The 144,179-nt window shown below is 47.0% G+C and overlaps 2 protein-coding genes, 2 long non-coding RNA genes and 1 pseudogene across 7 annotated transcripts in view; 2 read left to right on the forward strand and 3 right to left on the reverse strand.

Annotated features, from left to right (window-relative positions):
- The window catches only part of Hhat (hedgehog acyltransferase), a 275,044-nt gene extending 274,523 nt beyond the window's left edge, over positions 1 to 521 (reverse strand). Inside the window, exon 1 of the mRNA XM_006988143.4 lies at positions 295 to 521. The gene's annotated coding sequence lies outside the window, so the exon portion shown is untranslated. The remainder of the gene's footprint in view (positions 1 to 294) is intronic.
- A 62,557-nt stretch (positions 522 to 63,078) lies between these two features.
- Positions 63,079 to 73,715, reverse strand: LOC143267749 (aldo-keto reductase family 1 member B1 pseudogene; annotated as a pseudogene).
- Positions 73,716 to 82,062: 8,347 nt separating this feature from the next.
- On the forward strand, positions 82,063 to 90,811 carry LOC107402597 (uncharacterized). 2 transcript variants are annotated; one of them, XR_006062239.2, is made up of 4 exons: positions 82,063 to 82,566; positions 83,265 to 83,405; positions 83,655 to 83,731; positions 85,068 to 90,811. It is a non-coding gene; the product is annotated as an uncharacterized LOC107402597 (long non-coding RNA). The 2 variants fall into 2 exon arrangements; XR_013043519.1 differs by lacking the exon at positions 83,655 to 83,731 and having other exon boundaries at positions 82,076 to 82,566.
- Positions 89,119 to 99,948, reverse strand: Sertad4 (SERTA domain containing 4). Of its 3 annotated transcripts, XR_013043518.1 has the most exons (5): positions 99,812 to 99,948; positions 95,428 to 95,619; positions 94,316 to 94,431; positions 90,400 to 91,892; positions 89,119 to 90,363 (listed from the first exon to the last, which is right to left on the reverse strand). XR_013043518.1 is itself a non-coding variant. In XM_076548232.1 (4 exons), exons 2-4 carry the CDS (start codon positions 95,600 to 95,602, stop codon positions 91,053 to 91,055), a joined length of 1,131 nt encoding a protein of 376 aa, XP_076404347.1. In that variant the 5' UTR covers positions 95,603 to 95,619; positions 99,812 to 99,948; the 3' UTR covers positions 89,119 to 91,052. The 3 variants fall into 3 exon arrangements, 2 of the variants coding, with proteins under 2 accessions (XP_076404347.1, XP_042114808.1); XM_076548232.1 differs by having other exon boundaries at positions 89,119 to 91,892; XM_042258874.2 differs by lacking the exon at positions 99,812 to 99,948 and adding an exon at positions 99,006 to 99,178 and having other exon boundaries at positions 89,119 to 91,892.
- On the forward strand, positions 99,270 to 101,245 carry LOC121821415 (uncharacterized). The gene is made up of 2 exons (XR_006062240.2): positions 99,270 to 99,446; positions 100,389 to 101,245. It is a non-coding gene; the product is annotated as an uncharacterized LOC121821415 (long non-coding RNA).
- The last annotated feature ends 42,934 nt before the right edge of the window (positions 101,246 to 144,179 follow it).

Consider the following 144,179-nt stretch of genomic DNA (forward strand, 5'->3'; position numbering starts at 1 on the left):
AGCGCCGCTGCATTTCTCTCCACGTCAGCGGCGAGCCTCCCACGACCTGCTGCGACACTCCAGCCAGCCCCCTGCCTCCGCGCGGGTGAAGTAGTGGCGGCCTCTGCAACCGCAGACATCTGTGCTCCCTCCAGCTCCACGGGAGCCCTCCCGCCTGATCCACACGCGCGCCCGCCGACACCCCCCGCGCGCGCCCTCGCCGCCCATGCCCCCCCCCCCCGCGCTCGCCCTCCGATTCCCCACGCACGCCCCGCCGACCGGCTGGCCCGGCCTGTCTAGAACGGGTGAAGTCACCTGAGTCACCGCGGGCAGAGCAGGGCTCGCGGGGAAGTAGGCGTCCCCACCCCCCGCCGTGCAGAGCCGCGGCCCGGGAAGGACTCGCCAGCAAGCTCAGCGCGGGTCGGAGGCCGCGGGGGTGAGCGCCTGGCTCTGAGACGCCGCGCCCGGGTTCTCGGACACGGGATTGGCCGGCGCTCTGAACATTTACCCGAGCAAAATCACGCAGATCCCGCCAGAACCTCAGGCGTCTGGATTTTTCTCCAGGTCCCCAAAGTAATGAGTCTAGGGTGAGGGGGTGTGCGGCCTGCCCTGAAGCAGGAAGATGACTAGGCCGGTGAACGGCTTTTAGAAGTCAAGGGTAGAGTGGGGGAAATCTCTGGAAGACCTGGCTTTGCACTCTGTGAGACCTAAAACCATAACTTCCACCTTCCCCAGCACCAACTACAACAGCCATACCAGGAGTGCCCGGTTGCACAAATAAAAACACAGGGTGCCCAGTTAATACTGAGTTCACATGAACGGCGGATACTTTCTTGGTTTTTTATGGCCTGTCTTGGGGACATACTTTATACTTTAAAGTTCCTGCGGGCTGGGGAGATGTGGCTCAGTGGGTAAATGCTTGCTCTGCAAGTGTAATCCCCACACCCAATAAAGAGCCTGGCATGGCTGGAGTGGCTGTAACCCATCCTTGAAGGTAGGGATTCAAGCGGAGCCCCAGACCCTGGCCAGCCAGCTCAGCCTAAACAGGGGGCCTCCGGTTCAGCTAGAGACCCTGCGCCAAGGAAGCAGGGTGAGAAAAGAGGAAGATGTGGAAGTCTTGCTCTGGCCTCTTCAAGAGCATTCAGCATGCATGCAATACACATACATGTCCTGTTTATCTGTAATAACTGGGTGTCTCAGTGTCTGGCCACTGCAATAAATCCAGGGTTTGGCAAGGAAGGAGGTAAAGCGTGAGCTCTGCTCAGGGACAGTCAGACCAAGGGCGGGGGCGCGGGGGGGGGGGGGGGACGACGACACGACTCTCGTGTGTTTCTTTTTTTTTTTTTTTTTTTTTTTTTTTTTGGTTTTTCGAGACAGGGTTTCTCTTGTGTAGCTTTGCGCCTTTCCTGGAACTCACTTGGTAGCCCAGGCTGGCCTCGAACTCACAGAGATCCGCCTGCCTCTGCCTCCCGAGTGCTGGGATTAAAGGCGTGCGCCACCACCGCCCGGCCTTCGTGTGTTTCTAAATGACCCCCGTGGGTACTAAGGTGGGTTCGTTGTCCTTTATACCCAACCCCTTTTACAAGTGCACAGTGTTCATCTGAAGACACAAAATAAAGACAGGTTTAACTATGTGTAAATCAGAAACATTGGTTTAAGAGAAAATGTCCAAGATTTAAGCATTGCCAGAGACACAGCTCAGCAGGGGGGCCTTGCCTCACCTGCAGAAGACCCCCCCCACCCCCCCAAAAAAGGAAGACTAAGCAGCGAACTGAGGAATGTGCTTTCAGGAACATTCGAAGTGTCTCTTTTTATTGCACATAGATTTAACGAGTTGATGAAAACATTAGAATTCAATTGCAAACAGACAAGAGATTTGAGTGTGGCAATGCATTATGGTAACGTTATTTTATATTCTAAGAGACTGGAAACTTTGCTGGGCCTCACAGCCTAGCTAATAATACACACTGGGGTCACTTAAGACTGATAGCCCACTGTGTCCTCAGCCTGTTTGTTTAACCGCCTTTAAGAGAACAATGTAACAATCAACTTCACTTGCCTTGGCTTTCCTGTGTAATCAACTTTTACAATCTAAGCTAATGCGTAGCTATAACCTTAAATTATGTGCTCTTCCATGCCATGATCCAGAGTATTGTATGTGTATTCTAATAATCATTTGCTGAAAACAGCAGAAATAGGAGTTAAAAGCAGTCCTATAAAATGAATAGTCACCATTTAAGTGTTGAATACAACTTTGGGATATTGCTTGTTCACTGTTTGTTGTCTGGGTCAGTTGGAGCCAGTGACTTAATCCCTTGTAAAATCTGTTAAAGATTTCTGCATAGTGTCCCCCATTTCTTCCCCGTGTGGTAAATACAGAACAAAGCCCTTTGTTAGGGACAGACACACATGTACCCTTCAGGCAGGCACAGAATCAGACAACAGACAGAGGACACAGAGAGCATGAGGTAGAGAAATCAAATCTGGACTCACTCTTGGTTAAACGACACAGAGGAGACATGCTTTGATTTCATCCCTTAACGTGACACAGACTCACACACTCGGAGACTTTTGTGTGAGTGTTCAAACGGTCTGCATTTTGGTGCCCCATGCTGGGGATCTTTAATGCCTTTAATCCATGTGTTTGCATTGATTGTTCACTAAAAAATAAAATAAGAGGAAGAAAGTCAATCAGGACACAAGGATTCCGCAAGGCCCAAAGAAATGCATGATGCACTGGCCTGGTAACCAGGCTTAGGATCTCAGCTGAGGTAGGAGAATCACAAGTTTGAAACCTGGGTATGAAGTGAGTTCAAGGCCAGCCTGGACAATTAAGTGAAACCGTGTCTCAAAATGTACAAGTAACCTGACCATGTATGAGAGCTTCTAAATTCCCATTTGTGTTCTCTTAGGAGCTGCTGTTCAGATGCATTTCCAGGTGTTACTTTTCTCTTCTGATCAGTACTGGAAATAACTCAGGGCTCTGATTTTGCACATTTCTGCCTGTTCGATTATTTCCATTGAATTTCATTTGATTTTGATCTTAGGATCCCTTTCATCTTTTGTTAGTTCTCACCATGTAAGTTTAAATCTTCTAATAAAAGTTTGGCAGAAACTTAAAAGTAAAAAACATAAGTGAAAAAGGGCTGAGGATACAGCTGTAGACCTTTTCCTAATGTGTGTGCAAGTTTAACAGGAAAGTACTTGCCTAGCATGTGCAAGGTGCTGGGTTCAATCCTCAGTATCACAGGAAAAGAAAATGGCAACAAATAAGTGATGTTAAAGGTTGGAAGTGTGTGGTCTCACAGTATCCACAAGGAACTGCCAGATGTTGTAGTGGTATTTGCTCCGCCTATGACTTTGGGCTGTCTGGCCTGATAGAAGTGGTGCTTCTTATCTGCTACTTGACTGTACTCAAAAGGGAGGAGAAAGGGAATCACACTCTCTTGCGTGGTGAAGATAGCATCAGATGGTGTGAAACAACTGGGTTTACCTCATCCTGTATCACTGAGTCTGTTTTCCCCATAGAACCCCTTAATAAATTGATGTATATAGACCACTACTGAGGTTCTCGTTACATGTGTCACCCAACGTGGGGCATGAACACAAGACCCTGAGATTAAGAGTCTCATGCTTTACCAACTGAACTAGCCGGATAAATCTTTCCCGCCTGCTGGTACCTGAATAACCAGTCAGAGGCTTAATATTAATAATATTAATTACAAACTGTTTGGTCTATGGCTCAGGCTTCTTACTAGCTAGCTATTACATCTTAAATTAGCCTGTTTCTATTAATCTCTATTTTGCCATGTGGCCGTGGCATTACCAGTCTGCTGGCATCTTGTTCCTTGGGGGGCTGGTTGGTGTCTACTCTGACTCTGCCTTCCTTCTCCCTGTATCTTTCCTTGGATTTCCCACCTGGCTATAACCTGTCTTGCCATAGGCCAGAGTAGCTTCTCTATTAACCAACAGTAGCAACACATATTCACAGCGTACAGAAAGACCATCCCACAGCAAGATGTGTTAGCTCTTTCATCATGTACCTGAGGGAAACTATTTAAAGTAGCTTTTAGACTCAGGATTTCAGTTCACAGTCACCCAGGGACTTGGCTCCGTGTAGTGAGGCAGAATGGCAGGGTAGGAAGCTTGTGGTAGAATGAACTGGAAAACCTCATGGTGGACAAGAGGCACTTGGGGTGGGGTACAGAGGAGGGGGCCAAAGAAGGGGACAAAACATGATAGGGACCCAAGGACATGTCCCTGTGACTGACTTCTGCATACTAGACCCCGTGGACTACAGTTTCGAGCAGCTGGAGATCAAGCCTTAAACACATGAGTCTGTGGAGGCAATTCCTATGCAAAGCAGGAATGAGAGAATATCCCATCAACAAATGTGCTGGAACCTGTCAAATCCTTAAGACATTTTAACCTATTGGCTTTGGTTCTATTTATAGGAATAAGTATAATGGGAATAGTCTATCCTATAGAAAAGAGTTTTCAGCTTTATTGAAGTATATTGCCAAAACTGTATAATCTAAGGGGTACAACCTGAAGTTTTGATCTATGAACGCATTATGAAATGATTGCCACAGTCAAGCTAATTAACATCTATCATCTTGCAGTAACCATTGTGTGTGCTTGTGTGTGTGTGTGTGTGTGTGTGCGTGTGTAATACTTAAGGTCCATCCTCAGCAAATTTCAAGTCCACACTATTTTTCATTTTTTTATTTCACTTTTTTGAGACCCAGACTGACTTTAAACCCAATATGACCCTGAACTCCTGATCCTCCTGTCTCCACCTCCTGAGTGCTAAATTATAGGCGTGCACCTCATGACAGTGTGTTATGAACCACATCACCTTGTGAGACAGTTTATCTTAAATTGCTCAGGTGCTCGATTCCATCACTCGCTGTCAGCCCCCAGATCTACACATCTTTAGAGACTGACCTGACTAGGGTGACCAGGGAATGAAGGAATGGCAGTCACACGGACACATGGACAGGGGGCTGGGGTTGAGTGAACCATGCACTCTCATGGAGATGCACCAGCAGCCCCAGGACTCGGTGGGTTAATTAGCTACCACTGAGTGAGGTTTACTGTGTACAGCAGAGTGAGGAGGCAGACTAGCTCATTTGGGTAGGAGGTCTCTATAGGGAGCAGTCTCAGGCTGTAGATGTCCTGGAGGAGGAAGCTGTGGATGATAGTTTCTGCATTCATTGGTTTTAGTTTTATTCTTCCTCAACACTCAGCTGAACCAGAGGAAGTCTTCGACATTGATCAGTACCTGTCCCAGGAAAGGCTTTGCCACTCCCAGTGGTCTGAGGCGCCGGCATTGGCTCATGTCAATAATGCACATTCACTCAGGACTTCATCCCCTCCCCACAGCTGTCCCCGGTGTTTTTCTCTTGTGTACTCCAGCACTTCCCACTCTTTGAATGTCTCTTGTTTGCATATTTATTATTTATGTCAGCATTATTCAAAGTACTGGAAAGACAATACATTAGTAGATTATAAGACACAGTTAATGGGCCATAGCTAGGCTCAATTTTTAACAAGATGAGAGGGAAGAAAACATGCTACTGGACTTTTATTAAGAATGATGAGTACTGTTGGAAATGGTGCATCTGGTTACAATGAACCAGATAAGAGAGATAATGGGTGATTAGAATGGATTTGATTGACTAGTAGAAGTTGTTCTATAATCTGAAGGCAGACATTCCATCTGGTATAGGGTGTCCACCACTGTAAAGCAGTTGACAGTTAATATTTCATATTACCGCCAGTCATAGCTCATTCAAAGACACTTGTTAGAAAAAAACGTTCTCGGGGCTGGAGAGATGGCTCAGAGGTTAAGAGCACCGACTGCTCTTCCAGAGGTCCTGAGTTCAATTCCCAGCAACCACGTGGTGGCTCACAACCATCTGTAATGAGACCTGGCACCCTCTTCTGTGTACAATCTCCCTTTAATAGAATTTCTGCTTCTTGTTAGAAGGAAGAACGATGAAATCAAAACTGGAGAAATGCAGCTGGCAAGATGGCTTTAGCAAGTGAAGGTTCCTGCCCCAAGCCTGCATGCCTGTGTTGATCCCAGGGACCACAGGGTGCATGGGGAAAACTGACTTCTGCACATTGTCCTCTGACCTCCACACCTGCCCCCACACCTGCCCCCTTCACACACAATAAGCAAATAAGTAAATGTTTAAAAGTTAGAAAAATGCAGGCCGGCCAGTGGTGGCACATGCCTTTAATCCCAGCACTCAGGAGGCAGAAGCAGATGGATCTCAAAGAGTTTGAGGCCAGCCTGGTCTACAGAGCAAGTTCCAGAACAGCCAGGGCTACAGAGAAACCCTGTCTCAAAAAACCAAAAAAGTAGCTGGGCAGTGGTGGCTCGTGCCTTTAATCCCAGCACTTGGAAGGCAGAGGCAGGTGGATCTCTGAGTTCAAGGCCAGTCTGGTCTACAGAGCGAGTTTCAGGATAGACTCCAAAGCTACACAGAGAAACCCTGTCTGGAAAAACCAAACAAAAAAAGTTAGAGAAATGCTCAAATTCAACTGGAGCTATAAACAAGGGAAAATCTGAAATATACTGATTGACCTTAGTGCTTCATACACACACTTGGCAAGGCTCTACCACTGAGATAAGTTCCCACCCTTTGCTTGACTGTTTTTCTGTTTTTATTTTTTGAGATAGGGTTTCACTCTGAAGTTCATACTAGCCTAGAACTCATTATAATCCTCCTGCCCCAGCCTCTCAATTGCTGGAATTATAGATATGTACCACCACACATAGCCGGAGGTATATCTTTAAAATCAAAGGAGAAGCTTTTCATTTTCTCAATTTGCTTTATTATGTGTAAACAAAGCCATATATCATCAAACAAAAAATCATTTTTATATTGGCCTATTTCTACAAACTGATATTGGCAAAAGCAAAAATAAACAAAAGGTGTCCATGGAGGCCATACAGAGTACAGGCTGAGGCTTAAGGCTTCACATTCCACTGCAAATCCAGCAGCGACAGGGCTTCCTCTCGCCGAGTCCTGCCCACGTCACTGTTTGCACAGCCTGGCCCTAGCAATATGCTTCAGGAACTTAAGTTGTTTCATTTTCTTAGCTCACTGGACATGCTGTGTGACCAGAGTCAGGAGAACACACTTTATGTCATTCTATGCACTGGGCCGTCCAAAGATGGTGATGTCAGCAAGGTTCTCAGGGTCTGCTGTGTCCACCGACCCTCAGCAAGGCTGACTCATCCACTGTATTCCTGGGATTATGGTTCCATCTGGGCCGAAGACTGTGTCCACCAGCCAAGCCTCCAAGTAGAGCATGGGGGTGCAGGCAGGGCTGAGCTGCCTCTGTGGGGTGCTGGTGGCTGTCTGTCCTGGCAGGACATGGCACACTTTGTAGTAGGCTGCTCACAATGCCCACAGACATCTTTAAATAAAAAATAAAGGACAAAAATTCATGGGCTTGACTTCTGAGTTATTCTGTGAGCTATTGATGAGATCTTGTTGCATATGATTCAGAAAAAGAAAAGATGACTTGCTTAGTTGTTAGAAAATCACTCTTCCAACATGAGAAGAACTGGCACTGATGGCTTTTAATGCTAAATCAGCTGATAACGTAGAATTTTCAGTTACGCAGGATAATACTGTTCCTAGTCAAATCTGCCCAACAACAGAGCCCTCAGAGTCATGTGGGTGAAAACCAATGCAGATCTTGGGGCTCCGCCCCCAAAGAGCCAACATACTGCAGCTATTCAACCCTTCTAGTGTTTACAAAATGGCAAGATGTATGCATGTGTGTATGTGAGTGTGGGCGTAAGGGCATATGTGACAGTGTATATGTGAGTGAGCTTGGAAGGAAGAGTGCATCTGAGTGTGTGTGTGAGAGAGAGAGAGGAAGTGTGTATGTGAGTGAGTATGGAGAGTGAGTACATCTGAATGTGAAGGTGTGAGTATGTATGTGAGTGTTTATAAATGTGAGTGTGTGTATGTGGGTAAGTATGGAGGTGAGTACATCTGAGTGTGATAGTATTGTGTGAATGTGAGTGAATGTGTAAGTGTATACATACATGAGTGTCTATGATTGCTTGGTTTGGTTAGTTTTGGCTGTTTGACTATAATTTGTTGATTGTATTTGGTTTTGTTTGTTTGGTTGGTTTTCTGTATTGCTGACACAAAACATAGTATCAGAAGTTGGGTCACTGCTGTGACTATATCTGACCATGTGATTCAGAACCTTCTGGAAGTAGTTTGCCAGAGGAATTTGGAGAAGTGGGCTAGAAAAAGGTTAGAAGGCTGTATGTGAATCCTCAGTGATTCCAGTGGGAGCTCAGAGCAGCTGGGGGCAACGATGGAGTCCTGTGGGATGATCTGTATGTCAAATTGCTCTGATTAGTCAATAAATAAAACACTGATTGGCCAGTGGCTAGGCAGGAAGTATAGGCGGGACTAACAGAGAGGAGAAAAGAAGGAACAGGAAGGCGGAAGGAGTCACTGCCAGCTGCCGCCATGACCAGCAGCATGTGAAGTCGCCGGTAAGCCATCAGCCATGTGGCAAGGTATAGATTTATTGAAATGGATTAATTTAAGCTATAAGAACAGTTAGCAAGAAGCCTGCCACGGCCATACAGTTCGTAAGCAATATAAGTCTCTGTGTTTACTTGGTTGGGTCTGAGCGGCTGTGGGACTGGTGGGTGACAAAGATTTGTCCTGACTGTGGGCCAGGCAGGAAAACTCTAGTTACAATGGAGGGAGAAGACGGAGGGAGAAGACGGAGGGAGAAGACGGAGGGAGAAGACGACGGAGGGAGAAGAAGACGGAGGGAGAAGAAGACAGAGGGAGAAGTGGAGGGAGAAGACGGAGGGAGAAGACGGAGGGAGAAGACGAGGGAGAAGATGGAGGGAGAAGACGACGGAGGGAGAAGACGGAGGGAGAAGACGGAGGGAGAAGACGGAGGGAGAAGACGACGGAGGGAGAAGATGGAGGGAGAAGATGGAGGGAGAAGATGGAGGGAGAAGACGGAGGGAGAAGATGGAGGGAGAAGATGGAGGGAGAAGACGGAGGGAGAAGACGAGGGAGAAGATGGAGGGAGAAGACGGAGGGAGAAGACGGAGGGAGAAGACGGAGGGAGAAGATGGAGGGAGAAGATGGAGGGAGAAGACGGAGGGAGAAGACGGAGGGAGAAGACGATGGAGGGAGAAGATGGAGGGAGAAGACGGAGGGAGAAGACGAGGGAGAAGATGGAGGGAGCCCTGCAGCCGTCAGACTGAACAAGAGCAAGGGCTCTGCTGGTAACTGGACCAGACACTGTTGCTGTATACTGTCAGAGAGACCTTGTCTACAGTTTGCCAGGACCAAGACTTTGTGAAACACTGAATCTAAAGGTGACAGCTAGCTTTCTGAGAGAGAAACTTTAGAGGTGCCCAGCATTTGCTCAGTGCCATAGGTATTGCTGGCTGCTTTTAGCCATATGTACTATGAGAATTGTCAGCAAAAATCAGACTGGAGCCAAGTTTGATGGACAGAGGCAGGGGGATTACCACATGATTTTGAGGCCAGACTGAGCTACAAAGTAAATTTTAGGCTACTTGAATTATAGTATTTGACTCTATCTCAAAAAAGAAAAAAAAGTGAAGAAAGGGAGGGAGGGAGGGAGGGAGGGAGGGAGGGGAGGAGGGAGGGAAGAAAGAAGGAAGAAGAGAGGGAGAAGGAGGGGAGGGAGAAGAGGAGGAGACAGCAGATATCCAGACACCCAGACAGCTGAGGTTCAAGTGGCCTCAGCTGTACAGTTCATGCTGACAACAGACACTGGAACGGTCCATGTGGTGCTGGTTTTCCAGGCCTAGAGAGTATTAAAGAAAAGGATTCATGGAGGCTCCCACTGAGATCTCAATGGAACACCTAGGAAGCCAGGCATGCGGCAGGCAGAGGTCCTTGCCAGAAGCCTTTGTGAGGTCAATGCAGGAAGCCCTGACTCTGGCGCCAATGATGCAACAGAGACCTCAGCAATTAGAGATGTGTGGGAGCCCACAGAGGCTTCCTAGTGAGAACTTACTCAGGGTCAGAGAACCTGGGCTTGCTTTACCCAGCAGGGTTGCATGAAGGGATGATTTGGTCATGGGCGTGTTTACCAGGTGTTTGGAAGGGTCTGCACTTGGCTATACATTGTGCTTTGATCGCCTCTTCCCTTGGCATAGTATAAAAAGCTCTTTTCAGTTAAGGATGAAGCTGGTGGGTATTGACCTAAGCCCTCCTGAAGCTATCCTGTGTTTCTGTCTTTCTTCTCATCTTCCAGGTCTCTCTGATATTTCCTCATTCCTCTCTCCTCCACCTAAGAGCCATTCAAAAGGGGAGCTGGACTCCACAGAGATGGTAGAGTGTGAAGCCACCAAAGGAGGCTGTAGGCAGCAATTGGAGCTAGCTGAAGAGAGAGGCCATGTGGGCACAGCTGGCAAAGAGCCTTTGACCCCGGCACCATGTGCCCTGGATGCCATACAGGAGGCTATAGGATTTCACACCTGCCCTGCCAGCTTTGGTCTGAAACCTCTGTTCTACCCACCGTGTCTCCCTTTTGGGATAAAAATGTTTTGTCTGTGGCTGTCCCATCGCTGCACGTTCAAGGTGTGTAACTTGTTCTTTGGTTTTTATAGGGTGTCTTAGTCAGCATTCTATTGCTGTGAAGAGACACCATGACCAAGGTAACACTTAGGGAAAAAAGCATGTAATTAGGACTGGCTTACAGTTCCAGAGGCTTAGCCCATTATCATGGTGGGGAGCACAATGGTGTGCATGCAGGTGCAGATACAGAAGCTGGAAGCTACATCCTGATCTGTAGGCCGAGAGACAGAGCCTAGGCCTGCCATGGACTTTTGAAACCTCAAAGCCCACCCCTACTGACACACTTCCTCTCAACAAGGCCACACCTCTAGCCCTTTCAAGTAGTTCCACTCCCTAGTGACTAAGCTTTCAGATACATGAGCCTATGAGGGACATTCTCATTCACAGCACCACATATGGGTTCACAGATGGCACTTTACCTTAAATCTTTCAGAAGAGCTGGCTTAGGCTTTTGAGTAATTCTGAGACAGCTGGGACTGCCGGAGTCCTGATGATGGACGGGGTGCATTTCACACTATGAAGTGGACACAAGCCTTTGGGGCTCGGAGCAGAATGTCATGGAGTGCCCACTGTCCTCCTTTCTATCTAGCTGTGATTAACACCATGACCACAAGCTTTTTACCCACGCCCCATGGTGGCTGCCAAGCAAAGTCAGTAACAGGAAGAGACTGGGGACCCAAAGATCCCTTTCAAGGGCACACTCTGTGACAAAACTCCATTCAGCCCCTGCTGCAGACTAGGGACCTTGGGGGACACAAGGTCTAAACCATAGCTGGGTGGTAGCGGCACACACCTTTAATCCCAGTACTCAGGCAGGCGGATCTCTGCAAATCTGAGGTCAGCCTCGTCTACAGAGCGAGTTCCAGGATCGCCAGGGTGATTACACAGAAAAACCCTGTCTCAACCAAAAAAAAAAAAAAATCAAAACTATAATACCTAGTATTACTGTTCATAGTTTCCTGTGTATATAAACTTTAAAGCTAGATGTCTTCTACATACAGTAAAGTCATACCTCTCTCTCTCTCTCTCTCTCTCTCTCTCTCTCTCTCTCTCTGTGTGTGTGTGTGTGTGTGTGTGTGTGTGTGTGTGTGTGTGTGTGTGTTAGTACTAACTGAGATTTTTTTCTTGGCTACCTCCAAGTCTTTTTAAATTTTTTCTTTTAGATTCATTTGTTCCTATGTGTACAGATGTTCTACCTGCATGTATGTCTGTGAATCATGTGAATGCCCATTGCCCAGCAAGGTAAGAAGAGGGCATTGAATCTCTCTGGACCTGGAGTGACAGCTGTTTCTGAGCCACTGTGTGGGTGCTGGGAATTGAACTCAGGTCCTCTGGAAGAACGGCAAGTGCTCTTAACCACTGAGCCATCTCTCCAGCCCCCGCATCCCAGCCTTCAGGCAACTTTAAACTGTGTTTTGGAGTGTGTGTGTGTGGGGGGGTGGGGATTTGGGTGCAGAGGTATCGCAGTTCAGGCGTGGCGGTCAGAGGACAAACCTCAGGAGACAGTCCCCCCTCCACCGTGTCCACACAGGCCCCTCTAGTTTCTGTTGCACTGTGTACTTTAGGCTAACCAGCCCAAGAGCTTCCAGGTGATTCTCCTGGCTCCACCTCCGTCTTGCTGTAGAAGCTCCAGGCTCACGGACACATGCCACTGCATCTAATCTAGCTTTTCTACATGGGTTCTGGAAATCAAACTCAGGGCATGAGGCTTGCACGGCTAGAGCATGTACCTGCTGAGCTGACTCCTGGGGCCATCGGCTCCTACTTCTTTAGACACCATCATAACAAGTGTTGTCCTACAGAGCTCTGGCTCTGCTGTGGGAGAGGGGAAAGAATTCAATACACTGCCAGGCAAAGAAAACAACCTTTTTCTCTGGAAAGCAGGTGTCTTAATTAGAGTTTCTATTGCTGCGATGAAGCACCTTGACCAAAAAGCAAGTTGGGGAGGAAAGGGTTTATTTGGCTTACACTTCCACCTTGTGTGGTCCGTCATTGAAGGAAGTCAGGAAAGGAACTCAAGCAGGGAAGGAACCTGGAGGCAGGAGCTGATGCAGAGGCCATGGAGGGGAGCTGCTTACTGGCTTGCTCCCCATGGCTTGCTCAGCCTGCTTTCTTGTAGAACCCAAGACTACAAGCCTAGGAACGGCACCACCCACAGTGGACTGGGTCCTCCTGCATCAATTGCTAATTAAGAAAATGCCCTACAGGCTTGCCCACAGCCTGATCTCATGGAGGCATTTTCTCAATTGAGGTTCCCTCCTCTCAAATGACTTTAGTTTGTGTCAAGTTGACATAAAACTATCCAGCATATCCAGACATATAACTATGCCTTTTAAAAGTGTAGAAAATGCAGATTACCTCTGAAACCAGCCCTTGGGTGCGCAGGAATTTTATGTGTTTTGTTCACCTCCACAGCCCCAGGAGCACCCAGATTAATGTCCTGTGTGTCTTCACTGAAAGATTTGCTGATGGACCCAACCAAATGAAAAAGAACACTGACCTCATGTAATCTCTCCTCTCTCTCTCTCTCTCTCTCTCTCTCTCTCTCTCTCTCTCTCTCTCTCTCTCTCTCCTGTGGGATTTCCATTTTCTGTGAGCATCTGTCAGTTGCTAGGAACTGGGAGGGTCTCCTAGTGCCCCCTGGGTAAGGGAACAGATTGTGGGTGGCTGTGAGTTCTAGGGCAGGGGAGCCAGGGTTGGGGTCTCTGAGAGCAGCAGGGGGCTTCCACAGGCCCATCTGCTGGCCTGCTCAAGAACGCCATCACTTCTTCAAACTGGTGGCCAGCAGCTGGGCCCTTCAAAGGCTATTGAGCTGTCTCTGAGCTGGAAAGATCTTGTCATCACTCACTTTCCTCACAATTCACCATCAGAACTACCATGAGAACGTACAGTGTGTGCAACCACGGGCGTGTGCAACCACGGGTGTGTGAGTTTTCTTTCTTTGGTCTTCAACCCACTGCTCCAGCCTTCCGTGATACTCCACACACATTGTGCCCGCCAGGGAGTACCAAGGCTGAGGAGAGAGGAAAATCTGCTGAATGTCTGAATGGATTTATTTTAGACACATAGTAGAGACAACAGCTTGAAAGACAAGACTTCCTTTTATTCCCAAAGCTGCGCGTTTTGAGGAAGAACAAACAAGTGTATGTCTGTCTCCAGATTTTTGGTACAGTCCCCCCACCCACCCTCCCGAACCCGATAAACTTACTACTAGGAAGACAGCGGTTTGCAAACTGTGTGTGCTGCTCTTGGGCATCAAGTTGGCTTACTGGGGTAAAACCACATTTTAAAAAGCAGATACAATGGCAAGAGTGGTAAGTACCACCTCCTGAGGCTGTCTGTCTGTCTGTGGGGCAGGCACGTCCTCAGCCAGGATGAAATTGGCTATGACCACAGCCAGGCACATTTGAACATCACAAGGACTCAATAGCAGAGGACACATGTGTCTCTCCTCTCAGAGTGCGCCCAGAAGAGGCCCAGCTCCGGTAAACACCTGCGGCAGGGACAGGAGCAGCCACAGCCGGCACTGACGGCAGAGCCGACCTTACAGGGACATAGTCAAGGAATGTCTATGGCCACAAAAAGGAGCGATATACAAGGCTCCGAAGAAACCGAGAGACGTGAAGCAGGATAGAGAGATGGAAAACTGAAAACTGAGGGGCTGTGGGAAGCAGGACTCAAGAATTCCAGCACAATTCACATTTGCTGTGAGCATTGCTAACGCACAGCCATGTTCCTTCCATATAAAGATGCCTTGTGTTAAATATCAGTGAACCACGTGTAAGGCCTAAGCTGGATGACTTCCCAGGACAGCCTTACTCCTTTCCCAGATAACCTCCTGGCGGTCTTGTATATAAGACTAAATTTGTTTACAGTTAATTAAAAAAAAAAAAAAACCCTTAACTTGCCCCGTAACCTGTGGCCCAGGGTTTTACCTTTTCGGCTGTAGTTTTACCCTGTGTCTAGGAACCATCCTGTGACTTCATTTACCTTCTCTATCAGCCCTTCCAGTGTGACTTCAGGAGCCACCAAGCCAGGCTGCATGGCTACCCTGAAGACACTTACCTGAACTTCTCTTTCAAAGACCTAACCCTATGTGCTGGGGTTCTGGTGTTAAGAGAGCTCATTGGTTAGGAAGATAAAGAATTGGCTGTAGGGAAGACAAACCAAACCACCAGGAGGACAGAAGACTGAGCCGTGGGGAGAGTGAAAGAAACAAAGGCTTTTGGAGGTAGACTGACATCTAACAGGATGGGAGGGCGCTCTGGTGAGAAGACCCCGGGGCCTCCCACCTTCTCTGCACATTTATCCCTGGGACATTTCTCCCCCTCGCCGTCCCTTTCCCTGCCCACCCATGCCCTGCTGCACCCCCACCACCCACACTCGGGGTGTGCTTGCCTCCTTCCCAGATGCCTTCCTTTCTTGACATTGTACTCACACACAAATGTGTGTAAGGAGCCCAGCTCTGCTTCGCACCAGCTCACCCTGAAGGTCTTTTCTGTAGCAAAGTCAAGAACTAACTTTACCTGAAAGATCGTGGGGACTCCTTGGGCCTCTGTGGGTGACAGCGCGGAGCTGCACCTCTCTGTCCCTGTGCTGCTGGCAGCGAGAACATGGGCAAGGACAGATGGACTTGGAAAACCTGGGCATCGAGATCTAAGCCTGAACCAAGTACAGTGGCGCACACCTTTAATCCCAGCACTCGGGAGGCTGAGGCAAGAGGATCTCTGTGAGTTTGAGGCCAGGGTAGTCTACAGAGTGAGTTCCAGGACAGGTTCCAAAGCTACACAGAGAAACCCTGTCTTGGAAAAAAAAAAAAAAAGAAAGAAAGAAGAAAAGGAAAGCCCAGAGGCAAAATTTAAGTTAAGAAAAGCTGGCAAGAAGTAAGCCAAGTCTTTTTGGAGCCCAGTACCTATGGTGGGACACCTTGTGCAGCCTTGATGCAGGGAGGAAGGGCTTGAACCTGCCTCAACTGAATGTACCAGGCTCTGCTGACTCCCCATGGGAGACCATGCCTTAGAGGAGGTGGGAATGGGAGGTGGGTTGGGGAAAAAGGGTAGGGGGTGGGAGGAGGGAGGAGAGGGGGATCTGTGGTCGGTATGTAAAATGAACAGAAGATTTAATAAAATAAATTTTAAAAAGAAAGAAGAAAGCCAAGCTAACGCCAGGCATCTATAATTAAGAATAAGCCTCCATGTGTGATTTATTTGGGAGTTGGGTGGTGGGCCCCCCAAAAGAGCAAAACCAACCAACAACATTTTGGCATTCCAACATGGAGCCATAGAAAGCCGAACAACAGACTGATCCCTCAGGTGATCGGCATTGGATCTCTAGGTTTCCATGGGCTGTGCTATCCCCCAATTCCAGCCCATCTCCTAAGTACATTGAGACCCTTGGGGGAGGCACTGCAGTAGTCTGGGAGGCTATGGAGGGTGGATACTTGGCTCTGTTCAGGCCCGTTAAGGACAAGCTGTTTCCCACCAGTGAGAAGGACAGAAACTACCTCTGGAGGAGGTTAGCAACAATGCATTCTGATCTGTCGATAAGGTTATAACATCATAAACCATTATCTCCTTCCTTAGGGCTCAGTTGGGGGATGGAGACTTGGCCAGCAGTCTAAGGGCCTTGCCACCAGGACTGACAACCCTGAACGTAATGGCAGGAGCAAAGAGCCAGATGCACAAGCTGTCCTCTGACCTCTGTTTGCACTTGTGCAAGCACAGGCTTGCACACATAGAAAATAAATACAGACACGTCATAATTCTTTAAAAGGGTTCATTCAGCCAGGGCTGTGGATCACCTGGTCAAGAGACCACCTCTTAGGAAGGCTAATGCATTTAAAGCCACACACTGAGATGGAAGGAATGTTATTGCTTTAACGAGATAATGTACTTTTCCTTCCCAGAGCCCCACCCCGGGTGCAGTCATTGGCATGGCTCTCACTGGGCAGCTCTGTGGACCCTAACTCAGAAGAGACAGCCTCTCCTTCTTTCTGTCTCTTCCTTTTGGATCCTAACCAAAGCCTAGGTATGCCTTCCCTGGTGGGCTGGGACTCCCCACTCTTTGAAACTACCCTCCCTGCTTCTGCCATGTGGCTTCCTTTCTTCTTCATCTTCCTCCTCTGGGAAGCTGCCAAGGTTTGCAGCTTGCCTATTGTTTTAGCCAGGGTTTTATTGCTGTGAAGAGACACCATGGCCATGGCAAGGCTTGTTTGTTTGTATTTTGAGACAGGGTTTCTCTGTGTAGTTTTGGTGCTTGTCCTGGATCTTGCTCTGTAGACCAGGTTGGCCTCAAACTCACAGAGATCTGCCTGCCTCTGCCTCCTGAGTGCTGGGACTAAAGGCATGCACCACCACCGCCTGGCTTCACGGCAACTCTTTTTTTTTTTTTTTTTTGGTTTTTCGAGACAGGGTTTCTCTGTGTAGCTTTGCGCCTTTCCTGGAACTCACTTGGTAGCCCAGGCTGGCCTCGAACTCACAGAGATCCGCCTGGCTCTGCCTCCCAAGTGCTGGGATTAAAGGCGTGCGCCACCAACGCCCGGCACGGCAACTCTTATAAAGGAAAACATTTAATTGGGGCTGGCTTGCAGTTCAGAGGTTTAGTCCATTATCCTCATGGCAGGAAGCATGGTGGCATGCAGGCAGACATGGTGCTGGAGAGGTAACTGAGAGTCCTACATCATGATCCACAGGCAGCAGAAGTGAACTCTGTGACACACTGGGTGTATCTTGAGCATAGGAGACCTCCAAGGCCGCCCCCTCAGTGACACACTTCCTCCAACAAGGCCACACCTCCTAACAGTGCCACTCCCTATGAGTCTATGGGGGCATTTTCATTCAAAACACAACACTTGTCCTATTGTTTTTCTATCAAACTCTGATAAAAAAAAATTATCCTTAAGTTTCCTTATAAACCTGCTTTAAAATTATTTTATTAGCCAGAGTAAGAACCAGAAATGGAACTCTAACTTCCCCAGTAACACAATCATCCCAGTTCATGCTCACATGGTATCAGCAGAAGTCAGGATCCCCCTAGAAGGGCTCCTCTAGGGGGGCTCCAGGTGCTGGGGGCTTGGAACAGGAGGTGAAGTGGGACAGAGACAGGTGGGTAGGAGTAGAAGCAGAGAGAGTGTATTAGAAGATAGTACACTTCTAAGGAAGGAAAACGAGGTAGAACGCAGAAAAATATTTCAGTAGCTCAACTCATGACGTTGTGCGTGGGGTGTAGGCTTTCCAACTCACAGCACAGCTGATCTTTCACACACATGCATGCTCTGTTACATGCAGCTCTACACACAACTTCTTTCTTGAATGTCTCAGTCTCGTCTTAAAACTGCACCCAGCGGTAGTCAGTTTAGAGCATATGCCCAGTCCCCCTTCGGATGCTCTGGGGGTCCTGTGAGCCTGCGGGGTGCCTGGTCCAGACCACTGCAGCCAGTTCTAACAGACTCCTGCCTTCCTCTTTCTCTCAGCCTTCCTGTAAGGTGCTCTCATTGTTCTACACAGGGACTTGGGTGAAGAGATCAGAACTGAAGCAAAGGAGGTTTCCCAAATAAATCTCCCAAATCCTGACTTTTCCTGGAAAACTTACTCCTGCTCTCCTACCCCACCAGATCCCCTTGATGTCAACGGCAACTCCGAAAAGAAAGCTGTGACATCACTTCCTTCTGGTGATTCTGGGTCATCCATTCTTACTCTGAGAAGCTTTGGCACAGACTTCTAGGAAGACCTCAGACCTGACCACACCCTAAGCTCACCTTCCTTTTCCCTGCCTGAGGAAGTGGTGTGCTTGCCATTCCCTCCCACAGCTCCCTTAGGAGGGGACGGTCCTGCAAAGATGAAGAAACACCACTAGGTGGCTACCCGAGACCTTGTTTGTTTCTGTAGGTGCTGAGCGGGTGGCACAGACCAAGCTTTCTTAGGCAGTGTGTGCGTGTGTGTGTGTGTGTGTGTGTGTGTGTGTGTGTGCGCGTGCACGCACGCCTGCCTGCCTGTCTGTGTCTCTCTGTGTGTATCTGTGTGTCTGTCTGTGTGTCTGTGTATCTGTGTGTCTGTGCCTGTGTATCTGTATGTGTGTGTGTGTGTGTGTGTGTGTGTGTGTGTGTGTACACGCTTGTGGGGAAGCTCTCCAGTAGGGAAAACAAGAACATATACAAAAATGAAAATGTCATAATGAACCTAATATTTTATACAATCAATATACACTACAAAAAAATAAAGGAAAAATGATGCCAAAATGCCTGAATTTACCAAGCAGGTCAAGCTAGTGTCTGTGGGTCCTTCTAAGCCCGAGGCTGGAAGGAGCACAGAGCCACAGGGGCAGGATCCCCTTGGTGGTGTTCGTTATTTTAGCTCATTAGGCAGTGATTAGCGAAGAAACGGAAGTGCTGGTCTGCTACTGGGGATGAATCAGAAACGAGGATGCTGCTAGAAATCTGAGCGCCTCTAAGAAGCTGACTCATCTTCATTTTCATTCATCATCAGAAACGTAATGAGTGCCTCATCAGGCCACACCTGGGCGAGGGGCTAAGGACACAGCTGTGAGCCACAGTGACAAGCCCCTAGCACTCTCACAGAACTGGCATTTTAGATAAATTGATATTCACAGAGAAAAATGTGTACAACTTTTCCACTGGGAACCCGATCTGTGTTTCCACGGCAACGCTCTTCCTTTGCCCAGCCCTCACATGTAGAAGTGTGGGGTAATAAGATTGGCTTTATCCACCACAATTAGATGCCGTACAGGTTTCCTGGAGTGGGGCTGGGGTGGAATTTTCAAAGCCTTTCGTCTCCACCCATCATCTTCTTCTTTTCCTTGGTCTACAGTGTGGGCTGCTCCTGGGACAGAGAGCCCAGTGGACACATTGAAAACTAGAGGCTTAAATACAACATTGGGATATACAAAGGAAAAGTGTCCCAAATCCAGAACACCAAGAAGACTGTCGAAACGCTCAGAAATGAAAGGTATGGCTTTCCTGAGCATTGCCCACTTTCTTTCTCCAGCCAAGCCAAACATGACACAATAAGCTGACTTTCAGACTTCCCACAGGAAGAAGGATACATTCTAAACTCAAGTGTGGAAATCACAGCTGGGGCTAGAAAGATGTCTAGTTTGATCTGCAAGAAGGTGGATGCCCCCCTGTGCCCTCTCTGGCATGCTCCTGTGCACACTGGAGACCCAGTGAGGAGACGACCTTCACAGCTGAAAGGGGGGCCAGCATCTCTGCAAAGGAGAGGCTCTTGCCCAACATCCTGGAGCCTCTACAGACACAAGCCTGGACTATAATAGTGTCGGTTGCATCTGTTCGTACTTTGTTACCAAAGTGTTTCTTGCCTTCTTTATTTGAGTTTTCTAGGTTACCCCTGACCTGTGCTGATTACATGGTGCTAAGCACCACGTAGGAAACAACGTGATGGAACCGGTTTGCGAGAGTCGGTGTCGGTGCGATTGTTAGGGATGTCAAGATTGAATCATTCTTGATTATGGTGGGATCTGAATTCAATATCAAGAGAAGAATAGGAGAGAGGAGGGGGAAGGAAGAGGAGGGGCAGGGAGGAGCCGGAGAAACAGGTTCTCCATGGAGACAAAGATTGGGTGGTTCACCTACAAGCTGAGCTGGGGTGGGGGTGGACCCCCTCTGACTTCGGGCTTCTTGCCTTCAGAACTCCACATTCCTGAGCATGTCGCCTGTGTTATGCCACTATAGGAAACTCATAAACACGCATTTCTCGGTTCTGTTTCTCTGGCTTTGTTCCCTCACCTGGGAGGGGAGAGTTCATCAGAGTTGTGGGAGACCAGGGCTGCTGAAAAACACAAGAAGTAAAAATGTTGGACTCAGCCACTGACTGAAGCTACCCCTAGGACATCCTCAGGAAGGGCCTCTCAGATGCACTACAGCTGTCCCCAGAAAGACCCAAAAGGACACTGGGTGGGAACAGCACAAGGTTTCTCCACCCTTGGAGCAGTGTTTGTGACGGGCTTTTGTTGGAATTGGGTTCTTTCTGTAACAGGAGAGGCTGTGTCTGTGTGAACACCCTTTATCTAAGTGACTTTACAGGGCACTATGTGTCATAATTTGAGTGAATTTAAAAGAGAAATGGAATTTAAAGCAACAGTCTGGGCAAACCTCTCACACACTGCCATGCTTTTAAGAACATTTTCTTTCATGTGTGGTTGTTGGCAAATGTCCACAACAGGAAACAGAGCCATCCTTTCAGGAGGCTTTCTCTGTTTGTCAGTGCTACAGAAATAAACACACAACTTTAATTTGTTCCCCAAATGAAGGAATAATAAATTTTAAAAAACACTCAAGACTAGTCAGAGTAGCTGGAAGAGCCAGGAAACGGCTTTAATTGTGTGTGTGTGTGTGTGTGTGTGTGTGTGTGTGTGTGTGTGTGTGTGTGTATTTCTTCATAATTTTAAAAAAAAACCTAGTCAAGACTGTCGCTGACCTTTTGGCAACACATCCATCCCATCAGTCAAAGAGATTGACACGTTTGCTGAAACTGCTTCACACCCCCAAGCCGATCTCCCCATCAGGACTAAGGGCACCCACTCAAGTGTGGCTTAAAGAAGCCAGGGGTGGGCTAGGGGGATGGCCCAGCCAGTGAAGTGCTCGCTGCCCCTGGGAAGAGGCTGTGTCCAGCAGTATATGTCTGTAATCCAGAACTGGGGGGAGGGAGGCAGAGACAGGAGGGTCGCTGGGGCACTGAGTTCCAGGTTCAGCGAGAGACTCTGCTGCAAAGAGTAAGGTGGAGAAGAAGACACTGGACATGGCAGCTCTGGGGCATATGGGGGGGAGGGGGCAGCAATGTCCTAAGAATATTTCAACAGCTCGTATCAAATACAGATAAAACAATGCCACCTGGTGAATGCCATTTGGAACCCAAACTGAAGTTTTAACATGTCAGTGAGTGTATCCACCCTTCTGAATGGACAAGAATGGGCAAGTTTCAACCTCAATTTGTGTAGCATGACCTGGGCTTGCTGGCTTGAATGTTAGCACTCCCTGTAGCAGTCTGAAGATGGGGCAATGGAGAGATGACCTCCAAGGCCTTGTGGACAGAGGACATTGGATGAAATCAGGCCAGAGGAGAACTTAGGGGAAGCTGCGTGGGCTGTAAGAACAAGGTCACTGTGCATAAGGGAGTGAGAACTACCCTATAGAGACTGGCTGGAGCGTTGTTGAAATAGATGGACAGCCTAGTCCAGCATGTGGCAAGAAGAACCAGTAAATCATTGGTTATTAAGGTTAAGAAGACTCCTCTGAGACCAATGAGATGTCTTAGACAGGGAAAGAACCTGTAACCAGTTCAGTCCTTGGAATTCACACGGTCAAGATCGAGGGCTGACTCTGCAAATTGTGCTCTGGCCTCTACATTTGTGCACATGTACATATGCACACACTAAATAAAATGTACACTTGCGTGCACGCACGCGCAAACACACACACACACACAATAAATAAATAAAGTGTAAGTTTTAGTGAACATGACCCCCTCTGAGCCCAAGATCATCCCCGAGTCCATGGCCCACACAGGTTGGGGCTCCACACCACAGCTTCAAGAAGTTCAATGTGTGTCCTCAGGGTTGGAATCACGCACCACCTACAGTGCTGTGGTTTTCAAATCGTGCTGTATAGTCTACGGGTTCTGGGGCCACCCCAAGAGACCGGCTCAGCCTCACAGCCACTGCCTCTTCTCCCTCCCTGCAGTGAGATCTCTGCAGTGACCAAAGGTCCTCATAGCTTGAGAGAAAGGCCTCCATCGCTCCATTTCAGAGCTCCTTTGACTAAGCCCAGACCATTGTTCACAGATTTTCAGTGAATCAGATATTTAATTGTACTTTTAATCTAACTAGGAGGGAATTTGAAGCTATAATAACTTTTTATTGATGATACCAAAATAAGTGATTTAACTCCAAAATGCTCTGAAAGCAGCAAAGCTATTAAAACAGTGAAGTGTCTGTCAGGAGGGCTGTGTTATCTCTTTTGCACACACCGGAAATGAACAAACACAAATCTTGATGTAGGATGTCTATATTGATTCTATCTGTGGGAAACAAACAAAATAGTGGAAGACCATGTATTTCAAAATTATTGCTGGTGGTGTGGGGCTAATTTTCTATAGCAAGAAAACAATGGCCAGCTCATAAGTTATGTTTCTGCAAGATTTTGATGAGTAGAAGTTTTTAGTAATCCAAAGAAAAGGAGGTTTGAAAGATTGTACTCTGTTCATAAGTAACGGCCATATGAAGGCCATTAACAGTTGAATGTCACTAGCCTGACACCTCACAACACGCAAGGCTATAAGTACTGTCCTCCAGGCAGAAGGATTCAAGAAAGCAGTACAGCCCTGAGCATAACTGAGAAGGCCTGTCTCTGTGGTGAGTGATTCACCACCGTTTGTGTGACTGCATCTAACCAGGCCGGCCTGCTCCGCACAGAGCATTCTTTTGCAGGCCTCAAAGCTACCCAGATCAACACCTTTGAAAAAGGCCTTGTGGTAAATCTCTCAAATCCTCTGTGACTTGAGCTAAGCTGCTGGGAGGCATGGAACAGGGGGGAAGTGATCTTCTAGAATGTTCTCAGGAACTTTTTACTTTGAAGATTTTGAAAGACAGATAAAGTTCTCTGAAAGCCTCCTCACTTGATAAGATTTCTTTGTTTTGTTTAGCGTGGGTCAAGGCCATTAGCAACTATCCCAAAAGGGTGCTAGCATTACCAGAATTCCAGATGAGAGCCAGTTGCTCTAGAGGCTGGAGGAGGAGGGGCCGCTATGAAGCAGATCATCTGGACTGACACAGCTCTTCCCCAAGCAACCACAGACAAGTCCAAGGGATGCACCATCCGTTTCCAAGCCGGCAAAGCTGTCCAGGAGGGGCTGATCAGAAGAGGCCAAGTGGGAATTGGGTTTCATGAGGTCCTGGCAGTCTCGGTGCCCGCCGTTAGGGGTAGACTGAACTGCTCACAGAAACCAGCCAGCCCCTTGAGAGGCGTGAGACTGGGATCAGGCCCAAGTCCTGGGAAGCTGAACTGGCAGCAGCCAGCCGGGTGGCTGGAACCCAGGCGAGGCCCACCTCGGTGCCAAAGACGGGACAGAAGGGCCTGAGCAGACGGCCTGGCTACCCCCGCGCCTGGCAGCCAGCTCAGAGCTGTGCTTACGGCGTTTCTCAGACAAAGGCTAGCAGTAAAGGGTTCCAGGCCTTCATGGCCCACTCTAACTGAAAAGGGCATGGGGTGGAGTAGGACCCTGTATGATCACATACCCACAGGTAATGAAAAGTCTAGAAAAATGCTGCCTTTAGAGCTGAACATGGTAGCTCGTGCCTGTAATTCCAACACTCAGGGACACTATGGTGGGGAGCCTGTGAGTCTGAAGCCAGCCTGGCTATGAAACGAGACCCTACCTCAAAACAAAAACAAAGAAGATGGATTTCCAGAGTTTAGGATGGCCATCTGGGTGGGGCCATTCACAGAAAAAGTGTGCTTGTACTTCTTGGCACAGTACCACCAAAGCCTCCAATTCATGAATCTCTGACTGCATGCAAACAAGCTTAGTTCTATACTCAGCTCAGCTAGACAATAAACACTCTGAAGAACTCTTGAGTCCTTTTTAAACAGTCGAGGAAGTAGCATCAGCTGTTTACCTCCGAGGCTTTGCTTCTGTGTTCTTCACAGAGCCTGGGGACCAGGCCCAAAAAAACGTTGAGTTTTCTCACGAAAAACAAGTTCAGGTCCATGGTCATCATGCCAGTTGTAAACATGCAAAATCGCAATGGCCTCACTCTTGAGTTCTGTCAGTCTGAAGAGCAAGCATCCAGAAGCTGAGCCAGGTCCTGACACTGAAAGCAAGGACCTCTGATGTCTGGAACCAGTTTCTGCCACATCACGTAACCCCTGGAAGATTAACCCAGCTCGCTTTCAGCTTGCTGCTTGCAGCTGTTTGGAATCGCGTGCTGCCACTCTGCTGAGAGTCAGTCTCGCTGGGTGCGCGGCACAGTAAACACGTGAACCTCTGCCAGCACTGGCACCCGGCAGTGGTGAGGTTTGCAAACGTGGTGAATTGCTATTTTAGTCAATAAACAGAACTTACAATGGAAAAGTGATTTGGAAGTTACATCCGACTTGTTTGTGCTGTTACAGTGGCTGGGGAAAGCGCCTGTGCTTCCGGTGGGAAGGATCCCTGTCTGGAAGGGGAAGCAGATCCCTGATGTGCCCAGAGGAGGCGCTACACACAGAGAGCGGTGACGAAGACCTACAATCACAGCCCTTGGGAAGTGGAAGCAGGAGAATCGTGAGTTCAGGGCCAGCCTGAGCTATATGTTGAGATCTTGTCCCGGTTTTTTATAAGACCTCTTGAGTCAGGAGGATAACCCAGTGGTTAGAAATCACTTGCTGCTCTTCAAGAAGACCTGGGGTTGGTTTCCAGCACCTACACAGCAGGTGACAATGAACTATAACTCTGGATCTAAGGGATCTGATGCCCTCTTCTGGCTCCTTTGGGAGTTGCGTGCACAGGTATGCATGTAGGCAAAACACTCGCACATAAAATAAAACTAAATAAAAATCTTTTTAAAAACACCTCTTTACCCAGAATTAGCTCCATAGTTAGTTAACAAATATTATGTATGCCCTGTCTCCTAGTCTTATGTTGTGTATCAAATGCCATGCTCCTGTTTTTAATGAATGTATATGAGTATATGTTAATACATATCTGATGAAAATGTGTGTATATGCATGCATGTGTATGTATAAATGCATGTGTGTGCATATGTGTACGTGTGTACGCACATATGAACATGCATGTGTGGCATATATGCACATGTCTGTATATGCATATATGTATGCTCATGTATGTATGTGTGCCTGTATATACATTTGTATACACACGGGTGTATATGCATTTATTCAACTGTGTATATGTATGCATGTCTGTATATATGCATGTATATGTATGTGTCTGTGTGTATATTCATGTGTGAGTTTCCTCATATTAGGGCTATGCCTTCCCCCTCAGCTCTCCATGGATAGCTAGCTAGCCTTCATCTTTGGACCCTAGTAGAGGTTCCAGTGGTTTCTGGAAGTGTCCCTCCTTAGAGGGACAGTGAAGAGCATCCCCTCAATGGGTTCTCCTGACACCTGTGTGGGCGCACAGAACACAGGAGGCGGAACCTCTCCAGAGCCGCCCATGCTAACAATAGCCGTACTTAGCCTTTTTTCTGTCTGAGCAGATGGGTGTGGTCATTAGGAGCCAGCGACTGCGCCCCCCAGTAAATAAGCAGTGCTATTTGGTGGAAAGGGAAATTGTAAGGTAAAGTGTCTCATTTCTGCAGCTTGAAAGCAGATAATCTCTGTAGTCTGGGTGTCTATTTACACTGCTTCTCAGCAATAAAGGGTAACATTACCTTAATAACCTGCTCGTCTGAGGCGGGAGGACACTTAGAGCATCCGAGAAAATGGCATTTACTCTGATGAGCCACTTTCCCCAAGAGCGACACCATTCACCCAGGAGCGCAAGACCCACACCATTCACCCAAGAGAGAGTTTCTTTCTTTTATTCTTTTCCCCTCGTTTCTAAAAATACTTCGCGGTTCTGACATGTGATCTCAGGCACAGACACCCCGCCCCACCCCCACACTGTAGGGTGTAGCACTAGACTTTGAGAGCAGCAAATTCTACAAGTGAAAACCCCAGGTAAGGAAGAAGCAGAGGATGGTTTAGTAATGTGATCCCGGCGGCTCCAGAAGCACCTCTAGGAAGAGCTCCCCCAAGCGGGCGAGCGGGCGAGCGGGAGAGCAGGCGGATGCTCGGGCCTGGGGAAGCGGCTTTTTGTCTTCTTCTCAGGGTCCTCTGGACGCTTCCGACCTATGCACTGAACTCTCTGAGGAAACTGGAGCGTCTATTTTAAAATGGCCTCTTTTTGACACCTGTTCAAACGCAGCTGGGTGACAAGCCACGCCCCCCCCCACACCCGCAGCCCTGGGGCGTTATTCCAGCCAGCTAGGGAACCTCTAGTCTCAACTTGAGCTTTGAAAGGATCTGAGGACAGACGCAGAGAAGAATGTTTTCACAGATGTAGCCTGAGGCATACAATGATTGGGTTTTTTTTTTTTTTTTTTTTTTTCATCAACAACCCCACACAATGCCACAATTGCCCACAACGCCAGCTGATGCCTGTCTGCGTGTGAAAGCTGAACCAGGCACTGAGGTGGGGACCAGGTCTGGAACTCTGTAAGCAAGGAGGCCATTGACTCAGAAGCAGCTAGTAAAAAAATCAAAGTGTTTGGACCTTTGAAGAAAGGGTAGAATCCCTTTAGGTTTTTTTGTGTTTTTTAAGCCTTCTTTTTTTCTTTATTTTTCTTTCTCTCCTTTATTTTTTAACCTGTTTTTAAGGAGTAACCACTAAGGGTTGGGTATGTAGCTCTCAGTCATTAGAGTGCTTGCTTGGCATGCACAAAGCTCTTCAATCTTCAAGCATAATCCAGGTGTGGTGATACAGCAATAATTCAGGAGTGGTGGTATACAGCTATAATCCAGGTGTGGTGGTATATGACTATAATCCAGGTATGGTGGCACATGACTATAATCCAGGTATGGTGGTATATGACTATGATCCAGGTGTGGTGGTATATGACTATAATCCATGTGTGGTAGTATATGACTATAATCCAGGTGTGGTGGTATATGACTATAATCCAGGTGTGGTGGTACATGACTATAATCCAGGTGTGGTGGTATATGACTATAATCCAGGTGTGGTGGTAATATGACTATAATCCAGGTGTGGTGGTATATGACTATAATCCAGGTGTGGTGGTATATGACTATAATCCAGGTGTGGTGGTAATATGACTATAATCCAGGTGTGGTGGTATATAGCAATAATTCAGGAGTGGTGGTATACAACTGTAAGCCAGGTGTGGTGTATGAATATAATCCCAGCACCAGGGAGGAGGAGGCAGGAGGATCAGGATTTCAAGGTCAGCTACATAGTAAGTCTGAAGATAGCCTGAACTATAAGAGACTGGTCTCGGGGCAAAAAGGGGCAAGCAAGGTCAGAGAAGTCATGTTCAACCTACAGGGCCTACTTCTAAACAGCATAACTTTGCCAGCCTAGGGCGGGCCACAGCTCAGTACTGAACAGCCTCATCTGCTCACTACTAGCCTCCACACAACCACAGGCCACCTCCACAAGCCCCACAGCTAGTACAAGTGGATCATGGTGGGAGCGTGGCTTAGTGGCATGGCTCTTGCCCTGGTTACATCTTGGCACCAAGAAAAATATCATGAAACTAAAAATACTTGAACTGTATTTAAGTTGTGGCTGAATTCTGTATGTTCAGACACCTCAGCCCTTGCTGGTTTGCCCCGTTGCTTTGGGCTTGGGGTGGGGCAACAACACGGGCAGAGACATGTCCTCCTTCTGGTGACTGAGAAGCAATGAACAAGAGGAATGGACGGGATTCCACAGCCCATGGCAGCAAGGGGCAGGACACCAGCAACCCAAGACAGGAAGGATCCCAACAGCTCTTCAAAGGCCCACTGGATGAACAGTTTTCTTCCCCATGGGTCTTGGGATGGTGACCAGGTCTTTAGCATGTGAGCCTGCAGAGGCCACTGGTAAGAAGTGCAGCATCTTTGATGTGATCCTGTCTCACTTCTTTGATATCTGTGAAACATTAGCTAAATTACCTCCCAGAGCCAGAGCTTCCTCATTCCGGACTGTTCAGCTATGAGACCTTTGAGCAATTCCTAACTTGGTGCTTAGGAATATTTTTCAACACTATACCTCAACTGGGGTCTTGGTTGTGGGGAAACACTCTGGTCATTGGACGGCAAACTTACTGGAAATGCAAATCTCAGCCACACCTGACTCTGGAATCAGCCACTCAGAGTTGTAAAGGATGACAATGAAGCCCATTAAAGGCAAGTTGTTGCTGCCTAGCCAGAATAATGGAATCTACTCGGTAGAGGGATGTGTGAATCATCGACAACCATGGCAAGCACCAATGCACATAAAATAAAAGTAAGTTATTTTAAAAAAGAGCGAATCATCTAGCAGCTGGACAGTGGTGACGCACACCTTTAATCTCAGCACTTGGGAGGCAGAGACAGGTGGATCTCTGTAAGTTTGATACCAGCCTGGTCTACAGAGTGAGTTCCAGGACAGCCAAGGCTGTACAGAGAGACCTTGTCTTGAAGAGAGAGAGAGAGAGAGAGAGAGAGAGAGAGAGAGAGAGAGAGAGAGAGAGAGAGAGAGAATCTAGCTGGTGGTGATGGTGGCAGCATTTGTGTTTAATTCCAGCACTCAAGAGGCAGCGGAAGGCTGCCTGGTCTGCATGGCAAATTGCAGGCCAGTTTCCACTGCAGAGTGAGACCCTGACTCAAAACCATCACCATCGTTATCATCAGCATCAGCATCATCACCATCAATATGAACATCATCAGAGTGCAATTGTCCTTCAGACAGTACAGCAGGTCTGATGTTTCAGTATTGCCAGACAAGTTTTCCTAGGTGAGTGGCTTAGTCGGGGTTTCTTTTGCTGTGAAGAGACACTGTGATCATGGCAACTCTTATAAAGGAAATCATTTAATTGGGGCTCACTTATAGTTCAGAGGTTCAATCGACTATTATCATAGCAGGGAGCATGGCAACATACAGGCAGTTGTGGTGCTAGAGCTGGAGCTGAGAGTCCTACATCTTGCAGATGTCCCCACAGTGACACACTTCTCCCAACAAGGCCATACCTACTCCAACAAAGTCACACCTCCTAATAGTACCACTCCCTAAGAGCTTATGGAGGCCGTTTTCTTTCAAACCATCACAGTGAGGGAAGGTCTTACATGGCAAGGAAACAAGCTTACTTAACATGTGACTTGTATTATGTGACCAGGGCACTTGTAACAGTCTATGTGAAGGCTTTCTCTCTTTCTCTGGATATAGAAGTAGGGGATTTAATGTGCAGTCTACACAGTGTGACAGTGGTCAGGGTTACCTATGACCTCTTGAGTAGCAGAGAAGCTAGTGTGTTCCCACCCTGCTTGGAGCCCTCTCTGTTTAGGGCCTGATTACTTAAAGGGCATGGATTCTCCACAGACAAGGGATTCCCAACCACACAAGACTGAGAACTGTGGCCTTGAGCATTACTTCCCATCCTGTAGATGCTGCACCAAGCCCCTGGAGACCTTGGCAATATGCCAGGAGCCAGTTACAGGAAAAGTCAAAGAGGCTATGTTTAAGGCACTCCCAGATACCTACCACAGTTTCAGTAGTGTGAGCCTGGAAGACACCAGAGCCTTTAGCAGAAGGGTTCCCACCCTTCATGGCCACCTCAGGCCAACATCAGAGATTGTAGACACTGCTATACATACCCTTGTAGTGTGGAGGCTTGGAAGTTCTCCTGAGTTGCCCAGAAGCCTCTGCCTGGTGGAGTAGGTTGGAGAGGGCAGTGCCATGCTGTAGCCCTGAATCCCCTTCTCTGTGATTGACAGGGTGGCGGTGACAATAGTTTTCAAGTCCTGCCCTGGCCCTTATTTCAGACTTTGTTCCCTCCTCCTGGAAGAAGCTGGCCAGCATCTTCTAGAATCTTTTCCATTTTATTTTTTTAATTAAAAAAAAAGTATGTGTATGGGTGTTTTGCCTGAACGTATAGCTGTGTACTGCATATATGCTTGGTGCATGCAGAGGTCAGAAGAACTGCAAGTTACAGATGATTGTGAGATACTATGTTGGTGCTAGGAACCCGAGTTCTCCAGAAGAGCAACCGGTGTTCTTAACTGCTGAACCATCTCCTAGCCCTTTTGTTTTAGTTTTTGAGGCAGGGTATACTCTGTAAACCAAGACTGTCCTGGAACTCACTATGTACACCGGGCTGGCCTTGAGCTCATGAAAATGCTGCTGCCTCGCTCTCAAAGTGCTGGAGTCAGCACCCATCAGACTCCACTTCTGAAGTCATTTAGGACGAGGATTACTTTTATGGTGCTGGGGATCAAACCTAAGGACTCACATGCTAGGCAAGTGCTCGGTCACTGAGCCACACATACATCAACCTTCAGGAAGCATGTTTAATACAGGGTGGGCAGACAGAACGCCCTCCAATAATTATTTTAACCTCACAAGCTTTCATTCCCCACTTGGTTACTATCTCTCTCCAGGCATCTGGCCTCTCTAAGAATGTGCTCAGAGGAAACTTTGATTTCAGACACTGGATATTTCCAGAGATGGGAAACACAGATCCTGTAGCCAACCAAGAACAGGCACTTGGCAAGCCTCTGTCCCATGCACCCCTGGTTCCCAGGCTCCACGCCTGCCTCCCTGGCACAGCCCCTGCCAAGGAACAGCGTGTTGAGAGGAGGCTCTTCCTGTAGGGAGAAGCAGCTTTCTGGGTTTTAATGAGACCATTTATTGTCTCCTTGCTCTGACGAAGACAGTAAATGTGACGGGTGAAGTATAAAGAATAATTAGTCCCAGAGGTGAACCCATCCCCTGCAGTCCATGTTTCCCCCTCAGCCTGTTGAAAAGTTGACTGCTTCCAGATGCTCCTGATTTCAACAGTGAGCAAAGCGGGTTCCTTTGAGCTACAGACCTGTCAGGGAAAGCTGGCTTCTGAGAAGAGGCTTAGCGGGCTCCTAAAGGGTCTGCTGAGGAGGAAACAGGACTGAGGTGAAGCCCTGCAGGCCTCGACCCCATGAGGAGGTAGAGGAAGGCCAGGTCAGCCCTAATTAGCTGTTAAGGAATCTGGCTGTCTGGAAGGAGACTGTGAAGAATGCTCTCCTCAATTCCACTAGGCTTCCAACAGAGCCAGCCCAGTTAGGGACTTCCTGCTTCCCCAGAACTCTACCATCACCACATCTGGAGTGGCTGATGGAAACTGTACGTCAGCCTTTGATAAGCACCTGCCACTCCCACTTCAGAGACAAGCTCTTTTGTCCACGCCAGTTGTCTGGTAGCTGGGAAAGACTCCTAAGAGCCAGGAGCCCTCAGAGACTGCTCAACCCAGGCTGTGACATGGAGGAGGAAAACTGAATGTGTGCCAGGGCCCTCCCTTATCTCTCTGTCCATTCTCTGAAGCTGAAGAGTTCAAGGGATCTGCTCTAAGAAGGGAACACATGACCACATATTCCAGATGTGAGATTCAGGGGCCTAAGGAATGCCAGAGCCTGCCATCTTCCTTGGCAGGAAATGCCAAAATACCATATGGCAAATGTCTACAAAGAGGGACTGACTATAGGTGGAGGCAGGCCTCGCTCTACAGAGGAGCAGAGGAGCGGAGACAGAGGGCTGCTGCAGGGGCATACCTACGAACGGGAGGCACAGCCAGGACAGCTCCTGCCCCTGACAGGGAGGAGAAGGAGTCAGAGGAGGGGCCTGAGCTTACAAAGGCTGTTCCTCGGCTTCCCACGCTCACACATGCTTTGCCCTCCAGTTTCCCGCTGGGGTTTGAGCTACTCCAAACAGCACACCACAAGCAGGGCCGACTCCGCCACAGTGCTGAGAGCCCACAACAGTTTTGGAAGCCCACGAAGAGTTTTCATTTCTTTTTAGAAACAGATATGGAAAGAAACTTTGAATCCAAAATGCTTTAATAATAATGTCAATATAGTCATCATTATGCAGTTATAACATATTTATAATTTTGCTGTATGCTTATGAGGGAGTGTTTTCTTTCTATTGAGTGTTTATGTCTGTATGTGTGAACACAGGAGTGCTCATGCTTCAGGCTCTCCTGAGATTCACAATGTGGTCCAGGCTGATCTCAAACTGCTGCAATTCTCCTGCCTCAGCCTCCTGAATTCTGAGATTACAGGGGTAATCTGCATGCCTGGTTTATGTAATGCTGGGAACCAAACCCAGAACTTTGTGCATGCCAGGCAAGCACTCCACCAACTAAGGTACATCCCCAGTCTGGGTTTGTTTTTGTTTGTTTGAGATAGGGTCTCACTTTGTATCCTGAGCTGTCTTGGAATTCAGAGAACTGTCTGCAATCCTCTTGCCTCAGTCTCTCAAGGGCTGGGATTACAGGTGTGACAGACCTGCCCTCCTGTGGTCTTGTTTTCCATGAAGGAACTCAAAGTCACAAAGCCAAAATGCCTGGGAAGTCACTGACAGGCCTCAGAGAGGAAGCCAGGCTTAGCGTCTTATTCACACTGTATGAATCTGGAACCTGCTTTTGGCCTCATCACAAAACAGGTACAGAGACAGGCTGGGGCAGGCAAAGTCACTTGCTGAAGGTCCAGCTACCTGGCTGTGGAATCTGCATCCCAGCCAAGCTTGTCTGACTCCACTGCTCTCTGCAGAAACTTGAAGGACTCAGGGGCGGCAGGAAAGGGGCCAGGCAGGCCCTGAAGCTGCGCAGCCCAGCATCTGCAAGTACCTCATTGTGCAACTCTGTGTATTCTCAGAGCTCTGCCGTCTGCCTCCACCAGATGCGAGTTTGTGGCTTTCCTCCTTGGCTCCCTTCCCCAGGTTTTCATTCCTTTTATTCTGAAATGGAGCTGAAATCTTTCCAGCAGGACCCAGGGTGGACACCCTGAAGTCAGTAGGGAGTCCAGGAGGAAGTGAAGGCTGGGAAGGGGGCCAGGAGAAGGGGGCCCAGCTGAAGCACACAACACTCAATCCTTTATTACACGCATGTGGCCTGACCACGGTGGATGGGCTCCAGGAAACTCTGAAACCCTGACTGAGCCTCCCCAAGGCTGGCCAGGCCTGGATGCCTTCACCCTAGCCAGGTTTATTTTTCTCATCTCAGAGCTGCAGAAAGTCATGAGCTGGGCCGAATAGACCCTTCTAGTCCCAGCAACACAGCAGACTTGACCTTGTGACCTTGAGCACAACCCCAAACCTTTCTACTTTGCAGTCCCCTAGGCTTGGTGGGGGCGGGCGGGGGCGGGGATGGGGGAGACAGCTGTTGCAGACTGGGAAAAACACAAACAGAAAGTCTGTGCTTCGGGTTCCTGGTGGGAGCCATGCAGCATGCTTGGAAAAACAGCTGCTGAGCTCCAAGCTGATGAGACCAACCTGGGATCTGTTGCCTACATACTGGTCATTAGGAACTCTGGCTTTAGTGGACAGACCTTCCATTCATTTCCTACAGGGATCTCTGGGAGAAAGCAGGCAGGACTTTTGAAGAGTCTTTTAGGGCAGGCCAGTGGCAGTCTGCAGTAAGATAGGGCACCCCTCTTGGGACACATGAGTCTGGAGTCTGACCCAGCCCTGTAGCTCAACCCCAAGTAGACCCAGATGGAGGCCAGAGTTTGCCATGGCTCCGTCTGCAAAGGACCAGGCTGGCAGTCCCCAGAAGCCAGAACTGAAATCTGATCATGGACTGTCTGGGGCAGGTCTCAGGCCCTGTGGCTGGGCCACCAATGCCAGACATTAAGGCTGCAGGACCCATGCTGGGCCCCAGAGGGGATGGATATTTTGTGAGCAGGCAGGGCAACTGATGGCAGGACAGGTGATGTGGAGGCATAGGTACCAATATAATTGACAGCTCTCAGGGCCCCACCCCCAAAGGGGGTGGTGGTGGTGCTAAGCTGTGCTCAAGGGAAGCTAATTACTGCAGAGAGAAACGGGATAAATGCAAGGAGTGGGACCCACACACACCACGCCTGGAGTCTTGCTATTTGCTGCTAATTTAATATAATTATATTACCTAATACAGAAACCACGTTCAGAACCGAGGCTGGCTCTCTGCTCCATCTAGGAGCTTCTGATGGGTTATAGGCAACATCTTGTTTTAATTCCCTCTCTTTTTTTTTTTTTTTTTGCCACTCCCCGTCCCCGCCCCTCCCCCCCCAACTACAAATGTCAGAAATGAATTATCGAAACCAGATGTGAGGTTTTGGGTGCCCATTTTCAGGCTAACAGATGCCTTGTACTAATAATGTACAGTTGTGACAGGAAATACGGTTTAGAATCCTGGAAAAACATGAAAGCTAATTCCATTACCCCTTTTCATGGTACCTACTTCTTCTCAAATGCTCGACTGGTTTGGATTATAGTGAAATTCTAGAGGAAACCCAGTTTGGTCTGCAGTGGTGACTTGGCTCTCTCTGTCCCCCTTCCCCCTGATGCGGCACCCACCTTTCCAGGCACCTGCAGACCTACATTCTCTGTCTCAGTAATGCAAAGCGGGACATCAGGCCCCAGGGAGCAGGTCAGTCTTCAGGGAAAGCACCACCAAGACTTAGGGATGGGAGGCGTTGCAATGTCGCTGGGGACAGGCCCCTTAACCCTGCTTACATTTTACCTGGAGCAAAACTAAAGGAAAAAAAAACAATAAAACATTTTTATACTCAAAGAACCAGATAAGCCCTAGAAATTGTTCTCGAGAGAGGGACTATTAAGTGGCTAAGTGCAATGTTTTCCAGAACTGGGGGCGTAATAAGCACAAAGCCAAATGAATGCACAGTTTGTTATCCATATTTCATCACCTGATGCATTGAAGCAAGCGGCTTGACAATGGCTTTTCTCCAGGAGCAGACAAGGCACTGAAGTAGCTGTGACACACCCATTGACAGCTATGCGGCTGAGAAGAGTCTGCACTCGCCCAGTCTCACACAGGCAGGCTCACTCGGGAGGAGGCACCCTGCTTCCTGCCCTGCCCCTCTTCGGGACAGAGTCCCAGCACCTAAGTCCAGTGCGCCAATCCCAACCTGCCCATGCTTCCCTGATCCTATACCTGAGAAGAAATAGCCGGGTACAGACAGGATGTCTAACCACCCTGAGTCTGTGTGTACTGAGGGCTTCTCCATCTCAGACAAAGAGATAATAGTTCATCGAAGTAAAACAACAAAAACAGAAAAATGCATGAGCCTGTAGAGGAGGGAGGGCTGGAGAGGTAGGTGTGCTGGTACCTATGCCTCCACTTTACCTACTCTGTTATCAGTTCCTCGGTGGTTAAGAGCACTGGCTGCTCTTGAAGAGGATTCAGCTTTGGTTCTGGGTACCTACATAGCAGCTCACAACTGCCTGTCACTCCAGTCCCAGGGGATCCACTGTCCTCTTCTGGCCTCCACAGGCACAAACTAGACACAGAGAGAGAGAGAGAGAGAGAGAGAGAGAGAGAGAGAGAGAGAGAGAGAGAGAATACATAAATGCAGGCAGAAGACACACATAAAGTAAAAAAAAAAATCTGAAGTTTTAATAAAATGAAATAGGAGTGATGTTTGTTGAGATCTTGCCCCCCCTCAGCCCTCTCTGCTGTCCTGCCTGAGTCATATTCCTGACCATATCTGATAAGGTGCAATAATTGGATTCCTAGCTTGTGGATGAAAAGACTGGACCATAGTAATGCTGGGTAATCTGCTGAAGGTCATAATTAGTGGCAGAGTCAACACTCAAAAGGAAGTCTGATTTCAAATATGTTGTTTTGTCTGTTGTATGTCACAGCTGTACTGTGAATTACAGACAAATCCAAGTTCAAACTTTTTTTTTATGCAGGCAAGATGTAAAGTTAATGACTAAATATATTAACAGAAAGTGCCATGGTGCAGTTTTGTGTGGATGATGCTCTTGCTGAGTTCGAGTCCCAGAACCTGTTAGAAGAAGCTGGCCGTGGCCGTGTACGATTGTAATCCTAGTACGGAAAGAGAGATAGGCCTATCCCTGGGACTTGCTGGCCAGCACCCAGCAGCCACCTGGTGAGCTTCAGGCCAATAAGAGATCCTGTCTCAGAAACATGGTAAGTGGCTCTTGAGGAAAGACATCCAGGATGGACCCCGGGGCCTCCAGATGCTCACACAAGCACGCACCCACCTACATCCAAGAATCAAGCCTTGGCTTTGTGCCCTAGCTTTAGCCCTCACCGCCCTTGAAACGGAAGCACCGAGTCTCTTTGGCTTCACTTTCTCTACTTTTAAGGCTGACATCACAATGTTTGTGCTTATGAAAATTGTAGGGATGATTACTGTCCAAATCTTCATGTTAGCCAAATAGCCCTCTGACCTCATTACTCTTCTTTCTGACCCTTATCCATCTGAACTGTAAAACTGTAAGGTCATCTCAGTCTTCCTGCTCTGGACGCTGCAGTTCACGCAATAGATGGCATGGTTCCCAGGGGCAAGCTGGGCAAGCTGAGGGGACGCCTTCCCAGAAGGACAACTGACTGATCACACATGTGCATGTTGGAACAGCACAACACCAATGAACAGGGGAAAGAACAGAGCTATGCCACACACAGCTTGGAGGAATTTCTGTGAGGGGATGAATGGGAAAAGCAAGATATGAACAAAGGTGCAAAAATGATTCCATATTTGCAAAATATCAAGCTGCAGCTCTGCCCTGGAATATGTATAGGTCCATATTCTACAGAAAATTACAGGACAAGGAAATAACACAGAAAACAGTCTTTATTAATAGATTAAGGTGGATAAAATATGGGACTAGTACTGATCAGAGTGAAGAACATTGGGAAAGACTGTCGTTGAAAATAACAAGACAGCATATATTTTCTCAACACATGAAATTGTGTAGAGATCTCCACAAGTGGATGTGATGGTTAATCTTCATTGCCAACTGTCTTAGCTTGGGTTTCTATAGCTGTGAAGAGACACCATGACCATGGCAACTCTTACAAAGGAAGACATTTAATTGAGGCTCACTTATAGTTTCAGAGGTTTAATCCACTATCATCATGATGGGAAGCAAGGTGGCATGGAGGCAGACATGGTTCTGGAGAGGTAGCTGAGAGTCCTACATCTTGATCTGCAGACAGCAGAAGGAAAAACTGTGTCACACTGGCCAGACTTGAGCTTATAAGACCTCAAAGCCCACCTCCACCGTGACACACTTCCTCCAACAAGGCCACACCTCCTAAGTGTCACTTCCTATAGCCAAGCTTTCAAACACACTAGTCTATGGGAGCCATACCTATCCAAACCACCACATCAACTTAACTGGATTAACAAACACCCAGGGCATTAATGAGGCACACTTTGGGTGTATCTGTGAGGGCATTTCCAGAAAGAGTTAACTGAGCAGAGGAAAGGCCCATCCTGAATGTGGTGGCACCAACCACTGACTGGTGTCCTAGAGCTAAAAAGGAGAATGCCAGCAGAGAGAGCATCTTTGTTCATCTCTTTCTACTCCCTACCTTAAAGATGTGTGTGAGCTGTGAGCTGCCCCTGCGTGAGCTGCCCTGCTGCCGTGCCTGCCCTGCCCTGGGGGACCATCTGCCCTGGGGGACCATCTGCCCTGGGGGACCACCTGCCCTGGGGGACCACCTGCCCTGGGGGGCCATCTGCCCTGGGGGACCATCTGCCCTGGGGGACCACCTGCCCTGGGGGACCATCTGCCCTGGGGGACCATCTGCCCTGGGGAACCATCTGCCCTGGGGACCATCTGCCCTGGGGGACCACCTGCCCTGGGGGACCACCTGCCCTGGGGACCATCTGCCCTGGGGACCATCTGCCCTGGGGGACCACCTGCCCTGGGGACCATCTGCCCTGGGGACCATCTGCCCTGGGGGACCATCTGCCCTGGGGACCATCTGCCCTGGGGGACCACCTGCCCTGGGGACCATCTGCCCTGGGGACCATCTGCCCTGGGGGACCATCTGCCCTGGGGGACCATCTGCCCTGGGGACCACCTGCCCTGGGGGACCATCTGCCCTGGGGGACCATCTGCCCTGGGGACCACCTGCCCTGGGGGACCATCTGCCCTGGGGACCATCTGCACTGGGGACCACCTGCCCTGGGGGACCATGCCTTCAAACCCCAAATGAAAATGAGCTTTTCTTCCCTTGAGCTGTTTCTTATCAAGTATTCAGTTACAGCGATGGGAAAGCAGCTAATACAGAGAACAGAACTGTGGAGAGGGGCCCCTCCCGTGACTACCTGACCACATGGTTCACAGGCCTCTAGAACCCGTTTGCAGAAGGAATGTGCAAGTGTCTGGAGCTTTGGACTTGAGAAGCCCGGGGTGCTGTTAGCAGAGCTTACTTGGCTATTCTGGTGGAGGACCAGGAGACAGAGAAATCCAGAGAGCAAAGACTGCGCTCATGAGGTTTCAGAAGGTAGCAAGGACCCTAGGGAGAGCCGCAACAGCGTCTGTTCATGCTGAATCCTAGCAAAGCATTCGGCTGTGTTCTCGTTAGGGTTACTATCGCTGTGATGAAACACCGTAACCGAAAACAAGTAGAGCAGTAAAGGGATTATTTGGCTTACACTTCTATATTGTAATCCATCACTGAAGGAAGTCAGGGCAGGAAAACAAGCAGGGCAGGAACCTGAAGGCAGGAACTGATGCAGAGGCCATGGAGGAGTGCTGCTTACTGGCTTGCTCCCCATGGCTTGCTCAGCCTGCTTTCTTATAGAACCCAGAACTACCAGCCTAGGGATGTCAATACCCATAAAGGGCTGGGCCTCCCTCATCAATTACTAATTAAGAGAATGCCTACAGGATCCCTCCTCTCAGATGACTCTAGTTTGTGTCAAGCTGACATAAAACTGGCCAGCACAGACTGTGTTTTGTCCCATTCCTGAAAACTTGGGTAAGACTGAGTTCAAAAGCAGTGAATTAAGCTCTTTGATGAAAGAACTTTCAAGTGAGCACAACGTCCAGGCTGTGGCATGGTTACTGCTCATTGATTTACCCAGATTTACAGTGTAAGATTGGGAAATGCAGCAGGAAAATGTGAAAAAAAAAATGTTCAGCTTGGCCAGGAAAGGAGCTTGAACTGGTCAGGATTAATAGCAGGGTGGTTTCAGACAAAGTGGCCGTAACTGTTAAAGAGATTAGAGCCATTAAGAAGAAACCTCACACTTTGCGTTGGAGTAAATGGAGAGGTACCCTGAAGGGAAAACTCCAGCTCCATCTACTAAAAGCTCAGTGTGTAGGATGCAGAGCGGCTTGAAAGCCCCACTGGGAAAGCCAGTGCCTGAACACGGAGAGGTCCAGTCACCCCGGCAAGCAGGACCGTCTGGGGGTGGGGGGATAGTTTCCCAGGTTCAGCCAGCCAGGTGCTCAGAGACCACTGCAGCTGCGCTCCCAGAGGGCCAGGCTACACTTTTGAGCTGGAAAAGTGGCCTTATCCATGCGGTGCTTCCTTTGAAGGCATGCAGCTGCCGCCGTAGGAGTAAGGGGGTCCAGGAGGCTTACATCAAGATGCCAGAGAGCCTCAGAGGACAAGTCACGAGTAGCAGGAGATCCTGTCAGGACTGTTTGTGAAGCTGTGAAGATGACAGACACCCAGGTATTAGTGGACACCACAGCTTGGGACATCCACTGAGGACAGCGGTAGGCACCAAGGGCAGCTAGCCCAAGAGAGAGGCCATGCATGCTGCAAGCTGTAGAACTGGAGGCGCAGAGCAACCAAGCCCATTGGAGCCCGGGGGGTTCCAGGACAAGCTCCAGGTACCAGATGAGGAGCTGCTGGGCTGGTGTCTGCCCTGTTGGTTTTTGTCCTTGCTTTAGTTTGAGTTGTCCTCACTGTGACTCTCTTCTCCCTCTTGGAGCAGGAATGTTTCCTGTGCCGCTCGACACTGGACATTCATAACTTGTTTTATACATTGATTTATTATGTATACAGTGTTCTGTCTGCATGTGTGCCTGCACTCCAGAAGAGGGCACCAGATCTCATCATAGATGGTTGTGAGCCACCATGTGGTTGCTGGGAATTGAACTTAGGACCTCTGAAGAGCAGTCAGTGCTCTTAACCTCTGAGCCATCTCTCCAGCCCCATTTTATTATTTTATTTTATAAGGGCTATCAATCAAGAGATTGCCCTGAGTCTCAGAAAAGACTTTTGAATGCTGCTGGGACTGGTGAGGCTTTTCATGCTCTCACAGAGGACTGGACTCATTTTGAGTTACGAGATGCCGTGGACCTTTGGGGATCTGGCATGACTTGTTGTGGTTTAAAGTGATGTGATTAGGTGTCATCTGATCAGGGCTGAACACGCGATAATCTTCATTGACAACTTGATTGAATTAACAGACACCAAGGAGTCAAGCCTTAGAGTGTGTCTGTGAAAGCATTTCCAGACATAGCTAGCTGGGTGGGAAAGGCCCTTCTTGTATTGAGTGGCACCATCCCTCGGGTTGGTGTCTGATACTGAATTTAACAAACAAACCTGAGTGGCAGCATTCGTCTCTGTCTGCCCCCGACCTGTGAGGGTGTGAACAAGCCACCTGATGCTTCTGCTGCCACAGCTGAGGGTGACCCCCTCTGAGCTTTTCATGCTACAATGACAATCTTCTTAAACTGTGCATCCAAACAACCTGCCCTCCACCAAGTTGCTTCTGGTTGGGGGATCTAGTCACAACAATAAGAAAAGTAAATAATGCAGGAAGTGTGTCTTATTCATTTATTCAAAGAATTGCTCATTAGTTATTTAAAGTGAGATGTGATGGCTCATACCTGTCATCCCAGCACTTGAAAGGCTGAGACAGGGGAATAGCTTTGAGTGGGCCTCAAATATAGTAGATTACATAGTGAGTTCCAGCTTAGCCTGGGCTATAGTGCGAGAGTCTGTCTCAAAAGAAAAGAAAAGAAAAAACAAAACAAACAAAAAAACTAATATTTGCTTCATTTAGACCCATGTCTGAATGCAAGCGGTTGCTTTTACAGCGTCCTCCTCCTGGGGTGCGATCCCCAGAGGATGGGAGGTCAGTGGACAGTTGCTAACGTAAAAGGTTCTCTGAGGTATAATCAGTGTGTATCCTTTAGCCATGTTTGTGCTGTGTATCACATCTGCAGCCTTCTTCTGAGATCAAGAACTTCCTATCACCTACCCAACATCATTTGTATTCAGTACATTCATGCAGAAGAGCTGTGTACAGTCAGGCCAGGAGCCTGCAGGGAGCCAGACAAAGCTCCGAGAAAGCTGAGCCCTGATGAAGCTTACCCTCTTAGTGACTATAATTTCAAAAATAATGAGTAAAATATGAGAACAGCAGGCAATACAGAGAGAGAGAGAGAGAGAGAGAGAGAGAGAGAGAGAGAGAGAGAGAGAGAGAGAGAGAGAGAGACACTCAGGACTATAATCAAGAGGGTGTCGGGGGATCTGTGAGGAGGCACTCATACAGTAGACAGTGGCCAAAGCCCACATTCATCAAGAAGATGAATGACCTGGCAGATAGGACAGCTGCTCTGCCTCATCCCTCCCTCTCACCTGGTTCAAACCACTGAGACCTCCAGCCTCTGCAGTACTAGCCCCTCCCTGGGCTTGTTTCTTGCTTTCTGTGGTTGATTTTCCACACAGGCAGCCCTGTGATCCTTTTCAAATGCAAATGAGATCATGTTAGAACACCACAAAAGCCTCCCAGAGCTTGTATGTTGTTCTTACCTTGCCTGACCAGTCCTGTGGTCAGCCACCAGCCATCTCTCTGACCTCAGCCTCCTTCATCCTTGCATAAGCCCAGCTCGGACCTTCCACACAGCTGCCTGGGCTGACTCAAGGCCTGCCGCTCCCACAGTGAATGGGGATTCAGACCGATTCTTTTCCTCACATTCCACAGACAATCCATTGGCAAGCCCTGACATATGTCCCTGCTAAGGAGGTTAGTTCCTGAGCCAAGAGCTCTGCTCGGAACAGACACTGTACTTTGTCTGGATGGCCACAGACAGCCTGCCTGACATCCTGCACCATGAAGCTAAAAGAATCCTCTTTTTAAAATGTATCCTGGCTGGGAGTGGAAGTGTGCGCTTGTATTCCCCACACTCCAGAGGCAAGAGGGTCACAGCAAGTTCAAAGCCAGTCTGGACAACATAGTGATAAGATCCTGCCTCGAAATAAAAAGGACTGGCGAGATGGCTCAGCAGGTAAAGGTGCTGACGCCAAGCCTGACGCCCTGAGTTCAATCCCCAGACACCCCACGATGGAAGGAGAGAACTGACTCTAGCAAGCTATCCTCTGACATCTACACACAAGCTGTGACATGCATGTGCCCACAAATATACATGCACACAAATAAATAAATGTAATAACAATTAAAAAAATAAAAAGAGAGCTGGAGATGTGGCTCAGAGGTAGAACACTTGCCTCACATTATATGAAGTCCTGGATTCAAATCCTAATACTGCATAAAAAAATTAATTCAACATATAAAAATATGTAGAGACCAGCTACATGCTAGGGTCTCTTCTCAGCTGTTCCACAAATAAACGTGGAAGAAAAGATTCCTTTCCCAAAACCCTGGGAAACAAATAGTGAAAAAAAAAAAAATTCTGGGCTAGGCGATGGTGGCTCACGCCTTTAACCCCAGTACTCAGGAGGCAGAGCCAGGTGGATCTCTGTGAGTTCGAGGTCAGCCTGGTCTACAGAGCGAGATCCAGGATAAGAACCAAAAGAAACTATACAAAGAAACCCTGTCTCAAAAAAAAAAAAAAAAAAATCTGCTTTGGACAGGCAAAGCAAGCATGTATTTAATTGGCCAATATTGTGAAAAGCATTTGTATATAAATTAACCCTCTACTGTCATCTCTATAAGTGTCATCCCAGCAGGGCATAGTGGCATGCGACTGCAAACCCAGCAACTGAGAAGCTGAGGCAGGAAGATCAGCGATCAACCTAGCCTGGGCAAACAGAAGAGGATCTTATCTTAAAACAGAAACTAACCTCATGACTATGTTCCCAGCCCTTGGGATATGAAGGCAGGAAGATCGGGAATTCAAGGACCCTGCTGTGATTTGAATAAAAAATGTTCCCCATATGTGCATGTATTTGAACACTCGGTGCTGTTTGAAGAGACTATGAACCGTCTTCGAGGGTTTTTAGCTTCTGGTTTGATCTCCGCTATCTGCATGAGGCTGAAGATGTGATCTCTCAGCTTCCTGCTCCAGCTGCCTGCTCCCTGACCCCCACCCAACTCCCCACCTCCACCCCCACCCTCACTCCCCACCCCTGTGATTATGCACTCTAGCCCTCTGGAATGGTAAACCAAACTAATGTTCTTCCATCTACTACTTTTAGTCCTGGTGTTTTATCACAGCGGCAAAAAGCAACTAATGCAGACCTCTTTCAAAAACAAAAACCAACCAAGCCTGTCCCTGCAAGAAAACAGAAAACTAGCCCCAAGGCTCTCCTTGGAAGCGCTCAGCATGAAGCAGATCTCCCAGAGCTGGAGTGCTCTGTGCCAGCTCTGGGAAGGTGTACTGCAAACCAGCTTAGATGAAAACATTTCTAGACTTTCAGAAGGAGAAAATATAATTCTTTGATAATTCGTGTTAAGGAAATCTTTGCACCTGGGAAGGATGGCCAGGAAGCTAGCTTTCCGGTGAGGGGGGCAGAGGTGTACCTCCTGGCTGTGTGTGGCTCCCAGAAAGATTTGAGGGCAACTGCTACACACCATCGGGTAATCTTAACTGTCATCACTCACCGTCTAATCTCCCCAGGCTTTGATTACAATGCCCCTCCGAGCTATCTTTAATTTTACACTGGCTCTTTGCCCCCAGCACCTGCATGGTAAACATTGTGGTTCCTTTTTCATTTGCTCAAAGGACGGACCGGGTATGTGCTCCCTGGAACAAAGGAAAGGTTTGTTGAGAGAAGAACACAGGGCACGTGGGGGCTTGGGGGCAACCATGAAATCTATGTTTTCTGACCACCGGAAGACAGTGTTGATATAAAAATATACATACCTTTCCGGGACTGGCAGGATGACTCGGCAGGTTCGGGCGCTTGGTGCCAAGGCTGATAACCTGAGTTCAATCCCTAGAATCCCTGTGATGGTGAGAATTTGTCCTCTGACCTCCGCGTGAATGCAACGGCGCGCAGACCCCCACACATACATACACACACCCGGACATATGTAAAGAAAACATTTTAAAGGAGAGAGAACCCCTTAGCCCTTCATTGCTGCTTTGGCGTGAGCAGCATGGATTGTCCCTTTTCTACGGCCAAAGGCTCCATGGTTTTCAGCTCTTCTTTATTTTCAATGTCCCCTATTAAAAAAACAAAACATCAGTTGTAGGACACAGCAACCATCATATACATTTTAAACACAAGTATTATTAATTATCAGTAGTAGGATGGCTAGAAAAGTGTTGGCAAGATGGAAGCCGTGTATCCAGGCTGTGCCTTCTGGAATGTCTCCCAGAACAACACAAGACTGGAGAGGACTGGGTGATGCCCCACACAGGTGAGTTGAGTTAAAACATCCATGTAGGGGCTGGGGATGTAGTTCTATCATGCATAAAGCCCTCACTTTAATCCACACAAACCCTGTCATCTTAGTACTTAGGAAGTTGAGGCAAGGTCAGAAGTTCAAGATCATCCTCAGCTACATGGCAAGTTATAAATCAGTCTGAGCTAGAACCTTGTCTTTAAAAAAAATACGGGGGGGTGGGGGTGGGGATGGGGTTGTGTGTAAAGAGATGGCTCAGCAGTTAAAAGCACTGACTGTTCTTCCAGGGGACCAGAGTTCAATTCAGTCACTCACAACCATTTGTGTTCCAGTGGAATCCAATGCCCTCTTCTGGCCTCTGAGAACAGTGCATACACATGTTGCCGGAGGGCTTCTCTCCAGGTTCCCCAAGCCCCGCAGTCCCACAATCCACTTATAAAATAATCACTCAGACGCTTATATCACTTATAAACTGTATGGCCGTGGCAGGCTTCTTGCTAACTGTTCTTATATCTTAAATTAACCCATTTCTATAAATCTATACCTTGCCACGTGGCTGGTGGCTTACCAGAGTCTCTACATGCTGCTTCTCCTGGCGGTGGCTGCAGTGTCTCTCCCCTCAGCCTTCCGCTTCCCAGAATTCTCCTCTCTCCTTGTCCCACCTACTTCCTGCCTGGCCACTTGCCAACCAGTGTTTTATTTATATATAGAGCAATATCCACAGCACTTCCCCTTTTCTTCTTTTTTTAAAAAGGAAGGTTTTAACTTTAACATGGTAAAATTACATATAACAAGACAATTACCGAGCAAGAATTATAGTTACAATATTAAAGAAGATGTCCTATCTATCTTATATTTGTGAGTTTAAGGTTTTATATCTAACTTATCTTTTATCATAACTGAGGAAATTACAACTATCTAGTTTTCAACCACATCAAAGACCTGAGAAGGAACATAATGGTCCCTGAGAAATGGTAGATGGATGCAAGCAACTTTCGGGAATCTTGCAAGAGTAGACCAAGACAGCTGGCAGCCTGGACAGTCACCTAATGTTTCTCAGCATTGTTGGTGCATTCAAATTGGCTATAGGCCTAGAGTATCTGACAGACCATTTTCAGAAGCAGGATTTCTGAAAGACCATCTTACCCTGTCTTGGCAGAGTACAGTGGTCGCTTTCCTTGTGTCCCGCTTGTCCAGAAAGGACAGCATTGTATTTGTACTGTCAGCCATCAAGGCAAGGGCAGTTCTTTGCCCAGTAGGCCATTTTGTGCCAAGAAGACAAACTTCCCAATGGAAATGTCTTAGAAGCCCAACATTCTCTCGGGATCAAATTGGTGCAGCCAGGAGCAATTGTGTCTCACGTCAACAGAATTCTAAGTTATTTAAATGCCATATTCTCCAGGTCTATGAAGTGTTTGAAGATTACCTATCTATCTGAAATATATCTATGTATACCTAGAAGACTTAACTAACATGGCTACAAATATGATTATCATAGATGACTAATTATTAATCTATTTTTAATTATCCATTACAATTTTAAATGAGTTACATAAACATAATACCTCAAACAAGAATAGAAACATATATATAGTATAACAAAATTAACTTAAAGTTTGTATCAATAAACTAAAATTTATACCAATGTAAAACATTTTAAACATGAACTAAAATCTATACCAATGTAAGACATTTCAAACAAGTTTTCTTTAAAAGCAGGTTCATTAATCTACCCTTTTATCTCATCATCTCCACATTCTCCTATATATCTATATCATATCCCCTTTTCTTTTTTAGAAAGAGATCACATTCATAATCAACCTGTTTTAAATAAAAATATTGGTTTTTCTCTGTCCCACACCAGAGGGCTCTTCTGATTTGGGACACAAGAATCTCTTAACCAATTTTTTTTTTTTTTAAGCAATATGTTTGGGTTTAGAGGGGGAGTGAGCCAATTCCACCTCTAAAGCCAGCTTGGTATATTTGGGAATTTGGGCGTAGCATCTCTTACTACTTCCTGCTGGAGGGGGGCGCTGTATCTTATGGGGATGCAAAGAAAATTTTTAGGCCTATGGGGTAGTCCGTGAGGCTGTATTGTGTGAACCAGTTGCCTTGAAACCGCTCTGGATGTTGGATCATCTGGGCCATGGTGTCACCGGAGGCCTTTCAGGGGGTCTTGGCTGGTGAAACCTGATGTATCTTAATCTGGAACAAATCCACAGCCTCTGGCTTTCTGTGGAAACAAAAGCAGAATCTCTTTTCCAAAGCAACATATCCTTAAATCCAAATTTTGAAGTGAAGGTACCTTTAAAATATATATTTTGGCATAACTCAACAGCTTTTGTAATCAAATGTTTTTTTTCACAGACTTACATGCAGGCAAAACACCCATACACATAAAATAAAATAATAATAAAACATTTAAATACATGTGACCAGATCCCTAGCTGTGGCCAGGGCTCTAGCTGTGGCCATGGCTCTATCTAAGACCAGGTCCCTAGCTAGATTTAAGAGTCAGGAATCTGTCTGACTAGCTGCTCTGTTCTCTAGTGGACACTCAAGTGCTGAAGCTGTAGGAAGAGGGGGCCTGTCCTCGGTTCCTTTGTGCATTCATTGGCCATAAATCATATAAGAAACCAGGCTCAGCAGGATGGAGTGATGCTGAGTGCCTACTGGCCATAACCCTCATCCACTGGGCAGCCAGTTCAGAGACTGAAGAGCTCTCGCCTGCACCCCTGGTATGAAGCATGAAACTCCCCCATGAGCAGCAGCCACCCACTTTGAGAGGGAGGGGAATTACAAGTGGGTTAAGACGTAATCACCCACCTTGTGGAGGGGGAAATGAAAGCAAAAACAGAGAGATGTTCTAGGCAGGAGAAGGGCAGGCTGCCATGAAAGGAAGAACTCTCCATTTTAAGTTGGCATCTGTGGCTTTGGATTAATTGTTTGTGGTCACACTGATGTCTTCAGCAGGTCCACATGTGGGGTATCCCCAGGGTGAGGTAAGACCCCAGTCCTCCTTTCGGGGATCCTGAGTATTCTCCCCTGGTAAGCCACTGTCTGCTATAATGTGTTTTAATTAAACATAAAACTTGACAAAAGAAAGCTAGGTAAAGATGGAGAAGGCTGGAGCGCGTAGGCTGAAGAGAGAGCCTCGCTCACGGAGGACACTGTGACGCTGGTGTATGCAGAGAGTGTGTGTCTGAGGACAGTGCGAGGCCATGTGAATGACAGAGGACCCCACAGAAGCTGAGCAGTCTTAAGAGGCCCCACAGCTTCTCAGCTTGGCTTCACCCCACCTCCCATTTGAGGTCCTGGCCAGATCCACAGCTGGCAGCCAACCAAGGTGGGCTCAGGACACACCCTGGATCAAGGCTGTGTTCAACAGGTAACAGCTACTTGCTAAAAGGAGAGCCTCTGTAGGGCAGGGGCTACAGGCAGAATAGAGGCTGGGGAGAGACTGTGGCTGGGTCAAAGTGAAATTTAGCCGGAGGAGTTACGGAGACTGTGGAAAGGCAGGAATTCCAAGTGTGGGGAGTCTTTCAGCCTGTCCTAAGAAACTCAGCAGTCTGGGTCAGAAGATTCACCCTCCTCAGCTACCTCATGTCTGCAGTGACTCTGGCCAGGGGAGGCTGCAGTACTCAGGTCATCATGGAACAGCCTTCCTGGTCTTAAGTGTCCTGCCTTCATCTCTTCAGTGACCTTAGGGGCTTCTCCATCCTCACTTACCTCATGCAGGGGTTCCGGAGTCAGGGTCCATATCAGAACATGTGGGTGGAGCTTCCTTTCAGTTCTCTGTACCCCAGATTCTTCACTCCAACATGGAGAGAATGAAACTACACATTCCAAAGGTCGCTGAAGGGTTAAATGAGATGTAATTAGATCACACACACATTAATATAAATTATCTCACAGCAGTGTTAGTGCTAAGTAAATATTTTCAACTTCCGCTGTGACAAATTCTCTTCAGAGATTGGGGAGCACAGACTCTCTAGAGGCAGGCCATGATGGAACCCGGATGTAGGGGGGAAGGAGGTCAGATAAGAAAACGATAGTAACTGACAGCAAATGCCAGCGGGTGAGACGGAGCCTAGAAGGGAGCAGAGGTCACTAGGTGCATAAAGAAACAGGGCTGGAACCAACATAAGTTAGACTAGATGTAGCTGCCGTATCAAAGGCCAGAATCATGGTGCCTCTATTGCCTTACCTAACAATTCTGGCTAGTTGGTTCAGGGTGGATCTACTCTGATGAAGGTCTGGGTTTCTTCTGCCCTGTGAATCGTCTCATCTAAGACGGTTGCTCCACCTTCAGCCAACGCTCTGCCTTCCAGCCAGTGGGAAAGAAGAAAAGCCACAGTGGTCACATGCTTTTCCTAAAGACACACCCTAGAAGATGCACGGACCACTTCCGCTCACATCTTGTGGGGCAACGCTCAGATGCTTGTTCATGGAGCTGCAACAGTCGGGAGAAAGTGGTTCTTAGACGAGCAGTCAATAGTAGAGGGTGGACACCAGGACAACAGACTGTCTACACAAGGGTTAGTGTGTGTTTGTGGATCCAATGGAACTTTCATTTCTAATGATCTCCAAAAACACCTGGCAATTCCATACCATCTATGACCAGTGTTCAAAAGGCCAAACTGTACAAAGACGTGGATGCTGGAAGCTTCCTACAAAGTCTCCACCACTGCCACCGACAAAATAACACAGCTTTACCACCATTGGTGGGAAAATGGCTCCAGTTGTCCAAGTCTGCTCCAGGAAAATATTTTGGAGTCGAATTAAGTCACACAGCCATTAAACAAACTTCTTCCTCTTGATCGATTCTGTTACGATTGAGGTTTGCTGAGCAGCTCACCTCTTCCGAGAAGGGATTTAAAAAGACCAGACATGCCAAGTTTTTTTTAACTTTGACAAAAATATTCTGTAGAGTTATTGTTGGATTCAAAGGCAGTGAGAGTGATGAGATACTGGAGCAGAGCCGGATGCTAAGACTCTTTCCTCAGCTGAGGGGGGCTGGTGTCACTCCAAGCTCCCCGCAACCCCCCATCCTGTAGCTTAATCACCAAGATCTGGGCTTCTCCCAAACAGACTGACTGAGCAGCTCCTTCAGGAGAATCCAGGTCCCCAAAGCTCAGCCGCTTCAGTTCTGTCCCCCACACACAACCCTGCCCCTGAAATTGCTGTCATTCAGTCTCCTGAGTTCCCTGGACACGGCATTATAGGGAATGAGATGGGGTGCAGTAGGGTAGGGTGGTTCACACATTTGTAATCTCTGCACTTTGGAGGCGGAGGCAGAATTACTGCAAATTTAAGGCTATGCTGGGCTACTTGGAGAGTTCAAAATCAACTTGGGCAGTTACACAGAAAGACTTTGTGGAGAGTGGGGGAGGGGAGGGAGAGCAAGAGGGAGGAGGAGGGAAAACTACAGACCAACATCTTTTATAGATGTAAAAATCCTCAGTGTTGGAGGTGGTGGCACAACCTTTAATCGCAGCATTCGGGAGGCAGAGGCAGGTGGATCTCTGAGTTCAAGTCCAGCCTGGTCTGTAGTGTGAATTCCAGGACAGCCAGGGCTGTTAAACCAAGAAACTGTCTCAAAATTTTTTTCCTCCTTTCTTCCTTCCTTCCTTCCTTCCTTCCTTCCTTCCTTCCTTCCTTCCTTCCTTCCTTCCTTCCTTCCTTCCTTTTTCCTTCTTTCTTCTTTCCTTCTTTCTTCTTTCTTTCTTTCTTTTCTTTCTTTCTTTCTTTCTTTCTTTCTTTCTTTCTTTCTTTCTTTCTTTCTTCTTTCTTTCTTCTTTCTTTCTTTCTTTCTTTCTTTCTTTCTTTCTTTCTTTCTTTCTTTCTTTCTCTCTCTCCCCCTTTCTCTTTCTTTCTTTTGTTCATTGTTTCGGTTTTTTTTTTCCCATCCTGCATTAGCAAATGTAATTTTGCAACATAGGACAGAGAAAAGAAGCCCTCTTCTCTCTGAGATGGTTTCAGTTGCCCTGGGGCCTTGGAATTTTCACAAGGAATTTTAGAAACAGCTTCTCTAGTTCTACCAGAAGATGCTTGATAATCAAAGACATTGGTTAAGACAACTGATGGGCACGCCACAGGAGAGATTTTTGACTAACTTCCCCATGCACACTCTCACTGGTGTCGGGCCGAACAATGCCACTCTCTAGAATACAACTTTACAGAACAAAGGTGACTTAGAGGAGAGAATGGAGTTAAGCATCTGGAGCTGGAGAGACGACCATGGCTCATTCAGGTGGGTCAGTGTGAGCATCTGGTCTTAACAAGTTGTCCAAGGAGGAGGAGGAGGGTGGGGAAGCATGGAGACAGGTGAGCTTTGAACATGGAGAAAGTGGGGGCACTTACATATTCCCTGGAGGAGGTGGAGAAGGGGCCTGAAGCCTCCAGAGCCTCTGAGGGAGGGTGGCCCTGATTTGGAAGCAGGGAAACCTCTATTTGACCTCTCACCTTCAGCCAGGAAGAACTTTGTCACTGTCATGGTGTTGTGTCATGGCAACAATATGAGACAGACACATGCAGCTGGACATCCCTACACTAGCCATTATGTACTAAGCTTAACAGCACCATTGAGAAGTAATCCGCATCTGCTACATTCAGCCAGGCTAAGCATTGAATACAGTGTTCACAAGGTCACACTGAATACAGTGTTCACAAGGTCACACTGAATACAGTGTTCACAAGGTCACATTGAATACAGTGTTCACAAGGTCACATTGAATACAGTGTTCACAAGGTCACATTGAATACAGTGTTCACAAGGTCACAGATGTGCGCAAGGTCTCACTTCTGTGTTCTCCAGGCCAGTGGCACCAACCTCGGTTGTTGTTGCTTTGGTAGGTCTCAGTCCTTGATTTTCTCTTCTTCAATATTATTGTAGCTCTTCTGGGTCCATTGAAAGTCTGTGTAAGCCTTAGGACTAGCTTGTCAACTTTGCAAAGATATCCTGACCCCAGATACTGTAGACTGTAATTTTTCTTAGCAAATATTTGCATGTTTTCTTCCACAAATGTTAGTTTACAATATGCTGTTAGCCCAGCTCAGAACCCTTAAATATTTTTCTTTGCATATAGTTGTGTGTATTCATGAGTGTGGGAGCACACTTGTGTGTGTGTGTGTAGTGTGTATTTATGTGTGTGTGGGCACACTTGTGTGTGTGTATTCATGTAGGAGGGCACACTTGTGGGGGGCACACTTGTGTGTGTGTGTTTGTGTGTGTGGTGTGTGTGCAGAACCGAGGTTAATGTCGGGTGTCTTCTTCAATTGCTCTCCACCTTACATATTCAGACAAGTTCTCTCACTGAACCCAGAACTCTCCATTTCAGCTTGTCTAGTTATCCAGCTGGCTCTGGGCATCCTGTTTCTGCTTCCTGTGCAGTGGAATTATGTGTTGGCAAACCACCCAGGCCTTACGTGGGTGCTATGGACTCAAACTCCAGACCTCGAACTTGCACAGCCAGGGTTTCACCTGCTGAGACACCTCCCCAGCCCAGAACCCTTACAGTTTTAGTTTAAAATGATTATTTATCTCTATGTTCTGTGTGGCTGCACGTTTGTGTGTATGCCACATGCACGCTGGTGCCTGCAGAGGCCAGAAGAAAGTGCCTGGAACTGGAGTTGCAGGCAGTTATGAGCCGCCTGATGTGGATGCTGGGAACCAAGCCCAGACCCTCTGCAAGAGCAGCGCATGCTCTGAACATTGAGCCACCTCCCCAGCCCGTTTCCATCCATTTCTCTGGGGGACAGCAGGCTGTTCCTTGTGTTACCTGCTTCACTGAGAAAGATGCACAGGACACACTAATCCACTAACAAAGGGGCTGGCGGCCCAGTGGTGAGGACTCAGACAAGCGTAACCTGACGATTGCTGGTGGGAATGGTGCAGATGCTTTAGAAAATCCACTTTACAACAATCACAAGGAAAGTTCGATTTCAGGTTCCCCGGCAAAAATGTCACAGGGCCTTTGTTCACAACAGCTCCAGATTAATACAAATGGCCACCAGTGAAAAACAAACATAAGAAAACAGTCTGTGGGTTAGAATTCCAAATACCGGATGAGGCAGGGGGCGCAGACAGAAAGATTCTCAGATCCTGACAGACAGAGGGGCTTGGACAAAGAGAAGGGAAGAGAATATGCTCACTGCAAGTCAAGGGGTGAGGCCTCAGGAGGATGCAAGCCCAGGCTAGAGCTGCGGCTGCAGAGCTCCGCATGCATGCAAGGCCCCAACTCCACCTCTTGCGCGTCCTGGAGTGGAGGGCCCAGCCCGGCCACACCTGCAAACGAAAGCAGAAATCCCACTTCCTGTGGGTGGAGGATGAAATGAGAGAACATAGAAAAGGCTCTGAGCAGGGTACCTAGAACACAGCAGAAGACCAGGGAATGGCCCCTCTGAGATCAGAGCTGCCCGGCACCCTGGAAGACCTTGGGATGGATGAAGGGATGAAGTCTGGGAGCTGGGTGTGTGGTGCTGTGTCCACACCTGTACCAGCTCACAGACTGCCCCCCAGACTTCCTGCTACAAGGAGGGTCTAGATAGTTGAGGCAGAGGAGACTGTAGGAATCACAGTTCGTAAGGTATTTGCCCTCTGACCTTTCCAGAACAAGCTGTAACGCAGTCGGGTAAAGCTTTAATTCTCCTACTCTTCCTCACTTCCTCTTCCTTGTTATGGAGGAAAGAGACTGAGGGCAAAAGAGAGTAGAAAAAGAGAAAGTTCAAATGCTCAGTCCTTCTGCGCTCATGAGGAGCAATACCTGCACTGCAGAGCTGTTTTTAGGAAAGTGGATCCCTGTATTAAGTGGTTGTAACAGTAATAACACATTGGTAGTTGTTACCATCATCACCACCACCACCATCATCACCATCTTGTTTTTTGTGATAATATAGCCTTCGAATAGTCTTGGCTGGCCTAGAACTCACTACGTCGTCCACAGCAATCCTCCTGCCTCAGCTTCCCAAATGTTGGGTTACAGGTGTGAGCCACCATGCACAGCCTTGTTTGCTATTACAGATTAAGCTTCTGTAAATGGAGTGTGGTGTCACAGGCCTGTGACCCCAGTATCGGAGAAGTGGAGACAGGAGGATGGGAAATTCAAAGCCATCCTTCCCTATGTAGTAAGTGTGAAGACTGGCTAAGATACAGTATACCCTGTCTCAAACAAACAAACCAAACCAGGTGGAGCCTCCCTGATCTGAAAATATAAAATGTCGCAAATGCTAGGATTTTTTCACTTCTCCAACACCACACAACAGCCTTGAGTGACAGGTTGCAGTCAGGATGGAGACGATGTAGAGGGACATGGGTAGAAAGTGGACTCTGAGATGGTGACTTCTCGTTCCTGAAACACATTGCAAGGAAACAGGGCAGGAAAGCACGGTGGTGAGCACCTAAACAGGGGAGGGGAGAGAGGGGAGGACCTATGATGACGGTAAAGAGGAGAGGACTCAGGAGCTCTATAAAATACCCATCTGCTCAGCAGCCTCCCGGCTTTGGGACTCTCCCATCCTGAATGAATAAAGCTGTTACTTTTTCCTTTGCAGCTTGGTCTTCTGTCTTCCCCAGAGGTTCAATTCTTTGTCCTTGCATAAAATGAACATAGTGAACCCCTAGAAAACTACCAACACTCTCTCACAAGAACACACGGCACCAAGAGCACCATAACGTGACCTTTGGCCTATGTGGACGAGTGTCTCCAGAATTCCTTCCCTGGGGAGACAGGAGCAATGTCTAACCTTGCTTACAACAAACGAAAATACGATTTCGCCAATGTTTACCTGGAAGCCTGATGGGTTTGGGGGCCTCACTTACTGAGCACGGGTGAGGGGTTCCTGGAGGAAGCACAGTGACTCCGAAGGGGTCGCTCTGGAAAGGGTTCACGCAGCGTGGAGGGTGGCTTCCCCAAAGCTGCACGGACAGCCTCAGTTAACCTCCCAGCCTATACACCCCAGCACCTCCCTGTGCATTTGGGGCAGGATTGTATACCAAAGGCTGGGAGGAGCAGCTGTAAGTCAGGTGAGGATTCGTGACCCTCTCCAGCCCTCCTTCTTTAGGGAATGTTAACAGTCAAGAAGGCCAATCTTGATGGACTCTTGCAGATAGGCACAGCTGATCTGGTTCACACAGCAGCTGTTTTACTCTGAGGACTGAGTTCTGTAAGGATAAGGTGATATGTGAAACAGAAATCCATTGTTTTAGACCTAGGTCCTGTCCCCAAGATATCTTATTATGTATTTGAAAATATTTCCAAGTCTGAGATCCTAAGCATTTCTGGTCCCGAGCATTTAGATAAGGAGTGGCTGCCCTTTCCATTATTACGCTGTTACCGCTGTGACCTGCTCCCTAAGGCCAGCTGCAAAACCGTCGTTAGTTTATATATCCACCATCTACATCCTTCCCTGCAGAGAGCATGAGAGAGGGGGCCGGGGGGCGGGGGGGGGGGGGGGTCGAAGCTGGAGAGGCAGGAACAAGGTCCAAAGATGCCTACTGAGCACCAAGCTCTCTGCCTGTCCCACCAAATCCCCTCCCCCATCCTGCTACTAATAGAATCAGAAAGTAACACAATCCTTGGATTCTGAATTCCTGGAGGATTCTGGCTAGGGGCTCTGGAGCTGGCAGGAGGCCTGAGGTGGAGAGAGGTCTGATAAAGATCAAATGTGCAGGCCCCTGTCTACCCCAGGCTGCCTCCTTAAACCCAGCCTCAGCTCTGGCCTGCACAGGCTTCCTGTGGAGAGAGGGTTCAAGGCCACAGAGCCTCAGGAATAGCATCTAATCAGAACCATGTGTGGAGAACGTCTCTGCCTTGATTCTTGTTTTTGCTTCTCCCGACCCCACCTGGAGGATGCAGGAGTAGCCCTCAGGGAGGGCCTTTCCTACCAGCCACTTAGGGACTGGCTTAGGGACCTCACCACCCATCACTGCAGGAGAACACAGATCAAAGTAGAGTGGCCACTGAGGGCCAAACCATTGGGATGCAAAGAAAAAAGGGTAGAAAGCAGGAGAGTGGTCCCTAGAGTCCCCAGGCCCTGCCTGCATCTCATGTGCCAGGGCAGCGACTGAGAACAAAAGCCAGGCACAGCTAGAAGAGTTGCCGCCGCCGCCGCCGCAACCGCAACGGGAGAGGGTGGTGTGGACGGGTGTGAGATGCCCTTTGACCTTCCTGGCAGAGCATGAGCTGCTCCCAAAGCTCACTGAGATCAGCCAGCCCTGCCTGGGCGCTTCAGGAGCTGCTGTGCACAGTGGTCCTTACCCTATGGTCTCTGTGAGCCCTGACGGTCTCCACACTGAAGGCTTGCTCCTTGTGAGCCTTTGGTCGCATTTTGTCAAATGTTCTTAGTCCAGACATAACCTTGCTTCGTGAGTGCTGCTGATTCATTTAGCACATGTGCATTGGCATCTACTCCATAGCCCTCTCGGGCACTGTCCCTCACTGAACGGCTTCTTGTCACCCTCTGTGAGGCTCCTCACTGCCTTTCTGCACAAAGCAGCCACAGGCAGTATTTCCAGGTGATGCCTTGGACCATTTTAAATAGAGACGCTGCCCCAACTCTCAAAAACGTTAAATGTTGCACTTAGTGGACTGAGAAGGTCATCTGGAGACAGCGTGAGACCTGAGAGGAGCAGGGCCTGCCTGACTTTACCTCAGTTAGGAGGGTGTGGGGAGTGATACAGATTTCTGCTGCACATGCACACCCACCCACACCACAGACATACACACCACAGACACACACACATACACAGACACATACACACCACAGGCACACACATACACAGACACACACACACAGAGACTCACCACACACATACACAGACACACCACACACATATACACCACAGACCCACCACACACATACACAGACATACACACACACACCACAGACACATACACATAGACCCACCACACACATGCACAGACATACCCACACCACAGACACACACACATACACAGACACATACACACCACAGGCACACACACACACACACAGACCCACCACACACATACACAGACACACACACACACACCACAGACACACACACACAGACCCACCACACACATGCACAGACATACCCACACCACAGACACACCACACATATATATACCACAGACCCACCACACACATACACAGACACATACACAGCACACACACACATACAGAGACCCACCACACACATACACAGACACACACACAGCACACACACACATAGAGACCCACCACACACATACACAGACACACACACCACAGACACACCACACACATACACAAACACACCACACACACACACACCACACACACATACCACACACAAACACACCACACACATACACAGACATCCACACACATACACACACACTACACAAACACACACATACACACACACCATACATACATACATATTACACATAGACACACCACACACAAACGTGCATACAGAGATACAACATACACAAATATGCACACAAACAGGCACAGACAGAGATACACGACACACAAACACATACACATAAACAAATACACACCCGGTCTATACACATACAGACACACACACAGACACACCACATACAAGCACACATATACTGTCCATACATATATACTACATACACACACACACAGAGACACACACCACACACAAACACACACACACCATCCATACACACAGACTTAGCCCCCTCACACAAATGTACCACACACAAACACGTACACAAATGCACACACACATATACACTCCCAACCCAGGTGTGCAAAGCTCAGCAAATATTGACCTGGATTACAAACAAATATTAATTTGTAATCAATCTTACATATACATAAAGTCCTAAATTACAAGGTTGACTACACGAGCCATGATCTTCTAAGCATCCCATAGCAGTGGGGGGTGGTAATTGCTACTACTCCCACTTTAAAGACTAGAAAACTGAGGTCCAGGGTGTTTAACGATTTGTACAAGATGACAGAGATAACAAAAGATGCTGTGTGCATTTGTGTGTAACAGCCAGAGGCTGATACCAGGTCTTCCTCCTCTTCCTCTTCCTCCTCCTCTTTCTTTTTCTTTTCTTTTTTTTGAGACAGGGTTTCTCTGTGTAGTCCTTGCTGTCCTGGAACTCATTCTGTAGACCAGGCTGGCTGGAACTCACAGAGATCCTCCTGCCTCTGTCTCATGAGTGCTGGGATTAAAGGCGTGCACCACCATTCCCAGCTTCTTCTTTTCTTAATATTTTTTAATTTAAAATAAGCTTCGAGCACATGCTTGAAGGAAACACTGTGAAATCGGATCACCCTGCACCACCCAGCCCTTACCCGTGTGTCCACGGTCCTGAGTGGATGAGTGCAACGTCACCACACATTGCTGTGCTCTGCCTAACTGCTTTGGGGATGCTTTGGGGGAGAGGGCCTTCCTCTCTCTTTCCACATCCCATAATAAGCTCCAAACTGCCCTAGTACAGGAAGGACTTCTCCCTGCTGTTTATTTTGCAGATGCCCTGTAAGCAATTCTCAAAAAATCCTTATTGTGCATCCAGCTGCTGCTACCAGCTCACAGGCCATGATCCAGGGCAGTCACGGGATGCCCAGGAGGCTCCAAATCTGTGTATTCAACAGCAAGACACATATTGGACCCCTGCTGTTTACACTGTGGAGACAGGACCAGCTCCTCTTCTCCGTTGAAGAGGAAGATCACCTTGTGGTGGGAAACTGACCAGGACACAGGCCTGGTAGAGCTATCCACGGTGCAGAGCCAAGTTTGGTGTGGCCTTTGGCAGGTCAGGTGATCTGTGAGGGCTGGGGTGGGAACTCCTTCCTAGAGACAGCAGTAAGGTCGGATAGATGGAGGGCAAGAGGGAAGTCCACCCAACAGGAAGAGAAACAGAGGCAAAGCCTGTGAGGTGTGTGGTGTGGCTGGAGCACGAGCTGAAATCTTGAGGGAGCTGGGCAGAGGGAGGGTGAAGGAGATGGCAGGGCTATGGGCCACGATCTCGAAGCCCAAGAGGCGTCAGGCAGAACATCACCACACTGGTTTTCGTTGTGGTTTGTTTGTTTGTTACTGTGACAAAAACAGCCGACAAGAGCAACTTCCGGAAAGGTTTCTCTCAGCTCACAGTCTAAGGACACAATCTGTCAGGGCCAGGAAGTCATGGTGGCTGGCGCTCCAGGCATCTGGGCACACTGGGCCTCTCCGGAAGCAGAGAAGGTGAATGCTGGGCTTGCTCTCCCTCCTTCAGTCAACCAGAGATCCCAGCTGGGAATGGGGCCTGCTCACATGTAGGGTGGGTCTTCACATCCCGAGGAACCCAATCTAAAAACTCCCTCACAGACATGCCCAGGGCTTTGTCTCCCAGCTGATTATAGATTGTGTCAAGTGGACAACAGAGAAGAACTGCCACAGTTGTATTTCAGTTCCCTCCTAAACAACACCAAGGAGCCCAAGAAAACAGCATCTGGGTTCTCTGCAAGTTACACGGGGCTTCAGTCTTTTCTACTTATGAGTCCCAGGGCCAAAGAAGCCAGAGCAGCCCCTAGGCTGAGAGCGGGACATGCTACAGAGAAGAGAAAATGTCCTGATAGGTGGGGGTCCTCTCCACCCTCAACCCAGAGCTGTCTTTACCTCCCAGCATATGCATTATTTTGGCACCCCAGTTTACCCCTCCAACCAGCCCAATCACATCTAAATACAACCTTCTCCACTACATCCACACTGGCTCAGTCCTCCTGTGGCTGGCTGTGATGGCTAATCTTGGATACCAACTTGATCGGATCTAAAATCAGTGGAGAGTTAAGCCACTGGGCACGCCTGTGAGGGGCTTTCTTGATCGGGTTATTTGAAGTGGGAAGAGCCACCCTAAGATGTGATTGCCACTTTCCAGTGGCAACCTAGCCCAGGTGAAAGGAGGTTTGCGGGAAAGCTCTGCCTTTTGTCTTATTGCCTTCCTGTCTTGCTGGTGAGTTCAGCTACCCTGTTTGAAGTTCGTTCCGCCTGCTGATGCTGCCACCACTGCTACATGTTACTTGAGCAAACCGAGTTTCTTTGGGCTGACTGAGTCTCTGTATTTTATTTGTATTTGTATTTGTAGTATAATGTTACAAAATCAGGAAATGAAGCCTTCACTGTGACGTTCCTAGAGTCTAGGACAGTCTGGTATGACAAGTACTAGATAAATGCTCAGTAGACAGAAGCACGAACTTCCAGTGGCTTCTATGGCCCCACATTCTCAGTTCCTTTCCTCCATCCTGGGCTCTTCCCTTTTCTTCTCTATGCAGATTGTCTCTGACTTAAGACGGGGTTGCACCCTGATCACTTCATGCTAGGTTAGGCATATTGTACGTGGAAGGTGCATTTAATTCTCAACTACTCTGCTACCCAACATCAGCGCTACACCAGCCAACCTTCAACGCTCTAAGACGCTCAGAATGTTTGTATTGGTCCACAGCTGGGTAGTCTGACACACAGTGGATTTTATAAGTGTGGACTAGATCATGTGATTTTTGAAGGTACTGAAGATGAAAAAGGATTGTATGACTTGCTTTTATATTGTTGTGTAGATCATCTCTTCTGTTTGAAACATTCTCTTAAGACTCTGAGAAGGAACACAACTCACAAGTCTCAACAAGTCCCTGAAACAAGATTCTCAAGACCTGCTCCAAGGTCACACAAGCAATAATAGTCAGGAGAAGAGACTTTCCTGAAAGGCTGAGCTGCCTGCAAGTGGTGCAGAGTTCCCAGGGGTGCAGCTTTGGTGAATCATCACTCATACTGAGGTAGACTTTGGGATGATGCTCCATGCTCATAGAAGTAACCCCTTAGCCATTCTCCTGTAAGAACCCCAATATATTCACTGGGTCACTGGACTAGACTAGAGTGGAATTGTTTCTTTTGTCTGTCTCCAGTGCTCTGTGTAGGGTGAACAGACATTTGTTCATGTCTCCCCAGAAAGTCATATAACACACACTATTCCAAAGACAAAGACTCATAAGCCATCTCTAGGCAGGCACCATGGACAGTCTCTCCTTGGGAAAGCATATTCATTGCCTTTAATCCACATTGGTAGCTGATTATACTATCCAAGGATGACCACAGCTAGATGTGTGTCCCCTCCCACACACTCTTTTTACAATGTCGCCAATACGTGTCCATCAAGGAGTGGAGTCTAAATTCCACGATCCAGGTGGCAGATCATGACTTCTTCAGTCAAGGAAGTATGGCAGAGTTGACAGTGCTTGACTTCCAAGGTTAGGTCATACACAGGACACAGTTTCTATTTGGCCCTCTCTTGGGACTCTCACTTTTAGAATCACTCTATCCTGTTGTGAGGAAACCTAGGCCACATGGAGATGTTGCAGCCAGCAACTCCAGCTAAGCTCTCAGCCAATGTCAACAGACAGCTCCAGCTTCCAGCCACTGAGTCTTCCCACTGAGACCTCAGACACTGTAGGGCAGAGTGAAGTCATCCCCTCGGAGCCCTGGCCAATGTCCCAGCTTGTCCAAACCACACACAACAGAGGAAGGCTGTGCTCAGTCACCAAGCCTTGAGGTAACTCACCACTCAGCAGGAGACAACCGCTGTACGGTCCCATCTGGATGCTGACACTGCCCAGACTTACATTTCCAGCCCGGCCTTCGGCTTTGATCTGTGTATCTGGCTGCCTACTCACCATCTCCACTTGGTTTCAAAAAAACTGATCTCACCACTACCAAATCTAAAATGATTCCCCCACAGCTCTGACCCTTTTCCAGTGTTTTCTTCCTCAGTGAATGGCCTCATTTCCAAACTCAGTCCAGAAACTAAGGAGCCATCCCCACTCTGTCCTTCTCCTCCTGCAACAAATTCGGTCTACACTTCAGTGTCTCTTCGTTCTCATGATACTCCAAACACTGACACACACACACACACACACACACACACACACACACACACACACACACACACACACACACGCTTGTAGTAGCTCCCCTTTCCTTTGGGTGGGAGTGGGGCTCGACCCTTTCTCCTTCGCTGTTCACCTCAAAGTGAGCCTTCTTTAGGGTGCTTCAATGACTTTCCTGCTTTTAAAATCAAGACAAAAGTCTCTAACATGTTTGACATGTCAAGAGAAAGGAGGTGTCCCTTTAGCCAAACTCCCAAAACCTGCTATGGTCTTCACCTGGGTGGTTAGTCTGATCTATGGAAATGTTCTTTTGTCCTCTGCTTTTTATCTGGTAAAATTTTATCCATTCTCCAGATCATAGGCTCACCAAGGAATGCCCTCCCCATCTCTCACACCCCTGTGGAAGGCTCTTACCTGCCATCCTAACTCCTATGGAAGGGCCCTCTCACCTGACCTCATAATGCACTGTTCTTCCTATCCACAGGGTATCCTTTAAAAAAAAAATCTTTCTATAATTGTGAGGTAGTTAAATCAATTTCTCCCTTTCAAGACCCAAATCTCTAGGTCGGCAGGAAGCTTGTCTGTGGTGACTCTAGCACCATGAAGAGGTGCTCTGTCACTGGTTATGTTGGACTGAGGGGCTGGCTCCACATGAGGAACCAAACAGGCAGGTCTAGTCTGGAGGGCCAGGTCACAAGTATGTTCTACAAAGTCAGCAAGCAGGGGCCATTCTGGTGGGAGCAGGCCCTTCCCCTTCTGCAGAAGTACACCATTTTCTAACCAAATATCAAATCCTTCAGATTTCAGCGTCTCCACCCAATGGTCAGTGTGGACGTGGGGATGAAGGATCTCAACTAAACTAGTAGTCACTCTCTTGCTCAGGGTGGATTTAGAGCTAGTCATGGGATGTGTGGATTAAAGAAGAGATCCTCAGAGATGAGTAGTTTTGTGACCCCGAGCGGCTAAAGCCTCAATAAACATCAAAAGCAAAGCCCAGGAGAGCACCTAGGTCCTTTGTGACCCAATAGCTAGTCAGTGAACCCCAAATTGCTCACTGTGTGCCACAGTGGCTTCAAGGCTTCTCAACAGCATTCCCACTAACATCTGGAGCCATGAGGTGGGTAGCTGTGCACTGCACTGGGGATTCGTTCTAGAACCCCTGGCCTCTCCTTGTCCCGCCTATACTTCCTGTCTGGTCACTGGCCATCAGTGTTTTATTTATATAGAGAGATATCCACAGCATTCAAACTCAGATATCCTCCTGCCTCTGCCTCTCGAGTACCGGGATTAAAGGCGAACACCACCACTGCCCACCTAAATGATTTTGACTACAGATCTTGAGCTCCTCTTTAGTCAGAAAAGGGTACTCCGATTAAACATTTCCTGGGTTCCTGGGAGGGTGAGAACAGCAGAGAAAGACTGGGAGAAAGCAGACTCCACAGACACTGCCCTTTAGAGTGCTAGTGCGTCCTCAGCGACTGTGACACAGGCCACACCACACTCGCAGCACGGCTGAGACAGAAAGGGCAGGCAACCACAGCTGCTTCAAACCTCTGCATGAAGAGGGTAATCCTTGTATTTGGCACAGATCATCGAGGTGGAAACCCTTAGTTCCTGAGTAGTGAGGTGGCCATGCCCTCACTACTCAGCTCAAAGGAAAAGCCGTAAAATTCTCAGCAATGCATGCTGGTGTCACACACTTGGGGGTCACCAACAAATTCCTTTATGGGCCACCAGATTAGCACCTGGCTGTAGTGTCATTGTACTTGACTGTGATGATCTTGGTGCTGGCATCCTCCGGGAGAGAATGACAATATTAGATGGCGTTAGGTATGGGTGGCATCCGATCAGGTCACCTGCAGGGTGGTAGTCTAAGCTGGGTTCCTTAAGATTCTCTCTTTATGGAGGGTTGAAGTTGGAGACTCTAATTCATTTCAAAGACCTTCATCCACCAGCCATTCCATGGCCGTCAAGTGTCAACAAAATCACAGTGTCAGTGGGAGTCACATTATCTGATACTCCCAATGGGAGATAAGCAGGCACAGGCTTGAAGCCTGTCTGCCAGGGGGTGGGTTAGAGCTCTAGATGGTGCAGTGTCAGGTCACTGGCACCTTTCTACCTGCTCCTTAAACTTCTCCTGGAGGGCCACGTGTCCTCCTTGTCATTCCAGTACCCCTGCCACAGTAAATATGGAAGCACATTCGTCAGCTACAACCCTCATGATCTTGGTCACCTGGCCAGAAGAGAACTTCTAGGTGCCAGGCTTAGTGTGGCTGTCTAGGTGCTGACCATGGCCTCTGTGTGTTACAGATCTCAGCCAGCAACATTTTTGTTGTTTTGGTTTGCTTTGTGTTTTTGTTTTTTTTGTTTGTTTGTTTGTTTTTTTTGTTTTTTTTGTTTTTTTTTTTTTGTAAATTTGTTTGTTTGGTTGATTGGTTGGTTGGTTGGCTAGTTTTGATAAGTTCTTACTGTGTAGCCCAGGCTTGCCTCAAATTTAATATCTGCCTGCTTCCTTCCTCCCCAGCCATGCTGGGGTTACAGCCATGTTGTACCTCACTCCATCAAAAGGATCTTAACTGCTACAGCACCCTCACTATCCACAGCGGAGTCCCTTTTAAACCTTGCTTAACCATGCCTGTCTCCAGGTCCAGCTCAAGCCCTGAACGGATCCTTGCTCACCGACAGCGTTTGATTCTGTGGCCTGCTGCCTCTTGTCACTCAGTGCCACAGCTCTAGCCTTTGCCTTCAGGTTCCCACTCCATGCGTGGCAGGAAGGGTGCAGTGCTCTCCATGGGCTCCTGTACCCCACTGTCAGCTTTCTGGTGCTATCACAAACCGCCCGAGGCTGTCATCTTACTCTGACTCAAGGTTTTAGGTATGATGGGGTAAAGCAAATCTACTCAGCTCTCCGCTGCACCCAAGAGTGAGAAGGAAGACGGGACAGGGAGGTTCAGTGTAGAGCGCTGGCCAGCACACATAAGGACCCACATAAAAAGCTGGGTGCGGTGGTACATACTTAGAGTCCCAGTGCTGAGGAGATGGGGACAAAAGGATCCCAGAGGCTCCATGGTCAGCTGCCTAGCTGAATCAGCAACTTCAGGGTCATGAGAGACTTTATCCCCAACAATAAGTTAGCCATAAGGGGGACACCTGATACCAGACACCGGCCTTTACACACAAGCACATGTGAATGCATGCCCTCACATACACAAACAACACATACCACACCACACCACACCGCACACACACAGACACAGAGAGAGAGAGAGAGAGAGAGAGAGAGAGAGAGAGAGAGAGAGAGAGAGAGAAAGAGAGAGAGAGAGAGAATAAAACAGAAGATGAAGGGGCAGAGGTCCCCATGTTTCCAGCCCCACATCCTCTTCAAAGCATACACCTTGTTGTCTAAAGGTGCCACTTTTAAAGCCTCATTGTTTCCCAGCAGTGCCAAGAAGGGGGTCAAGACTTTATCCCAAAGACCTTAAGGGATATTCCACTCCCAATCTAGAGCATGACACAGGATTGTGCTTGCCACACTTAGTAGGTCAATAAAGGTTTCTTTCAAACTTTCCCAACCTTTTCCAATCCTTCTGTTCTAGTGTTTCCATTTTCACCAATCCATCCATTCATCCATCCATTCATCCATCCATCCATCCATCCATCCACCTATCCATCCCTCCTCTCAGCCATCCATATATCTAGTCCTCTATTCACCTAGCCATAAACTCATCCATCTACCCACTCATCCATCCATCCACTCATCCATCTACCTACTCATCCATCCATCTATCCACTCATCCATCTACCCAATCACCCATCTATCTACTTACCCATTCATTGATTCAGTTTTTAACACACCCTTTTGTGATTACTATAAGATAGAAGATACATTAGATACTGAGAGGCAAGAACTTGTCCTTACCACCATCCAGGTAAGATAATTCATTGACCTAAATGAGAAGTACTCTAAGTGTTGAATTCTAATCTCTCAAGGAATTTGTGCCTTTAGAGCTCGCATAGTGCTACACATTTGCAATCTCAGCACTTGGGAAGTGGACATCGCAAGATCTGGGGTCAAGGCAGCCTAAGCTAGCTAGTTACATGAGACCCTGTCTCAGAGAGAGAGAGAGAGAGGAGAGAGAGAGAGAGAGAGAGAGAGAGAGAGAGAGAGAGAGAGAGAGAGAGAGAGAGAGAAGAGGAGAGGAGAGGAGAGGAGAGGAGAGGAGAGGAGAGGAGAGGAGAAGAGAGAGAGAGAGAGAGAGAGAGAGAGAGAGAGAGAGAGAGAGAGAGAGAGAGAAGAGAAAGAACTGGAAAAAACAAAACAAAACAAAACCCCAACATGTTTTCATACCCAGAGAACCCCCGCTGTTAACTAGCTATTCAAGACGACTTCCATGAACAATCTCTATTACTTGGACTGAGTCCTGCAGGACCCTATCTGTCCCTATGATTAGGACCAGTTCCAGCAACTGGACACACTGGGAGAAGTAAAAGCCTCTGTGTAGCTATGCTGTCAGACCTTCTTCCGCTCTGGACTTTTCCCCAACTGGTCTGAATTAGTGAGGTCTAACTGCTTCTATTTAAAGAAAAAGGCAACAAAATCTCCAGGGTGTGCCTTCAAGGACCTTGCCAACAGACACACAGACACACAACCAGCTCCATCAGCCACACATTCTGCCCTCGGGACACGGACACACAGTGACATGTACTGTCAGGCAGTGAAGGAGACGACAGAAATTGGGCATCCATTCAAATAGTGTGATGCTCAGAGCTGGAAGGGCGCAGCGGGAGGGTGGGGCCAGGGCTTTGGTAAGAAAGTGTTCCAAGCACAACAGCAAAGATCTCCCCAGAACAGTCTGGGTTTCCTCTTGGCTTCTTTCAAAGAACGAGTCTCTGGTTCTGTTTGGCCCCGGGGACTCGCACTTGAGGGGTGTGGCCGTGGGCTCCTCTTCCCCTGCACAGTAACCCTATTGTTAAGAGACTGCGGACAATTTATGGAAAGAGGTGGAATGCTTATGTAACCGACTCCACTTTAGACAAGCTGTTTGAAAGGGGGAAAGATGGCGGGTGGAAGGAGGCCAGTCCAAACAGGGCTTTTCTTCCTTTCTGGACACAGATGTCGGAAAACTCAGGAGAGAGGAGGAGGGAGGAAGAGAAGAAAGGGAGGGGTGGAGCTGTGCCAAAGTCCAGACTGGCCAGAGACAGCCTAGAGCCCGTCTGTGGCCATGGGCAGAGCCTCCATATTTGGAAGCTGCTGTTTTAATTAAGTAGGTCAGCACCATAAGAGCAGCTCTGGTGTGGGGTCTGGAATTCATTAGCTTAACATGGGTGGGGTGAGGCTGGCTGTGGGGGAGTGGACCCCCTGGTGAGTGGAGGACTGGGGGGCCTGGGAGGAGGGGCTGTCTTGACTGCTTTCCCCAAAGCCAGGCCCCAGGCAGCTGGAGCTGCCAGAGACGCAGGCCACAGATGGAGGGCTTGCTTCATTAAGCTGGAGTCCCTCTCCGCAGCCTGGAGGCCTGGAAACATCAGGACTGCTTTGAGGGGGGGAGGAGCAGGGACGAATTTCACCGCTGCCCGCAGCCCAACTTGGGGCTAATTAGAACAAGCTTCATACCTCTGCTTTCCCTTAAAGCTCTGGAGCCATAGCTGGGCTACAGAGAGCAGAAGAAATCCCAGGCCTTCAGATCACAAGAGCCCTGTCCCTCTGAGACCCCTCTGCTGGGGGAAATTGTTCCACTCTTGGGAACCCTCCCTCGCTTGATGGGATGAGCCAACTTGGCCCTTAGCTCCTGGCTCTGCGGGGAGAGTTAGGGCTGTGCGAATCAAAACAGTCATCAAATTCATATAAAACTGGCCTGAAAACGGACACTGATGAGCCATTCTGCAGTGACAACAGGGGACCAAGCCCGGGACAGCAATGGCTCTGGTTCGGCTAGGCAACACCTTGTCCCTGACTCTGTGTCTTACATGTTCTTAGCTCTTTATGTGGCCAGGAATTAGGACTCATGTCCCCGTGGCCCCAGTTGTACTGGTTTGGGCCTGGGTGCTCCCCCTACCCTCACCCTCCATCCTCCACAAGTAAAGACAGGTCTCTTGAAAGGATCTGAGCCCAGCCCCTGGGACAGCAGGGTCAGGCTGCAATGACATTCCTGTCAGCATATCTTAGGGGCCAGGGACAATCATCTGTCTCATGAGAATAAGATTGTCGTATAATTTATCATCGAAATAGTGACACAGGTCAGGAAAGGTCATGTTAATCACAGGCATAAATGGGGCCTGGTCCAGATAAACAAGGACATTTAGTAACTCTCTATCCAAAGATCTGGAGGGGCCTGGATGTGCATACAGCTGAGGCCTGGGAGAGGCCAAAGGATTGCCTACAAGTCTTCTCTCAGCACCTGAAACCTTCATGATTTTCACTTTGACTGGACCGGGCTGGTCGATGCCTGTGGTGGTTTGGATAAGAATGTATTTAGGATAGGCATCGGTGGCACACACATTTAATCCCAGCACTCGGGAGGCAGAAGCAGGCGGATCTCTGAGTTCAAGGCCAGCCTGGTCTACAGAGCAAGATCCAGGACAGGCAGGGCTACACAAAGAAATCCTGTCTCAAAAAATAACCACAAAAAACTTGAATGTGTTTGAGAGAGGGGGCCATGTTCCAACCCCAGCACACAGCAGAACTTGGCAGCTTCAGCCACGTGGTTCTGGCTTTAGAGTCAAGGATACAAGAAAGGGATTATGGGATCTTCCTCCTCGACTAAGCTGCTGAGGCCAGGCATGTGTCAGGGGTGTCCCTGCATGGAGGCCTAGAGAGGCCATTGCATGAAGCTGTGAAGGTGAAGCCAGGATGGCCTTGGAGACCCCAAGATGTTGGGGACACCAGAGCCATAGGATACCTGCCGAGGAGAGCTGCTAACAGCCCAAGAAAGAAGTGTGTTACAGTCAACAAAGCTGAAAGGAGTTGGAGATCTGAAGAGTGCTTTGACATCACACATGGAGATGCAGAGTTTGAAGTTTGCTCTTCTGGTTTTTAGTCTTGTTTTGGTCCAGTATTTCCTCACTATGCTCCCTTCCCTCCCTTTTGGAACAGTAATGTATATTCTGTGTCATTATATGTTGGAAGTATTCCAACCAGATCCCAAATAAATTGACACATGGAGGCTTATTCTTAATTATGAATGCCTGGCCTTAGCTTGGCTTAGTTTCTAGCCAGCTTTCCTTAACTTAAATTATCCCAACTACCTTTTACCTCTGGGCTTTTCCTGTTCTCAAACTTCTGTAAATCTTACTCTGTGGCTTGCTGTGTAGCTGGGTAGCTGGGTGGCTGGGTGGCTGGGTGGCTGTGTAGCTGGGTGGCTGGGTGGCTGGGTGGCTGGGTGGCTGGGTGGCTGGGTGGCTGGGTGGCTGGGTGGCTGTGTAGCTGGGTGGCTGGGTGGCTGGGTGGCTGGGTGGCTGGGTGGCTGGCCCCTGATGTTCTCCTCCTCTGGCTCCTAGATCTTAGCTCCCTCTTCCAAGATTTCCCTCCTAATTTATTCTCTCTGCCTGCCAGCCCCACTTATCCTTTCTCCTGCCTTGCTCCTGACTGTTCAGTCCTTTCTTAGACCATCAGGTGTTTTACAGTAACACAGCTTCACAGAGATAAACCAATGCAACATAAACAAAAATAACACATCTTAAAATAATACTCTGCTACAGAGCAGCATTAAGAAGTGTGGCCTTGTTAGAAGAAGTGTCTACTTGGGCTGGACTCGGGGGTTTCAAATGCCCAAGCCAGGCTCAGCGGCTTTCTCATTTCTTGCTGCTTGTCAGTCCAGATGTAGAACTCTCGGCTACCTTTCCAGCCCCATGTCTGCCTGCATACCATCAGGCTTCCCATCATGACAGTAATGGACTAAACCTCTGAACCTGTAAGCCAGCCCTCGTTAAATGTTTTCCTTTATAAGAGTTACTGTGGTCATGGTGTTTCTTCACAGCACTAGAAACCCTAACTAAGATAATGCCTATGGGGAAGATTTTAGTATGCTAAATAAACATGTATGTATGTGTATATGTATTCTTCTTAATAGACATGGGTGTATGTGTGAGCATTTGTAGCTATATCTAGATACTTATATGCTTGTGTAACATAAAGTTCACAATGAATGCTTTAAAAATGTATTTAGGGGCAGAGGAGGTGGCTCGGCAGTTAGGAACACTTGCTCTTGCAGAGAAGCTGGGTCAGTTCCCAGCACCCACATGATGGTTAACAACCATCTGTAATTCCGGTTTCCGGGGATCTTCCGGTCTTTGTGAGCACTGTGCACATGTGATGCACAGACATACAGGCAAGCAAACATCCACACACATTAAAAACATACATATTCAGGGCTGATGAAATGGCTCCGTAGGTGAAGGTACCTGTTGTCAGGACTGAAACTGACTCCAACAAGTTGTTCTTGTACCTTCATGAGTGAGCCATAGTAGGAGTGTGCGTGTGCGTTGCGTGTAAAACTTTAAAAGGTTTAAAATGTAATGTTTAAAGGTTTAAAATGTATTCAAATGAAAAGAAGAGAACCCAAAAAAACCAAATTCCTAGATTGTGTTCCCAGCACCTGAAAGGGTACTGTCATAGACAAAAACATCCATGGTGGCCCAAATCTTTTCAACACACCCTAAATGTAGTCACAGTTCTTCAGAACATAAACGCCACCTTCACAGTGAGCAGAGAAGCCCTCTCCATTCCTAGTGTCCCGGCTGCTGTGGCCTGTTGAGTGATGCAAGTCTCAGACAGTGACCTGGGGACAGGGTGTGGCGGAAGGGGCCGTGTGGGCAGAGCTGGCAGAGGCCTTGGCCGATCGGCTGTGTGGTTCTGAGTGTCTTCTGCAGCTCAGCCTGGAGTGGTTCCCACTCCTCCCAAAGCCTAATGAATCACTTCGTACCTGGCCCCGATGGGGGCTGGTTCTGTGGAGAGAGGCCCTGGCTAATTCAAACGAAGAGGTACAGAGTCTGAGAAGACTCATTATGAACATTCTGGGGGCAAACGAGAACAGGAAACAGATCTCTGAGCTTCCAGGGTGCAGCTCTGGCCTCTAACCCTGAGCGTTTGCTTACCCATTCCCTCTGACTTTCCCATTGTCACCCACTGTGTGGGACTCTGCAGCTCCTAACCCTCCTCTCCACTGTCCTCAGAAGCAGAGAAGTCGGGGAAGGGGTGTTGTGTGTATCGTGAAATGATGCCCAGAGAGGTGGCATCCTGGCCATGGCAGATGACTAACATTGGAGCTGGGAGACCATGTCCATTCCATCTCCCCCCTCTCTTCTTCCCTCCCTCCCTCTCTCCCTCCGTGACCAGTTCTGAGCTTCCTAAGAGACTCCCTGGAGCCCTGAGCTGTCTGGGCTGCTGCAGACACTTTAGCAACTGTTCCTGAGGCTTCAGTATCCTCATGTGTCAAATGAAAGACTTGGACAAGGCTTGTCTTTTTTTAATGATCCCTTGTGCTATTTGTTTACTTTATTTGCTGTCAATTGAACACAGGGCCTTGTGCAATATGAGGCAACCACTTACCTGCTGAGCTACAATCACTAACCCAGATCAATAATTCTTTTCTCTTTAATGTGTGAGAGTGTTTGTGTGTGAGTTTGTTATTTTGCACGCGTACATGTGTATATCTGCATGTGTGTGTGTTCATGTACATGTGTGGAGGCCAGAGGAGGATGCCAGGTGTCCTGCTCTATTCCTCTCTATTCTTTGGAGACAGGATCTTTCACTGAACCTAGAGCTAAGCGGCGACCAGCAAACCGCAGAGCTCCCCCTGTGTTGGGTATAAGCATTGCAGCTCAGATGGAAAGGGATCCTGGCAGGGGAGGGAGCCAAGGAATACCACGAAGTCACCTGCTCCAGGAAAGGATTCCCCAGTGTAACAGCTCTGCTCTGGCAGGGGAGGCTTTCCCCAGGGAAAGTGTTACAGTTCTGCTCAGGTTCCTCAGAGTGTAACTCTGCTCTGCTAGGGGAGGCTTTCCCCAGGGAAAGTGTTACAGTTCTGCTCAGGTCCCTCAGAGTGTAACTCTGCTCTGCTAGGGGAGGGTTTCCCCAGGGAAAGTGTTACAGTTCTGCTCTGCTCAGTTGAAAGACATCAGTTCTCTACTCCGCTCCATTCCAGTGAAGGTCTCACCCAAATCTCATTCAAGAGATTTATCCGGAGGGAGGAATCCAAGAAACTGGCTGCTTCTGCCAGGGTGGGAAAGGGCAGCAGCAAACTGCACAGGCTCAGGGCTTATATAGGGCTTCTTAGGAGCAAAGTTTTTCCAAGGTGAAGATTTTCAGGGTGAGGAATTGGTCAGATTTCAATCCCTGAGTTTGGACCAGCTCAGAGATTGGCTGGATTTTATGCTCAGGGATTGGTTGTTTTTCCTGCTCAGGGATTGGTTGGTTTCTGTGTTGAGTTGGTCAGAGGCAGAGTGTGTTTTTTTGGTTTTGGTTATAGGACCAAAGTAAGTGTGTGTGTGTGTGTGTGTGTGTGTGTGTGTGTGTGTGTGTGTGTGTGTGTGTGTGTGTTTGTTTTCCCACTGGCCCCTTTTAGCCTTTTGGCCCTAGTTCCAGGGCCAGGGTATATTTCTTTCACTGGTTTTGGTTTCAGGGCCAAAGTGTGTTTCTTGGCTCTGGTTTCCGGGTCAGGGTGTGTTTCTTTGGCCCTTTCCCCCTACATTGTGGGCACAGGGGTCCTTGCACCCACAGAGCACTAAGGAAACCAGGAATGTTAAGCATGCAGGAGCCTCTCCTCAAAGGAGGAAATACCTATTTTCCTCCCAGAAGGCTGAGAGTGGTTATTATTGATGACCTGGTGACCTTTTGTTATCTGTAGAGGCAGATCTCACCCACTTCTTGATATCCATAGGGGCAAACCTCATCCAGATCCCAGACTGTCTATCCCAAACTCTCCCTCCTTAGACCTTTATCTTTAGCTCCCAGTCAAAAGAACCCACCCCTAGGAGATGTTACATGTACTTTATAGCCTACTGACCTCTATGTGGCCAGAGACCACATCAGATTCTAGGCCTTTTAGCTATGGAACCCATCTTCATAGTCACATGTACTTTGTAAAGGAGTTTCTCTGTATCACACCTTTGACTGACGAATCTATTTTCTCTTTTGTGTCTTCAACGTCAGAGATTCTCTGTTCCATCTCTTGCATTCAGTTGGTTTTGTTTGCATCTGTAGTTCTTGTTCGTTTAGTCAGAATTTCTATTTCCAGCATTCCCTCAGTTTGTGTCTTCTTTATTGTCTCGATTTCAATTTTCAAATCTTGAACTGTTTCCTTCATTTGTTTAATTACTTTTTCTTGGCTTTCTTTGATTTCTTCCAAATTTTTTTGTTTGTTTTTTCTTCCATTTCTTTAAGGGAATGTTTATCTTCTCTTTAAGGGAGTTTTTCATTTCCTCTTTAAGGGCCTCTGTCATCTTCTTAAAGTCATTTTTAGGATTGATTTCTTCTGCTTCTTCTGCATTGGTATGTTCAGGTCTTTCAGATGTAGAATCACTAGGTTCTGATGTTGTCATATAGCTCTTTATGTTGTTGCCTGTATTTTTGCACTGGCGTCTACTTATCTCTTCCTCTACTCGGTACAGGCAGTATCTGTGTCTGGAGGTGCCTCTCTTGTTTTAATTGATAGTCTTGGTCCACTAGGAGTTCTTGGTCAAATCGGTGCTGTTGGACTCTGTTTCTCCGGGAGCAGCTTAGTCCAATCAGTGTTATAGTGGGTTCTGTCTCAGGGAGCAGTTGTTCCCAATGGGTGCAGGGTGGGCTTATGGCTCCAGTGGTTGTTGGGTTCACATGGGATGGTTTTCTTGGTGAGGTGGCAGGGAAAGAGGCCATTGTCCGATCCCTGGGGCTCCAATGGCTGTTCCCAGTTGGTGTAGGGTGGGCTTATGACTCCAGTGGTTGTTGGGTTAGCAGGGGCTGGGTGTTTTTTTTTTTGTTGTTTTTTTTTTGTTTTGTTTTGTTTTGTTTTTTTTGGTGAGGGAGCAGGGAAAGGTAGCTGCCTGGTCGCTGAGGCTCCGATGGCTGGGGCCTAGGGGCTAGAGACCTGGTCTGCCATCCAGAGATGGGGCTTTACCTGTTCCCAGTCGGTGTAGGATGGGCTTATGACTCTGGAGATCTGGTTCAGTGGCTGGATGGCTCCTTCTCTTGCATTCTTGGGTCGCATTTTGCTCGCTTGCCAACTCCTCAGCTGATCTTGTTTCCTCAGACTGCAGGCTGTAGGCTTCTGAAACCTCTCCGGAATGGATCTCAGCTGAGCAGGTTGATCAGTAGGGCAATCTCACCAACACCTCCAAGTTGTTGGGCTTTGCAGGATCGGCAGCTGGGCCCCGGGTTGGCCTCGGGCAGAATGTTTGGTCCGTTCTGGTCTCGTCCCACCCCAACGTAAGTTAATGAAGTTAAAATATGTTAATGGTACTTTGTCTTCAACACAGAAATTCTGTATCACACCTTAAACTTTATTGTGCACCTGGAATTGGAATGATTGTTGCTTGGAATCCCTTTCCCAAATTCTACTGTGTTTAAATGTGCTTATAACAAACTGCCTGGCATCAGACTCTTCAGAAGTTTGATCCAGGTTGATGAAGTCAATCTGAACCAAGTTTTCATTCTCATCTCTTTGATGATCACTTACCTGCCTGCCTTAAAACCTGCAGAGATCTCCCTCAACCCTGTCTTCATACCGCCTGCCCAGTGCTGGGGTCAGAGTCATGGCTAGCTTTTTATGTGGATGCTGGGATTCAAAGCCAGGTCCATATGCTTGTGTAACAAATCTCTTTCCCCCTGAGCATCTTTCCAGGTAATTCTCAACATTTTGGGTTCATATACTCCACTAAGAATTAGGTCCTCTTTCTCCTTGTCCCTAGCCCCATCAAAAAGACGGTCTTTTTTATGAAACTGCAAGGTGTAAACATTTGTTTTGTTTGTTTTAAACGAGCTCTGTGTCTTTTAAATGATTAGAGTCTGTGCTGTGTCCTCATGTGATGACCTGGGAAACTCTGCTGGAAAGCCTGTATCTGTTCTTTCCAAGTTTCCCCCTTGGTCGGGCTTCTGTTTTTCTAACCTGTGAAATAAGGACCTCAGGGGCTGTCTGGAGAGTTGCCGCCTAATGCAGGTGAGAGAGTTGTGTAAGCCTTGAAGAGCTTTTTGTGGGTGAGGGGTTTATTGTTTGTTTGTGGATACAGGATCTCAGTATATAGACCTCAAACTCACAGAGCTCTGCTTGCCTCTGCCTCCTGAGTGCTGGCATTAAAGGCGTGCGCCACCCTCCCCTCCCCAGCTAATGTATTTTATTTTTAGTTGTGTGTATGTGTCTATGTACACGTGTGGGTGGATTCTGTGGAAGCCAGAGGCATTGGAGTCCCTGAGCTGGAGGTACAAGTGGTTGTGAGCCACCAGATGTGGGTGCTGAGAACGGAACTTGAGTATTCTGCAAGAGCAGCCCACACTTTCTCTTTTCTAAGTCTAGGGTGGTAGTGAGAGCAGGCTAGAGTTGGCAGAGTCCCAGCTGCAAACATGGGCTTGGGAATGGGTCTCTGACGACAATACCACTGTCCCTTACAGGTGGACAGTATTCTCCTCAGACCTCACTTCCTCCAAAGCCTCTGGTGAAGGGGACAGCCTGAGGCTACACCGTAGACCCTGCCCTCAGCTGGGCAATTCCACCTCGTCTGTCTGCTGCTATTCCACAATAGGAACAGGTAAGAGAGCATCAAGAAGGGCAAGTGTGTTAGCAGTGTCATGTGTCCCACGTCACGCTCTTCCTTAGGCTGCTCGTGTTTACATGTGAATATGTGAACCCAGGAGTCCTTCCCCTTGGGATGCTCTGATGTGGGACATGCAGAGACAGTACAACTGCTGAGAGGCAGAGACAGATTCTATCAAAGGAATCAAGCAGCAGGGTCAGTGATGGCTCCGGGTCTGTCTCAGGGTCTGCTTGGCTAGGCTCGATGGCGCTGAGGCACTGTGTCAGAGGGAAGCAGTAGAGGCAGGCATTGGTGACACGGCACGCCAGGCGGCCCCCCTTCCTGCTGGTGTTTTCCCTGACAAGACTTGACTTGCTGCCCACATTCTCCTGCTCTGCTAACCGAGGATTAAAAGCTCCTGTCTGTTCCTAACAATGGTTTTCACCACCTAGGGAACACCACAGTCTGCTGCCAATACCTCTGCCCTCGGTGGTCCCAAGCCTGCTCTGCTCACTCTAGTATAGCCCTGTCATATGCCGTGGGGACGATGCAGGGGGGCATGGGCTAGAGCTGGCCCAGCCCAACATGTTGACCCCTGGACAACACGGGACAGTCACTGAGAACAACATCAGTTTCCACTGCCTTTCTAGGCTTCTGTGGCCTCAAACTAGAGGGCTGGGCTGAGGGGTCCTGAGAAGCCAATTCATGATGGTACCCAGAGGACAGATGGGAGGAGGATTGTAGTTGGAGCTGCATGACCCCATATCAGGGATTACAGTGCTACACAGTGATCTTGTCCAGTGTAGGAGCCACTGCCTCATTGCCATGCTCTAATTTATATGCATTGTAAAACATACAGCAGGGGGCTGGAGAGATGGCGCAGTGGTTGAGAGCACTGGTTGTTCTTCCAGAGGATCCGGGTTCAATTCCCAGCACCCACATGGCAGTTCACAACTGTCTGTAGCTCCAGTTCCAGGGGATCTGGCATCCTCACACAGACATACATGCAGACAAAACACCAATGCACATAAAATAAAGATAAACAAATAAAAAACATACAGCAGACTAGCTGGGGAGATGGCTTAGCCGTTAAGAGCACCTGTTGCTCTTCCAAAGGACCTGGGTTTGTACCCTAGCACCTTCACGTCAGCTCCCAACCTGTTCCAGGGGATCTGATGCTCTCTTCTGACCTCTGTGGGCACGACACATATGCAGTGCACAGATACACATGCAAACAAAACATTAAAAAATATAAAAATAATAAATAAAAATGTTTTAAAAAATACACAGCAGATTTCAGATTCTGGGAACCAAAAACAATACAACATATCTTATTTATAGATATTGGTTGTGTCTAAGTGAAGACATCTGGTGGATGTTTAGGTGAAATAAAATATATAAAATTAATGTCACCTCCTTCTTTTAAAATGGAATTACTAGACAATTTAAAATTAGGTCTGTCTTAGGATTTCTATTGCTGTGAAGAGACACCATGACCACGGCAGCTCTTACAAAGGAAAGCAGTTAATTGGGGCTGCCTTACAGTTCAGAGGTTTAGTCCATTGTCATCATGGTGGGAAGCATGGTGGGGCACAAGCAGACATGGTGCTGGAGAGGCAGCTGAGATTTCTATCTCCAGACTGGCAGACAGCAGGAAGAGAGTTCCTCCCTGGGCCTGGCTTGAACATCTGAAACCTCCAAGCCCACCCCCATGGTGACACACTTCCTCCAACAAGGCCACCCCGCCTAACTAAGCCATTTTCACTCAAAGCACCCCAATATCTGTGGTTCAAATTGTCTTTCCACTGAACAGAGCTGGCTGGCCTAGCAAACGAAGAAAGCCCACTCAGAGGTCAGCTGGGGAGTAAGAGCTGCTTCTCACTATGAAAGGGGCAAGAGCAGGGGTCTCTGAACACCTCATGAGAAAATGAGTCAGACCTAGAATTGAGCCAATGCTGCTAACCCATCCTGAGGCTCTCCCCCATCCCCTCAAACCTAACAGGGTTTCTCTGTGTAGCAGCCCTGGCTGTCCTGGAACTTACTTTGTAAACCAGGTTGGCCTCAAACTCACACAGATCCTCCTGCCTCTGCCTCCTGAGTGCTGGGATTAAAGTTGTGCGCCACCACGCGGGGCCTAAGGCTGTTTCCTATTCCAGGGCCCCGACCTCTCATGCCTAGGGCTCATTGATGAGAGTGGTTCCTGGGGTGGGAGGCATGCGCCTCTCAGGGACCTTCACTGCGAGACTCACAGAGCAGGGGTGATTGTAGCTAGAGTTTTCCGGCCTTGCCCACAGTCAGGACAAATCTCTGTCACCCACCAGTCCCACAGCCGCTCAGACCCAACCAAGTAAACACAGAGACTTATATTGCTTACAAACTGTATGGCCGTGGCAGGCTTCTTGCTAACTGTTCTTATAGCTTAAATTAATCCATTCCCACAAATCTATACCCTGCCACGCGGCTCGTGGCTTACCGGTACTTTACATCTTCCTTGTCCTGGCGGCAGCTCCAGGCAGTGACTCCTGCCTTCCTGTTCTTTTATTTCTCCTCTCTGTTAGTCTCGCCTATACTTCCTGCCTAGCCACTGCCAATCAGGTTTTATTTATTGACCAATCAGAGCAACTTGACATACAGACCATCCCCCAGCACAGCCAAGTGCAGACCATCTCAGACACCTGCACTCAGGCCCGTGGTCCTGATCATCCTCTATGTGGACCTGCTGGGTAAAGCCACGAGGAACCCAAGAACAGGCTCCCACAGGACATACAGAACATCCCACAGCAGGTGATGATGCCCGTGTTTTCCTGCAGGGAGTGCTGTCTTGGTCTCCAAGCTTGCCATGGACAGGCTCTTTCATATACAGGGCATGTTCTATTATTTATTAACCCCAAGGAGGCCTGCCCACGCTAGCCTTCCAGCTGGTTAATTGGATTTCATGACAACTTTGTTAAAAGGAGCCTTCTGAGGAGCCTGTGTCCCGCCCCAGGGGTCCTGTGCAGGTTTCTCTTGCTCCTGGAAAGTGAAGCCACTGTCGTGTAACTCGGGCTTTAATCATGCCAGCCAGAGGAGCTCCAGCCCCAGTGGACGCTACGGTGAGCAGACACTGCAGGTAATGCTCAGGGGTGGAAACATGGCTCTTTTGTGCCTGTGATGGAGAAAAATGACCACTGTGCTTGGCGCGCAGGGCATGCATGTGCTAATTATTTTTGTGGCACTTCTGCTCCAGGTACAGCCCTGGAGAAGGTCAGAGTCCAAATGCCACCGGCTTGCCTTTTCCTCTAGTGAGCATCTCCTACTAAACATTTTCTGGTGACAGCAGCTGCCATGGAGGCCGAAGACTCTAATTTAACGATTGCTTTGAGAATCGGCAGCTAAACTCTTAGCCTGGACCGCTTTGCCATGGCTAAGGTTTCAGCCAGAGAATTCTGGAGGGTGGGGTGGGGTGAGAGAAAGGACCCCCCTGGCTCATGGCTGGGGCCCCAAGCAACACCTGAGGAGAAACACAAGGCTTGGCTTGCAAAGTCCACCAAGCTGGATTTCCAAGGATAGGCAAGAATTTGGGGGGTTGTGGGGTATTTCTAGGGGGCATCTTGCTAGAATGAATCCTTTACAAGGAGGTCCTCAATGGAAGGAAGTTGGAAAACCCTAAACAAGGAGGCAAGGGGGGCTGGAGAGGACTGTTTTTCTGGAGAACCTGAGTTTGGTTCCCTGCACCCACATCAGGTAGTTCACAACAGCCTGTAACTCCAGCTCCAAGGGATCGGCTCTTCTGGACCATATAGGCAACCACAAACACAAAGCTCACACATACACATTGTTTTAGAGCTTAAAAATGAAAGCAAGGAACCAAACCCCTGCCCTGTGGCTCCTTTGCAGAGTTCTGACATGAGATGTGGACAGAGTGTGCCACTGTGAACAAATAAACTGGACCCCTGAAGAGTCTGTCCAGGAGTTTGGAAAGAGCACTGGAGAAAAGGGATGGAAGGCAGGCCTTGAGGATCTCTAGAGATGAGACTGGATGGAGCCAGTTCAGATGCTCTTTCCTGTGGACTCACACTTCCTAAACTGTCCTGAAACCGCTTACGACAGTGAGTGTCTGCACTGTGGAGAGGTGTGCCTGCATGGCGGCCCCACACTCCAGCAACAACAGGATATGCTGTACAGATATCCTCCTGAGAAGAGCCTCCTCTACTGATGAAGACCAGAGTTCAGAGAAGACGAGACCTTGCTTCAGTCTTTAAAGTCATGTGAAGGCAGGGCTGGAGTGAGGTCTCTGGATCCCCAAAGTTATAGTTATATAATGCTTTTCTAAAATGACAGCCTCTTGAAGCAAAAACAGACAAACAGGACTGTAGCATTAGGTCATGGAAACATGCCTATAGAGACTGTAGAAAGCTCTGTAGGACTTGTAGACCGTGAGAGGAAGTGGTGTTTCTTTGTTTGCTTGTGATAGGAAGGCTGGGAGAGGTTATCCCAGGCTAAGTGAAAAGCAAGGGGAAGGCCAAGGCTGAGGTCAGCAGAAGAGGATGTGGAGGTCCCCACAGACAGCAGCAGGTTTGGTTGGGAAGACACCCGGGCTAAGGTTTGGAGGACACAATGCCAGGTCCAAGAGGTTCCAAGCACCTGGGAAGCTCATGACATGGGGCAGACACCCTACAATGGCTGGGAGGCAACACCAGATGGAGGCTGTACCGCTGGGCAAGGGTGAGACCTGGCAGTCTTCAGCAGCTGGTGCAGTGGTAGGGGGGGAGAAAGTGTCTTCTTTCTCAACAGGAAGATAACTCCGGAGGGAACTAACAGGGCAGGGAGGGAAGGAGAAGGGGAGGGTGGGTAGGTTGGATGTCTCTGAGATGCCACAGGAAGATATGGGCAGAGGATCCCTCCTGCACTGTCCTCGGCTACACCTACATTTGGGATTCAGTTTACCGACTGGGTCCCCCTGCCCCTCAGGCCTGCCTGGGGTTAGGGGCCTTTGCCAGCGTCTCCACGCACCCTCAGCACGGCAGCGGGAGGCATTTCCCATTTCTCTACCCTCTTGTTCCTCTAATTTTATGATTGTATGAAAATAAGGTTCCCAAATTGCCTTTAATTAGCTTTAATAAGACAGCCTTTTTGCTAATTAAAACGATTATTAAGAAACCATTTATTGAGAATAAACACAGTGTTAGGACCCGCGAGAATTCTGAACTCAACAACAGCAGTAGCCAACACCAAGTCCTTGCAAAGCGACCAGGTCACCTGCCTGGCTGCTAATCTCGGACGGACGGGGTTCGCCTCAAGTTGAGGGCCAAGGGTTCCACTTTCTCCCCTTTTCCAGACTAGCTGACACCCTAAGCTGGGAGTTTATAACGCAAAACAGTCCTGGGGACCTTAGCACCCAGCATTCTCTGGGCTCTGCCGCAAGGGTAGCCACTTGAACTGTAGTGAACCCTGCTGAGTCCCTGACTCCCCTGAGCTTACATCCCTACAGTGAGGCGGGAACGTGGTCCTGGGCGGTGACCTCGGGGGCCCAGACCCCTCTTGAAGCTGCGCGTTCTAAGGCATCTGGAGCTCATTCTCTGAACCCGGGCCTGAGGGTGACACAGAACTTCGGGGTGGCAGAGCCGAGCAGCTGTTCTCAGTTACTCTCCCCCTTCTGGGGAGCCACTCAGTCAGCCTGTGGCAGTGGGGTTCACAGACGCCTGGCTCCGGAGCCAGGAGGAAGCGCGAAGCTGGGTAAGGCCGGAGGCGCCGAGGTCCACATCGGTCCCTGGGTTTCCGCGGCGTCGCTTCCTCTCCACCTTCCTGGAGCAGCGCAGCTGCGGGAGGCCGGTGGGGGGTTCGCCCCTTGGTCTTTCCCCGCGGGGAGATGGAGTTTGGAGAGGACCGGGACCCGCGAGGCGGGGGTCACCAAGGTCGAACGAAAGTGGCACAGCTTCCGCATCTGGGCAGTGTCCGCTTCTTGAGTTGCGGGTCCTGCTGAGCCTGACTCCTACCTACAGTCCCCACAGGAGACCTCCAAGGGACCCAGAGGCCTGGCAGTAGCCTAAATACAGTGCTTTGGTTTTTGTCAGTCTGTCCGTCCGTCTGTCTGTCTACCTAGTTCAGTTGAGCTTTCCCATCCCGACAGCTTTCTTCCTACCGACGGTAGCAAGCCCCTAAGCAATAAGCGAGGTGAAGCGGGCTAGTCGGAAGCCTGTGAAGCTAGTCAGGAATGTGTCCTTGACATCCCAACCCCAGCCAGCGGAGGCGAAGGCCAGGCTCTAAGGTCTCAAACCCCACAGCTCGAGCCCCTGCTCTGATGCTGGCCTCTCGCTTTGGGTTAGGGTCGGGGTCAGGGCGCGCCCCGTGGTGTCCAGCTCTGTAAAGCCAGAATGGCTGCGGATGCTTCAGTCAACAACGTTGGGGACCTCGGCCAGGCCAAATAGTCTGGAGTATGGAGGAAAGCCGGGCCTGGAGCTGGGGAAAGCTCCCTAGGTGGTTCCGAGGTGCGGACCCCGCTGAGAACAGGCGGTGAAAGTCAAAAGACTACGTTTGGAAAGGAAGGCACAACCAGGCCCACTTGGGCGCCAGGATGCCGAGTGGGTCAGTGCCCAGTGTCTGCAGGTGAGGTTGAGGCACAGACATCCACATCCCAGGCCTGGGATGCGGTTCCAGGCAGGCGCGCGCCCGCATGCATGTACATGCACATGCGCCAGGGACACACGCCTGTACCCACTGTCTGCGCCCCGCGTGGCTGGCTGCTCCGGTACCCGACAGCAGGCGACCGCGCGCTCCTCCAGCCCGGGGCGCTTCGCAGAGCCCCCGCCCGGCCGCGCGGTGCTTGCTCTGGCTCTTTGTTATGTTAATTCCCTTCCCAGCTGGTGCCAGCTGCCTGCACAATGGGCGCCCTGAGCCCCGCCAGCCCTCGCCAGTCCTCACCAGCCCGTGAGTGGGGGCGGGGCGGACCCTGCGCCCTGTGTAGATGGGGCGGGCGCGTCCTGATGAGTGAGCGCTGCGGAGCGAGCAGCACCTCCCCCCACTCCGGCAAGACCGCGCCTCCGGGGCCTGCGGGGCGAGCTCTGATTCTTTCCAGTCGCCCGGGCTGCCTGCCCTCTAGGTGCCAGGGCTAGATGGAAAGTAAAAGGCTTCTGGGCGGCTCCGGAGCCATGAGGATGAAAGAGGACAGCCGCCTCCAGACCACACAGCTAATCCCGCCATAAACCTCGAGCAAATACCGGGAGAGGAGGAGCAGGCCCGCTACAGATGTGGAGTGCAGCCTCCGGGGATCCCCAAATTAAAACCCGGGCAGGAGAGGCACTTGGACCACCACCAAATGACACTAATTGGGTTATGGGACCATAATCTTAGCTGGTAAGGAAAAATCCAGTTACAGTCACAGCTGCAAGGACTGTCTTCATAAAGCAGCAGAGGGAACGTGGGCTATTTTATTACGCATAAACATGAGGAAGAGGCTCAGGGTCCCCTGCCTGCCTGGTGCAGGGAGGCGAAGAAGAAGCTCTTGTGCCAGGAGCAGCAGCGCTGTGCCTGGCTGGCTCCGGGTGTGCCGGGCTAATGGGCTGGGGGAGGGTGGGGTAACGTTTTGAGCTGGGGGCGAGCGAATCCGCCTGCAGGAATGTAGTGTTACCACAGGAGAATAGTCATGGGCAGTGTACACACAGAGAGAGACAGAGACAGAGAGACAGACAGAGAGAATACTAGAGAGACAGAGAGAGAGAGACAGAGAGAATACTACAATAATGAGTTAAGCTTAGATCTGTAACAATTGGAGTTGTAAATGAATTAATTCTTATAACGCTCACGGCAGGGGTCATCTCACTGTGCATCTACTTATTCCATCACTAAACACGCTGATGGACAAATGACCAGTGGTTCGTTTAGGATTCTTTCTGCAGTTAACTTTCAGAGAGCGACCCATGCCGCCCCCATTTTGTGTAGCCACCTTGACTAAAACCAGTGAAGGCTGAGCTGGCTGCAGGTTCTTACTAGTTGGAGTTCTAGCCATTGGAAAATGGAATTTTTTTTTCATTAGTTGTTGGTTTTCCAAACAGTGAGAAGACAGAGCTTGGAGATGGCCATCCTGGTTTCCCTGGGCAAGCTGAGTGTCTTCTGCCCGCCACCCTCCAGTGCTGGCTCCAGCCACTCCCAGGAGACACAAGATCCAGCCTACAACATTCCCTTACAGAAGAAAGGTTAGCAGACCCTTACCCACCACTCAGCCACCCTTGGCCCCTAGCTGCACATGGCCTTTGGGGTTGACTAGGGATGGAGACTCCGGTGATGTTGTGTAGCCACCTGTACAGGGTGGGACATTTAGTGACAGGGCTGCCTGAGCCACTCATGCTCCCGTAAAACACCCCAATAAATCCACTGATTCAGCCAGCTGCACATTCCCCGGAGGCATTGTTTCCTTGACTTGTTGATGAGGCATTTTTCTGCAGGACTCTTCCAGGAAAACCTGCAGTTGCCTGAGGAGTGTTCTGGCTCCTCGATGTCTCCCAGCGGACACAAATTGCAGGTATTCTCATGCCATTCCTGAGGCTAGTGGTGCAGGGAGAGGCCTGGCTTTTTGCTGAGCATCCCAGGGCTATCATGGTTTATCACTGAACTCTGGTGGCGTTCCTCACCCTCCAATCACAGGGCTCCCCTTGTTGCTCTCAGGTCCTACCAATCAAGTGGTATACCCACCTCAGGGAAATCAAGTGGTATACCCACCTCAGGGAAAACTCGATAGCTGAGAAACAGGTGAGTGGGATTTTGTGAATAGTATACTATTCTGAAACCATCAGCTGAATTTAAAAGTTACATAAAAAAAGGGATGAGAGTCTGAAGTAGGACCAATCTACTTGATCTGATACTGAAACTTCCCTCTTACAAGCAGAAAACACAGGGTTGGGGCTGTAGCTCAGTTGGTAGAGTGCTTGCCTAGCATGCATGGAGACCTGGGTTTGATTCTCAGCATGGCATAAACCATAAACAAGATGTGGTGGTGAATGCTTGTAATCTCAGAGACAGGAGGATCATCTTCAGATACATAGTGAGTTTCAGTCTGGGTTATAAAAGACTGTCTCAAAAAGGAAAAAAGAAGACTCACCACCAACAAAACAAAACAAACAAAAACAGACAGTGCAGAATAGATCCTAGTTGCTTCCTAATAAGGCAGAGCCCCAGAGGTTTTTTTTTTCTTTTTCTTCTCCATGTAGCCCTGGCTGTCTGGAACTCAATCTGTAGACCGGGCCGGCCTCTTGTGCCACATTGCCCGGCTGTTTTGACTGTTTAGAATACTGCTTTGGTTTCTCCTGTGAGGTTGGGCACACAGGAGAACGACTGAGCTTAAATCATCTGAAATGTTTAATTTAGCACCATGTTTTGGTGGGATTTTTTTCTTCCAGAATAAAGACTATGTCTAAAGGAACCAACCATTCCATGTGGTAACAGAATTAACTTGGACTTTGGCAAACTGTGACAAGTTAGGAATTAAGAGATTGTACCTTTTCCCTTGTAAGGGGCCCCTCTTGGCTGTAGTGGCAGAGTGTGGCTCTGCATCCAGGCTGTCAGGCCCCAAACCCTGCCTTACACTTCTGGCCTCTGCTCTATTCCAGCCTTACATGAAAGCCTCTGCCTCTCTGTGCCTGAACTGAGTGGGGAGGTGTCTTGGGGCAACACCTCCGTCTCAGCACTGAGAGGTCTGGGGACATCTGCAGACTTGGGGAATGGCATGAGCAGCTTTCCCAGCTCTGGAAAAAGGAAGGCACAGGACGAAAACCTAGTCCTCTGATGTCTTTTCCTGTCTCCTGAGATGTCTTCACATTTCCTTCTGGGTACAAGGGAGCCTGTTTCTCAACTTCTTGCAGAGATGTTCGAATGCTGCCCCAGGTGCACTTTAGAAGAAGCCGTTCACCCCTGGATAGCAAGGAGACCAGAGAGAGTCACACAGAACAGCTCATGCACTTCACTTTGGTCACCTTGGAGGGCACCTGCAGATGTTCCCACAGCCATCCAAGCAGGGTTCAATTGACAACTACCACATGTCTGAAGCCAGGACTCAGCTACTCCCGTGGAATGGCCTGGATGGAGCCCAGTCTAGCCTGGGCAAGCACAAGCCAAAGCTGCTTGTGTGGTCCTTCCCACAAAGCAGACACCTGCCTATGCTCTTCACAACAGACATCTGTAACAATTCTTTTCCATGTGTGTTCTCCCTGGCCCCCAAAGATAAAAGCATCTAATCAGATTTTTGTTACTTTAAATCATGGGAATAGTTAAAAAAAAAAAAAAGACTGAGAAATAGGGAAATTACATGAGAAAAGATTCATTCATCTTCATATTTTTTTTTATCAGTTTCATTGTGGTCAAACGCAGGTGTTTTGAGCTAGAATAAGCAGTTTGCATTTTCAAAATTAACAAATTAGGGGTGGTGGGGGGGAACCATAGCCCAGCAGAGAGCTGTTGACAAGAGCTGCAGCCGCTCTCTCGCAAGGTCTGCGACCAGCAGCAGACTCGGCTGCGAGTCCCTCCTTCGTTTAGTCATCGTTCTGCAGCCCGTCACAGATACCGAAGGGAAATGCAGAGACAGGAAATTACAGGCTATTTTAGACGGCATGTTTTATTAAACTCACTTGCTGATGCACTTCATGGCAGGATGTGAGACTCAAGTGCTCATAACTTCATCCTTGCAAGTGCTCTTCCTGAGTGAGTTCTCCCACTGATAAACAAGCAGTTTCTAAACAGTCCCACCCCGGGCCATGGAGCACATCACTTCAAACAGGGAGATTTTAGTAATGTGAGGAGGAGAACACACCTTGCTCACACAATGCAACTGGAACTCCAGGAAGCAACAGCTGGCGCCTGGTGGTAAATCACAAGATCCCACATGCACTGGTTGTAAACCACAGCATTGGGCTGCGGCAGTGGGGTTGTGGAGATGGGGAAAGGCTCACCATACAAGCATGAGGGTCCAGTTAGGGATACCCGGCTCCCTATCAAAAGCCCAGTGTGGTGGTGCGTACCTGCAGTGCCAGCCAATCTAGCTGAGATGGGAAGCTCCAGGTTCAGAGAGACACCTTCTCAAAAATTAGAGGATCTTAGGATGATGGTCCAGTCAGTAGTGTGCTTGCTGCGCACACATACGGATCTGAGCGCCCATGTGACAGCTAGGCATGGCAACACATGCCGGTAACCCCAGCACTGGGGAGGCAGAGACAGGGAGGCCCTGGAGCTCACTGGCCAGCCAGTCTAACCAAATCAGTAAGCTTCAAGTTCAATGACAGACCCTGTCTCAAAAAATAAAATGGAGAGTGACTGAGATGAGACCACCTTAGGTGGCCCTGTAAATTCCCTGTGTATATGTGCCCTGTACACACATGTACACATACACACACACAACATTTGCACAGCAATCTTAAAAGGGATTACCAAAAGTTATCCATTATAGCTTCTTCTCCACCTAACACCAATTTCATTGTTCTCTTTGCTGGATTGTTCTGTGGGACAGAGACTCCATCATTATACTGACCCTTGGGTCAGCAGGGATGTGGTAACCTTAACTACAAGATCATTTAAGGATCTGTCATAGACTTGGGTTTGAACAGCTCATTTCCTCATCTGCTGTCAGCTGCATGAGGGATATGGACACCTAACCTCAGTGGAAGAAGCTGCCACCCTTGTCTGCTGTTCTGTCTGCCAGTGCTGCCCTGACACTGGCATCTCCTAGTGCCCGGGTCTCCTTCAAGCTTTCTGATTCTCAGAAAGGAAGCAATTGGTGTGGCCAATTGGTGCTACATGTTTCTGGCTGGAGAGAGTGGCCATGTACTGCTGGAGTCTGCTTCCTGTATGGCTCCTGGTACCCAGCACTGCCGCATCTGAAAATGGACATCCTCATTTGCATGCTTGAATCCTTGTGTGACAGAGTAGTGAGTAGAACCTTCTAAGTCTCTATTGACTTGAAAGATCACATCAAAGACGCTTTGCTAATGACGACAGGTTATTAAATGGTTCGTTCTACTGGTTTTAAGCTTTTCCACATCCTCCATGTTCCCGGTACCTGCAGCGTAACTCAAGGTGTAGTGCAGGTTAACAGGGTTTTAAGAGTGGGACAGTTGCTGGGGGTGGAATACTCCTTTAATCCCAGCACTTGGAAGGCAGAGGCAGGAAGATCTCTGTGAGTTCGAGGCCAGCCTGTCTGCATAGAGTTCCTTAAAAAAAAAAAAAAAAAAAGTCGGGGCGGACAGTGCCTTTGTGGGATCATCTTCTACAACTACCCACTGTCGGAAAGGAAGGGACAGGAAAGACTGGGCTATAAACAGGAAGTGTGAGTTGCAGGGGAGCGATGCTGGGGAGCGGGATTTCTTCTGTTTCTAGACTGGGTCTCAAGTATCCCAGGCTGGCTTCATACTGGTGTGCCGCGGCACTGCCCACCCTCTGGTCTCTGCCTCCCCGACTGGGATTCCGGGTGTGTGGGCCATGCTGTTGTGCGGTGATGGGGATATGGAACCCAGAGCCGTGTACAAACTGAGTGAGTTCTCTTCTGACCCAACAGCCCAGGACCACTGCGGTTATTTGGGTGGTTGGTTTTTTCAATGTATCTTTTTTGTGCTCTCATGCCTGTGCTCACGTGTGTATACACGCACATGTGGGTGCATGGTGGTGTGTACACATGCATGTCTGCATGTGAAGGCCAGAGGTCAGCCTCGTGTTATGCTTCAGGAGCTGTCCCCTTGATTTTTGGGACAGGGTCTCTCAGTGGCTCGAAGCTCGCCAATTAGACGGGGACTGATCAAAAATATTTCAGGGATCTTCCTGTCTCTACCTCCTCGGTTCTGGGTTTAAAAGGTGGCGCACACCTTTAATCCCAGCACTCGGGAGGCAGAGCCAGGTGGATCTCTGTGAGTTCAAGGCCAGCCTGGGCTACAGAGTAAGATCCAGGACAGGCTCCAAAGCTACACAGAGAAACCTTGTCTCGAAAAACCAGAAAGTGCACACCACATCCAGCTTATTTATGTGGGAGATGGTGTAAGCTTCACAAAGAACCCAGTTAAGGGGTTCACTCACTATGGGGAGTGCCTTGGCCACCTGGGAAATCTAGTTAGTGCTGCTTGGGTAGATCAACAGCACTGACTCTGAGGAGCCACACAGGAAACACACTCAAACTGACCACAGAAAATTTCTGTAATCTGGATGCCTGCATAGGGTCTTCTGGCTTTGTTTTGTTTGTTTTAGAAAAGGAGTTTCTCTTATTATTCTGGAAATGTCCTAAAACAAAACCCAGAAGATTAGTAGCAACCGGTTCTCATGCTGAGAAGGAGAGATTCTGCTGAGCAGAGCCTGCTCAGGTGAGCACTGACGGACACAGCCGACTCAAAGGGCTTTGGGACCAGCATCTGAGATCCCAACACTTGGGAGGCAGAGGCAGGAGGTAAGGAGCTTGGGTCAGCCTGGGCTACATAGGAAGAGCCTGTCTTAAAACCCCACATAACACAGGATGGACACACCTAGATCATCGAACTGTCTGGAAATGCTGGGGTTAAAAAAGCAAAAGGGCAAATCCATTCTTTCATATTTAAATCTCTGCACAGCACTACACTTTTAATACAGTTGATATGTTTGACAAATTAATTTGCCTTCAACTAGACCTCCCCCTTTATCAAATAAGACGTTAGCTTCTAAGAAACATGGATGCAGGATTGAAGGGGAAACCACTCTCAATCCCCTGGCTGCTAGAATGGCTTATAGATGCATCTTCGTAATCTGACATGTCACAAAGCTCAGGACTGGGCTCATTCTTAATGAGCTTTTCTATTTAAACACCCGTGTGGTCACCATGCACTGTTTCTAGACATTTTGAGGGGGGTTTTGTTTTGTTTTAAATAGAGAGAAACATGGAAAAGGGAAGTAGCCATTAATATGAAATTTGTAAAAACTTAATGATTTTTGATCATTTTAATAAATATATATCAAGAAAACCTCACTTTATTACAACACAGTCATGTACTAGCATCTATCACCTAAAATTTCAACACCAAAATGTTCATCAAATATTGAAAATAAAGGACAAAACATTACTAGACTATTCAGCCATAACACAGGAACATGTTTTAAAAATTGGTCCTTGCGGACAATTTCCCAAATGATCTACTCATACACTGTATGAATGAGACCTATTTAATATTAATAGCAATAATTAAAAAAGCTTCTTCATCTTGGAGAAAGTGGGAGAACTTACCTATTTCCTCCATTTGGCATTTGGTTCCTGTGAATAACCGTTTTAAAAGGCCCAAGTCCTTGGCCTTGGAAATGGGAATACATTTTATGAGGAGGAGCTGGCTGGACTGGGCCACAGTGCCACTGAGGACACGTAGCAATGTGCAAATTCAAGGTATTGTTTGAAGTGTGTGTTGGCCAAATACACAGTAACAATGACGAGCGAGTCCCATTTCTCCAAAATAACGTTCTGCAACCTACAATCTTTACATTCTTTAAGATAAACATATTGATCACCACGTCATCTATTAACATTGTGCTTCTCAATCAACAGCGAAAGTCACATATAGAAACCACATGCTCTTAAGAGTCTAAACGCATGAAATGATGCAAAACAGGGCAAAGTATAACGTATGTAACGCATGCCACGGGCTGTGAACGTCACTGGACAAGAAAACAAAACAACCCAAAGCTCAGAAAGCCCAGACCCAACAACGGTGCGTTGCCATGGAAAAGCCCAGGCAGCTTCCACTGTCCCAATGGCCTTCCCTACTGTCTCCTCCATCTCTACCCAAAATGTCAGACCCACAGCCACTGGGCGTCAAAAACAAAGGAGGAAGAGGATGGCGAATCAAAAGTTGAACACAACAGTTCAAAGTTAAGTTTCCAAACCGCATGGATCCACCCTGTGTGTTTTTCCTATGTGTTAAATCCCTGCTGTAGCTCTGATTTATCCTTAATTTTCACACTGGCAAAAATTAAGATAAAGTAAGGCACCCAAGATCGCCCTGTACACCACACCTCCCTATCAGCCCATCATCAAACTGGCCCTGTACACCACTTTCCTTGTCCTCCCATTAAGACCACCCTCTGTACCACCTCCCTTCTCACCCCATCAAAGATGGCCCTGTACACCTCTCTACTTACCCTACCAAAGATGGCCCTGTACACTACCTCTCTACTCACCCCACCAAAGATGGCCCTGTACACCTCTCTACTCACCCCATCAAAGACAGCCCTGTACACCTCCCTATTCACCCCATCAAAGACAGCCCTGTACATCACTTCTCTAGTCATCCATTACCATCATATGGAAGCTAGGAGCTCGCAGAGTATGGTAGGTGTGTTTCATTTCGTCTCATCCTGTCCAATACAAACACGTCACAACTCATGAAACCATGTCATCTGTTTTCCTGTCTTCAGTCTTCTACTCAGAAAGAAATACTGTATCGTATTGAAGAAGCAGACAGCTCCGCTGGTTATAATGATTTGTTTACCAAGTAACTACCTAATTAACTGGCAAACAAATTGAACTTGTCTTGGCTATCGATGGGCTCTGGAGGGGCGGTGGGAATACAACAGGGGCATGTTGTCCTCAACCTAATCTACTGATTTTTTTTTTTTAAAGAAAACTAAGCTATCCTTTCAAACATGAAGTTGGCTTTCCTTGGCAAAATCACATTAGTGAGTGGCTTGTGGATGCCTACTGTACAGATGTTTTGTGCAATCTGCTCTCCAGGCAGTGAAACAACACAGTGTGTTCACTGCATAATTTTATCAGTTGTACAAAACTACAAAATCCATTCAAAATAAAACTCGGTCATGCTGTGCGTGCGTGCGTCCAGGAGCCGGCGGGAGGTCGGTCACATCTTACTTCCCTTGCTGCAGCACAGTTTGTTGCTTGGGGAAAGCTCCTTCTTCCTCAAAGACTTTTTCCAAGACTCACTCACGTGGTTTTTCTCGTTATATCCGGTCTCAAAATAATCATAAAATTGGCCTTTGCACTCAAAATCAAGGTCGTTCCCAAGAGGTTCTCGGCTGAGGGCAACACCGTCTCTGTGGCTGTCGTGACTTACTTTCCCATCATTGGATTTGGCCTTTTCCTGGACACCAAGGGACCTAACATTAGTGACAAAGATCTCACTGGCAGGTATCTGGCCATCGCTCTTGTAAACAGGTGCACTGCCTACATCAAAGTCCACATGGTGGGAGCAACTAGCCAACGGCAGAGGGGAAGAGGAGGGAGAGGAGGGTGGGGAGGAGCTGGGTGGGGAGGAGCTGGGTGAGGAAGAAGAGGAGGAGGGGGAGGAGGTGGGTGGGGAGGAGGAGGGGGATGTGGCTGTGGCAGCAGCTGAAGCGCTCCCGACACCAGCATTGACAGAAAGGGGCAGATCCAGGCAGTGACCCCCACACTCCTGATAAAAACAGCAAGTGTGGAACTTTTCCCAGTCCTCTTTGGCCACCCGGGGCCGTTTCCGGTAAGGACAGTCTTGAGCCAGGAACCACTCTTGGGCGGAGGTGCCACCAAGGGAGCAGGCAGGGAGGCACCAGCTGTTTTGCATGAGGATCTCCCCATGGATCCTCTTCATCAGGTTGTTGATAAGGACAGATCTCCGCAGGTACACTTCCGGGTCATCGATGAACCTCAGCTTCTCCAAAGACATGTACAGGATGTGTGCTCGCTCCTCAAAAATGGAGATAGTCTAAAAATCAGAGACAGGAGGAAGCTTAGGAAACAAAGCTGGTGAAAGTATCACCGCCCAGTTCGAGGCTGGCCGCACTGCTGTGGACGTCCCCCCCCCACCACCACCACCTGTTTCCTGACTCCCGGGTGTGCCAGAGAAGATCCAGTCACCAGGTGGACCTCAGCAGGGCCCAGCCAGAAGGAGGGAAGGAGATGCCGAGACAGTCGACGAGAGCTGTCAGCAGTCAGTCTGGCAGCTGCTGTGGGGTAAGGGGCAGATGACCCCAGGCAGCACAGGGAGGATTCAGGTTAGCCTGGCTGTTGGTGACAAGGAGTGCTCTGGTCGAAATCGATCAAGCTGTATTTCAAATGTCTGTGTGCAGAGGCACACTCATGCATCTCACAGCAGTATGTTTGAAAGTTATTATCTATTTTTTAAAAGATTTATATTACTATTATTTTATTTTTTTGAGACAGGACCTCTCTATTATATATCCTTGGCTGTCCTGGAACTCACTATGTAGACCAAGCTTGCCTTGAACTCACAAGAGATCTGCCTGCCTCTGCCACCTGAGTGCTGGGATTAAGGCCCGTGCCATCCCTATTGGCTGAAAGATTATTTTTATGTGTTTTGAGTGTTTGCTAGCATGTCTGTCTGGTACTATGTGAGTACCTGGTCCCCACCCAAGAGAAGCCAGCAAAGGGCACTGGATGCCCTGGAACTGGAGTCATAGACAGTTTGAGCTGCCAAATGGACGCTAGGGAGAGAACTCAGGTCATCTGCCAGTGCTCTTAACTGCTGAGCCATTTCTCAGCCCCGGGACATGTTTTTTAAAGATTCGAGACGCAGGTTCTAATGGGCACACGTCAGAGTTTGGACTGGGATACCAAGGAACACTGCCAGGGTTTCACACCTGCAACACACCGTTTCATAAGTGGGCAACTGCAATTAATGAGGCTAGGTTAGGTAGGACCTGTTGGCTTGTGGAGCTGACAGGAACGATAGATCCAGACAGAAACTAGGGATGAGGATGCAGTCCTGGGCTGTGTGGGGCTGTCACTGGGTGAAGGATGGTCCTTTAGAAATTGTTGCTATTGTTAACTTAAAACATGGCCATGCTACGTAGCCTAGGCTGCCCCAGAACTCACAATGTAGCCCAAGTAGGCTTTGAACTTTCTGAACTTGCTCTGCCTTTCAAGAGCTGGGATTACGGGATGTGCCACGCATCTGGCACATCCCAGTAGCAACTGGAAAGCTGATACAGACACAGCACAGAAACTAAACCTATCAACATAGGTGCCTCCTTACAAACAGCCAAAAGCAACTTCTAAAGGCTGAGGAGGGCTGGGGCCAGGGGCCAGGCAGAAGCTGAACTGAAGAGCTCAGCATCTGGCCACCAGGCTCTAGCTACTCATTGATAAGGTCAGTGGAGTTCTGGAGGGAAGGTATCACAAAGGAAAAAGAACCAATACTTAGATGCCCAGTTCTCATGCGTTTCCCCATTGTGTTATTTTCTTTCTTTGGTCCTTCCTTAGGAATTAATTCTGAACTTTAGCAAACTTGACCTGTGTCAGGACGCATCACAAACGGCATGCCTAGGCACACATCCAGGCGATGAGACACTGACCCCCAGGAGGTCAGGAAAACCCTGGACAACCACCCTAACCAGCACACAGCAGTAGCCTTGTGGCAGAGCTCAGACGAGGGTCAGGAAAGCCAAGCTCATCTTCCAACACATGATACCACAGAGCAGCCCTAGTCCTCAATGCAGCCTAGGAATATTAAACCACGGGCAAAAAGATGTGTGCTTCCTTATAGACTTTTTATTATTTCTGGGGAGAAAATCTCTTTTTGGTTCTTTCTTGAAGTACTTGTGAAAAGTAACACAGGCCCTGTCCTAGTTAGGGTTATTATTGCTGTGATGAAACACCATGACCAAAGCAAGTCGGGGAAGAAAGGGTTTATTCAGCTTACACTTCTACACTATAGTCCATCACTAAAGGAAGTCAGGACAGGAACTCAAGCAGGGCAGGAACCCGGAGGCAGGAGCTGATGCAGAGACCGTGGAGGGCTGCTGCTTACTGGCTTGCTCCTTATGGCTTGCTCAGCATGCTTTCTTATAGAACCCAGGGCCACAGCCCAAGGATGGCACCACCCATAATGGGCTGGGCCCTCCCCCATTGACCATTAAGAAAATAGCCTACAGACTTGTGTACAGCCAGCTCTTACACATCCTCTCAGATGACTGTGGCCTGTGACAAATCGGCATAAAAGTATCCAGTACAGGTCCCCCCAAAAGTGACAGTGATTCATGTAGCACCTCACAAAGAAGTTGCTCTCTTCTGTTGCTTAGGTGGAACAATTTAATGTCTGAAAATGGTTCAAGCAAGTGCTACGAGGCATTGTAACTGTTAATAAAACAACTACTATTTAAAACGTACTTTATGGCTGCAGCTGCTGAGTGGTGGGTGAAGATCCTCCTCTTCTGCATACTTCCTCTTGAAGTATGTGACCTTGGATGTGCTTATAGGATTTGGAATTCCCCTGTAATGTGATCCTGCGGTAATAAATCAGATAGACAAATGACACCAGGCCTGCCAGAGGTGCGCCAAGCAAAATACTTTCATTTCCTTTCCCTCTAGTGGATAACTTGGCTACATCCCTGTCTGTACACGCAGTGATGAAAAACAAACATTTGTCTTCATAGCTGCTAGCGACTGACTCCTGTGCGCCTGGGAAGGTAAAGATTTCTAGCAGCCTTAGAGGGAAATGTCACCCACCTTTCGGCATTTACTAAATGCTGGGGATCTTAACTGTCTGTACAGGCAAACAGTAGACTCCAGGGATGGTAGGGGGGTGTGACCCACCTGAAGCGACACTAGCTTGACCACACCTCACAGAGGTGGTGGAGCGTGTGTATGCATCACTTTCGGGGTTAATAAACAAACTCATACACATACATGGAGTTATAATAGTTGTTCTTTTGAAACACAAAATTATAGATGAAAGCTTAAAATTTGTAGTCATTAAATTCTGTTTGACTCTGGAAATGTTAACACACCAACCATGAACAGAGCAGGGCCTCCTCTGAGGACTTTAAAACCTTTTCAGAAACTAGACTTTCATGAGGCTTTTTCTTCAGTTTCTTTTTAAAAGAAAAAAAGAAAGACCTATCACTTCATTAAAAACTCAAAGGAACTTATTTGAGACCACTAGAATTAAAGCCCAGAAGAACATATTTCTATTTTCTTGTCAACTGTGTGGTTCATGAAGAGGAGCAGCTTGAAGCTGTGTCAGGGGTGCAGACCCCTTTATGCCTTGTGGGACGGAGCTCTGCACATGGGGCCTGTGAGCTGTACATCCCCAAGGACCACTCTCTTCCACGGGACAGACCCCGAACCCAAACTTTTGGTAGCTGGTTCAATCCCTTTAAGAAAAAAAGAGTTTCAGGACCTCCGCAGGACTGCAGAGCAAGTGAGGAGGATTTCCCAAGGAGCCCAGCCCCCGGGAATGACTAGACACCGCCTCCTAAGAAGAAGGCCAAAGGCAATACCTGCCAGTTGTGGGCTGGCTCCTGCGTCTCCCTGCACAGGAGCCTGTGCTGGCCCCGGGGGGCTTGCTCCTCTGTAGCTGTCAGCCTCCCATAGCGTTTGGTACCCGGCAATTTCAGCAGCTCCTTCTGAGACAATGGGCTCACAGAATCTATTCATGGACAGAACCAGCGTCATCTCTGACAGCCTCAGATCTGAAAAAAAGGAGGGCGGGTGAGGTGGGACAGACAAACAGCCCTGGTTAGGAGTCAGCCTGAGGATGGTCTCTGCATCATCCTGTGCTTGGGGAGGCTTTCACTTTCCATCCCTCCCCTTCATTCCAAACCAGCAGATTGTTTTTCCAAGGACACTTCAGCAAACTCTTGCTGCTATCGGCTCGGCCACCGCAATCGGCAGCCTGCATCTCAGGGAGGACCTCTAGAGCCCACTCCTTATTGTTCTCAGCTCCCCTCAGCCCCTCAGACAGTTGCTCTGCCTCCCAAACGCATTTTTCTCCTGACCTTACAAATGTACCTCTAAGAGGAAGGGCCAGGCCCCTGTGCCTCCTTTCTATTAATAAGGTGAAATCAATTTTCTATTCAAGCCCCTAGGAGTCCCCTTTGATGAAATCTGCTGATCAGTGGGGGGCGGGGGCAGGGCAGAAGTCCCTAGGGTCCTCCCCGCACTCTGCTCTCTTCCCAGTTCCTCGGCCACACTCTCTCCTCCCGGGTGAAGCAGACAGACACTCGGTAGTTGTTTCCACAGCCCCGATCGGCCTGAACTGGATCTGCCTCCAGTCAAAACACTGCGAGATGAAGACAGAAAATTGGCTCCAGTTTCCAGCCGTGAGTTGCAGTCCCACAGGAGCCAAGCACAACATCAACCAGGCAGCAGAATATTAAACAGGAGCCAGGGCTCTGGGCAGAGGCAGCCAGCAACTCTTGAAACTGCAAAGCCAGATGCAAGGCAGGAACTTTCCAAGAGTCAACACATCACCGCCCTACTCTCTGGTTCCCACCCTGACCTCAGGACTGCAGGGAGCCAGCCTCTGATGCTCTGGGGTACTTCCAGACTCTGACCCTGTGTAGTAATCCAGGCCACAGGGCCACTTCCATGGGGCTCAGTGTTGACCCTCAAGATAGGGTCAAGAGTATGTTTCAGGGAGAAAGTCTGGGGCCACAGGCCGGAGAGCAGACCCAGCACCTGATTCCTGGTTCCTTCAGGGCAGTGGTTCTCAACCTTCCTCACTCTGTGACCTTTAACACAGTTCCTCATGGTGTGGTGACCCCATAAAATTATCTCATTGCTACTTCCTAACTGCAATTTTGCTACTGTTATGAATTGTGACGTAAATATCTATGTTTTCTGATGGTCTTAGGTGACCCCCGTAAAAAAAGGTTGTTTGACCACTTCAGGGGTCGAGACCCACAGGTTGAGAATCACTGCTACAGGCCCTCCAGACCTGCATGGCTCACTTGTGTTATGTGGATCTGTCACTGACGTGATGTCAGGCCTGCTTGCTGAAGATGGATTTTCTTTTATAGCAAGAGCCCAGTTCATTCCTCTGCCTTCAGGCTAGGGCAAAGGTGAACTTGTCCTTGTCTTACGGTCAAGTCCTCTGGCCCGCAGTGACTACTGGCAGCAGACTCTTTCTCCAGGCACCCGTGTTTTCGAATTCAGCCTCAGCCCTGCATCATGAGACAGGGCTGGGTCTCTACTCAATGGGCAGAATTGGGGTATAGCGGACTTGGGCTTTGGAGTTTATCCTTCAATTTTTCTTTCCAAAGAGATACCAGAAACACCTTAGGGAAAGAGGACGTGTGTTGTGTTGTGTGAGTGTACGTATAAAACAACTCTCTATGAAGAAACGGTGGGCGATACCATTTATTTCAATCTTTTAGTCATCAACAAGGAAATCTGCCTTCATCAGTTCAACCAATTCAGGCCTTTGCTTTCCTCCCCCTCAGACTCTTCAGCCAAGCAAAGAATCACGGACACACTCCAGTTTCTTAACCTAGTCTAAAAGACATCTATACCCAGGGAAGCCACACCTGGGACAGACAACGTGGAATTCACGCTCACTCCTGGGGTGGGTTCAGGGAAGAGGACCCAAGCCTTTCCCTGGTGGAACTTTTATTACATATAAACAAAAGCAGGTTGACAAACCCATGCCCCTAAAGAAGGAGAAGCCCTGCCAGGCTCCTGGCAGCAATTACCTTTGCTTAATAGGACATTAATGGGCCCTGGGCTGCTTCACCGTAGTCAGAGTTTGTTTATATTCTAATGACTTGGGGAGCAGCTTTTCCGTTGTGAAGACTCTCGGGGCTTCTATCTGTTAGCATTGTTCACAACATATGAAATCCATCCTTATGCATTTGAACTTGAAATGTGGCATAATAGTTTTTGGCGTGGCTGTTTCTTTTGTTTATAACATCTAATTTCAGCAAGTTTTTCTTTTTCAAATTGGAAACTGTTATACACAAGATCCTAAATGGGAGAGGCTGGGTTCTGCAAGTGATTTATTTAAGCTGGAATAAAACATGAATGAGCTGGGACTACTTGGGAGGGGGAGGAGAGTCTGCAATTGAGCCTTCCTGGTCTATTTAGAACTCACACTGATGTTAACCAATTAGGGAGGCAAGAGTAGTGTGCATGAGACGCTGGGCTGTACAGTGCTGGTTAAGCATGGGTCTTGTGCTATGGAACCCAAAGTCCCAGTTCACAAGTTCATGCTGTTACTATGAAATATAGACACAATGGTGTATATGATAGAGATTGTGTTTTAAGATCAGAAATGAGAGGATTAAAATTGAAAGTGTTAATGCGCTAATTTGTAGCCCTCAGGCTGCTGTGCCCCTGTTTGGTCACTGGGGTGATGCTGTGGAATGACACCCCCCCCCCCAGCACCCTCACAAGGCTGGAGGCCAAGAGTCGGTGTTTCTATCCAATGTTCCTCATACAGGCGTTTCTATACCGTTTGGTTTTTCCGGGTGAACCATTATGGTGTTAAAAGGAGTGGCTACCGTGGTTCCGAGGTGCCAGGAACCTCACAAGCTACTGGGAAACAAACCAGCACAGCAGAAGGATCACCTTCCTCCTCTTCCTGACACTGGGAATTACAGACCGTTTTATAAAGGAGCATCTAGACAGCCGGAAGACAGAGTCCAACCCTGGAGAGCATGGAGGGACCGCAGCTATCCAAGGCGGTCCAGAGAATGCAGAGCTCTGTCTTGGGGAGCCAAGGGATTTCCTCACCCACTGACTCCAAATAGTCCCAGACAGGATCTCAACAGTTTGTCCGATTCACCCAATGGTGGAGGTGGGAGCTGGATGGTTAGAACAAAACCCTTCAATGCTCCAAACCCGACAGGTGCCGCTTTTCTCAGGTCCCTGTGGGGATACGGGCAGTGCACTGGCCAGCGGCAGTCCCAGGAGGCTAAGAGCTCTAGGTCCGGTGTTGGGGTTGGGAATGCAGGTGTGGGGAACTAAGGAGGTCAGAGGTTCCCCGCTGGGAGCTTTAGGGTCAGCTCTCTCATCCCAGGCCCAAGGTGGGGTGCTAGGGTGTGACGGTCCCCTTACCCAGGGTCTTACTCAGACGCACCCTGGAGACTGGTGCCATGCCCTTAAGCCCCTTTCCGGGACAGAGGGCACCGTCCGGCCAGCCTCAGGCCGCAGGGAAAAGTAAACAGTCCAAGTGTCTGGGAACAAAGGCAAGTAGTCTTCCAAGGTACCGGAGCCCAGTGCCTCTCCTGAAGAATAAGGGCTATGATTATTCGCTCTCCTTCTAAAAACCAAGTTTCCTTCTATGGGAAACACTCGCCAAGGTGGGATTCCAAGGCTATGACTCACGGCGGCTGGCGGGGCCGCACTCCAGCCCGCAGCTGCCAGGGTCCTTCGCCGAGCCGCGGCCGCCTGCGCCGTGCGCGCCGCTGGGGCCAGGGTGGACCTTGGTGCCCCGTTCCTGCGGCCAGGCGCTCGGGAAAGTTGCGGGGCCAAGGAGGCTGGCAGAGGCGGGGGCGTGGGCCTCGTAGCCCGAGGGAAGGTGAGCCGAGGACAGCGCCGCCCGCAGCCGGGAGCAGGGGCGGGCGCGGAGGTGGCGGGGGACACAAGGTGTCAGCTTCAGCAGCGGCGCCTTGTTCCGCGGAGCGCGCGCCCCTGAGACCCGCAGGCCCTCCTTCCCTACCCTCCGGCCCCGGGCCGACCCTCTTGCCACCCGGGGACACCCGACTCGCCGCTATGGGGGTCTCCGCCGACCGCCCGGGTCGCCTCGTGCACGCCGCTTCTCCGGGGAAGGGCGCGCGGCCCTGGAGAGCGCGCGCCGCCCCCGCGCCCCTCTGTGTCCAGCAGCGCCCCGGCTCCACGCGCGACCCTCCCCGCCCTCGCGCGCCCTGGGGTCGCGGCTCTTACCGCGCGCCCCGCGCTCCAGCCGCCGCCGTCCTCCGCGCGGCCGCCGCTGCCCACGCGCCTCCCGGGCCCTGTCGGCGTGGCCCGGTGCGCGGCGGCCGAGGTCCCCGCAGGTCCCGCCGCCGCCGCCGCCGCAGACGGTTATGGAAATGAGCCGCTGTGTCTGGCGAGGAGCGCGAGAAACCCGTCAATCCTGTTTGCCATTTCCCCGCGGATTTCCGAGCCTGGCTCTGCTGGATGCCCCCGGGGCGAGAGGGAACCTGACAAGCGCGCTCCCCGCCTCCCTCCGCTCTGCCAGCTCGCAGGGCGCCGCGCCCCCGCCCGCCCTGCCTCCGCCCCCGCTCCGCCTCCGCCCTCGGGGCCGCGCGGGCTGCTCCCGCCAGCAGCCCGGACCCCACGCGCGCAGCCCGCCCGGGGCAGGGGCTGCAGTGCGCGAAGCATTCACCGCAACCTGCCCAGACGTCTTGTCTATTTTTTAAATTTCGGTTTAGTTTTCTTATTGTATGTGCGTGTGATTTAAAAAAAAAAAAATCTGTGCCTTTCCCACCCTTTGCTAAAGACTTTCTTCCCCTCTGTACAGCACTTGGAGATGAGAAACAGATGTCGGAGCTGGACTGAGCCTTTGCGCTCCCCCGCCCTCCCGGTCCTTTCCCCTGCATCTCGGGTGTAACAAGGCAGCACTCGTCCTGCCTCCACGTGAACTGGCAGCTCCCGGGTGAGGATCCCCGCGGGGAAAACCTCCAAGAAAAACAAAAACAGAACTAGTAAAGAAGCTTGCCCTTGGTGGAGAGGCTGGGGCAGAAGCCGGAGTCACTTTATTTTGCAAATAGTGATTCCCCCACCCCCTTCTTGTGGTGGATTCAATTAGAGCTGGCTTTTGTGTGGGGTTTTGTTGTTGTTTTGTTTTTGAAACAGGGTCTCACTGTGTAAACCAGGCTGGCCTTGAACTTACAGAGATCTGCTTGCCTCTGCCTCCCAAGTGCTAAGATGAAAGACATGCGCGACCATGCGTGGCTCCCTTTTTTCTTCAAAACAAAACAACAATACAAAACAAATTTAATTCATAAATCCTGTCTGGGGACCCTCTGTGATGGAGAGGTCACTTGAGGTGCTAGGAATGTAGAGGCTTACAGGAGGTAGGCTTAACAAAGCCGGGAAGGGCACCTGCGGAAGTGTTAGGAAGACTGGAGACTGCTGCTAGGGACAGATGCCCCTCTTTAAAACCGTGATCCTCCCCCCTGCAAGAGCCAGGCCTCTGACTGCCTGGTCCCTGCAATCCAGGAGGTGCACCCACTGCAGGCCTGGGGAAGAAAGGCAGGAACCGGGATGAGGATCAGCGCCTGCAGATTGCACTCCGTCTGATTTGCATGTTTATTTCCTAGAATTGTAATTAAATTTGTGTAATAAATGTTTTCCATTTCATTTGTACACTCAGAATTTGGTTGACTGACATGCAGCTAAGTAAATTTTCTTTTTTTTTTTTAAAGCAAATGTGCTTTATTTAATAAAGCAGCAAATATTAACCATCATTAGGACTGATCTATTTAGAAGGTGTTTCTCTTGAACTTTGTGCATCAAAGACACAAAGATTCTTAGGGTATTGAGACTCCAAGGACAGTTCTGAAAGCGGGAAGCCACGGCCAGCTTATTCCAGTTTTTCTGAAACAGTCCAGGGTTGCACACCTGAAACTGGGCATTGAGCATCCGTCTTGGCTTCATTCCAAACCATGTTAAATTGCCCTGGCTCATGCCAATACAGACAGTTAGATGATTTCAGAATTTTAAAGACGACTTTTTTTCTTCAATCAGTGAGAGTCCCACCTCCAGGCTGAGGGTAGAGCCTACTTTCCATCTGAGTGAAGGGAGGCAAGGCATAACTGCATTTAAAGCAGAGCAACATTTGGGAATCTAAATACGAACCTAAAACTGCTTATCCTGTTGCTCAAATAAAGAACTAAATGTGGGGCTTGGAGGCATGGCTTATTATTGTTTTTATCTCCCCATATTAAAGTTTTATAGCATTTAAAGGTCTATGGGGAATCCACTTACACACTTAGCTGTGTCAAAATACATAAAACCAAAAGGAGCAAATTAAGCATAAAATTGAGAAATAACATGAGACTGGAAACCAACATGAGCTGCCCTTCCTTCTTTGGAGCTTTGGCTCTGAAAAACAAGCCTTCCAGGGAAACTCCACAGCACCCTGGGGTGCAGAGACTCTTGGTTTTACTGGTCTAAAAATCAAACTCCTGCATTTAAACCCTGCACCCTTGTGGATCTGCACATGAAGTTGACCCTGTCCCGTCCAGATGCCTGGGTTAGCATGTCTGACTGCCAGCTTTCTTGACTCACTTTTAATGCCAAGTTTAGTGTCTCTCAGTGTCCAACTGCTGTCAGCATGAACATGCATACCACTGCAAAAGACAGTCAAGTGTCTATGGAATGTGAAACATTATTCTAAAATGTAAGTTGTGGCTATGGCCTAAGACCCACAAATCAATAGTGAAGTGTTTGGAATGAGTGAATGTGATATATAAACAACAGTCAACTGAGCACTATGATGTCATCATTTGGGGATATGTGTGCACATACATATGTCTGTGAACTTGCAAGGAAAATGTTTGAGTATAAAACTTAAAATACTTTGAGCTGCAAAGTCACTCACTGAGAGCTGTAGTTGTTTTTCAGTGAAAAGGTGTCAGTCTGGGAGTGTCCTGCCTTCTACAACACCCAACAGATAGATGCTGGTGCTGGGGCCACATTCCCCTTTCCAGCACAGATTCCCAGTGCTCAGAGGCTGGTCCAAAGTTTCCACCTCAGAAGTGTGTTAAGTGGCTTCGAAGAACTCTGTCATTTCTTGGCAAAGCTGCCCTCGAAGCAGCCAGAGGTGTGGAAGCAATGAGCAGGACACCATCCCAGACTTATGAGTTGCCAGTATGGTCAGCAGTAAAGAGGAATGTATAATGGTGGACTATTTAGTCCTCCAGGCATAGTAGATGCATGGGAGTTCAGTGATGGGACTTGCAAGTGCTCAGGTTTTACTAGAGGGTGCGTAAGAGCGGGCAGCAGATGAAACCAGATCACATGTGCACTGGAGGATGGAATGGGTGTTAGTTCAAGAGGCAGGGAGTGCCTTAAAGGGTTATGTCCAGGGTTATGACAGTGATGTTGGAACACTCACCTGCTCTCAACAGCACAGCAAGGAAGACTGGGCATGCACTAGAGCTGTGGCCCCGGAAGGAGAAGAAGGGTGCGAGACGTCCCAGAGTGTGAACACCTAGGCTGTCACCACTGATTGTGAGGACAAGACGTACAGAGGATAGCTGAAGTTACTGGTCAAGTCACCACATGGCTAAAAGCAAAGCCACAAGGAAGGACAAGAGACCGGATGGAAAGGATATGTGACATGAGCTGTCCAGGGAGCAGGCAGACGGAGGTGCACAGGGACAGCTAGTGTTCATCTAACTGAGATACTATGAGAGAAGGAGGTAAGAATGATGTGTGCCGGGCAGGGTGGTGGTGGCACACACCTTTAATCCCAGCACTCAGGAGGCAGAGGCAGGCAGATCTCTGTGAGTTCTAAGCCAGCCTGGTCTACAGAGTGAGACCCAGGACAACCAGGACTGTTACACAGAGAAACCCTGTCTCGAAAAAACAAAACAAAAACAAACAAACAAAAAGGATGATAAGCACTTTTCTGTCTCTTGGACATAATGAGTCAACTAAAGGTATTTTCTGAGAATTAGAGAAAGGCTTAGGTCAGCTTTTTAAAGAAGCTGGCAAATGTATTTATTCAGAGTTGAAAGCGACAATTGAGGTTTAATGAGTAAATGCTCTTAAGGGATGTGTATCTCAAAGTATACAAAGACCCCTTTGGCTTAGGCTAGGTGGTAGAATTTGGCAGCAGGCAGCTTCTCCTCCATGTCCTGTTAGCACAATACAGAAGTCATTCTGCGCTGTCTTGTTCAGAAGCCATCTTCACAAGCAGAAAGTGATTCATTTCATCAGATAATCCTGAGATAATCCCCGCAAAGATGGAAACTACAGATAATGAGCTTTGCATGTTATCTCCCTCAGGGATATTTGTATTTTAATGGGAGTGTCATAACATTACAAAAACTTTAATCAAAGCAACTGATAATTAATTAATGGCATGATTTCAGATGTAAGCTGGTGAGGTGTTATTTCTGAATGCTAATCTTGTAACATAGATGGTCCCTTGCTCAGGATGTTGCTTTAGGAGACCTACATTAGTGATTACTCAGGAATGGTTTACAGTAAATACACTGATTAGCTGCAGAGAGCTGTTCTTCTAACATACTCAGTAACTTTTTTAGTGAAAAATATTCTATGGCACTTTTTTTTTCTTTCTTTGATGCTATCAACACTATATTAGTTAAAGTGTGGTAACTGGGAACACAACACCAACGTTCACCCCAAGACTTAAGGGGAACGGTGAGTCATCAGCCATGGCAGTCATTTAGGTGGGAGCTGGATGGCCAAGGAGATGGGAAGGAACCTTGCTCCCCTTTAACCTCAGCACCTATGTATGAGACAGAAACCAGTCTGGTCTGCAAAAGAAGTTCCTAGCCAGCCAGGGCTACACAATGAGACTTTAGTTTTAGAACAAACAAGATTAGCTCAGTGGAGGGCTAGGAATGCAACAGTGTAGAGTGGGTGAGGCCCTGGGTTCAATCCTTAATCTTGTCCCAAATGGCAGGGATAAAGATTGTGTGTACATGAGCTTGTGTGTGTGTGTGCACTGTGTGTTCTTCTATATATGTGTGCACCTGTGTGCTCCAGTGTCCATTGTTTGTATGTTTATATGACACTGCACCAACAATCCTTTCAGGAGCTAGAGGATCTGTACATGCCAACACTATTTTCTTGAACTCGTAACCTTAAACATAGGTGATTGTTGAAGTCTTTATATTTGTTTCTTTCTTTTTTTATTTTTTGAGATAAAATCCCAGAAAAGAGTTTTGGTAGTTTAAAAAATATATGTTCGAATGAAATAATAATTTCAGCTATGTGAAAATGTTTAGAAAACAAGTGTGGGCCTAATTATATTTATTAAATATTAAGTTATTGAATTTAAGTAGTGTGTTCTTTATTTACTAAAATAATTACTACCAGGTTTATTGAAATACATCTAACTTTTCACAAGCATGTACAAGGAAATTATTTTAATAAAAACATATGGGAATTTGCGAATTCATGCTCCTTCCTCTTCAATGCAGATATTAGCCTGGACTTGGAGCTCTTGATACAATGTGTGTGTGTGTGTGTGTGTGTGTGTGTGTGTGTGTGTGTGTGTGTGTGTGTATAACACACATGTGCTGAACTGTGCCAACAACTAGCACTGGAGAGAAAGTGGGGTGGTGGTGAGAGTGTACCTTGAGACAGCTTCATCTCGGAGTTTCTTTGTACTCCTAGCTTATGAGTAGCAGAAAATGTGCAGGCAAAGTTCAAAACAAAACCTGCTTATGCCACTGGGAAGATATATTTATTTCCACCATGTAAAAGGAAAAAAGCATAAAATCAGGGTAGAAAGATGGAGAGGGAGGAAGGCGGGGGTGGGGAGAGAGAACCTGGCGCAGACATCACCTGAGTGGGAAATCACACATCCCGCACACACACAGGCGCTCTGCACACATATGCACAGATTCATCTCTGACAATTTAATTGTTTAATGGTAGGACTAACAAGGAATCCTTTCTGAAGTAATGGCATATAAAGGCTTCCCAGAGAAGTTAATATCCTGCTGCATTTGATGGGTGTTTCCCATTTGTGCGGTTCTGCCTTAACAGACTCTCTGTGCTTGTGGAGGGGGTGGGCAGGAGGGGCGGCGGTGTCTGCATTCAGTAGCAGAATCTGGAGACCGACTTAGCCTGTCAACTTAGCCATTAAGGCAATAAATCCAAGGCCCCAGCTGACCCCAGATCATTGCTCACATCGGTTGTAAGGTCCTGGCTTGTAGGCCTCAGATCTGACTCCCAGCTAGGGCTGGGTGCTCCCTATACCAGCTATTATCGCCTGCTTGCATAGTTGTCTCGTGAGTCCTTGGTTCCCAGACTCAGGGTTTGGCAGCTGTCTGTACTGAGGTGGCAGGGCTTCACTGTGGTTAGTCAGGATGCCTCAGATGCTGTGGCTTGTGTTTGTATCTTTCCTTGGGTTTGGCCTTGCTCAGTGGGTGCCTGAGGAGGCGGGGAAAAACAGGCACCAGTTGGAAGAGTATGCACCCAAGGAAAGGTTCTCACTCCAGACTCTGTATCGACCATGCTGCAGTTTCCATTCTTAACTAATACTCTTTATTAATTACATTGTGACTCTGGTTACTTGGCATGGGATTAGGTTGTTCTCCATCAGAAAAACACCAGTAGAGGAGCTTAAGTGTGGTGGCTTGGTGCCCTGACCCTCCAGCCCTGTGCTGGCTCCTCTCGCTGAAGCCCGGTCTGTGTCTCTCAGTCAAGGAGAAGGCTTAGTAGGCAGAGTTGGAAGCGGCAGACTATTTATAACGTGAGCTTTCTATCCGGCAGTTCTGGCTTTTACTTCTATTATCATTACTTATTCATAGACTTTTATTCCCAAATATCATTACCCTTTACAGTAATAGGATCAGGAAAGCAACCACTTAAAACAAAACAAACAAATGTGGGCATCTAGTCTGCATGTAACGGGCACATTTTCTCTGCTCCCTCAGCTCCCTCTCTCCCTGCCACCTGGGGAGTAGTTCTCACCAGCCACCAGCACCTCCCTCACTGACTGACAAGGGGGCTGGTGTAGGGAAGGCATGGCAACGGTGACAGTCTAAGAGAGCAGGAGGGAGCAATGAAATCTAGGAGAAAACTGGGGAAAAGGGAGTGGAGGAAGGTGAGAAAGATAGGAAATTCACATTCTGAAACTGTCAGCAGAGGAAGACCCTTCCAGTCAGACCCATTCAGTAACTGGAAGGTGAAATCACATAGCCATTCCCTATCTGTTAATGTTAGCCGAAGATCTATGTGCCATTGACAGTTACTATGTACCCAAGATCTACTGCATATCACCAATAGCTACCAAGTACCTAAGGCCCACTATGTGCTATCAGTATCTGCAATGTGCTGAAGACCTACTGTATGCAAACTGATCGCTATCATGTACCAAAGACCTACTGTGCCATGGATAACTATCATGTACCAAAGACCTATGGTATAGAGTCATAGTTACCAGGTGCAAAGACCTATTATGTACTAGTGATAGCTATCATGTACTGAAGACCTCCTGTGTACCATTGCTTTTGTTTTTTGACACAGAGGCTCATGTAGCTCAGGCTGGCTTTATACTTGCTATATAACTCAAGATGACCTTAAACTTCTTATCCTCCTGTTTCTCCTCCCTGAGTGCTAAGCTTACAGGCATGTGCCACCACCCCACTTTATGCAGTGCTGGGGATCAAATCCAGAGCTTTGTGCATACTAGGTAAGCACTCAACAACTGAGCTACACCCCTATAGTCTCCTATAGTTATTTGATTTGCATAACTTTTAACAGTAGGTATAGCTGTTTCCACTTTACAGTTCAGGAAACTGAAGTTTAAGAAGGCTAAGTGGCTTATCCAAAGTTGTATGTTTTAATTCAAGGGACCTGGAATGTTAACTTAGATCATACATTGCCTTGCATTTCACTGCACCTCGTAGATTACTTATGTGTATGCCATCATCAGAAATGATTCAAATATGACAGTGCCATGGAGCTATACACCTGTGCCTGTGGTTAGTGTGTGTTCTGCCTTGCTTCGCTTAGCTGACTGAGTACAAAGCCTTGGCTGTCAAGAGTTCAGAGTATTTTCATGGTGCAAACCACTTGCTTTTTTCACTTTTTAAACCTTTAAAGGGACAGCTAGAAACTCATCTGTGGGTTGGCTACTGGGACAAGAGACTGGAATAAACACTCTCTCTAAATCTCTGGTAGACCTGTGACTCTGTAAAGGAGCAGGTTCTCATGCATAATGAGAAGATGTGTAAGAAGTGAACTGTCAGGGGAAAGCATGAATTTACCAAAGAGAAACATGACTACTGCACGCAGATGACCGTGGGTAAAGTCAGCAGTGGTGACCCCAGTTGTGGCACGGATGCTTCATGCTTTTATCCCTACGGCCTTCTCCCCTAAACTCATGACTTCATTCTAATCCTGAGAAGGACATTAGACAAGTCCCAGCTGGGGACTTTCCACAAAGTACCTGAAGGTCCTCCTTAAAACAGGTGAGTTGGAGGCCTGCCAGTCAAGAGCAGTCCAAGGAGACAGGATGAGTAAATGTCAGCCAGTGTCCCTGGAACAGGGAACATATGTCATGCTAATGTAAGATGTGAATAACAATAGAAACTGCCTGTACTCTCTTCTTGGTATTTCTGTAAATCTCAAACTGTTAAAGATTTTTAAAATATAATGCCACAAAAACATGCAAAAATGCATGATCACATGCTCGCATACACATACATACATACGTTGCATGACTAGACAGAACATATGAAAAGCCCATTCAATCAAAATCAGTAGCTTTTCTTCAATCAACAGCATTTTGTTTCTGTTTATCTCTGCGATTTTATGACTGCTTTTCAAGTCTGGAGGCAGGACCAAGGGGAAAGCATGAAGTAATTCCCAACAGACAATTCTTGTTGAATAAATGGATGTCATGGCACACTCAGCACTTTCTTGGCCCTAGGATGCACAAAGGATCCTCCAGTTTCAGACCTTCACCCTTACCAGAGTCCAAACTCAGGCCACTCCAAGGACTGAGTCATATTCTTCAGAACCCAACAAGAGGTGCTGAATCGCTCCAGAAACTGATCAAATGGTTAGCTCATGGCCACGTCCTGTCTGGACTGGGATTCGTGGAAAACTTCTAACCTTTTATATGCAGCAATACTAGTGGCTTTGTCACCAGCAGAAATCTCATGTGGGTGTGTGTTCTTGTAGACACTGCAGTTTGAATATGAAAGGTCTTCCACAGGCTCATGGGCTTGACTAAATGGCTGGTCCCCAGCTGGTGTGCTATGTGGAAGATAAAGCCTCACTGGAGGACATAAAGGATCTGGGGCAGGCATTGAAACTGAAGCTCTATCTACAGCAGGGCTTTGGTCCTGATTCCCTGGGCTGTCTCTTCTTGCTCTTGCCACCACCCCTCCCCTACCTCCCCTGACACGACAGATTGCACCCTCAAACTGTAACCCAAAATAAATTCTTGTCAGGTATTCTGTCTCAGAAATAAGAAAAGTAACTAACTCTATTATCTTGAAATTTGTTTACACGCATCACTACTCTGAGATTATAGCAGTTGTAGTAATTTTCTCTGTGTTGAGACAAAAGACTTAACAAAAACAATTATATAAGTAAGGGTTTGGTTGGAACAAAGTTAAGGGGACAGTCAATTGTTGCAGAATATTTGTTTAACTACGTAAAGATGTATTGCATTTGTTTATGCTGCAGAATATTTGCTTAACTATGTAAAGATGTGTTGCATTTGTTTAATTATGTTAAGATGTATTGCTCTTTACCTTGCCTGCCTAACGCACTTGATTGGTCTAATAAAAAGCTGAACAGCCAATAGTGAGGGAGGAGGTATAGGTGCGACTCCCAGGCAGGGAGAGAAGGTAGGAGGAGGAATTTGGGCTGGGGTGGGGAGAAAGAAAAAGAGAAGCCAGGGAGACACCAGGGGCCAGCCAGACACAGAGAAAGCAGGAAAGAAGGACATACAGAGAAGGAAAGTAAGGTAAAAAGCCCTGAGGCAAAACATAGATGAATAGAAACTGGTTAAATTAAGTTAAAAGAGCTAGTGGGACAAGCCTAAGCTAAAGCTGAGCATTCATAATTAATAGTAAGTCTCCTTATCTTTATTTGGGAGCTGGTTGGCAGCCAAAGGAAATTCTGACTCCAGTCCATCACGGTGGCAGAAGCTGGATATCTGGTTGCATTGCATCCTCAGTCAGGAAGATGGGCACCGTTGCACAAGGACACCGCACGCTCTTCTTGCAGTCTCCTTCCTTCCTTCCTTCCTTCCTTCCTTCCTTCCTTCCTTCCTTCCTTCCTTCCTTCCTTCCTTCCTTCCTTCCTTCCTTCTTCCCTCCCTCCCTCCCTCCCTCCCTCCCTCCTTCCCTCCCTTCCTTCCTTCCTTCTTTATGCTCTTTTTGCAGTCTCTTCTTCTTTTTCCTTTTTTTTTTTTTTGGTTTTTTGCGACAGGGTTTCTCTGTGTAGCTTTGTGCCTTTCCTGGAGCTCACTTGGTAGCCCAGGCTGGCCTCGAACTCACAGAGATCCGCCTGGCTCTGCCTCCCGAGAGCTGGGATTAAAGGCATGTGCCACCACCGCCCGGCATTGTTTTTTTTTTTTTTGTTTTTTTTTTGAGACAGGGTTTCTCTGTTTAAAAAAGGCTATCCTGGAACTTGCTCTATAGACCAGGCTGGCCTTGAACTCACAGAGATCTGCCTGGCTCCACCTCCTGAGTGCTAGGATTAAAAGCTTGAGCCACCATTGCCTGACCTCTTTGCTCAGTCTCTTTTCCTAATGCAGTTTGGGACCCCAACCTATCGAACAGTACTGCCTATCCAGACATTCCAGGCTGGCAGGACTTCCCACCTCAATTAACCTAATCTAGAAAGTCCCTCACAAACATGCCCAGAGGCTTGTTTCCATGGTGATTCTAAATCCTGTCAAGTTGACGAGACATAACATCACAGTGATTAAAGTATTCACCATTGCATATTGATATTTAATATGTCAATAGTGAGATACACATGCTATGGGATCACAAATTTAAAATATTTCAGTAATTGCATTTTAATCTGATTGGCTTCCTTCCTTTAGCCTTCTATACTTTTTGTTTTAACACATTTGAAAACTTTTCAAATAAAGACTTCATAGTTTCTCTGGATTCCTGAGTAGGCTCACAAGACAGAACAGGCTGAAAGCCTCTGGGGTTGAGGAAAGAACTGAGCCTACTCCTAACCTATGTGCTGTCCACCACATGGCTTCTCCCAACAGTGCCAATTCCATATGTAGTCACTGTTGTGATATTATGCATGACCAATAGATAAAAGTGACCTTTTAACAAAAGTTTTAAATGCAGCTTATTGCAAGGGGTATTTTTTATCTAATGGATTTGACCATGCTTATATGAGCAAAGTGAAATGGAAAATTGAGTCAGTTTTATGGGTAATAATTTATGCTCATAGATTCCTGTTTTGCCTCCATCACCAAGATTATCAAAGAAAAGTTGTCTTTCATCTTGATTATCAGTATAGATGCATCACAATGCCCAACTTTGTTTTGAATACTGGGAAGAAGAAGGTCTTTCAGGTCTTCAGGGTAGGCATTTCAATTGTGCATGGAAATGGTCCCTAGATCCTAGAGACGTATAACTTATGGTAAGACATACCTCACTATTGATTGACACCTGTTGTTTAGTTCAAGACACAGTCACTATTGATTGAGATCTGTGGTTTAATGTGCACAACACATACACACCATCAACTGATATCTGTAGTTTACTGTGCATGAGACACACTCATTGTTGATTGACATCTGGTTTACTGTGCATGAGGACACACTAGTGATTGACATGTGTGGTTTACTGTGTGTATGGCACACTCATCATGGAGTGACATCTAGTTTCTGTGCACGATATACAAACTGCTTAAAATTTCTTCTGTGTTACATAGACATTCTCAATTCTGTTTGTATCCACTGAGCCCTAAACCAATTGGACTTCTGCACAATCCTCAGGTCTTAGGACAGTGTTGCCTAGCTCAGAACCCTGGCACTCTAGCAGCAGGGACTATTTATATGTCTCAACGGCAGGCTTACTTTTGCCTGGAAGCAGAGAGCCTAGGGCATCCATATGTGTGCCTTTCATGGACTTTTAAGAAAACTTACAAACTGCTATGGCTTGGTTATTTGTTCTCTTTCCAGGGTCCATATAGCAGTGTCTTGGACCCAGTATAGCAACATTAAGAAGTGGGAGGAGGAGCAGGGGAGATGCCTCAGTTGGTAGGGTGTTTGCTGACAGCATAACGACCTGAGTTCAATCCCCTATAACTCATGTAAATCCAGGTCTGGTGCTGCATGGTTGGAATTCCAGAACTGGGGTGGCAGAGACCAGGAGGCTCTCTAGAGTTCACTGGTCAGTCTAGCTGAATGAGCAAGCCTCAGTCCCAGTAGGAGACCTTATCTCATAAAAGAAGGTAGTTGTCTCCTGAGGAATAACATTTGAGTTTGACTATGTTCTGCACATATACACACTTGCATGCATTCTGTCTGTCTGTCCAAGAAGGGATTAATGATAGTCTTGTGCTGGGAGTTAGTTCCCATGAAAAGTTGAATGAGTTATAAAGAAAGATTTATCTTATAGCTCTGTATATTAGAGCAAGATGCCTGTGTCTGCTCACTCTGGTGAGGGCCAGAGTAAATTTGACTCCCAAATGTTCAAACTCCTTGCCATATATCTGGTCTCTCCTTTGGATATACATTTGTTCCTCCATTAAGCCACCTGCCCTCCCCCACCACAGGAGGCCTTCACCAGAGTGAGCAGATCTGAGATATATCTTTTTTTTTTTTTATAAGTTTCCCATCTTTGGTATTTTGTTGTAGTGATAGATCACGGATGAACACACAAACTAAATTTGAAGAGGAAAGCCTGGAGCTTGTTAGAAACCAAGCAAGGAATGCAACTGGGCAATCTAAACGAGTCTTATCCTTTTCACCCCTAGTAGATAAGCAAATGTATTCAGTCCAAATAAACCAGTAAACACATTTTCTTCATATTATCTTCCCACATAACTTTTCATAATAACTACATGCACATGCATGATGCTATAAAGAAGAATCTCATTCAGTAGAGGTGCACTATAACTATCTTGATTCTGGATAATATGTGCAACAAGGAAAGCTCTGTGGGGAGTGGATTGCCACTTAAAACAACCATGCATTGCCAGGACCACTGTCATCTCACAGCTCTGGAGGCAGGTTGGGTCCTTTCGAGGACTGTCAGGAAGAAAAGCTACTCCACACCCTTCCTTGTGGTGGCTTGCTGCCAACTGTTAGTGCTCTTGGGGTTATAGGGGCAACATCAACCTCTGCCTCCATCTTCACAGGGTCGCAGTGTCTGTCTGTCCCACCGTCCTCACTTTGAGGAACCCTCCTGGAGTCCTCTGTGTTCCTGCCTAAGCAGAGTCCTACTTGCTCCCGGTTTTGCTGGATCTTCCTTTATCATCATTCTGGAATTTACCTCACCTTATTCCTGCCATTAGTCTCTGTTCTCTCCTACCTTTCCTTCTCTGACTCTTTCTCCTGTCTTAGTTAGGGCTTGTATTGCTGTGATAAAGCACCATGACCAAAATCAATTGGGGAGGAAAGGAAGTCAGGGCAAGAACTGAAGTAGGGACCATGGAGGAGTGTTGCTTCTTGGCTTTCTCAGTTGGCTTTCTTTCCTTTTTCTTTCTTTCTTTTTTTCTTTTCTTTTCTTTCTTTTTTTTTTTTTTTTTTGGTTTTTCGAGACAGGGTTTCTCTGTGTAGCTTTGCGCCTTTCCTGGATCTCACTCTGTAGCCCAGGCTGGCCTCGAACTCACAGAGATCCGCCTGCCTCTGCCTCCCTAGTGCTGGGATTAAAGGCGTGCACCACCACCGCCCAGCTCAGTTGGCTTTCTTATAGCATCCAAAACCACCAGCCCAGGGACGGCGCTGCCCACAGTGATCTGGGCCCTTCCAAATCAATCATCAATGATGAAAATGTACCACAGGCATGCCCACAGGCTAATCTAGTGGAGCATTTTCTCAATTGTGGGTCCCTCTTCCCAAATACTCAAGCGTATGCCAAGTTGACAGCGAATTAGCCAGCATACCTTTTATCCTTCTTTTCTTTTTTGATAGTTTTATGTAACCTAGGCTGGTCTCAGACTTGCTAAATAGCAGAGGATGATCCTAAACTTTTGTTCCCCCTGCTTCTACTCATTGAGTACTGGGATAACCAGAGTTTATCACCACATTCATTTGATGTGATGATGGACATGTAAGTCAGGCCATGCCAGGCAAGCCCCCTACGAACTGAGCTATATCCCAATCCTATCTCTAGAATCTTGTTTGTTCTTCTTGCCTAGTTTGCTTCCTTTTGGTGGATCAGCATCTCCACTAGCTTCTCTAAGGACAGGCTTGTGTACTGGAACTGGATCCTGTGAACATTCTCCTTTGCCAGCTGGTTTAGTGTTAGGCTTGCTAGGGAAGGGCTCTGAAAAGACACTGCAAAGCATAGCAGGGAAGAGGGCTTCTCTTCATAGGTGTCTGGGTAACACTTTCCCCATCAGTTCCTCCATCTCAATCCAGAGGGGCTCCACATCACCACACTCCAGTGGGTGGTCTCCTGTGGGCCTGCTGTGGCCCCAGGTACCCAACTGGCTCCGTTTTCTTTTCCTGTTGCTGTGATGCACACCCTGACAAAAGGAACGCACGGGAGAAAGGGCTTATTTTAGCTCACAATTCCAGGTTGGGAAGCTTGAGGAGTTGTCACGTGATATTTGTACCCAGGAACAGAGGTCAAAGAATGTCTGCCTGTGTTCAGTCTGCTTTCCCTACTCTTACACAGTCTGGGACACCCTGCCTAGGGAATGGTGCCATTCACAGTAGGCCGATCTTCCAACTTCAATGAACATAGTCATGAAAACCCCCTATAGACATGCCCACAGGCAATCTTGGTCTAGACAATTGCTCATGGAAGCTCTCTTCCCACGTGACTCTAGTGTGTCAACTTAGACTAACCATCACAGCCTGTCAACTCTTCCACTGTCCACAGGTGGCATCACTCCTCTGAAATGAGGTCGGAACTCCAGCCTTTGCTGGGGGCTCTTCCAAATTCACTCCTTCCTTGTTTATAGATTCTTACTTTCTCTCCCCTCCTCTCTTCTCTCCCCACCTCTCTTCCTCGCTCTCCTTCTCTCTCCCTCCCTCCTTTGATCTTCTCCAGAGAAAGCAGTTTCTCCCTACAGCTAACATTCCCATACTCCTTAGGGTTCCCTTATACATCTCAGTAATGAATCTCTGCTAACAGGGGCAGTGTTTTCTGTGTCAGTAAGGATACTCATTCTGGCTGCTACACTTTGTCTATCTGAAAATATCATTGTTCCATCTTTTCCCTGTTTGAATGCTTGGCTAGGTAGACATTTTTGGGGAAAAAATAATTTCCCCCCAAATTTGAATAATGTTGCATTTTTCTAGTTTCATTGTGTTACTGAGAAATTTGATATTGTTTTGATTTCTGATTCATTGTGCATTCCTTTTTTTTTTTTTTTAAATTCCTGCAAGCCTTTTGGATCTCTTCTTCAAAGGGTGCTGACATTTCACCACAGACCCAAAGGACTTTGATTCTGAGCCTAGAAACATCTGGAAATGCGTGCCACTCTTGAAGGTGGGGAATGCTCTTGAATCATTTCTTTAATAACTCTCTCCTTTTATTTTCTCTCCTTATTCTTTCTGGAATCCTAGTACATGGATATTAGACTGCCAGTACTGGTTGTCTGATTTTCTAAATTTCCTCTCTTTTTTTTTTCCTCCTAAGAGATTAACTTAATATTATTACACAATACTCTGCTATTGTGTATTTAAGAGTGAGGCACAAGCCAGGCAGGGGTCTACACAGCTAGTTCTAGGACAGCCAAGGCTACACACACACACACACACACCCTGCCTCGAAAAACCAGAGGGGGGGTGAGAGAGGGGGTGGCACTGAGAAGGTGGTTAGAATCTATGGTATTGAAAGAAAATGGCCTCCAAAGGGAGTGGCACTATTAGGGGGTATGGTTTTTGTTGGAGGAAGTGTGTGTTGAAGTGGGTGTGGCCTTGTTGGAATAAGTGTGTCACTGTGGAAGATTTTGAGATCTCATATATGCTCAAGCCACATTCAGTGTCTCAGTCCACTTCCTGTTGCCTTCTGATCGAGATGTAGCTAGCATCATGTCTGCCTGCATGCCACCATGTCCCACCATGATGATAATGGACTAAATCTCTGAAAATGTAAGCCATCCCAATTAAATGTTTTCCTTTATAAGAGTTGCTGTGGTCATGGTATTTCTTCACAGCAACAGAAATCCTAACAAAGACAGCCTTTGAGTGATGGTGGAGCTTTGGAGAGGGTAGCCTTCATCCCAGAGTAGTCTGGGCAGGACAGGCCTAGTGCCTTCCACAGTAGGTATCTGTTTCTTTTCTCCTACATTGGTCAGTTTCCTCAAGATGAATCTTCCACTCTGCTGTAAGGTTTCAGACTGCACATTGTGGTTGATATATTGTGCACCCCAATAAACTTATCTGGGGACCAGAGAACAGAACAGCCACTATGTTAAACATAGGTTTAGGCAGTGGTAACACACACCTTTAACCCTAGCATTCAGGAGGCAGAGATCTGTGAGTTCAAGGCCACACTGAGAACAAAGTCAGATGTGGTGGCACATGCCTTTAATGCCAGCACTTGAGATCTTGTCTTGCTTGGGAAAGATACTCACATCCTATATCCTAGGAAGTGATGGCAGGAAGCAAAAAGATATATAAAGCCTGAGACTAGGAACTAGAGGCTTTTAAACTTTTAGGCTTTTTAGCAGCAGTTCAGCTGAGATCCATTTGGGTGAGGACACAGAAGCTTCCAGTTTAAGGAAACAAGATCAGTTGAGGAATTGGCAAGGTGAGGCTGGATGTGGCTTGTTCTGTTTCTCTGATCTTTCAGCATTCACCTCAATACCTGGCTCCGGGTTTTTTTTTTTTTTTTTTTATTAATAAGACCTTTTAAGATTTGTGCTACAGAACATCATCCCTCACAGGAGCCAGACAGACAAATTGTGAGGCCCTCACCTTTGTTATTTGACTCTCATGTGCTGGTTGCATATTCTGGAAGCTATGAAACATTTAGCAATTGGGCATTAGCTGGTGGATTGATGTTGAGATCAAGGTATTTCCAACTTTACTTATTCCATATTGTATAAAACAATGATTTGGGGTTGGAGGGATGGCTCAGCAGTTAAGAGCACTTGTTGCTCTTGCAGAGTACCTTGGTTTGGTTCTCAGCACACATGTAGTGGTTCACAACCATCCTTAATTCCAGTTCCAGGTTATCCAACACGTTCTTCTGACCTCCATGGGTACCAGCCATGAATGTTGCACTATAGTTGGACTTTTCTTTGTGCCACCAGCTCACAAATAATGGAACAAAGACTTATTATTAATTATGAAAGCTCAGCCTTAGCTTAGGCTTGTTCTCAACTAGCTCTGATATTATAACTTAAATTAACCCATTTATATTAATCTACGTTCTGCCACATGGTGTTACCTCATCTCTGTACTGCCATTCTGCTCCCTCCAAGTCTGCCTGGCGACTCTGCACAACTAGATTTCTTCTCCTCTTCCTCTCTCTCCCCAGAAACCCCACCTAGCCTCTCCTGCCTAGCTATTGGCCATTCAGCTCTTTATTACATCAATCACAACAATACATCTTCACAGTGTACAAATATCCCACAACATTGCACACATGTGGTCATGCACACAAAACATTCATACTTTAATAAGCAGAAAACAGTGCCTTTTTGGGCTATCTTGCCCTAGGAGATTCCATTTTAAATGCAACTTTTGGCTCCATTTTGAGAGAGAAAGATGATTGCATTCCCTGGGTAGACCCAGAAACTGCACCATCTGTCAGACACCACAATTCACTAGAGAGTGATACATGACTTATTCATGGGAATAGAAAGGCATCTACCCTTGTAAGTTTACTGGGATGAATTAGAACTGTATGGGCACATGGGTATATTAAAGCTGTATCATGGAAACCAGGCCCAAGAACTTTTCAGACCTGTACCAACCTATCTTCTGATACCTGGTGTATGCATCAAGGATTGACAAGCAGTGGATTCCCTGACTGTCTCTGGAGTTCTGGCTTGGCTCAGTCCTCTGCTGCTGATGCATCCTATTCAACTACCCATGTACTCCCAGTTTCCTGCTCTGAATCTTGTTCTTTCACCTCACAACTGAACTCTGTGGTTTCACTCTCATAGCCTGCCCCCAGCTTCAGCAGCAACTCCCTCTTGACACCAGTCTTGTTTGTTATCAATATAGACTTACTTCTGAAACCCTTTTAACTCTTCAATAGCTTCTCTAACTTGTATACATTCTGTAAATCAAATGTACATGCATATATATATATATATATATATATTTACTGTGTGTTCTGTGATAAGAGTTAATATTATCAATTAAAATTGAGATAAAAGAACCTGCATTCACCTTGCCCAGGTTCATTACCCAAGGTAAGCAGGTTATATAACAAATTGCTTTCATTAAAACTGCTAAATATGGTGAATTTGTTATTCAATAAATGTGGAAACTGTAGAAAGACACAAACATCTTTGTCTGTATTTCAAGCATAGCATATTTATGAGAGGGGATACTACAGGCAGGACCTTGAAGGTTATACTCAGCCACTGATTACTGCTACTTTCAGCTTCTTGGTCTGTGGTAACAGTGTCCTCCACATGCTCGTACTGCCATGATCTGAGCTGCTCTGCCCTGCCTTCCCCACTGTGGCAGATGGAAGCCCTCTGAAACCATGGTCCCAAATCTTTTCTCCTTTGTCTCCTTCAGGTACTTTGTCCCAGGAACATGAAAAGGACTAAAATCTTTCAGACCCAGACCTTCATTTTCATCATGGCCTCTCTATCCTTGGCTTCCTGGTGTTGACCTCAGTTGCTGGAACATCCTAAGAGATTCTGCTAATTGCAGAAAGGTTCTCTTTATTGGCGGAGAAGAAGGGAGTCTGGAGTCCTAACTGCTCCTATACAGACTAATCCCATCCTTCCATCTGGACCACACTCAGATATGATGCCAGTCATCTCTGAGCTTCTGTCCCTTTGCCTCACTGCTGGGTTGTCTTGGCTTTTATTAGTTAGTACCTCTCCTTATGTATCTACATCCTAAATTCTATTACACTGCTCCCCTCCTTCTCGTTGCTCTTACAGGCTTATGTCTTTTAGGCAGTCTCTACTTTTGCATGAGCAAAAAAGTGAAAGCAAACATATGAGTTCAGTCTGGCATGCTTGATCAGAAGTTTCTTTTGTTCCTTCAAGTTTCCTCCTATGAGTCATATAAAAAAAATCTCCCACTTGGCCTGTGGGGTGGATCTAGATGGAAATGAAATGTTTTCTACATGCAAAACTTACTCTTGTGTTTTTGTTTGTCTTGATTCAAATCTTCTGTTCTCCCAAGATTCCCAAAGGTAAAAGATGTACATATTTTATAACATCTTTTTGGGGGTTTGGCAAGTGGCTTAGGGATTAAGAGAGCATGTAGATGAATTATCCTGAAAGGTAACAGTTAGAAAGAAAAAGTTGTGTATGCCCTTGATGACTCTCAGGACCTTATGAGTATAACAGTATGCACTGTTATTTATGGAGGAGAAAGTCATTCATTAATGTTTTCCCTGTTTAGAGAATCCCCACCAGCTGTCACTTCTGTAGTGTTCAGAGAGAAAGAGAAAGGCCTGGAAAGAGGTGTGGAGAGAGACAGACTACGGTCGTAACAGACATCAATTTGAACTGTTAGGTTTGGCTGTTCAGTTAGTTTCTGAACCATCTATAGTATGTGAATTTCTTATTCACCAGAGTCTAAAATAATTTTAAATCTCTCAATTATTTTTATTTAAATTTTTTTTCTTGGTACATATTCCCATTTTCATGTGTGCATGTGTGTATACATATTTATGCATGGGGCGCATTGATGTCAGAAATCATCCATGGTCACTCTTCTGTTTTATTCATTGAGAAAGCCTCTCACAATCAAACCAAGCTAGCTTGCTCTCAGGATCTCATGTCCACTTTTTAAGGCTGGAATTACAGGAAGGTCACTTCGCCTACCCAACATTTACATAAATTCTGGGGATCCTAAGTCAGGTTTTCAGGTTTGTGAGCAAGCACATTAACCACTGAGCCGCCTTCCCACCTTTCTTTGTGTACTTACAACAAATACAACAATTTTGAAAACTAAAACCAACATTAAAGTGTGCTGCTCTGCCACCTGAATCAGTATTTTATTGCTTCGAAGAGATGCAGATACCAGGTGACACAACACTTACTACTCAGTTCTGCCCAATGGTTTTTCTTTTTTTCACCCTGAATAAAAGTGGGCTTCAAAGTCCAGGGAGAGCATGTCACCTTTCTACCGTTCCCTTCCCCCAATACCCAAGTAACGAGGACTATGGGGGTCCAGCCCCTCGATAGTCCCCTCCCAGGGTCCGCGGAAGGCTCTATCAACCAGCAGAGAATCTTTAGGGTCGGTAAATCAGTCTACGCACTCAGAGTTCTTTGATCCATTCGCTTTAATTCCTCTGGCATAACATCCTTTATACACAGCTTCAGTTCTGTTCTCATGTCTAGCTCCTTTCTTGCCTGATTTCTCTCTATATTTATCTACTGTCCTCTCTATGTTCTATCTTAATTCCTTCAACTAGTTCTGTCCCTTCTAGGTTCTCATCTATCTAGTTCTTTCCCCTATCAGCTCCTCTCCTGTCTCCTTCTCTCTCATCTGGCTCTTCCTCATCTTGTTCTTCCCCATCTGGCTCTTCCTCTTCTTCCATCTCGTTCCTCTAGTCCTCTCTTTTAGCTCTTCAATCTAGTTCTTCCCCATCTCAGCTTGTTCCTCTCAAGTTCTTACCCATCTCGTTCTTCCATTCTCTTCTCTCTTCCCCTCCTGTCCTCTGCTTTACAGTTATATATCTCCCCAAAATCACAATCCTCCCCTCCACCCAGGACACTCAGCCTGAACTTCCTCAGGCAGTGATTGTCCGCTATCAGGATCAAATGGAGGGTTGATAAGAATTACAAAGAGGGGCACTAGTTGTTAATTACCATTTGTGACCCAAAGGGGAAGTGACTAATGAATTAACTAAAGGCTAAATATGGGTAACATCTAAGAAGAGGGATCTTACGTGCACAACTATAACCTTAAATGTGTTTGGTAAAGGATGTTAAAAATCTATAAGTTGCTAGGTCAATGGGAGAAAATAAAACTGTCTTCTTTTTTCCTGTGGCTCCTATCTGTCCAAGCTGTCTGCCGTTTTTCTGCAGGGTGGGGGAAAGTGTGCTCAGTCTCTAGGCAACCTGTGTACAGCTAGATGCCTCTGGTGATACAGGGAGGTTTGAACTGGGAGTTCTGGCTGAGCATAGCTGTTAGCACAGAAGTTTATCTAAATATTCCTAGAAGTGGTTAGGTAAGTAATTAGAGGTCTATAAAGTTAGTAAGGCTGTAAGAAAGAAGGGCCTAAGCTAAATTGTGTAAAACTATTACTTAGTGTCCACCTGGCCTAGGCGGCGTCCTCTTGTGAATTTACTGTAAGTCAGGAGACTTGTACGTGGGCTGCTATCACTTGTAGGTCCTTGGAAGTTGGGCGCCCCCCTGGGTGGTGTCTCCTTGTGGAATTTAAGTCAGGAGACTTTCAGGTGGGCTGTTATCATTGTTAGTCTTTGGCAGTTGGGCGTCCACCTGGGTGGTGTTTCCTGTAGTCCTTGAAAGTGGCTAAGGGAGATAACTGGTTCCAGAGAAAGCCTTTCCTGAGGCTGTTCTCCAAATACCTGGAATGTGTATGTCCAGAGAGTGATCAGTCTACACTGTTAGTCCTTCTTAGGGGAAAGTCAATTGGGAAAACTATGAAGGCACACATGATTTTCATAACAGAAGACAGCTGATATATAACAAGCCAAGTAACACCAAAAACTCCTTGGGATTTGGCTTCCTCTGGAGGAATTCCCTGATCCCTCCAGGTAGTGACTTTGCCATAACCAGCTGAGTTCTTATGATATATTTCTGCGGCCCGCAAGACCCAAGTGTGGTGCTTTGACTAACAACTGTCTCCTGTAGGCTCCAATATTGAGTCCTTGGCCTCCGGTTGACGGCACTGTCTGGGAATCTTCTGTAGGTGCAGCCTCCTGGAGGAAGTTGTCACTGGGGTTAGGATTTGAGTGTTTACAGTCTCACCTTATTTCTGGTTTGCTTTCTGCTTGTAGTTGAGATGTGAGTGTTCATCTTTCTCCTCCTGCCACCGTGCCTGTCACTTTCTTCCTGCCATGATGGACTCTTACCCCTTCCAGATCCCAAGGCCAAAATAAATTCTTTCTTCCATAAGTTGTTTGTGGTCATGTTGTTTTATCACAGCAATGATACCAACAATGGAGACCTGAACGCAGAACTCTGGACCGGAGGCCTTAATACACAACAAAACTATACCCCTTGCCTGGAGAGGAAGTATATAGTGCTTCTGACTTAGAATGGAGCAGGTATCAGGAGATTCCAGTGAGGAGCAAGACTTGACCCCCGCCCCCCCAAAGGGACCCCTCTGTCAGTCCAGGAGCTGAAGAAGACTTTTAGCATCCAGGCTTGCACTGAGGTTAGGAAGGATAAAGATGAACCCTTCCCAGCTGACAGTAAATCAGAAGTCCCATTTGCAAATTTTGCAAATTAGCGGCACCTTGCAGTTTTGTCTTCTATGTAAAAATTGCTGTTTTAAATAATAATAGGTTATTTAAAAACTCTCTATGGCCTGGCAGTATGCTAAGTACTTGCCTAGATTATCTTTTTGTTCTGTTTCCACATTAGTGTTATGCAAAGACACTATTTCAGAGAGGTAATGGAGATTTGAGGAAGATAAATGCCTTGCTCCTGATGACCTGTTCAGAGTGTAGGAGGACAGGAGAAGATCAGCTAAGTCTCAGCCTCTGCAAGGCTGTCTCGCCCTTGAGGTGTTGTCTCTGTTCTGTTCTCTCATCTTTCTGTTATCCTCACCTGCTCCCTAAGCAGAAGAGAATAAACTATGTACAAACCATTTACCCTAGTTCAGAGATTTGCAATGTACTTGAAACTCATTCACTTTAAACTACTTCCAAAGCAAGAGAATGAAATGAGAGAGACAGAGGTCTGAGAAGGCTTCACACAAAGGCTGCAGAATTAGTATATGCCAAAAACCTGTTGGCAAAAAGGAATACTGGAAATCCCCTGGACAGACCAGCTGAAGCCATCTGTACAAGTGCAGAGGCATTCCAGTGTGTCTGAAGGTGACCTGTGGCTCATTCTGATACTAAAACACACACCTTTGGGTGGAGACTTAAGATGCTAAAAAGACAGGTGATACATGAAGTTGTATGCTGAACTACATTTAACAGAACATGTATGAAAAAGCAAAGGTTATGTGAACGAGCCAAAGGCCTCAAGCCTTTGTATAGCACCTGCTGTTTGAACTGCCAAACTACTCCAGCCCATCCTCTCCCTGCATGTGTCTTCCTAACAAACAGTCTCTGCTAGTTCTAGGTGTCATCTAGTTGTCTGTCTCTATGACACAAGAGCCTGGGGAACCTCTGGAGATGTTCATAAGCCCCAACATCTGCTGATAGCATCATGGCTACCAGAGTGCTGAGTAAAACCCTGGGTCCCTGCACCCAACAGGCTGGGCTCAGCTACCATGACCAATAGCCCAATAATAACAAAAAGCAGAGTAAGATTTACCGAATGTGACCATATTAGTAAGAGGAACAAATATAGGGATGTAATGATGTCAACTCAATTTTCAGGGGTCTGATATGAAGTTTGGTTTTAAATAGAAGAATTAGGGCAGGGGCAGAGGTCTACAGAATCAAGCAGTCCTGGTCAAGTTGGGTGGGCTGACTGTTCTTTAGCTCTGGTTCTGCAAGATAGTCTAAAAAATCCTGCCATTCCTCAGCGATCAGTCTGGTTCCTGCACAATGATTACCTCTACTTAGGAGCTCAGCCTCACAATCATGGATAATTGACCTCAGGTGTGTGTGTGTGCATGTATCTGTCTGTCTGTTTGTCCTGGGAGGGTCTGGTGTTCTGGAAATGCCAGGTGACTCAGGAATGAAAATGACTTACCTCTTTGCCTTCAGCCAGGGTAAAGGAGGCAGACATAAAATGAAGGCAGATGCCAGGCTTTCTTTCTGCTTTGGATCCTGTGGGCCCAAGTGAGGATTCAGTGTTTTTCAGCATAAGCAGCTTCTCAGTGCCCATTTCCCTACCTCAATTAGGCATCTGAACTTTAAAAATGTTATTAAAATATAATTTATATAAGAGCCAACCCATGGAAGCATATAGTTTGATGATGACTTTTAGTAAACATACTGAGTTCTGTATTCACCCCTGTATACACTTGTGGAAGGGTCCCCCCACCCCTAGCATCTTCCCACATGCTCTGTGAGTGTGGCCATGTTCTTGCTCTCAGCCCTAGACAATCCCTACAGCTTATGTGAAAGCATTTACCTGTTTAAAATGTTGCATGCCAACAAACTCAGGAAGGCTGTGGCATTACTTTACACCTGGCTTCTTTCCTGTTACTCCCCATTGGTCAACAAGGCTAAAGGCTGCCTCTGTAATTTCAAGGCTTACTACCACGGAAGTGTTGTATCTGGCAGGCTTGCAGCTCAACTGGGAAAAATAGAGTCCAGTAATCCACCTTCTCTTATTTAGTCATTCAATTTTTGATACAGGCAGAGACAACTTAATGGGAGTCTTTTCAAGAAATGGTTTTAGAAGAATCAGACACTTGTATTCACCAGCGCACCCGTCCCGCCCTGCCCTCCCCCGCCCCCAAGAGCTGAAGCTCTCTAAACCACTATAAACCCCTGCTCCAAACAAGAGCTTTAAACCACTGTTGGGAAAACAAAGGAGCCACAGACTAGAAGAAGGTATTTGCAAGCCACACATTCCCCCAAAGGACTAGCAACCACATTACATACATAAAGACTGTCTTAAAACTACAATTATAAGAAAACAAATAACCCAGAAAGAAAATGGGCAGAAGGTCTGAACATACAGAACACCAAACATCAACATGCTCAACACTGTTAGTCATCAGAGAAACGCAAATCAAATCCATAATGTGTTGCTGATGTGCTAGGCTGGCTAACATTAAAAACCATCAGAGAACAACCTTCAAGATCAAGTGCTTGCAGGAAGGCAAAGAATCTGACACCCCTACACTGTATGGCAATGCAGTGTTATAGCTTGTGATGGCTAATCTTGACTGTCAACTTGATGGGACTTAGAATCACCATGGAAACAAATTTCTAGGCATGTCTGTTAAGGATTTTCTAGACTGGGTTAATTGAGGTGGGAACACCTACCCTAAATGTAGGCAGCACCCTTTCCATTGGCAGGGTCTAGGACTAAAGGAACAGAAGGCAAGCTCATCACCAGCATCCATCTCTGCTTCCTGTGGAGGCAGTGTGACCAGCTACACCATGCTCCTTCTGCCATGATACTTAGAGCTGTGAGCCAAGACAGTCTTCCTTTCTTACCATGCTTTTGTCAGCATTTGTCACAGCAGAAGAGAAATTACTAATACATAAAGAAATAACTAATACTCTTTGGAAGTCTGGCCTTTTGTGATAAAGTTAAACATATCCTTAGCACAGCACATGACCCAACAATTCTACTCCTATTTCTCTAAGAAAAATGAAAACTTACATCCCCTTAGAATTGTAGGTGATTGTTTATAGATGTTTTATCTATAATTCTCTCAAGCTGGAAACAAGTGTCCATCAAATGGTAGTGGCTGCACACTCTGGTACACTTATTACAGTGAATACTACTCAACAACAAAAAGGAACAAGCTTTTGTGTATCACTCAGATGAATTTCAAATGCCCAATGTGAAGAAAAAAGAAACCAGACTTAGAAGGTCATATGTTGTTTAATTCCATTTATATGGCATTCTTCAGAATAGGTTTTAAGATAGATTTATTTATGTATTTATTTATTATGTGTACAGTGCTTTGTCTGCATGGCCAGCATTCTTCAGAATAGGTTTTTTTTTTTAAAGATTTATTTATGTATATATGTATTTATTTATTTATTATGTGTATAGTGCTTTGTCTGCATGGCCAGAAGAGGGCACCAGATCTCATTACAGATGGTTGTGAGCTGCCATGTGGGTGCTAGAAATTGAACTCAGAACCTCTGGAAGAACAGCCAGTACTCTTAACTGCTAAGCCATCTTTCCAGCCCTATATGACATTCTTTAGAAGGGAAATCACAGAAAAAAGACCAGTGGGCTAGGGAGATAGCTTATGCAAACAGGAGGACAAAAATTTACAATTTTGATACCCAGAATCCATGTAAAAGAATCGAGTACGGTGGAGTGCTGGAGAGGCAGAGCCAGGCAGAGCCCTGGGGCTTGCAGGCCAGCCAGTCCAGCCTTCTTGGAGTGCTCCAGGCCAGTGCCTAAGGAATGACACCTGAGGTCAACCTCTGGGCTTCACGTGTCTATGTACTTACATGCATAGGCACCTGCACACAAATGTATGTACACACACACAAGACTGGAGGTCACCGAGAGTTGAAACTGGGAAAAGAGGTTGAAAAAAGCACAAAGGAAACTGAGAGAAGCTGTCCTGTATCTTGATTGCAGAGGACAATTGCTGGAGTTGGGGCATTGGCTGACCACAAAGAACTGGACACTGCCTTTAAGTGTGATAGCCTGAAAGGATAACCTCAGGACTCTGCTCAACAGGAGCACTTACCAGTTAGCAACCCCACATTCCGGTAACCTTGACATATGGAGAAAGTATCTCTCTTTAGCTAATTATTAAGTATTCAATATAAGAAAAGGCAGCTTACCAAATTTAGCTTGCTTAGAAGACACATACAATTGTATTCCTCCAGCACAAATCTAAATACAGCCTTTCTGGCCATGTTTCTGGGCATGCTCACTTTTCTTTCCCTCTCTAATATAGCTGTTAAGCATATGAGGTCCTTAGTCTTTGCTTCAGCTATGAGCACTTTTCACTCAAGCTTTCTGGTGTGCATACAGTATAATTCTGTTGCCTCACTTTACACCTTTTGTTGTGCCTGAGTGCAGCGTTTTGCAAATCATGTTAAATTTTGTTTGCCCAGAATAACAATAGAATGCTGAATATACATGTATATTCTATTCACATACTCCCCCTAACTCTTATAGTAACAGAAGAGTCTAATGCACTCTGTCCTCCAAGGAAGCTTCTGGTAAAACAGGAGAAGCATTATGAATAATTAAAAATGTGATATTTACTCCAGGAGAAGGATAAATCTTTGAAAAGTCTCTGCCAGTGGAAAGCTTCACAGTCAGATCTCATAACCTTCCAAATACATCAGCAGTCGTCTCTGTGTCAGGGGATTCCAGTCAACTGTTAATGAGATAAAGATGCTCAACCTGATCATTAGGGTGAGATGGGCTGAAGATTTCCTGTTGTATCTCATCATTCACTGTTGTGAGCAGCAAGTAGGTACCAGATGCTTAGCTAGTGCCCAAGCCAGAGATATAAAAACAAAACAAAACAAAAGCAAAAAAACAAAAAACAAAAAAAGCAAATTCAGGCTAAGGAACATATTATGAGATTTGACTTAAAAATTAGACCTTAGGCAATTAACAGTTTTTTATTAGAGACAGATTTGTGATGCGATTGGTTATCTAACCTACCATTAGTTTACAATTGTGTATGTGTTTGTGTGAGTGGAGGCCAGAGGCTGATGCTGAATATCTTTCATCTATTGTTTCTGCCTTTGGTTTTGGAGACAAGATGTTTCTCTGAATCTGAAGCTCATTGATTTGGCTGGTCCACCAGTGAACTTCAAGGATCTGACTGGCTCTCCTGGGGACTCCTCAAGTTCTAGGTTTTCAGGCACAAGCTGTGTACTGGGAGGGTGGTGAAGCAGGATTTATCAGAAAGCTTAAACATGTATGTACGGATACTGTGATCACCCAGCATGACAAGGCCCTGAATTCCACCCCCCAGCATGGCAGGAAAACAAACAAACAAACAAATGCTACACATTTGGATCCAACCAATTTATCCTGATAAAGCATCTGAGTATGAGGCAGATTCAGCTCCTAGTGCATACACCTTAGGTTGTCAGGATTACTGTGGCCTTTTGGTTTGGTGAGATGACTCTTTTGTCTTTATGCAAAATCCTGCTTTCTCCCTAACAGTGAGGGTGAACTACCATCTGACAGATGGAAGACAAATACATAAATTACCTGCTCTAAGAAGTGGGAAACTGGAAAACTATTCATTAACACACTATTGAAAAGTTGCTTGGCTTCTCTATGAGGCTGAGCAGGTACTTGGTACATGTGAGTGATCAGACATGAAGCTGAAGAAAGAGCTTTCTGTTATTAATAGTCTGAGATGCATGACTCCAATTAGACCAGAAACAAACACACAAACCTTTCCCATTATTCATAATCGCATTAGCAGTTTATTGCCATATAAATAGTTTGTGTAAACTCCATGATTTGCTATGATCCCACTGGACAAATTTTATAGCTTTCCTATGGTTTTGCACTTTGTCTTAATATCATTTTTGAGTACCCCTTTGAGCTTCTATTACAGCATTTAAAAATCCTCAGCACTTCTGAGCAGGCAGAATTCCTAACACAACAGAGACCTGCTGCTATTCTGCTCTTTCTGCTCTTCCCCATTGGTTTTCTGGAGAGTTAATTAAGCTAGGAGCTGTGCTGACTGACACCTTGTCTTTAAGTGCATGGAGACTTTTGGATTGGACAGATCTCCATCTACCTCTAGCATGTATCTGTATCACAGGACTCTACACTGACCTCCAATATGTATTTATATCCCTCAAGTCCAATGTGCATCCATATCAAGTTCACCATTCTGTGGAGTTGAGCTTTTTCTAGTTGTCTTCAGTTTCCCATTACACTGTTCAGTGGCTCTCACCCTTTTGCTACATGGAAACATGTCCGTGTTTCAAGTCCTATGATCATACTGCATAGATCTTCCTAAAACAAAAGGAGTTAAAATGCTTCACTTTTTTCTGTTTATCTTTAACTCATTAAATATTTAGAAACTGAGACTAGGAACCACACCTTTTACTAGAATTCTGTGAGATTTATCAATTCAAAGGTAGTTTTGTGTGTGTAAGTGGGGTGTATGTGGGTACATGCATCTGTGAGGAGGATGCTGGTGCCCCACACTTATATTCTGTAGACAAATTTCTAAACAGTCTTATTAAATAAGAAACACAGAGCCAAATACAGAGGTAATAGCCAAAGAGATCAGAGAACTAGCGAAGAGCCATCACTACCTTATCTTACCACCTCGCTGCTGTCGCTTCCCCAGAGAGAGCTTCTTCCTGTCTAACTTGTGTTTTTATTGCCTTCCTGTTCTGCCTTCTCATTGGCTCTAAGCCCAGCCACATCACTTCCTTATCACTGCTTGTCTATACAGACCTCCAGGTCTCTATGGTTGGTACTGGGATTAAAAGCTCATGTCACCACACTTGGCTATGTCCTTGACCACACAGAGACTCTGCCTGACATGTTATTGGATTAAGGGTGTGTGCTACCACCGCCTGACTGCTGTTTATGGCTATGTGACCTCATTATGTGACCTCTGATCTCCAGGCAAACTTTATTTATTAACATACAAATAAAATCACATTTCAGCACACCCGACCAGTCTGAGATTTTTGACACTACCCCGTCTTTGACAAAGGTTCCTGCATTAGTTGCTTCTCTTACTGTGAGAAAATAACAGAGGCAAGTTTCCTTGTGGAAAAAAAACAGGTTAATTTAGCCCAGAGTTCTGGAGGTTCAAGGACACTAGCAATAGCTGAGCTTTAGTAAAGGCCTCAGGAAGGAAACACTGTCATGGCAAGAGTATATGTAGGAGGGTGAGGCCACAGTAAAGCTGTGCTTCCCAAACCCTCCCTCCCACGAGGATGCCCTCCACTGACTGCAGGACCTCCAGCTCCTTTTCTATTTATTAGTGTGTGTGTGTGTGTGTGTGTGTGTGTGTGTGTGTGCGCGCGCGCGCGCGCGCATGTGCGCGTGCACATGCCACAGCATGTCATATGCCACACAGGCCACAATACATGTGGAGAACAACTTTCAGGAGTTAGTTTTCTCTTCCCACTGTGGATTTTGGAGATTGAACTCAAGTTGCCAGGCAAGTGCCTTTAACTGCTGAGCTATCTTACCAGCCCAGAACCTCCAACTCTTAAAGGTCCCACCCACCTTCCCACATTGCCTCACTAAGGACCACGTGTCCAATATACGAACTTTTGAGGGCAAATACTCAAATTGTATGTGATGCAGAAGAGTTCTGCTTTCTAGATATTCTTGAGGACACTTAAGAATGTATACATTACCAGGCAGTGGTGGTGCACAACTTTAATCCCAGCACTTAGGAAGCAGAGGCAGGCAGATCTCTGAGTTTGAGGCCAGCCTCATCTACAGAGTAAGTTCTAGGATAGCCAGTGCTACACAGAGAAACCCTGTCTTAAAAACAAAAAATAAAATAAAACAGAATACACGCATAAATACATACACATGTACATACACTTACACACACATGTACATACACATACATATACAATCTTCTATTTGCTTTTAGGTTTCACTGATCTGTGTGTAGAGGCAGAATGCCAGTCTTTCTCTTTTTGGACCCTCTATCTTTGCATCCATGACCCATTTGATGCCACTTCTAAGGCCACTGGTTATGCAGAATTTAGTACAGTTCTGTCAATGTCCACTGTCTCTGGGACATTGGTAGTCCAATGAGGTAAGTGGCAGGTGTTCTGTTTTGTTATGTTACAGCTGTTTCTTGTACCTAAGATGCCTCATCTCTGAAGGATGTTTTTATGCATATTCATAAATACATAGTTTCCACAGAATGGTTCAAGTTCAAAGGCAATTGGGTTGGGATGAATTATTCTTTTATAGCTGTTGAAGCCAACCACCTTTCTCCTGGACTTATAGTTCTTGGTGAACAGCGTGGCTTGCAGATTTATAAAGTATTAAAATTGGGGCTTAGGAGATGTTCAGTCAGAAAAGTGCCTGCTGTTGAAAGTATGAGGACTTATGTTTGATCTCAGCATATGTAAAACACCAGGTATAGTGATACACACCTGTCATCCCAGTGCTGAGGAGGTAGAGACAGGAGGCCCCATGGAGCTTGCAGGCCAGTCTAGCTCCAGGTTCAGAAAGAAGGAGGCCTTTCTGGAAAAAAAAAAAGAAAAACAAAAAGGTAGGATCAATAGAGGAGGCACCTGACATTGACCTCTGGCTTCCACACTACATTTGCATATGTACACACACACACACACACCGGTCAAATGCTGAGGGCCGAACTTACTCTTGCTTTTGGAACCTGTGGTGGTTTGAATAGTTATGGCTCCTATGGACTCATGTGTTTGAATGTTTGGCCCATAGGGAGTGGCACCTATAGGAGGTATTACCTTGTTGGAGGAAGTGTGTCACTGTGGGGTGGGCTTTGAGGTCTCATATATGCTCAAGCTACACCCAGTGTGGTAGACAGTTTACTTCCTGTTGACTACAGATCAAGATGTAAAACTCTCATCTCCTTCTCCAGTACCATGTCTGCCTCAATGTCCCACCACAATGATAATGGACTAAACTGTAAGCCATCCCAGTTAAGTGTTTTCCTTTATAAGAGTTGCCATGGTCACAGTGTTTTCTTCCCAGCATAGAAACCCTAACTAAGATAGAATCCTTGGGAAAAAAGAAGAGACTCTATCTCAGCTGCACCAGGCTTTTTCTTTTGGGGCTACCAACCAGCTCCCAAATCATGACATAGAGACTTATTAGTTTTGAATGCTTGGCCTAACTTAGGCATGTTTCTGGCTAGATCTTTACACTTAAATTAACTTGTTTCTCTTTATTTACCTTTTGCCTTGGGGCTTTTTACCTTTCCTTTCTTTATATCTTACTTTCACTGCTTCTGTGTCTGACTGGCTGGAGGCTACCAGGCTTCTTGCCTGGGCATGTCTCTCATTCTCTCCTCCTTCTGTTGTTCCTCTCTTCTCTTCTCTTCTCTTCTCTTCTCTTCTCTTCTCTTCTCTTCTCTTCTCTTCTCTTCTCTTCTCTTCTCTTCTCTTCTCTTCTCTTCTCTTTTTGAACCTAGATTTCTCTTCCTATATATTCTCTCTGCCTGCTAGCCATACCTATCCCTCTCCTGTCTAGCTATTGAACATTCAGCTCTTTATTAGACCAATCAGGTGCCTTAGGGCAGGCAAGGTGAAACAGATGCAACATATCTTTACATAGCTACATACATATCCTTACATGGTTAAACAAATGCAGCATAAACAAAAATAATACACCTTTACACAGTTTAAGTAATATTCTACAGCATAAACAAATGTAATACATCATCACCCAGTTAAAATAATATTGCACAACATTCTGCTTCAGAAATTACCATGAAACTCATGGCCAGCCTGAGTCATGACCAAAATGAAGAACTAGGAACTTCTTGTTGCACTCTCTGGCTCAAGATTTAGTGTGCAATGTCACAAACCATACTGCTACCTGTAGCTGAAAGTTTTCCTGTGTCCCGCCTGGCCTACAGTCAAGCCAAATCTCTCTCACCAGCTGGTCCTGCAGCTGCTTGGACTCAAATAAACACACACAGGCTAATATATTATATTAATATATAATTTATTAATAATAATTACAAACTATGGCCATGGCAGGCTTCTTGTTATCTAGTTCTTATATCTTAAATTAACCCATTTCTATAAATCTATACTTTGCCATATGCCTCATGGCTTACTGGTACCTTTACATCTTGCTTCTTCTTCTGGCGGCTAGCAGCGTCTCCCCTGCTCTGTCTTGTTCCTTTCTTTTTAGAATGTCCCGCCTAACCTTATTCTGCCTCACCATTGGCCAAACAGCTTTATTTACCAACCAATCAGAGCAACACATTTTCATAGCATATTGAATGATATCACCCATCAGCTACTTAGATTAACTTTCTGCTGCCACATACTATGCTAGGGACCTAGCCCTGACAGACATCTCTGGTGACAACATCTTGGGCTCCTCAATATCTAGAATGTGATACACTTGTTTCTTCCTTCCTTCCTTCCTTCCTTCCTTCCTTCCTTCCTTCCTTCCTTCCTTCCTTCCTTCCTTCCTTCCTTCCTTTCTTTCTTTTTTTAAGTTTTTCAAGACAGGGTTTGTCTGTGTAGTTTTGGCGCCTGTCCTGGAACTCACTTTGTAGACCAGGTTGGAGATCTGCCTGCCTCTGCCTCCCAAGTGCTGGGATTAAAGGTGTGCACCACCACCACCACCACCACCACCACCACCACCACCACCACCACCACCACCACCACCGGCCTACACTTGTTTCTTTTGTTTATAAGTTCCTCAGTCAAATGTATTTTGTTACAGCTCCTTGTTAGATGAGATATTATGTGACAAAATACCAGAAACTTTGTGGCTTAAAATAATGCCCACTTGCTTTCCTGGAGTTGTATGGATCTGCAGCCAGTTTATGGGTAGAACAGTTAACTACACTGTTTTCAGGATACTATGGGAAGGAGAGTGAGCCTCTGACTCTGACCCCACCTTTGGAATAGCAGTCCAATACTCATCCTATTCCTGGGCCTCCACACTGGATGTTGGGAGCTATTCTCTGCACAGCAGAGTCTTCAGATATATTGTCTTCAATGAACTACATCAAGGAGCCTCCCTTTGCCCTACATGATGAACTGCTAGACTTCATACCACTGACGAAATGGGCTGAGACTTTGGGAGCTCTGAGAGGAGGCAAATGTATTTTGCATGTGGAATATATGTAGATAATTTGTGGGCAGAAGACATGCTGTAGAAAATTGAAGATGGTTGTACATTTCTTGCTACTTTCCCATCAATATAGTTAGAATCTGTTTTCTTTCTGTTTGAGCTGAGCTGGTCTAACTTACCTGACCGCTGCAGTGCTGCAGAAGTGAAGTTCTGGACCTGTGAGTTTAGGTCATGACAAATGTTGCAGCTTTCACCAAATGTATAAGACACTTGCTCCTGGAGCCCCATCTGTTGCCTGGTTAACAACAGCAAAACTGCCATGTTCTAAGGTGGCTCAAGACACCCGTGAAGAGCAGCTTTGTGTGGAGAGTGGGATGGGGTATCTGAGAAGGCTCAGGTGTTATGGTTGAAGTAGTGGGATCATTTCATCATGGAGCACAAGTAACATATTATTTCTCATCCTGCCCCAACTTCTGACTTACAGATACATAAGCAAAACAAATGGTTGTTTTTCTTTTAAGCCAATACACCTTGGGGTTTATTAATCAATAGATAATTAAGATTCAGCCCCCTTTCCTGTTGAGATCTCACTGCTGTTTTCTGGGATCAAGACAAGTTCATCAGAAATGCTACTTCATTCTTAAGCCTCACTGGATTGTAGAAGTGTATTCTCTCTTCTTCCCCCACTGAGGGGCTCCTCTGCCCACGTGTAGAGCAGTAGGACAAAGGGGCAGAACAGAAGCTTAGCTGCCCAACTCCATGCTTTCATACCTCTGAACTGCAGTTCAGCTGAAGAAGATTCTAGCAGTAACAGTGATAAAGAGAAGCTTCTGCCCAAATGAAACATTCCATTATAAACAACTATGTTCAGTGATACATAAAAACATTGAATTTAAATGTTCATGTGTACACATGCTACAAGGGATGTAAGTATGTTAAGTTGCGTAGAGGCCAGAGGCCAGTGTTGGATGTCTTCCTTAAGGCTGTCAGCCTTATTTTTTGGGAGTGTCCCTCACTGAATCTGGAGCTTACCAATTTAGCTAGGCTGGCTGGGCAGCAAGTCCCTGGCATGCACCTGTTTCTGCCTCCTCAGGGCTAGAATTACAGCCTGTGCTTGTATCTGGCTTCTGTTTGAGTGCTGGGGATCTAACTCAGGCCATTGTGGGTATGTAGCAAGCATTTACTGACTAAGGCATCTCTCCAAACTTTCACTGAAATGATTTTAGAGAATATTTAATGTATTGATAAACATTTCACTCTTCAGTAAATAGGAAAGCTAGGCAATGTTTTTTAGGCCTGTGGAGGTCACATAGTCCTTCAGTGCCTGAGGACACGAGACTGAATTTGGTACCATGTGTTTCTTGGTGATATCCATCTCTGGCCTTCAGTTCATGGTACTTTAGCAGGAGTTCTTCCTCTGAAAGAGACCAGGAAAGGATATACTAGGTTTGTATCACCGCGACAGTCACCTGGGAGAAGCCACTTAAGAAGGGACAGTTCCAGAGGCTTTGGGTCATCATCAGTCGGGGCCATTACTTTGGGTGCACGGAAGCAAAACATCATGGTGGTAACCCGGTAGTAAGGATAGAGGGAGGGGCTAAGTATCCCAACTTCCCATATCAAACTCAGCCTCTAACGACCTATTTTCTTTGTGCTAGGTCCCACTTCTTAAAAGCTTCAAAAACTCCCAGCAGCACTAGCAACCAAGCTTTTAATGGGTCTTTAGAGGACATTAAAACCTAAACAAGGGGATCTGATGAAGTGAAAGATGAGCCCTGCACAGATCCAATCAGAACTGCCATTTGGAATGTTTTGGGATACATCTGTGAGGCCGAGGCCTGAAAAGTCTGTGCACATACATTTTGAAGTGATTTTTGAGGGAAAACATTTTAAGACAAACTCGCAGTCTAATTTTCCATGGCCCACACACTCACACTCAGTTGGAAGGGGATGGGTCCTTTCCACACTATACATTCCTGCTGCTCTCTGTGTGTGCAGACAGCAGTTTTCAATATGCTCTTTCCCATGCAATTGCCAGGCACATGAAAGTCTGAGATCACCCACAGAACCAAGAAGCTGCAGTCTTCTTGGGTCCTCAGCAGCTGACCTCCCAGATGCTTAAGACACTGCACTCTGCTGCTGCCAGGGGCAAAATCCAAATCAAGAAGAGATCAGAAAAACTTCACTGGGAACACAGTGTGCTCGAAGTGGCAATGATAGTGGTCCACCAATCGGCTTTGAGAAATGAAGACCAAGAACCACTGGCTTGCCCGCAAGATTTTTCTTCTAAGCCCTAGACATAGCTCCACTTCTTAGGGTGCTTTTCTTGAGGCAGGGTCTCAGGTACCCTGGGCTGGCCTTTAACTCACGGGCAGCAGAACTCTTGGTCTTCCTGCTCCCATCTCCCCAATGCTGGGTTACGGGTGTGCACCAACTCCTAGGCTACTTTCATTTTGGTTAGCATTTCATTTTCCTATCATGATCCCCCACCTGACATCCTGAAATACAGACTATGAGTCATGTATGATTTCAAAGGTTTTTGGAATATAATCCTTCACTTAATATCAACACTGCTGCATTCAGAGCTCCAATCAATCCAGTCTGGCAGGCATTGTATTTCAAAACTATCACACAAAGACATTTCCCTTTCAAGACATTTCACTCTGTTGCTGTCAAAGAGAAACCCATTTAGAGCAAAATCAAAATCAAGGGAGCAGAAATAACTCTATTGGGAAGAAAATGAGTGTGTTTGTAGTGAGAATGAGAAGACAATGAAAGCATCCATTTGGAGTCAAGTGAAGACCAGAACACTCTGGGTAAAGCAGAACCAAATCCACTTTTACCTATTAAGGCTTCCTGCAGACTACTGACAACAAGGATAAGTTAAAGGATTTTTGTCTTGGCAATATTCTCAGTAACAGAACAGTCAATCAAAGACTCACAAAATCCCTTAAGAATTTGAAAAATGGGTTAATGCCTAAAGCAAGGAGAGGAGGTTCAGGAGCTGAGGGATTGCACATAGCGTAAGAGAAGGGACTCCTGCCTGTTCTCTAAAAATGGACCCATGAACTGTGTCTTGTGCTTCTACTTGCAAGTTGGACACTCAAATGATTGATTCCTTTCTTCTGTCATGAGGGGAGAAAACACTTGGTGACAGGGAGGACAGGAAGCCCTGGTCATAACCCCTGGGCCCATCTGGAGGCAGCCATTCTAGGCATATTTCTTTGCCATGTAAGTATGTGAAATTTTCCTTTAATATTAAAAGTTAAGTTTTTAAAGTTAAGCCTGTAACTGTGACTGGCAATTTACCTACATAGCAACTATGTAAGGAGAAACATTCTAGCAAAGCATGCTGATTTTTCAGTAACGTGGGTAATTGCTTATTAATCAACTTTGTTGTAACTCATTCTTCTTTTACCTAGAAGTGAAGTGCCTGATTTGGAGTGAGTACAATGCCCCAGGTGTCTGAAGCTGTCTGACCACTTACCTCCTGATGCTCATGTGGTTTTTACTCCCTTAGCAAGTAAGACTGCTCTTCTGTGTGCTTTCAACCATAACACTGGTTACAGCTGACATTTCTATCTATTGTTTCATGTCCTTTATACTGTGAGGTAGGGAGCTGACAAGAAGGGAAAAAACTCAGTAAGTAGAGATAATAATAATAATAATAATAATAATAATAATAATAATAATAATATAGAATTGTATATTAAGCACTTCTCAGTTTCTTAAAAGTCTATATTTGAAGCTGGGCATGGTAGTACACACCTGTAATTCCAGTTCCCAGGAGGTTGAGGCTGAAGGACTGCAAGTGTTAGGCCAATCTAGGCTACACAGAGAGATTCTGTTAAAAAAAATCAAGAGACTGGAGAGATGGCTCAAGTGGTTAAGAGCACTTGCAAGAGATCTGGGGTCAGTTTCCAGCACACATTCCAGGTGTCTCTCACCTGAATGTTAACTCAAGCTCCAGAGGATCTGACTCCCTCTTCTGGCCTCTACAGGCACCTGTACACACATAGTGCATATGCAGACAAGCAGATATATGTGTGCTCATGCACATGCCCACACATATATAGATACAATTAAGTAAAGTTAGAAAGACAGTCTTTGAAAAAATCAAGTCTGTACCTTTTGGATACAGAGCTTGGCAAAAGAGATCCTTACTAGAGTAGTTCTTATAAGAATTATGTGTATAATTAATGTCATACTCTGGTTAATTCATGAGAAGTGTATGAGTTGATTTTCTTCACAGTGATGTTCAATCAAGCATACTAGCATTAATAATTAACAGCACCAAGGTTTCATAAGATTGCTGGCAGGTGCTAGGGCGCTGGAGAAACACTAATTCCTACCCCTTGCCAGCAAATTTTAATTTTCTTCTTGATTGTGGTAATCTAAGCATTGTAACTGATAGTTAAAGTAGACAATGCATTCAATTACATATATAATAATGTTTAAGGGGCTGGTGATTAGAATTACATACAGATTCAAACAATATTTCAAGAGCTGATTTGTTCAAAATATTGTTAAAGAACTCTTTAGGGGGCTGGAGAGATGGCTCAGCAGTTAAGAGTACTCTCTGCTCTTGCAGATGACCTGGGTTCGGTTCCCAGCATCCACATCAGGTGACTTATGACTGCTTATAACTCCAGTTGCCCTAGGGAACCAATGCCCTCTTATGGCCACTGTAGGCACAGACATATATATTTAAAAATAAATGACACTGAAGAACTCTTTAAGGACTTGCAAGTTTCTATTGCTTCTTTCCCAATATTTCAATCACAGTCACTTGAAATGGTTTAAGATCATTGGCAATACAAAAATCTCTTTTGGAATCTAGTCTTGTGAACAAGACATGCATTAGGCCAGGCAGTGGTGGTGCACACCTTTAATCCCAGCACTCGGGAGGCAGAGGCAGGTGGATCTCTATGAGTTCAAGGCCAGCCTGGTCTACAGAGCGAGATCCAGGACAGTCAGGGCTACACAGAGAAACTCTGTCTCGAAAAAACAAAAACAAAACTATAGGTTAAAACTAAATATCTCAATGTGTGAGACTTCACTTTCCCCTTAATAGCACCATTTTGAACACCTACATTCCCTTAACTTGTACTTGTAAAAAACTTTGTGACTATGTCAATGTGCAGAGAATACGCAGACTTACGACTCTGGGCTGAGGAATGTCCCATACTTCTGTGGTTCTTCTGAGTACTTCTCTTGGAAATGCAGGCACAAAGATTTTACACATAGAAGTACTACCATTGACTGCCTGCAAAATGAGGAATGCTGGACTTCTAAGCCTCTGCACTGGGGAGTATGTATTCGGCAGTATGGAGCTGGAGCAGTTTGATATATGGAGATAGGGTGCTGCTGAAAGAAACCCTAAAACCCACAGCTCTGACTTTGGGACTGGGCATGGGAGAAGATGTAGGGCCCTGAGCAGGCAATGCCTTAGTGGGACCCCCAAGGACCTTTTAGAGTCCAGGAGTGAGAACTGGAAAGAAGGTAAGGAACATGTTACTGGAGACAGCAAATCTTCATCATGTTAGTGGTGCAGATTTGTCCCTAAAGTCAACGTTACATTGTTCTAAGCAGTCAACAACCCAGGCCAGGAGATCTGCAGGCAGAATGCTGAATGGCTATGCATAAGATGAGGAATAAGGGAGAGACTGGTTAAACATGAGGGTTAGGACTCACTGGACACAAACATTATACTTCTTTTCATTCATAGTCTCTCCAGATGGTCAATGAAGTTGAAATGGAGCTGTGAGGCTGCAGCAGCCACACTAAAGGCCAAGGGTATGACTGCAGATCTGTTAAGAGCTCACACAGTCTTACCATGGTACACTCTAAACTTTTTCAGACATAACAAATCAAAGGAAGACCCTTTCTATTAAATAGAAGGACACCTGGACCTGCAGATGGCCATGTCTCATAGGTGTCCTGAAAGTCCCAGGCAGAAAGCTGCTGAGTGATTTGTGAATGTGGTTTTTGCCTGATAAAGTAGGATGGAATTGAGCACACACAATCCCTATGGCTTTAAACGGTTTGTAGCTTGGACCAAGAAGAACATAGAACAACATGGAAAGAGGTCACTGCCTCCCTCCACCCTCAACTTGTATATTCAGGAAGCTGACTTGATGTCGTTGTGCAACTACAAAGGTGGACAGCACGATATGGGAAGCAGGGACTTGCTGGGAGCCAGTCTTTTTGAGGAGGGCTTACCCAGGTCACTCTCTGCTTGCCCTACTTTTGCATACGAGGTGTACATCAACAAACATGCAATTTGTCTCTCCAGATTACAGCTCCTCAGAACACCTCTCACGGAGCCTCATCCATACTTGGCTCTGATAGGAAATGCCGCTGTGGTCAAAGACCAGTAGTCCTGAAAATGGGCTTAGGTGCATTTTGTGAGGACAAATGAACTGTTGTGGCCGGAAGGGAAACAGGTAGAGCACATTAAACATGGTGACTTGTGCAGTCTCTGCACTATTCCTCTGGACCTAGATGGGACTCTGTAGTGGCTGACAGTATGAAAAAAACACTGCATTGAAACAAGGTGTAAAACACCCCTGCTTTATTCTCTTGGGATGCTTATTCCTGGAGCTCCACTTCTGGAAGTGAGTAGACCAAGCCGCCATATGCTCAGCTACAGTCATCACCAACCACTGGACATGTGGGATACTCTCAAGATGAGGCCAGTCTAGTCATCAAGGTACCTCTAGCCTTTGAGCAACCCCAGGTGATGCCATGTGAACTGAGAAACTGTTCCTGTTATACCATGCACAAAATGGAAGGCTGGTTAGTCTCCTAGAGCCACTTAGCTTCTGGCAACTAGATATGCAGCAACAGAAAACCAGAAAAGAGAATGGAAAAGATATTACAGTATGATAGCCACAAGGGAATACTGCTTAGCCACAAAAATGAATGAGGCAGAAAAAAAAATGCAACAAAACAGATGAATCTTCAAGGCCTTAGCTTAGTGGAAGTAGCTAGAGACAGAGCACAGACTACATGTTTCCACTAGAACAAGTAAGAACAGTCCAAGGTGAGCATGTACAGCAAGGCTGCCTCCTGGTAACCCAGGGACACAGGAACAGTCTTGTAGGTGGAATGGTGTGATTGTGCATTACCAAGGGGCTTATTTGTCAAAGGAGCACAGGTGACACTGGTACCTGCCAATGCATGTGACATTTAGTTACTGTCCAGCCACTAAACACCAGAGAAATACCAAACAGCACAAATTAAAGTGATAAAACAAGAGTAAGAACAACAACAAATAGCAAGCAGTTACTTATAATCATCCCGTTGGCAGTGGGGAGGGGCAGCTTGCATAAGCACAGAATTTATCATGGAAGATCTTTATACTCAAAGAGAATTCTTAGGGTGTCAGTTTAGTTGATTTTTTTCTTTGGTACTGGAGACTGAATTCAGGGGCTCACATATTCCAGGCAAGTGCTCCACAATGAGGCACACTCTTGGCGTCTTCTAATTATTTTTATAGGAGTTGGATATGTACTATGACATTTTCCCACTGAGATTCATCCCTAAAATGTGTTTTTCAAAGCTACCTTTGTAACTTGTATCAGTTAAGCTTTATGCTTCAGGTATGTAACAAATCCCATTCAGACTCCAGAAAATGTGAAATTTGGTGAAATCTAAATCCCATCACTGGCCCATCCTTTTCTTGTGGGCTCTGGACCTACATACTCAACGTCTGCCATCATGCCTGAGATGTCAAAGTCTCCCAAAGCTCGTGACATGGTCTCAAAGAGGCTTACTGTCTCAAGAGAAACTGACACTCTGAACCTAATTGCCCAAGCCTGGAACAGTTTTTGCTCAGATATTGCCCTCCTTGTACCCCAAATGCTACCAGCTACCCATACCAGGTTGGTTTTCCGATTCTTTCTCCTTCTCCTTTAGTTCCAGCCCTCAACAGTTTGCATGCTGTGACTCAAAGGTCTTCCTTCCTGTGTTTCCTTTCTTCCAGTGTTTCCCTGACCCATCCTCCAAACTACAGGGGTGGGCTACCACAGCAACAAGTCTCCTCACACTGCTATCTAAACTCTTGAGGAATTTTCCTTTCCCCACTGCTCATGTGAAACAAAGCCCTGCACACACTGTTCTTGGCAATCTCTACAGCAGTTTCTCACCCTACCATTTTCAGTGGTTGATAAATGACTTCTGGTGCCCATCAGTCAGTCTATCTCATATCTGTATGTCTATGTTCAAACACTGTCTCATCCAAATTCCCTAGAAATTACACAGCTCTCTCTGTAGGTAATGTTCTTGCTATAGACCCTTGCTTAAACAACTCATATGTGCCCCTCCCAAAGAACAACCCCACATCTGTGAGGACGGAGTGCCAATCACAGAACTGTTGATATTTTCCCTTGTTTGGTTTTCAAGACAATGAAACCACACACTTCATTTGGAAGGAAATGTATCTCATTTTTGTTTAAATACCCAAGCCAAAACATAGTTCCTAACACACAGGATATGCTTAATAGTTATTTGTAGGACAGATTGAAACTCAAAAATGGTTTTAAGCAGTAGTATTTCATTGAAAATGGAAGTGATACAAAGCTAGGGCTAGGGACCTAGGCACATAGCTCAGTGGTAGAGTACTTGTCTAGCACATGCAAGGCCCTGGGTTAGATCCTAGTAATAAACAAACCAAACAACTAGCAATCAAACAAAAACAAACACAAACCAACCAAACTAAATTGACAGCATAGATTGACATTTTAAATGATTAAAGTCTTCCAAAGGTTTGAACCAAAAGGTTTTAACCTGTCAGTCAAAAACCAAAAGGAAAAATATTCATAATGAGGGACCTAAAGGATGGGAAACTTGGGCAGTAGGATTTGTGGAAGGCACCAGTGTTGTACAGCGCAGATATACAAAGAGGATACACTGAAAATGAGCATCCTTTCCTCAAGCAGGAAAAGACAGAACTAAAACTACACAGATGCATATTAGAAAAGTGCTAGGTAATGTGCCCAGTCCACCCATCTAGTGTCATAATTTCATGCTCTGTCAGTTGCATTCTCAGGGGAAAACAGGCCTCAAAGCTTAAAACCTTACCGAGCACCCTGGCTTCTGTTTCAACATGGCCAGAACTTGGATATTCTTACATGCTTAAAAAAGAAAAACAAGCCAGGCATGGAGACTTAGGTGGAGATGTGCTGATTCTTGGGGCCTGCTGGCCAGCCACCTAACCTGCTTGGTTAGCTCCAGGCATGAGACCATCAAAGGACAGGAAAGAGAGTGGATAGCACCAAAGGAGCAATTTCCAGGGTTGTCATCTAGTCTCCAAAGACACATGCACACACGTGCACATAGGTATATGTGGACCTGTACACACATGCATGCACAAAAATACACACAAAAGAACAACAACAATAACAAAAGCTTAACAAAATGGAAATAAACCATTACTTGATTTGGTTAAGTTAAACAACACATTTATAAATAATACATGTGCCACACAAGCCTCAGGAAAAAAAAATATCTGAACTAAATGAAAACTAAAACAGACATCAAAATCAGCAGGTTTGTGGGATGCAGTGAAGTAGTGCTTGCAGGCAGAGTTTCAGCTGCACATGCATCAGGAGAGAGGGAAGAGCCAACACTAGTCACAAATTCCCATCTTAGGAAGGGAGAGAAAGAACAATTTAAGTCTACAGCAAACCAAAGAAAGAAAAGTTAAAGCTGAAATAAATGACATTAAAATAAAGACATCAGTAGTAAAAATCAACAAAATGAAAAAAATTATTGTATGAAAAATATGTAGCTAGGCAAGGGAGGAGGGAGAGGAGGGAACGGGAGAAAAGCAGCAGGCACTGATGTTAGAACAATGAGGTAATGTTAACAGTTACAGTTTCAAGAGTTTGATACTTGGAGGAAATGGATCAATTCCTTTCAGACACACATGATTAAAATTGGCACAAAAGGGGTAGGTAATGGGAATAGGGCTGTATGTACTAAAAACTGAGTAACAGCCTCCAAGAAGAAAAAACATCAGGCAAAAATGGTTTCACAGGTAATTTTATCAAACATTAAAATGACAAATTGCTGTCTTATCAGTGAGCTCTCTGCACATTCTTCCAGACTCAGAATTGGAGGAATCTGTCTCCACCCAGTCTCTGAGGCCCAGCACTGAAGCCAGACAAAGACATTACAAAGGACCAGGTACATCTCCAGAACACAGATGTGAAACTCTCAGCAATGTTAGCGTACTGACTCAGGTAATGTATAACAAGAACAGTTGACCACAACCAAATGAGATTTACTCTAGGCCTGCAAGGCCAGGTCAACACTGCAAATCTATCAATAGAATCTACTACTTCTGTGGGCTAAAGAAGGAAACCCCATGCGACCATTAGCATCGGATATAGAAACAGCCTTTGTCAAAACCCAACAGCCATTCATGATGAAATTCATCAGCAAGCCAGGTTCCACATATGTGCCACTGTGCAACTAGTGAATTTTGTAAATACTTAAATAAGTGGAAAGATACATTATGTTCTACATATGTATAACCTTGTAACTAATGAAATCCTGTAAACAAATAAATGGGAATATATTTTATGTTCCTAGTTTCAAAGACTTGGTACTAGAAGTTACCAATTTTCTTTCATGTTCAATAAACTCCAATAGAAACTGTAAGAAACCACTTCATAGAGATAAGCAAACTGTTTCTAAATTTTATACAGAAGAGGCAAAACAAAAACAAAACAAAAAAACCCCACCTATAACAGAGAAAACAATA

This window comes from Peromyscus maniculatus, chromosome 11 (assembly GCF_049852395.1).
Source record: "Peromyscus maniculatus bairdii isolate BWxNUB_F1_BW_parent chromosome 11, HU_Pman_BW_mat_3.1, whole genome shotgun sequence".
Classification (NCBI taxonomy): domain Eukaryota; kingdom Metazoa; phylum Chordata; class Mammalia; order Rodentia; family Cricetidae; genus Peromyscus; species Peromyscus maniculatus.

Coding starts and splice junctions, on each gene's coding strand:
- Sertad4 (XM_076548232.1), bottom strand. CDS start 95,602: ATGACGCTGGTTCTGTCCATGAATAGATTCTGTGAGCCCATTGTCTCA. Junction 94,432..95,427: donor AGCCAGCCCACAACTGGCAG/GTATTGCCTTTG, acceptor TTATTACCGCAG/GATCACATTACAGGGGAATT. Junction 91,893..94,315: donor TCAGCAGCTGCAGCCATAAA/GTACGTTTTAAA, acceptor TCTGATTTTTAG/ACTATCTCCATTTTTGAGGA.